This window comes from Haliaeetus leucocephalus, unplaced genomic scaffold (genome assembly GCF_000737465.1).
Source record: "Haliaeetus leucocephalus isolate CR32 unplaced genomic scaffold, Haliaeetus_leucocephalus-4.0 Scaffold450, whole genome shotgun sequence".
Lineage (NCBI taxonomy): Eukaryota > Metazoa > Chordata > Aves > Accipitriformes > Accipitridae > Haliaeetus > Haliaeetus leucocephalus.
Genome location: NW_010972886.1, coordinates 3,203,394 through 3,310,147, shown reverse-complemented (window position 1 = coordinate 3,310,147; position 106,754 = coordinate 3,203,394). Strand labels below are relative to the sequence as shown.

General features: G+C 40.1%; 3 protein-coding genes across 3 annotated transcripts in view; 1 reads left to right on the top strand and 2 right to left on the bottom strand.

Annotated features, from left to right (window-relative positions):
• BCLAF1 (BCL2-associated transcription factor 1) overlaps window positions 1–645 on the bottom strand; it is a 25,807-nt gene extending 25,162 nt beyond the window's left edge. The window contains exon 1 of the mRNA XM_010574643.1: window positions 410–645. The gene's annotated coding sequence lies outside the window, so the exon portion shown is untranslated. The remainder of the gene's footprint in view (window positions 1–409) is intronic.
• A 6,093-nt stretch (window positions 646–6,738) lies between these two features.
• Window positions 6,739–32,763, top strand: LOC104836425 (vacuolar protein 8-like). The gene is made up of 14 exons (XM_010575032.1): window positions 6,739–6,964; window positions 10,039–10,158; window positions 11,090–11,209; window positions 12,274–12,393; window positions 18,100–18,222; window positions 19,282–19,364; window positions 20,598–20,723; window positions 21,572–21,617; window positions 22,794–22,927; window positions 27,149–27,277; window positions 29,183–29,297; window positions 30,222–30,356; window positions 31,590–31,715; window positions 32,594–32,763. The coding sequence occupies exons 1-14, from the start codon at window positions 6,739–6,741 to the stop codon at window positions 32,761–32,763; spliced, it is 1,773 nt and encodes a 590-aa protein (XP_010573334.1).
• A 3,584-nt stretch (window positions 32,764–36,347) lies between these two features.
• MAP7 (microtubule-associated protein 7) lies at window positions 36,348–71,231 on the bottom strand. The gene is made up of 14 exons (XM_010574641.1): window positions 70,985–71,231; window positions 67,427–67,537; window positions 61,970–62,083; window positions 58,405–58,529; window positions 55,622–55,734; window positions 54,935–55,215; window positions 51,111–51,294; window positions 49,034–49,229; window positions 47,404–47,505; window positions 47,066–47,116; window positions 46,919–46,976; window positions 45,789–45,927; window positions 38,022–38,248; window positions 36,348–37,362 (listed from the first exon to the last, which is right to left on the bottom strand). The coding sequence occupies exons 1-14, from the start codon at window positions 71,118–71,120 to the stop codon at window positions 37,352–37,354; spliced, it is 1,848 nt and encodes a 615-aa protein (XP_010572943.1). The 5' UTR covers window positions 71,121–71,231; the 3' UTR covers window positions 36,348–37,351.
• Between the last annotated feature and the right edge of the window lie 35,523 nt (window positions 71,232–106,754).

The following is a 106,754-nucleotide window of genomic DNA, read 5'->3' as shown; positions in this document are numbered from 1 at the left end:
AAGAAAAAACCACCATAGAGAGCGGGGGGCGGCGGCCGCCGCCGCGGGGGCGTCACTTCCGCCCTGGGCGGCGAAACACCGGCACCGCTCACAGCCCCGGCGCCATCTTGGTTTTGGGTAGCCGTCCGCAAGGAAGATGGCGGGCCGCGGCCCTAGTGGCCGATCGCAGGCCGACCCCGGGCCTGTGCCCCGGCAGAGCGGTGTGGCCCTGCCCTACCCCCCCCCCCCCCCCCCCACACACACACACACACATCCGCTCTGTCCCACGGCCGGGGGCACCGTGCCCCGCCGGCTGCAGCTCCTCCTTCCTCCTCCCTCACCGCCGCGACTAAAAGTTGTCGCCTTTTACCCTCTCCTTCCCGAAAGAGCGACCCGAGGGGTCGGGGCCCCCCGGCCGCAGCCTGGTTACCTGTTGGACGGGGCGCGCATCCATCCACAAGAGTTGCTGGGAAGGGCTTGTCTGTAAAGCGGAGCCCGGGCAGCGGACCACCGTCAAGCGGCATTGGCACCCGATGCTCCCCTGCACCAGGAAGGAGATCGCGTAGCAGCGGTGCTTTACTGCAGCAGCTTTTGCAGCAGATGTGTGCCTATCGCTTGGTTGCAATAACAGAGCGCAGCGTTTGGTTAAAGTGTGCCCGACGAAACTGCCCGCAGGGTTTATGTACCACCAAAAAAGTGCAGCAAAGGGCCGTGGGTGGACGGCATTGACTGATGCACAAAGATGTGCGTCGGCTGAGTAAGTCCTAAAACTTACACTACTCAAATCTTACACAGACGATTTATTTTCTTAAAAGGCTAATGCATATTATTTCTAAGGCAAGGGAAAAAAACTATAAATAAAAACGAGCAGGAAAGGATGCACACGCACAATTTTAACTGAGTTTTTAAATTCGGGGGACGGTGACTGGGAGGCAGCCAAAACCAACCGATGGAGGAAAAGGGCATGGAAGATGGGAAGCACGCGTAATCCCCAAATGCTGGTTTGCTGTTTCCTGCCTAGGGAGAGTAATGCACTGCTTAGATCTATTTCTTTTGGCCACTAAGTTCTTTAAGCATGGCTTTCTATGGAGACTGCAACTAATGAGTGGCTGGTGCTGAAGCAAACACAGTGGAAGTTTTAGTTCTGAGCAGTTGTGGTTAACTGATGAAGAGCCTGGCCTAGAGAGACACACAATTCCCTTTCTCCTTTTAAGCTTTTTCCTTTATGTAGGGGTAGGGGTAACTAACTTGTACCTCAAGAGTAGTGCATGTGCTACAGCTTTTGCTGTAACCAACAATAAGGTACTGTTAATGTGGAGGCTGCTTGATAATGGACTTGTGGGAGGAAGACAGTTTGCTAAGGCAAAGTTTCCAGAACTGTTGTTGGATTGGCTGCACACAACCTCCACACACAGTGTTCTTAATGGTTCTGAAGACCTGTGGGATGCTCATGTCATTTCCTTTCAGTGACAGAGAGCCCTCCTCTGTTTTCTGAGATGTGCAGGCTGTATCTTATTGGGACAGAAAGGGTAGTCACTTCCACTCTTTCAGTTCTCCATTGTATCTAAGACAACATACTATGGGCCCAGAAGAAAAAGCAAACCAAAACAAACTGTAATGTGTACTTTTTGAAAATACATTTTAATTATTTCAGATACATTTGCCTAATGACAAATAGCGCAAGTTGTTTCAAGTTTTGTTCATTCCTTGTTTTATCAAAAATTTGACATTTGAGCTATGGGCTGTACGATTCTTCAGTGCAGCCCCTTGTGAGCAAAAACATCAGGATGTGCACCTGTGTTTTGAAACACATCAAGACAGTGGTTTTCTAAGGGTAATGATATGAAACACAACTTGACAGGTCTCCCTTCACCTCTGTCCTGCGAGCTGGTATACTTCTTCACATACTTGATGCCCTGCCTTTGGGTGGTAATTTACTTTGTAAAATTCCAGATTTTTTTTTTTTTTTAATACAGTTTGTTCAAACTTCTAAGGTATGTCTAGGCACCTGTGACCTACCTTTGATGTTTTAGAGGCTCTATCTTATGCTACAAAGCAAAAAAAAACTCCAAAAATTTTTTAATTTATGTGTTTATTATCATAGGAGATAGTAGCTCTGGGCATGACACAAAGTGCCACTTTATTTGAATACAGCAACAGTCCAGAAAATTTCCAATAAAGTACAAAGTTCAAGGCAACGGGAAGATACATGAAGACAAAGCAGCACAATAATACTGTGTCATCACTGGCCCAAGTGAAACTCTCACTGACTGTTAGCAGATGTCCTCACTATTCAGTGAGTCTGCTGAGTACTTGCACATCTTCTGAGCGCTAACATAAAAAGGGGAAATGAGTAAGAAAGTCCATGGTTAATAGTCAGCAGTGAAATCGGATTGTCCCATCAGGGAATGCTGCTCTTAAGTGTTACAAAATGATAATGTAACCTTATTTCCAAAGATTTACTAAGAATGAAGAAACCCAGAGTGAGATTGTTTTTAATCCCTTTATAAAACTGGAGCATAGGCTTGCACAAGTCAGTGGTGTTACTTACCATCTTTGGCCTGGTCCCTTACATGCAGCTGTTACTTTACCACAGAGATTCCCACCTAAAGCAGCTTCTCTTCCTGTTAAAACCTTGTACAGTTTTACAACCCTCTTGGGTAGATTTTGTCAATCCATGAGTGGGACGAGGCTCAAGGGAGCTGTGTAAAGGGGATGCTTCAGTAGATGGCACTCTCCCTCTGAGTGAAGATGAGCAAATACCTCAGCCAAGGAATTTGATGGAGTGAGAGCAACTTCCTTTATACTCTACAGAAATTGCAATGGATGCAAACAAAGCTCTGCCTAGCTATACAATGAAGTAACCCCTGGCAGTTTTTCACAAATCTGGATCTATGAAGTCCTTACATCTGGCTTCCTCCCTGCTTAAATGACTATAGTCTCTTTCTGTTCAGCCTGAATACCTTCTGAAATCTTAATGGTGAATACATGCATACATACATACACACACAGATATATATTTTAAAATATATATTTATTTTATATATGTATTATATATATAGATATTTAAAAGAGCTCAGTAGTAATGTAAGTTACACACATCAGACTCCAGGTTTAGAACTGTTCTGCTTCCTCAACTATTTTTTTCTAATTCATTATTTTATTTTACTGTTCTGTCAATGGTAGATCCAGTTTAAGAACTTAGGTTTGTTGATTGTTTTTTGTTGTTCTTTTGAAGCCACAAAATTTCATATATCCAATGTAAAGAGCAGTCGCACTGAATTAGTACAAGTGAGGAGGCCTTAATTACAGGTATGGGGACAATAAATACCTGCTAGGCATTAGGAGAGCTATCACCTTTTAAATCAAATCTGTGGCTAACCAAGAAGTAATGCACAGCCATCATCTTACAGCTTTCTAAACTGCACAGTGTTTTCCTCACCCCTGAACAGAAGGGTGAGAGAAGAGAGTGAAAGAAACGTGTATAAGACAAAGGTTGCAATCAAAAAATTACATGGGACAAATTAATAATATGCAAATTTAATTATTTCAATTTTTTAAAGTTTTGGATTCTTGAGTAATTACGTTCTTTCAATTACTTTAAGTATCTCTTTTGTTATTTGACTGGCACACAAGTCAAATAAGACTCTATATGTTTTCAATCCCTGCCTCTCTCCTGTACACCCCCAAAATCCTTTTCCACTGATTAAAATCACAGTGATAACACTATTTCTAAAAGCCAGAACCTGGAGCGATCATTTTCTTCCTTTAAGAGGGAAGCATTTGCTACCATAGCGCAAATAAAGCTGTTGACCAATTTTTTCCAATATTCATGTCAAACCCTGAGGGTTTTTTGGGCCTGTTAGAATAAAAAGGCCCTAGGTAACATATGAAAGAGGAATATAAAGAGTATTTGTGCCCATCTCTCCAGTGCCAGTCAATTTTTGAGCAATCAAAAGTTATGCACTATTGCGAACTAGATAAAGGAATTTCTATTACAAGAAGTGGTTCAAGCAGTGGCATGCTGCATGAGTGAAATGGCAGATTTAGCGGTGAATAAATACATTTTTAGATTTTCTGTTCTTAATTCAAACAAAACAAACCTACTGTGAGTGTCGGATGCTTAACAGACTGCACCCAAAAGCAGTATTTTCTGTCCTTTGAAGAGAAGCTACACAGCAGATAAAATGCTGGACCAGTGGAAGCTCTCTGTTGAAAGTGCCATTTAGCTACAGCATTCATCTATTATTTAGCTAGTAGATTTAAACTTCCAAATACATTTTGTACAGAATTCCAAGTAGTCTTCATCCAGTAAGGTTACTACTCAAAAGTCTCTTTTGCACACAACTGAATGGAAATGGTTTGGAGAGGCTTTTTTTAACACTTTACAAAGGAACTGATTTTTTTTCCTCTGAAAAAAAATCAGGATGTAGGGCGTAAGGCTTCTACGATTTGGAACATGTTCTTTAGACGAATAAAAGCAAAATGGTTTAACACTATTACAGTACTACTAATTTCTTCCCCTTCTATTTCTGCAGTCCTGAGCTGACATTTTGTTCAATCACATAAGAAAACATATCTAGGTCATGAAACTAATCAAAAACATTGGGCTTATGGTTGTAACCTTTACCTTTACAGAAGCTATTGTGAATTTAGAAGACATCTGAAGATCCACAAACCAGCCTTCTACACTGGTGTTCAAGTAGTGGTTTCAAATCAAAGAAAAACAATTTCCTGACTGAATCATCAAACTAGGTATTGGGGATACCTGAGTTTTATGCCTTCAGGCAAATTACAGCCTAATTTTCAGGTGTGGTGTACTTCTTTAACTCCCATTTATTTCAAATGGAGTTAGAAGAGCTCAGCACCTCTGAAACTTGTTTTTAAACTATTTTGGGAATATCTTCCTTACAGATACATTGGAAAGCTGTTTTAATGTTTGTAATACATTTTGAAATGCTTAGTAAGAATATGTTGCAGAAATGCAGTCATTACTAACAAGTGTCTCATTGAAACAGTCCTGGTTTTTTCTCATCTCAGTGCAGTACAGTTCAAATTACCTTAAAAAAAAAAATCTCACAACAATTAAACCTTACAGTTCTGTAGACAGGACAGAGCAAGAGACAGAAGGTGCATGCAGTGGGTTCCCAGGGATCTGCTACCTCACTGCTTTTAGGATGGAAGCTGAAGGGTGGAAGATCATGAGCAAAAGGTGAAGAGCAAGCAGTGGCAGGTCCTGCTTCAGACCTGACAATCACGTGGGTTCCCTATACTTTAGAAGATTCCTACTGAAAGGATCCAGAAGATATGGTGAGAGAATACTAGCCTCACTTTTGATAATATTAAGAAGCCAGACAGAGATCAGAACTCAGTGGGCTTGCAGAGCTGGTCAAGGAAGTAGCCAGAAAAATCAAACTCTTGATTCTTTGTAAGGGATTGCATTGTGTAATAGAGGTCTCATACCTTTTGGTTTACCGGTGTAGGTGGGTTTATTTGTGCCGCATGGTATTTGTGTTCAGGAAAATTACATTGAGTAAGTAAGAGAAGAAATAGCAGTAACTGGATGGACCAGAGAAAGTTGGGTGCCCTGTTCGTCAGTGTTTGGAGATGGGTGCAGAACAAAGGGTTGATTTTCAAACATGATTTATTTAGAAACTTAAGATCTATTAAAGGACAATGAGGCTAAAACTTACCAATAAATGTATCAAATGCAATAGTTAGAATAAATCCATCAAATCCATGGATAAAGAGAAGTTAATAAAAGTAATCAACACTCAGCAGACCAGTACCTACTGGTTCCCTAATGAAGGTGATCTTGAATCAAACCAGATTTTACTGGAAATCTCAAGAATATTACAAATGTCACTTCATGCTACGTTAATTAGACCACAGTCATCTGTAAAACTGTTCAACCAAGGGTGGGCACATGCACCAGACTGGTGAGTTAAGCAAAAAGACAGAGCAAAAGAAGAAATGCTTTTTTTCCTTTTGCTACCTTTTTATGTGTGAAAACTGCAGATGATTTTTGCATACTCCCATTGCTAGCTTATCCAGTCCACTCTGCAGGATTTGCTTGACAGGAGGAAAACATAGTTCTAAATTCATTTGGCCGCTGTATTTTTTTTCAGTTTTCTATTCTTGCTGATTCGCAAAGTCTCAGTTGACTGAGTTATGAGCTGTTTGCCCAACAGGGCCTTTGTTCTGGTCTGTGCTTCAGCAAAAACTGGAAAAACCTGTTCGTGTGCTCCTTTTTTTTTTTTGATCTTCCTCTCCCATTGGCAGCTGCAGCTTGTACACATGCAGACAAGGTGGTGCCTACCTCTCATGTGGAAAGCTGCCTTACAAAAACTGAGGTTGCTTTTTCTATTATCCCAGAGCTTTTCTAGCCTCATGAAGGCTTTGGTGGATGCTCCAGGAGTTAAACTCTGTTTGTTCTTCACAAAATGTGTTTAGGTCATCATTTTATTTTTCTTCAAGCAAAGGGAGGGTGTTTGAGTGTGGCTCCCGTCCAGCCTTTTAAATAATATTTTGTAGACTAGGAGATCTGCAGAAACCAGCCTTGTTGTGCAATGTAGCTTTTTGGATGCAGAAACTTGTCTGCTTTACAGCAGCTGCACAGGGTGCAGTGTTAACATCTGCAAGACAGGACAAACACTGAGGCAGCAAGTTAGTGTGAAAAGTGGACAAGCTGAGAAGAAACTTTGTTTTCTATCTATCTCGTTCCTTTTCCTCTTGCTTTGTGCTGCTTTTGGAACAAGAATGGGTCAACTTTGTGGACGGTGCATACAGCTGCTGCGGGACTTCGTGGCCTTTGTTCAGAGGATGTCCTCCAACTTGGTGCAAGGCATCAAGGAATGCTTGACTCTGATAAGCAAATGCTCCTGCTTAAAACAAAAGAGCTCAAAAGCCAGACAGCTGTACAAGCCCATCCTGCAGCCTCATGAGAGAGTGACAGCACAGGAATTTCTGCTGCATATTGAAACAGGTAAGAGGGCTTGTTTCTTTCTAAAGGTTGTGGAAGAACAAGGAGATTCATTTTGTGGGTTGAAAACAGATTGCTGGCTGAACTGCTCTGGCATGGCATGAAGCAGCTTGGTGATGATGTAGGAAATGCCAGAGCTACAGAGCATTTTCTTTGTGTATGGGACACCAAGGGCTCAAGTAGCGTAACAGTTTTATCTAGGTAGAAATGGTCAGTCACTTTCTTGCTCTGCCACCACTGTTAATACATAACCCTTGTAAATATGTTTCATAGAAGTGAGTCCTTCTAGAAATTGAAGTTAATTTTTTAAAGTCAGTCGCTGAAGTCACAAAGCCAGTAACAGGCAGTACTAACACTGGATGCTACGTGGGTGCTGAGCTGTGAGCAGGCAAATCAGTGTGGTCCTAGCTGAGTTGTGCACACGCATGTTGGCTGGCTGCAGAACACCTGGACTTGCACTGGGGGTGTCTGTGCTATAGATAGGGAAGGTCAAAGTCGCCCTGGGACAAACACCATTGGGCTCCCAGGATTCCAAGCAACTGGTCTGCCTAAGTGCTTTTGTGCAAACATTTTAGACACAAGGCTTGAACGCAATCATGGGATTCTGCTTCAATCAAAGTAGATCCATAACTCTTCATGTATCTCCTCTGCTTTACAGGCTACCTGCCTAATTGCCCTGTATATCTACTTGTGATGTTTTCTCTATCCTGTCCTAGGATACAACAATATCAATAGGAAAACTTTTTTATTTCACTCCTGCAGTCACAGAATATCATCTCGGATGAGTGTATTTTGTCAGTTGTCCAACCTAAAAACATTCCTTGTCTCAAGCTTAGGCAGGGGCCATTGCTTGTTTGGTTTTGCTTTGTCCCAAAGCTAATTGGGTATATCGCTTTAACTTTAACAACCTTGGGCTAAAGCTACTACACAAAATTGCATAGCCTTCTACTTTCATTTGTGTGAAGGGTGTGGAACACAAACTACTATTTCTTTACTTGCCTTTTGGGGGACATAAAACCATCTTGTGAGGGCGACCAGGAGAGACATTTTTCCTTGATGTGACACAGTTAACGCTGTTTGAAATGATCTGTCATGGAACAACCTTTGGAATAATTGCTCTGACGCTGGTTGTTTGGAACATGTGTGAATTAGCCTCAGCTGGTATTAGCTGGTGTCATTATCCTATGAATGTGCTGCTGATACAGTTCACTAACTGTTGCACAGTGGGAATCTTCCAGGGCTGAACATTTTCTTCCAAAGGCTAGCGTGCTCCTGACTGTATAAGAGACTGTCTTGGCAGTATCCCAGCTCAGCTGATGGATCAGGTGCAATGAAGGGGTGGTCTGGAAAAAATGGTGAGGCTGGAGCGGCCCTTTGCAGCACCCACCAGTGCTTCCTGAAAAGACTAAGTGTATGTTTTCTTGAGAAGTCCTTTCCACTCTGAGATGGGTCTTCAAAAGGCTGGTCTGTCTGGGATCCTCAGGAACTGGGGTACAGCAGCAGAGAACTTAGAGCTTCTGTGACAGCAGTACACACATGGCAATATGTGCTCTCAGGGAGGTCCCAACGTCCATGATAGGACATAAGCAGCACCCAGGAAGAAGAACCAGGGTTAATTCTCTGAGTGGTCAAATCCTGCTGCCAGGACAGACGGAGGCAGGGAAGCCTCACAAAGAGAACCAAGACACATCCCTCTTGCTTTAGCACTCGCCTATGTATTTTATTCCAAGGTGGAACAAGCCCATCCTCAGTTCTGGACAAATTATAATAAGCAGGGAGCCAACACTTGGACAATTTGGGTGCAAGGAGAGACTTCATGGTTGATTATCATACTGAGCTATTAGCTAGGGCAGCAAATGCTTGATATTATAACCAGGTGAAGATTTTTAGCCCCTTCTGCTTTATCACTGCCCCAAACAAAAACGCACAGATATGTGGGAGATTCAGACAGTCAGTGTGTAAGGAACAAAATCAAACCACATGAAGAGATTTTGGGTGTTTCTTTAAAACCTTGCACACAGTGGCTAGTCCTTCCCTTTGTGTGTATTGTTAATGATTAAACAAAATTTATCTTCATATGAAGCTGTTCTGTGAAGCCCACTTTTACCTAATCTTGAAGGTGGGAGGCTGCTGCTCTTGACATGTCAGCAGCTTCTAATGGCTTGAGATATTAGCTGAGTTTTGCACTGAGGCATGAAAACTTATACCCCTCACATCCCTCACGTCTCTTTATCCCATGGGAGGTAAAGTAGCTACATCTTCTTCATAGAGATTTTTCAATCTTTAATGCACTGCTTTAATCCATTGTCTGAAAATATATCTCATAATTGTGTGCTCCACCAGTCAATTTATACTATATTACCTTTTCAACGGTTTATACTATTGAGCAGTGGTTCAATCGCCCCTTTTTTTTTTCCTCTCTGCTGCTCCATTCCACACATTATAAGTACATTATACAGTGACTTACAGAAGTCATGCATGACTGCTATTGCTTGTTGGCTATTGCTGAACATCTGGTTTATTCATAGGGGAACTATCATACTTGAGAACAGGTAGACTCATGCTAGAAATTTGAGCCTGAGGCAAGCCCATTTGCAATCCATGTTGCTGTTCCCTGAAATCCTGTATTGTAATACCCAGGACAGGAAACACAGCGAACCTAAAATGTAGTAAATTAAAAATATATACTCTTTCTATAGCTCCTAATAAGAATACCATGTTCAGTAGATATATTTTAACAAAGATCTTCTATGATTCAGGAAAAAAAAAGATTTTTATGGAGAACAAGAGCACCTGCGTTTATATTGGATAGCATAAAAATGTCTAAAGGTTATAATTTATCTTGCTTCCAATCACTAGCTTTGTGAGCTTCACAAGAGGCATTGCCAAGGACAGGTTATTCCAGATTCGTTTATTGCTTCTGCTCATGGAAATATGAATAAGGATAGATGGGCTCTATGGAGTTGTTGCAGTACAAAAATCCTTATGTGTTTGGTTGGCTGTAAATTTTAATTTCTTTTTGTAAACTAATGCTTTTCAGGTAGAATTGAGTCTGTGCTGTCATTGTACATCTTCAGGTTTTGAAATGTCACCACTTGGAAAGGACCCTCTGGAAGCCTTGAGGACCTTAGCCTTTTCAGAAAACCCAGGTTTACAGCAGTCTGCTGCCCTCTATTACTTGCATATGAGTCAGCACAGTAAGTTATCTCAATGCATTAGAAAATTTTCACATAATTATAAATAAAAAGTTTTTTTCCAACTATGAAACTCCCTTTCATTCATTAATCAAAGGTTTTGGGTTCTTTTCTTTCTTTCATGCCATGTTGTTTGCTAAGAAAAATGGAAATGCTGTCATTGCTGTGTGGGCAGAGTTATTCTAGGTTTTGCTATGAGGAGATATCTCTCATGAGACTGTCATTTATGTAATTGTAATACTTCTGGAAAAACTCAGCAGAACTCAAAGTAGTTAGAGTCAATGTATACTGAATCTCCTGAGAGCAACACAGTCAAAACTATGGTGGAAGGAAATGGACATAGATGATCGTTTCAGGTTTTATATTAAAAAGCCCTAGAGGACAGATTGTAGTGGCAACTTATGCAGGAAGCATTCTTCTTTGCCCCAGCTATTCTGTGGGAGCACAAGGCTCCTGGGGTAATTTGTAAATGGTTAGAAGTCAGCCTAGATACGCCAAATAAGATTCCAGCAACAGTGTGGGTCCTACAAAAAGGTAGAAATACCAGCAAGAAGCAGGCTGTGGTTTATTTATTTGTTTTAAATTTAGTTCAAGGAGAATATTCTGCTACTTGGCTTGATAGCTTTATCCCATGTATTTTTTTCTCACTAAAAAGGGCAGACAGCCACAACTTGAGGACCTGCTATGAGGCGGAATGACTTGTTTGGTAGCAAGGCATATTGCTTACCTTCCCGTGATGTTTTTGAAGTACTTGATTATTCAAAACCTTTTCAGGCAACTTGCCCTGTTTTGCTAGTACCAATGGAATTTAAATGAAGGGGAATACCACTCAGCCTATGTATGATGGCACTTGAGGCCCAAGACCAACAAGAGAAAAATGTGAGCAACTACCACGAATAATGAGACTCCTGAATGTTTTGTCTCATTCCTGCAGTAAATGTGCCCCTACCTGTGGAGCATCTGGAACCCTTCTATGCCTTACTGCGATCTGCTGACCTGGAGGTGCAACAGATGTCTTCCTTGTCCCTTGTCAACTTCTTGCTGGAAGGAAATAGTGAGCAATTAACAACACATCTCTCTTCGGTTGAAAAAGTATCTCTTCAGCCAGACAGTATAGAAGGAGGGCACATCTACATAGCCAGGGCTACACAAATCCAAATTCCATTTTTTGTGTTCCAGATAGGACAGGCTCTGTCTCTGTCGGCAAGCCACATAGATTCTGATGTCACCAGGGTATATCAGATCCCTCCAGCTACATTATATCATGTGGTAAGAGATCTGTGGGAACAGCTGTACCATTCTCATTCTTGGATTGAGAGCCTGCCACTTACCGTTTCAAGCAACAGATACAGCTCTCAGAAACAAACTCTGCCTATGAGACACTGCTCATTTTCCTGTTATTTATTAACTGGACCTTGGTCTTAAATTGCTTGCAGATTGAAAAAAAAAAAAAGATGTTTAAAAGAATTCACTTTCTTCTATAGCTAATAGGGCAAATTTAATTGAGATAGGGAGCTGCAGGTCACAGTTTATGTTGATAGACATGAACACCCCAAACCTCCGCAATGGAGTACTTGTTGCATCTGCTACTGCACTCCCTGGCACCTGGGCCACAACAGGTATTCTGTCACGCTATCCCTTAACAGCAGAAGATGGGATCAGTCTTCAGTGAAGCTATCCATTTTATTTTCTTTTTTTAAGGATCTTGCTGCAAATACTATCTTGTAACTATTTATAAGTAAAAAATAGTCTTTAAAAGGTAGACTTCAGAATAAAAAGGTGGGGGGCTGAGTAAATTGTGAACCCATTGGAAAGTTGCAGTTGCAGTTTCCAAAATGAACCTCATGTTTAAAAACAGAATTGCTAGAAGAAATATTTGGGAGCTTCTGAACTAGAACCTCTGAACATCTCTTACACTCTATCATGAATCTGAAGAGGAATCAAGCAAACCAAGCACTCACTCATGAAGTGAGTGCCTTTCAGGCTGTTTCCATCTTAGGTCTGTTTCGCATAATCATAATACAGACCCCAAAGCAGTCAAAGGACAATATATTCTTTTCACAAAGGCATTAACTGTTTATTTTTCTGTTTGTCCTTTTTTTTTGTATTTATGAATAGTTGACAAGGAATTAGTTGTCCAAATGGGTTTACTTGAGCCAATTCTGGATCTGCTTGAGTCAGAGGATCCCACTGTCCAGTGTAATTCTTGTGCCTGCACCATGATTTTGGCTGTTTCAGGTGAGTGTGCTGTTCTTTCCCATTATCCTCTGCAGTGAATTCATTCAACTCTTACCTTATATTTCAAGGTGAAACAACGTATTATTTGCACTTAGTTTAAGAGTCATACGATGCAGCAACAAGTTTTGGTATTCCCACATCATAAATTCAACCTCTTGAGATTCCAGTTAAGATCTTTTTCTCAGTGTTTCTGACCTTCATTCTCTTGTGATTATAAACCTTTTTCTGATTTCCAACCTAAATATATTCATGACCAGCTTATCTTAGTTAGTGTCTACATTGGCTTTTGCTTTAGTAGTTCTGCCTCTCTGATGTCTATGCTGATGAGGCTCCTTCATTTTACTAAACTGAAAAAGCCAAGCTCATTTAAGACTCCTCCTGTAAGTGAGGCTCTCCATTAATCTTCATAGCCCTTCTGGGTGTAAATGATATGTTCCAGACATGGAACATAGCAATTGCATCTGCTGTTTTGTGATACCACAGACCTCAGACGTTGTTGCAGTCCCAAGATGTACATAAATGCTGCAGGAATTCCATTTTGAATTCATCTCTTCTGAAAGAGAGGTCACCAGAAATGTGCAGTATTTCAGCTGGAGTCTCACCTGTGTCTTTTATTGTGGCATCCAGGGAAATATGTTTTGCAGTACATCTCATGATAAAACCTGGGTTTTTTGTGATTGCATCATGGTGATGTTATCATCCTGCAGCTTTAATCACTTAGTCTTTCTCCTCTGCTGCTATTTCCAGCAGACACCAGTTAATTAAGGGTCTGCAACAAATGTTTCCAAGTGCATGGCCCTGCATTTTGTAGTATAAGGTTTCATTCTGTTTCTGTTGCTTCAGTCTTCTAAACTGTCCGTTATTTGTAAAATATTCCAGTCCTCCACCACATTGACAGTGCTGCACTTGCACCTTTGTATTAACTTTCTGGTTCAAAACCAACTACAGACCAGTCCTTGTGGAATTCCACTTGTAGCCTCCTTCCAGGTGGTCATTCCCATTCAGCAAAACTTGCTGCTAGCTTACTTTAAGTCAGTTCCTTATCCATCCGTACTACTTGCATTTGTCACCAACTTCTGTTGCTTAACTATGCATATTTCATATCATGATATAGATATTTTCCTGGCATCCAGACATAACCTTTCTTTTGGTAACTGTGGTTGAGCTTATCAGGTTAGTCAGGCTTATTCTGCCTTTTGCAAACTGTGTAATTCTACTGTATAAATTGTGTAAAGGCCTGTATGAAAGCCATGAGTAACATTTATTTCCTCTCCCATAGTGTTTATTCCATCAGCTTCCCTCTCCAGCGTGGGAAGTTGCAATCAGATCTCCCAGAAGGCTGACAGAAGCATGGTGAAAGCGTTACTTTCTCATTTAAGTATTACTGTTGCAAAAGGAGAGTGGATAAGCAGGATCCAACTACATGAAAGTGCATTTTTTCCCATCTTTTTTTTTTTTTTTTAATTTGCAGGTTTTTAAACACTTTTCCCCTTGAAACTTATTTTTAAGTGTTGCATATTATTATGGTCAGGTTAAGAACTCTGTATACTGCATTACTTTGTGTGGAATGCGAACTGCCCCATTTAAATGTCTAAATCAGGCAAGGCATTGCTAGAATTTTAGGTACCTGGCACTAGAAGGACTTACTTTATGTATGCTCAGTGAAGTTATGCCCCTGAAGATCTACAGAGAGATGTCCCTTCACCTGTTTTAAGCAGCCCACAGAGAAAGCGACTTGTCTGGGGACCTAAGGATGTTCCTTGGTCCTGAAGGCACTCTGGCCCTTCTAGATGGCTCTGTCTTTAACCCAGAGTGTAGGGAACCCTCAGCCACTCCAGATCCAATCCACCTTCATTCTCTGTTGAGGCTGGTCACCTAATACCTTTGCACACTCCCTTAAGTGACAGTCTACTTCTGAGCACAAGTAGTTCAAATTAAGCACTCAAGGAGCTTTCAAACTACATAGGAAGGCATCTGCTGAACACGGAGGTAGGCAGTGCTGCAAGTGCATAAGCTGGGCTGCTGCCTGGGATTTGATCAGTATTGAGGATCTCTGTCCCAGTTTAACTAGGATTTGGATGGTCTGGATCCATTTATTTCTTTTTCAGACTATATTTAGCTATCACAGCAATGAAACTAAAGCAAGAGGCAATTCTCTTGAGTTTATTTTAATTTTAACTCACAGACTCTGATGATATCTTAAAGGATCTGCTTGAGAAAAGAATTCTGTTCAGTCATGTCCTTCAAGTAAGCCATTCATGCTTCAGAGTGGTTTAAAAAAAGATAAATACGGAAGCACAACCAAATTAGGAAAATCCTTAGATAGCTTTAAGGTGACTAAAATTCTAAATCCAAGAATGGTAATGTGTCTTAATTCTGCTGCAGTGAGCATGAAAGACTGTGTACAGAGTGAAGCTGTTTAGCAATGTGACTGCAAGTTATATGTAAACTGGGTTGCCTGGTACTTACCTGCTGCAATAGGTAGCCAAAAATAAAAACAGCAAACAAACCCATTCAGATGAAAATGATTTGAAGGTCAGTTTGTTCCAACACCAGCATTTGTCCACATAGCAAAAGGACACATGCACATTTGCAATAATGTGCAGCTTCTCAATCTGTGAGTGAAAGTAATCAGTTTTGGGATAAGAACTCTTCTCAGCGTACATATGAACAGAACTAAACATTCACAGCAAGGGTTTAGGGAGGCCTGAACATCTGCATTAAGCTAAACAAGGAGGATGCACTGCGTATAGAGCACATTCAGAGTTGTACTGACAGGAGAATTTTCAAGCACACAATAGCAGAGAATGGAAGGAAAGAATTTATAAATGCAGGTTTCAAGGTGAGTTATTCAAACCCAGCTTGAGTAGATGTTATTGATTTCCCCACCTTAGAGTAGCATCTAAACCACCAGTAGCATCTAACCACCAGCATATGTGGTTCCCTTCTAAAAGCACTCTTAAGGTTGCATCCGTGGAGGGACTGCATTACTTAGATAAACAGGTGGTCCAGGAGAGAAACATAGTCTAGCCTGCCACATCTCTTATGGAGATGATAGTACAGTTACACATCTTGGGGAGATAGATATCTCCATTCATTCTGTCATAAGTTGACAAAACAGATAGTGTTCAGCCACACTGTCTACCAAAACTAGAATGAGAATGGAAAAGAGAATAAGGGAAAATGACATATGTAAAAATAAATCCAGCAAACTCACAATAATGGGCACTAACAGAGACTGCAGAGAACTTGTCAGCTAGTGAATGACCCAAGGGAAAAGAAAGAAAAAAAATATTTTTTTTTTTATTTTGGTCACAGAGGTTTCCATCACGTGGGTACCTGTTGTGGTCTCTCCACTCGCCCATGATGAATGCGGGCGCTCCAGTCCTTCCCAGGCCGGAGTGGGGTGCCGGCATCTCCACGTGCCACCTCCCTGCAAAGCAGGCTGTAAAACCTCATCCTGTCACTGTAGGCTTCCAGAGTTGACCACCACCTCTGAGCCCTCAGGCAGAAAAATTGTTTGAGCTGTCATGGATGTGAAGCCTTTCCAAATCAAGCCAGTTATGTTTCTTTAAGGAAGAAGAACCTTTGAAGCACCCAATGGGTCATTTTCTGTCACAGCCAGTGCTTCATTCCAAAGATCTTCAGACAGGAAACACACGCCTGAGAAGCTCTCTCTCTCGAGGATATAGGATTCCCCTTCCCTGCCCTAGAAGGGAAAGTGGAAGAAAGAATTTGCCCAAGTTTTGTCCAAATATTTGTAATCCCTTTGCCCAAATGTGAGGTTCTCTTCCACATTCAGAAACATTCATGGAGTGTATTGTGTGGAAGAATAAAGGAAGCAGCAATATCTGAATTCTCAATCTTTTTACCTCTCTTTTTTACTCAACTAATCAGAGTTTACATCACACCAGACTGGTTTCCGTCAGTTGGAGCCGCACAAAAGAATTTCTGCTTCCGCTGAGGGAAACAAAAGAACAATATGCAGGCAAATGAGATTGGAGAAAGGCTTGTCTACAAAATTGTCCAGAATATTTAACCAGAATAATAGCTTCCTACATGGAAAAGCTATTTTTAAATACATGACTCTTCCCTGAACAATTATTTTGCTCAAAAATTAAAGTATTTTTTTCCAGAATAAAAGGTATTTCCTTGAGTATAAAATAAGCATATGAAGGCAGAAAAGGACTTATTCTGGAATACTAAACTGATACTGACTGAACTATACTTGAATAAATATCCTGGATTATCTGTGTATGTCAGTTCCCCAGTATAGATAAGCTCCAGCTATAGAAATAATGGCTTTGTTCTCTTAACTCTCTAAGTTAGTTGGCACCTGAATAGTTGATCTCCTCCAAATACCTTCATATTTCTTGCTTTCTTCTGCTTCATATTTTTCTCTGCAAACTTCTAGAGACTGGCCATTGTTTAAACTGTCTAGAAATGCACATAAATGAAGCAATACTCAGCTAAAACTCCTGTGGCCTCCAGTGGTAGTTTGGCTCATATAAATAATGGAAGATGTAGACTATGGACTTTGCTTTTTCCTTTTATAAAATAATCTGCAGAATACTATGATATTAAAAGAATCGTTCATTGGTCTAATTCCCATTTAAATTTCATCAACTTCAAAGAACACCATTGCCAACACCTTACTTTTTCAAAATTATGCCACTAGAATACTTATAAGATATGAATACAGATAATGTATATATATAAATAAGACAGTAAAAGGGAGAGGGCCATAGCTGTCTCAGTGTGGCAGCAGGTTATTTGTTGCAAATGTTTTGACGGCCTCATGGTAGAGGGGTAGGGAAGAGCATAATGGAAGGATTCTCTTCTGTACAGCACAGCTGAGATTACCTTCAGTAAGTCCAAACCAAAAAGAGTAGAACTAAAAACAGATATTTTTTTTCTAAATTGTATTATATTTCATAGCATAGTATAACTTTACCATATGTAGTATACTTACACAGTCTATAAATATGTTGTATAGTATTTTATAGTATATAGTTAATTTTATAGAATTATTTAAGTATTACAGTTTTTTTCCCTAGTTTTTCATCCAAGAGTCTCGAGGGACTCCGCAGATCTTTCTTGAATTCTCCTTGTACTCCAGGATGTTGAATACAACTGTACAACTTAATACACTGCCATGCAGGAAGCATAACCACTTCAGAGAAGCATCTTTTCAAATTCCAGTGGTTAAGTCAAATCCTGTCTTTAGAAACCTCAGTGTTGTTTGTAGCTGTCAAAGAAGTGACACAAGCACATTCAAAGAGAGAAATCGGCCCTGAATATACCCTGCTAAATTAATTCAGTCTTACCTGCAATTAATTATGTAGTTTTTGGTTGGCACACTGTGAATAGTTTGATCAGACATACCAGGGGTACAAGGCAAGTATGACACCTTGCTAACCTGTTTAAGGGGATTTGCAGTCTTTTTATTTTAATCATCCCAGTCACAAAATAAAAGCATTGAAGCAGCTGTGATCTGTGGCTAATCCAGAAGTCATGAGTTAGTTCTTTCCCACTGAGCTCTTGGAATTGTTAAGTTTCCTTTGAGCATGCAGAGAAATTTTGATATATACCAAAGAATCAGAGAAGCGAACACCAAAGAAGTCTAGTCCTGCTAGTTGTCCTGCTTGTGGCTCACAGTAAGATGGCAATGTCTTCTTTCTTTCTTTTTCTGATTCTTTTCTCCAGAGTCCAACCGAGAGGCAATTGGCGCTGCTCGAGGAGTTACACCCCTACTGTCTCTTGCCAATTCCTACGATCCTAGAGTCCAACAAAATGCAGTTGGTGCTATTCTCAACCTCACACAATCAGGTACTTTCTGACTAATGGTTTATCTAAAATTGCTGAAATAAAATTTCTCACTGATAGAAAAATAATTCAAAAGGGTTAAGGCAAGAATAAAAGCATATCTGAGCAACAAATTATTTTCTTTGCATATGGCATTCAAGTCAGTAACATAGACTGATGATTTAAGTTTGGCCTCTCTTTAGTTAAGACAGACCCTTTTTTGCCTAGTACTGAAATAGAAAGTCTTGATTTTCAACCCCAACTGGCTAATGTACAAGCACTTAAATCATCAGTCAAAGAAATAGAAAAAAAATAATCGTTTGCTGAAGAAATCACTTGGTCTAAAAAGTTAGCAGCAAATTTGGTGGTCCTGTGAAGCAATCTCAGAAGCTTATCCAACAAGGTCAAGCTCTAGGAACATTTGACTTGTATCCCTAACCTGATACTGAAAGACACAAAATATAACTATTATGGGCCAGACATTAAAGGCTCCTGGAATATCTGCCAACAGCTTTAGCAAAAGCAGTATTTAGTCCTCTGTAATAATATCTGCACTCCCATACATTAACTCTGAAACAAACTACCATTAAATCTCATCTAACTGGATGATACCTTTATCCCACACAGCTAAATTACACAGTCATGAGTAATGTCTCTTATCTCTACATGGTGGAAGGGAATGGTTGGCAAGAACTTCTACAGTTGGCTATTACACTTCTGTTATTATTCAAAATTTTTTAAGAGAATTTGTTTTTTAAACACAGAAATCATGGTGAATATTATACCTGAGGTTTTTCAGCTTCTCCAGCAATTCAGATTCTCAGAACAGTCTTTAGCGTAAAACCAGCAAAGGCTTAGTCAATCAAACAGCTAGTCATTTTGCTAAAATGTCTGCATACTGCTATATTGCACAAGCTCTAAATTATATTCTCTCCAGTCACACTGATTGGCATCTATTTGGACAACATCACCACTCTCTAGAATCCAATGATTGTGCATATCCCTTTTGAATGGTGCCTCCAGATGAGGGGAAGGGGAAAGACACACCAACAGCATTTTTTTTTTTTTTTTTTCAAATGGCAGAGAAAATCCAACATGTCCTATGCAAGGAAGGAGCCCTACCAGTTCTTACCTTGCTGCTGGAATCTCCTGACTCAGAAGTGCAGGTATGGCTCAAACAGGTCAGATTTTTCAAACAGTCACAGTGTGACTGTAAGGAGAGCATGAACCACAATGTGTGGAAATGAAAAGGTGGAGAGGAGGGAAAGTCTCTCTAGAGAAGTGGGGAAACATGTGAGAACATCTTGGTGAAACCCAGCTCAGTCAAATAGTGTATATTCAAAACACTCAATTTGTCTAGCTCCACGGGAGGAAGTTTATGACACAGAAGTGCATCTGCCAGCACACACTAACACATGCACACAGTTGTTACGCGGTTACCTTCTGTGTCTTTCAGAGCATCAGACAAGTTGCAGATAGGCCTCTTCCTCTGTTGGTTTTTTTTTGCATCCTAACTTTAATCTTCCACTCTAAGCAATCTTACTAAGTGTTCTGAGAAGGCATAACTTGCAAACATTTTTTTCTTATTATTGTAAATGTCTGGGAAATCTTCCTATTTTATGCCTAGAATCACACTTCTTTGTGATTCTGCACACTTCACAGAGAGCTGGTCTTGGTTCAAAAGTATGCCGATGAAAAACTGTGAATCAGCATTGTAAACCTTAAAATCCGCTAGTTCATTCATTCAGTCCTCTGAGTAGTACAAGATTGTTTCCTCCATCAGTTTTGTTATCTCTGTTCAGATTTCTTTTAAATGTCTGAAGGGATGGAGCCTCTGGAAGTGCTTTCTGCAAACTGTTTCAGCATTATCATCTTTCTCTGAGATTCATCTCAAAATTACCTTCTCTGCAGTTCAACCTGTTTCTTCTAATTATACCTCCCTAGTAATACATACTCTTACATGTATGATCCTCTGTAGTGTTTATGTTTAAATCCTTTGAAAATGATCTCTTGGCATGCTAGGGCAATGACTACATCCAGCTTGAGGAACTCAATGTAAACATATAATACAGTAGATGCAGATGACCTAACTTAGGTGCCAGCAGCAGTATCGTTGCAGCAGCACAGCACATTCCCAAATACCCAGGGTCCTAATGGATTTGTACAACATGCAGTGCCACAGCATGATTGCCGTTGTAGCTATAGCAGATTGCATTGCTTTTCCTGGAGGAAGCCCACTTAGGCTGTTATCACGTCAACCCAATAAAACACCCTTAAGGTGAAAAAGGACTTTATTTTCATCAGCTCTAAATCTGAGCATATCTCTGATTTATTTTTATTCTCTTCAACATGTCACCACTGTGACCTCCCCTGTTTCCTTTTTTCTCGGTTCTCTGCAGTATTACAGCTGTGCTACCTTAAGCAACGTAGCAGCCAACGTTCAGCACCACGAAGCCATGCTGAGACCTGGCAACAGATTCCTGCTGCGGACACTCATATCTCTCCTATCCTCTTCTGTGGACAAGGTGAAGTTGTAACTTTCTCTTTGTGTAAAAACTTAGCATCAGAGTAGAGCTATAAACTTGGGCTTCCAGTTTCAGTCTTGCACAATTACGCTCATCTATTGTACAGGGGCCTATGCAGTATCTTTCCCATGAGAAAAGATGCATATATTAGAAGATACATAGGTTCTACAAGGTTAATGTATGGAGAGAGAGAAGGGAAATCATTAAAGTTGTTCCACAGCCCTGGATGCTTCCTTTAGACTAGGATGGCCTGTATTCTTTAAATTTAAAACTACATGTGTGAAGTGCTCTGTCCAGGCTCTCAACTACCTTTGATCATTGTGTCTGCGACAGAAGGTAGCTGGAGCATCTATTATGCTACTTTTTTTTTTTCTGTTTGGTATCCGTATCTTTGACTGTATGGCTTCAGAGAATAACATCTTGAAAATTTTGCTTTGTTGGGAGCCACACCAAAGAAACTTCAATAAGCCACAGTTCAGGATTTAAAGGGTGAACCTTAAATTCTGTGTAGGAGGGAGGCAAAAAAAAGGCAAAGCAAATGAGACAAATTTCACTCCTTTTTCCTATAACTTATCTGACATTCTAAAATAAACCAACATCTGAACTCATTGGCTCTTCCTCATCAACAACAGGATGACTGATACTAGAGGAGGATGAAAAAAATTCATCAAAAGTTTGGGAAAAAAAAAAATAATTTCCCAAAATTTATTCTCTGAAGATAATGTAATAGCTTGTTAGTGTTGTCACATTTATTTTGCATACAATAGGCAAGAACATGCATTACTGAAACCGCTCTTTTTTCCCCCTCTCTCTTTCTATTTTTTTTTTCCCCTCTTTGGCACAAGCAGGTTTCAAGCCAGGCATGTGTTTGCCTAAGAAATTTGGCTACCAGTGGTAAGCAATATCTTGGAGATAAAGAAACCACACTATTTCTTTTTCTTTCTCTCTCTGCCTTTCAGACTGAGCAGAGTGGGCTGGGAATCTTTCATATTAAAAGCACAGAGATACCCTCTTTTCTACATTTTAATTGAATGTTAAGGGAAGAGGGAGGTGCAGTGCATACACTAACTAAATCTGTCTCAGAGCTCCCAGGTAGCAAGGGGAAGTATCTGGACAAAGTGAGAGAGACAGCAGGGGTCTTCTTATGCACAGAGCCTTTGCAACTTACTAAGCTTTTCTCCCTTCTCTGTTTCCTAAGCATTAAACCCAATTAGGACAGAATGCCTCCTGAAATTGCTGCTTGAGTGGGGACCTGCCTTCTCCCAAGGCATGAATCTGTCTATCATTAAATATAATTTTCTCCCAAGCATTTGTCATCCTTTTAAAAAAATCCTATGCTATTAAATGCCCAAGATCTGTTTCTATGGCATACTTGGGAGACGAAAGCAGAGGACTGGCACGCTCAACGCTAGAGCCCTAGGGTCCAGGGTAGAGTTGTTCATCTAGAAAATGTAAAGGTGCTTAATTTTCAAGCACTCACAATTATATTGGAGCTGGGAGTGAAGGAACTGCTGCGCTGCTCCTTGGCGTGGTTGAAAACCCCTGGTCTGCTTGGCCTTTTAGGACTGCCGCTCCATCTGCTGGCTGCTTTGGCATTGCCTTTTAGTGCCCAAAAGCACTCGCTGAGGTTGCAGGGACAAGTGAGATGTAAGGATTCAGCCAGGATGGCTGATCTCTCCCCTGGCTAACCAGAACTCTGCGAGATAGGTGGTGCTTGGAGAGGTCTTTCTGTCTGTGCAGCAGAATCTGCCACCTTCTTACTGGGCCTTATTGCCAATGAAGGACTCTGGAAATTCCCCTCATTTCTTCTTGCTGAGGTTCAGACACAAACTGAAGGGTGCCCAAACCTACGTTCTGTTCTCAAGCCTGTATTAATCCCTTGGCAAAAGGAGCCGGAACAAATGAGGGTTTATTTTTATAACTAAACGTCCAGCATTGTCCCATCCCACAGAGATGGGGAGGTCGCCTCTAATTTCATCACTGAGGCACAGTCAAATGTTTGAGTCGGGGCCCAAATACCTCCTCATGGTGCTCTGAAGCTCCTTGACCTCAGTCATTTTCCCAAACCAGCGGACATCCAGGCTGAGATGGTTGCTGAGGACGTCCTGCCCAAGCTGTGCTCTCTCCTGGCATCTGGCAGCGAGGACGTGCGTCACGCCTCCATTGCTCTGCTCTGGATACTGTCCCAGCACCGGCACAACCAGGTAGGGGAGGTCATTTTCCAAGACCAGAGGGGAAAGACTAGTTCTGGCCACCACCTGGAGTAATGCCCTGTTACGGCAAAATTACATACAAAATGCATTTTGAGAATGACCAATAGGGTCTGTGTGACTTCCCAACCCTTCTCTCTCCCACCCAGAATAACAAGATTTTGTCTGCACTGTCACTAACTACCCGAGGAGCCTCTCTGTTGTGGTGAGGTGGGATCCAAAGGATCCTGTAGTTAATCAGATTGCCTGCAAGGTGACCAAGGGGAGGGTAGAGGGGGTGATGGATGTCAGATTCTCGGATGTGTGGACACTGCCCTGCACACCCTGCAACTCCCTGTGGTCCCCTCAGTCCCGAGACTGTAGGTGTCCAGATGGGTGTACAAGGGGCAGGGGACATGCATAGCACCATGAGAGACTACAACCATGGGCGCAGCTGATGAAGCTATTCCTTGGTTACAGAGCTTCCACACACACTGAAAAGCAGGGAAACTAATTTAGAGCGTGCATTTAAAGTGCATCAGCGCAAAATAAAGTGCAAAAATACATTACTTCCCTATATGGACAGTTATTCAAAAGTACATTTGCATAAATTTAACATCTTTTGAATTAGGATCAAGACAGCAAGGGGGACTAATACAGTTTGAAATCCTATCTATCTTTAGCTAATTCACTAGGACTTTTCCTGTGTATCCTCAAGTCCTTAGTTACAGAACGGTTCTTTCGCCCACGTTCAGGGTAAACACCACCATTAACAGTGCAACACTATGCAAATACATGAAGAAGTCTGACTAGAAATAAACTACAGCAAATAAACAAAACAGACACTCCTGCTGCACTTTCATCCTCCACATAAAACAGCAAAACCAGTAAGTAGCAACTGACAAATTATTATTATGATTAAATGTGCTTTTCCATTACAGTAATTAAAGACATCCTTAGGAACATGGATATGTAAGGTTTTTGATAGGTGTCTTAAGCTAACAATAACCTTTTAAGAGAGTCAGAGTTTGGGTAGATATCAAAAAAATGTGAGAACCTTTTCTGCCACATTACTTTAAGCAGTAGTGACAGACAGTTTGAGTAACCACAGCTGGGCTTAGATGCTTCTTGTGGCTGAAATACACTCAGTCTGACTTGAAATTTCCTCTGGGTATTGGAAGCCTGGTGCCTTATACCTCAGTTGCACATACACAGCACAGTACAAACCAAATTGCACCTCCTCTTAACTGTGGGACATGATGGAAAAAATGGGTAAGCTCAATGCCTGGGAAGCAGCAACTAGAGCACAGAGCTTTTCAAAGGCACTGTGGCTTCAGAGGTTTTGTGCTGGCTGCATTAGCACCAAACGTCCTCATTGCTTGTCAGACTGCCTCATGCAATCAAAACACAATTTGCTCTCAACAAGCTTACAACTGAAATGCATTAAGTTAGTCGGGGGCTATTTGCACAGTAAAAATGTTACTCGGTATGAGACATTATGGTGGAACATTGTCCTCGCTCGCATTTGCTTTTCTTGCCCCCAAACACCATTTGCACTTTTTGTTCTCCCAGCAAAGAGTACCCGCAACTCTTTTCCTCCTCGATCCTGAAACGTGTCTTTACCAGTGCTTCAGAGCCCCAGCTACAAAGGGCACGGCGCAGTGTCAGTGGGAACAAAGGCACAGGGAGCTGAGCCTTGTTACACCAGGAGTGAAACAGCCTGTCCTTCACGGGGGAAAAGGGTCAGCAGCAGGAGGCTGGAAAACGAAGCATCGCCCTTGAGGGTTTATTCTCCAGTGAGAAGTATCTACATGTCAGAATTTGTTTTAGTGAGCAAACACGGCTGTCCCTGACTACTCACAGTTGCTGCTTTGTGTGAGTGAGCCCTGGGCACTCTGAGAAGAGACTGACCTCTCCTTACTCATATCCTGCCTCCCCACCTCCATGCCTTTTCTGGCCTGTTTTTCAAATCTTTTCAAGGTTTCTTTAACTCAGGCTGAATTCTCCATGAGTGAAAGAGGGAATTCTCCATGGGAACAGCTGTTGCAAAACAAACCACCAAACAAAGCTAACCTTTACAACCAAGTCAAGTGATGCTTGAATTATTACAAATACTACCCAGGATACAATAGGGCAGAATTCATCTGCCCTTTCGTTACCATGAAGCAAACACCCAGGAATGCTTCACAGGAGCTCCTCTCCCTGCTTAAACCCCTTTTTTTGCGATCCCCTGGCCAGGCTGTTGACAGCGATTCCCAGCAAGCGCTGGAAAACTTCCTTCTTGCAGGAGGAATTTCATTCAGTTCTCCCAAGGACAGTCCAACCCTGAAACACTAAAGAAAGAGTAAGGCTTTGTGAAAAAACAGCCTTTTAAATCATGTTCCTTTGAGCAAAGACATGGAAGTCAGGGTGGCAGGAGTCTGTCTACTCCAGATGATGCCACTGACTTTCCACTCCAGGTACAAAATAACTTTGCCTTCCCATCTTGCTACCTAGTAAACAGGGGATAATATTTGTCTTAGCAAGAAATCCCTGGCTAAAGGGTACGAGTGCAGCATTGTGACTGTAAGCACAGTTGCTGCTGGAATGATTTTCCTTGCCTTTTTTTTTTTTTTTTTTTAATCTTGGGAGAAGTTAGATCAGCATCCACCTGAACCACCCAATCCATTTTCACTCAGAGTTTTCTCATGATTCTCTTGTGCTGTGCAGGATTGAGCCAAAAAACAAAATCTGGATCCCAGCCATATGCCAGCCAAAAAAGAGGGTCAGCAAAATTTAAAGTACTGTCACTTGCTAATGTAGATCCTAAACAAACAGCAGAGCTTGGCAGGGAAGTCATTGTATATTAGAAAGTTCATTTACAGTCCATAGAAAATTTCGTCCTCCCAGGCTGTAGCAAATCAAATAAGGGTACTGTAGTTGATGAGATTACAGAGAAAAGAGGACACTTGGGCCAAAACCACAGAAAACAGTCATTAATGGTAATTTAATTAGATTATCTAAAATTATATTATTTCTGCCTTTGAAGAGAAGGAAAAATAAAACCAGTGAAAATTTACAGCCATATCTGCATATAGGATTTTTTTAATGCCCTGAGTTTAGGCATAGCACTGCCCTCTCCATCTATTTTCATGTTTTATTTTAGGATTGCTGGCTGTGACAGTGCTTAAAATGAACATAAGTGAAGATGTCAGCTGATATTAAATAAGATACACTTTTACAATTTAACCTAAGTAAAAGAAAGATGTAAGTTAAACTATTTTTTAAAGACATCTGCCTTTCATCACTGCTTCAGTGATCCTGCCATTTCACAGGTTTCAGAATTATGCAGTTTTTCTCAACTTGATGTAGGACCAATGATTTTTTTTATATTGAACACTCTTGCTAATGTGTCTCAATTTCTAAGTAGCACAAATAATATAGTTCATTGCAAAGAAACATAAGAACTGCATAAAGAACTCAAATTCATAAGGGAAAGAGACTGAAAGAAAAAACGCTCCCAAGAGAAAATCTCTTGCTTTTAACTGGAGACCTAACCCAAAGCCTGCTGAGATCAGGTTTCTTTTATAAACAGCAGTGCCCCCTTAATCCATACTGCTATTGAAGAAATTACCTGGGCAGTAATCCAAACTCAGAAGATCTGATTCAATTAATATTAGTGGTAACTGGAGGAAGACTACATTCAGAGAGAGAGGTACTCAGTAAAGTCCCTCTAAAATATCCATCAAGCAGCAGAGAAATGTACATATAAACTCAGAAGATGCTGTTCAGAACATGTTACTAAAGTGGTGCCTGATCACGAACTGATCTAAACATACAGTCCGTTATTGTAGGCGAGGTAAATTGCTGAGGTACTGAAGGACACACTGCTGCTGCTACTTCACCATGTACTTTTGCCTTTTACACCTACCCTGACCACTTCTCCTTCCAGTCAGGATCACGTGTCCTTCCCCTGACTACCGACAACCTCTGGGAAGCATTTGATGCAAACAAAAATAAACTACCAGACCTTAAAGACTCCAGCTTTCCATAGCAAGTGTTCTGTAGATCAGTGCCAGTCAGTAAATCATATTTTGAGAGAAAAAAACTACTGGACCCAGTCACTACACCACTGGTTTAAATGAGCTAAGTAATGCTCTTCTTTCAGAGCTAAGATCTATCTATCTATAGTTTGCTGCAAAGTTGCATTGTGTTGTCCATACTGGATGTAATTGAGATACCGGTTGCTATTCTCAGGACACTCTGGCATGTGTCAAGCTGCTACAGAGCCTGGGAATGCTACTGTCAGCGCATAAAACAGACCCTGTGATTGTTGGCCATACTGCTTGTATCATCAAAAACCTGAGCCTTTCCAAAAACAGACAGGTATGTACCCAATATTTTTCACTGAACTATACCCTGGGAGGTTGCGGTTTTATTTACATCAAATCAGCATTACCCACAGAAAGATTTTTTTTTTAAATGAAACACATGCCAAGGATACTCTGCACAAAATGTGTAGGAACAAAAGGACCTGATGTGCCATAATGAAAGGGGGTTTTATTCATATTTTTCCAATACAATACAAAAATGCTAATGAAAATAAGAAATGTCTAATTTTTCCTACGTGTGATGTGGTTACCTAATTTGAATGACTGCATCATAGGTATAAAGTACTTCTAGCAAAGACATTTCATACTAATTAAAGGAACCATCCAGGAAAATCTGAAGTTTGTTAGAAACTGAATCCTTATTTCCTAACTCTCACTCTTTGGCTGCCCTTAGTTATCCACTTATGATGTTCAACACTGCTCTATTTTCACTCCCAGTTTGTTAAATATAACCCCAGCTACTGATGTACATTTTGCCTGTTTGGCAAGGTACTAGTTGTGCCAAGTTGCTATAAAGATCTCCGTTGCTGACTTTGCTTCTAATGAGATCCATATCCACAGATGCACTTCCTTTCTCCTTGCCTTTTAAGAGTACCTTGTTCAAACAGTGCCACTAGTAACAATCAATATTGGGGAAAAAAACCCACCTAAATCCTTGTTGCTGCTTTGCCCCACTTTCTAGCACACACTTTTTGAGACTCAGTTCCTTTTTTTTCCTCTGTGTTCATGATCCAGTTACCACTAGTTCTAGAGATTTAAACTAGCCAAAAGGAAAACCCTTTCCAATTTTTTTTTTCACTTATACTAAGATAAAAATTTCTGATAGTTGTGAAATCAATTTTTGCAGGGAAATAGATTCCCTCAAACTCAAAGCCCACAGTAAGAGTAAAAATGGACCATCCTTTCAAAGTTTGCTTTAAAAAGATTACCATGTTTTTTGCTTAAATTCTGTGACTTTATTCTGTTATCAGCAGGGAGCTGGTTCACCTTCCTAAAGCTTTATATCGTATAGAGTATTTAGCTCTCACTGCACAAGTGCATCCATAGACATGACTGGGAGTGCCAGGTTTCCAGGGTCAGTTCCAGGGAACCGTCCCTAAAACACATAAGAGTCCTTGGCACAAGAGGAAAAAAGTGTTGGTTTTGTGCCAGCAGGACATGAACAGAGTGTGGGAGCTTGAAAGGCAGCAGTCTTGAATCCAGCTTCAACCTCTTAAGCAGCAAGTTAAAAACCTGCAACATAAAAGGAGCACACAAAAAAAGATAACTCCCTTTTGTTGATAGACACCTGAGCTCCCTTATGGAGGTGTGAGCAGCTTCCATTAGTAGGACCTCCCAGAGAGCTGATGACTTTGTGATTCAACTTCACTAGTAACCAGTCACCTTCAGGTGACTCATTCAGGACTCATGCCTTGGTGTCATGTGCTATTAATCCAGGTCAGCACGGGCTGAGTCTCCTATCTGTTTTCAACTCAGTCTGTAAAATATATATCCCAGCACAGATTCAACCTAAAAGATAAGGGATGCACAGCAAAGCTTAATTCATAACATTTCTCTCCAGAAACAGAACTCACCTTTGCTAGTGAGAGGTCATCTCATATTTCTGCAGATTAGAGCATTTCAACACCAGAAAGTTTTCAGAGCCCTGGAGGCAAAGAAAAGAAACTGAAAACCTTGCACATTTCCCAGTGCTCTGTCCTGTAGCACTCAGCTTAATCACCTCTGCAGCAAGACTTGAGCAAATGACAGCTTAATACTAACATACAGCCTGGTACAGCAGCAATAGGTCAGGAAATTCTTTGAGCTCAGAGTTATTGCTGAGAGTTATTCAGTACTTCTCAAGTCATACAACACTAAAACGTAATGAAAATGCTAAACATGAATCTCTCTCTTGTTGCAGAGAATCATTGAGAGTCCATGTGTTCAAGGTCTCCTCCAGACCATGCTTTCTATCGACACTCAAGAAGACTCTCTTCATTATGTGACGTCTTGCCTTGCTGAACTAGCAAAGCAAGGTAGGGAAGCAACCGCACCATAAATGGCTTAATCTGAGAACTGTACCTATCCTTCATTAATCCTAATAGGAGATGAAGCGCAGGTGCACATACAGCCCGGGTCTTTCCCTTTAAATTCACTGGGAGTTTTGCTGTAAGCTTCAAGAAGAGCAAGATCCAACTCGCTGGCAGGACACATGGGCTTCATTGTTTGCACTTTTTCCTGTTGAACTGCTTAGAATTTTTATTCAAAATTCTTTGTCCTGAATTTTACTGCCGTACAGGGCCTGTCTACTTTTCTTTGTAACATCGCCCAGTTTCTCTGGCTGAATTAATTTCATGAAAGCAGAAACTAATATAAGAAGAGAAAAAGACTAAAATACAAAGTGGCCCTTTCTCTTTAAAAGTTTTACACATAGATTTTATAAGAAATCCCAAATTAGCACCAGTGGAAGGTACAGCACTCCTCATGGCAGAAAGGACCAGTGTAAATTTTCCCAGCCTGCCCCAGCATTGGATATTGTCTGTCAAACATTTCGTCTTATGTATCTGGTGTAACTGCCATGCAACTGGTGACATGTCACATTTAATTTTGCAAGAGGTGCCCAGCAGCTGCTGGACAGACTGAGCCGACTAGGCAATAGCAGATCTCGTACATAAAGTGATTCATTCTTTCAGAACACAAACCCAACAAAATAAAAATCCACCAGCCTTTCTGTGAATCAAATCCATGGCCCTACCTTACGGAGAGCATAACCTCAGGACATGGTCCTTTTTTACAACCTAAACATACTTATTGCACAAGTTCAGCACTTACGTTGCTTCTCCAGCTGCATGAAGGATTTCCTATTTAGGCAGTATTGTTTCTGGTAGACCTCTCACCTTCATTTCTTTGACACCGGAGTTTCTGTTTACAGACTACTCTCTTGTCTGTCTGTCTTCCAGAAGGAGCCACGTTATGCATGGTCCAATGGATGGATGAGCCCTTGACAAAGTGCTTGGTGAGACTGGCTGGCCAAGTGGAACATACTGAGCCATCCTTTCAAGCTGCCTCCATCATCCAGCACATGATAGGTCATGGTAACTGTCACACAGCATTAACTATGCTTTCAAAGAGATTTATGGCTGTCTGGAATGAAATGAGCCTTTTCCCAAAGGAGTGAACTGTCAGGCACTGAACAACCTTTTAACATTCCTATAGCATCCTCCATCTGGTCTCTACAAATTTATTAGCATAAAAGCACCTACAGTCACCCCTGAAATACACATAAAACAGTGCTTGAGTGCACGAGAAAGCCCAGGGATGAAAATGGACCATAAAGATCTGATTCAAGTGTTTGTTGCCTGCTTCAAGCACTACCATTCTGCAGGGCTAGTCTGCAGCCAATGCTATGGTCCTTAAAAAACAACTTAAGTAGGGAGGTGGGAGACCATAAAGTACCAAGGGAAAAATGAGAACATGTTTCAGATGAGTCACTGTTGCATCTTTCTGTTTGAGCCTCCTTCTCAGCATATACAATGTGATGGCATTCCCTGCAGATAGGAGCAGAGGTTGGTAGAGACAATTTCAATGGGGTGGTTGTGTTCCAAAATTTTGGATCACCTCTGCTCCCTGACAAGCAAGAGGAAAGCATCTTGATGAACAAAACGCTGCTGTTGTAATTCTAGACTAGATTAGCAGGAGCGGTGAAGCAAAGTGGCTTTTAAGAATGTAGCCTGTATTTTTTTAAATTTCAGTGAGAGAGAATTAGAAAAGCATTATTTTTACCTGCAGAAAACAAACAGCTTTATGCTTAATATACTTGTCCCATGCAGCTGAGAACCTTTAAGACTCACAAGGAAAAAGGTGTTCAGATAATTCTTGCCACGTTCTCTAGAAAAGCATGGTTAGATTTTAATCCTTAGATGTGAGAGAAACTGAAGTCGCTCATGAGTCTCCAATAAGTGAAAACGCAAACCTGTTTCAATTCTACCATCAAGGATTTGCAACAGAGCAGATTCTTAAGTAGTGAATAGAGTCCAACAGCATAATCGCTTCATGGATCGGTTAGCATGACCAGCTGATCAGTCCGTAAATCAGCATGCACCTTGCACAAGGACCAGCTTTCTAGCACAGCAGCCCACTCAGCATTTTATTTACCTCAAGATTCAGCGATACCGTCAGAGGCTGTAGTACATGCAAGTCCTTTGTCATTCTTTGCAGTAGCGTTGCTTGTAGGTGAAGTTGGACGAGTCATTAATTGTTACAAAAATCAGTTTTCAAAGTGTTTTAAAGGCTCCTATTGATCTCCAGTGGTTCTCCCATTTATGCAGAAAAAATGATGCTTTTGCTGAAGAGTCACACCAGAGAAATTCAGGCCTACCTCAAGAACTTTCTTACTCACCAAGAGATTCGCTTTCAGCAGCTGGGCATCTCTACATTCTGCAGACTGCGAGAAGGTATGTCCTTCCCGCTGGGCTGAGCCCCCGGGGTGCTGCCAGGCACTGCCGGCTCCTATCAGCAGCGAACAACGGGCACTGCTCCGTCACAGAAGTGACAATGCCAGGCAACTTCCTCAGGGGACTAGCTCCGCTCACTTAAAAGGAATGGAATAATCTCAAGGGTAGCTGTTACCTTACGTGTTTTTAAATAATGAAGAATATTTTATGATAAAGGCAGGGGGTTTCTTTGCTTGTTTGCTTGCTTTAAAACTAAAGGCTTTCTGACCAGCGGGGAAACAGGACTTCAGGTACAGATGGTTTTATCTAATATAAGAATGTTTGGCACTAGATGCAGCCTAAATGCTTTTCAAATATGATTTTAGTTTATTTTGATAGAGCAAGCAAATAAGCAAATCGCATGATGAGCTAGTATTAAAGCTGGGAAGTCTCACGTCTTTTTAATATTATGATTCTGTTGATTTTTTTCTATTTTTGATTAGGTTTTTTTTTTGTTTTAGGTAGAAGTTGAGTACAGATGAGAGCTATAATATGGTAATAAATGTATATAGTGTGTATCTTCACATATATAGAGCCAGAGCCAAGACCCTGCTACATCCTGATATGCACCTATTGCAGAAGGCTGAATATGGCAACTGAGCTTTAGACACCTGGATCAGGAGAATTTAGCAGCAGACAATATTGTATGGTCGTAGGGATGAAAACTGAATTAGTATCTGCTTTGCATGGTAGTAGAATATTGTTCTAACTTCTCTATACTTTACACTGTAGTAAGAACCATCAACAGTATCTAACCTGAAATAGAAGCTTTCTAAGCATCTACATTAAAATACAGGGAAAAAACAGTAGGTTGCCTAACACTTGTTTTTCCTCTTCAGATCCAGAATTTTCATTAGCATTCAGAAAAAGCCAAATGGCCAAACTCCTTGAGCAAGTCCGTCAACAAACAGAAGAAACTCAAGAGCTCCTTAGGGCAGCTATTTGCCACGAAGACAGTTCATATTTAAGCTGCATGGCTTATGAAAACTTACCAGATCCAAGAGCCTGAACTTTCAGAGAAGCCAATTCTTCTCATTGGTTCCTGTAGTTAAAGTTTTCCTGCTAGTTACAGTTTCATCATACAAAAGAGATGTTCCGATAACAAGAATCGGAGCAGGTCAAAAAAACAATCCTTTGAACACTTTGGCTGGCTGCTTAAGTGTGCTTGAGGACTACAGCTACCTTCCTCCCAACTGTTTGGAAAACATCTGTTATGCTTGGGTAATCTTTCATGGTTTGTTTTTAGTTTCCTCACTCCCCCTCCAAAAAACTCGGGCTGTATTCATGAGGTTTTATTCACTTAACAGGCTGATTCTACTGAAGAGGCATCTCTCAAGCACACAGGTTCCTCTGCATTCATCTTTATTTTATTTCTGTTCCATGTCCCTTATTTCAGAGCACACTCCAGGAACCTGAGTTTAGAAAATAACTGAATTAACACATACTATAAAGGTAGCAAACTACTAACAGGTTACTACAGGAAGTAACTGCTGAGGGACAACTCAGAGAAAATGCAAGAAATTTGTAAGAAACAAGAGTAGAGCAAGCCTTAAGGCTGATCCTTGCATACACTGTAGGCACTACTCACCAGCAGAAAAGCAAAGACACACTGAGGCAGGTAAATATTGGATAGAGCATGTTCAGAATATAGCAGCTACCATGAAAGATTTGGGTGAGACGTGTTTGAATACAGAAATCTGTGTTCTGCAAATGGTAAATTTCCAAAGGTACTTGCAACAGGGGGAAAGTGAATAAAGCTGGCAAAATTAGGAATTGATTTTTAATATTGATATTGATATTTCATTTTAAAAGGACTTAAAGAACAAAAAAAGTAGTAGTATGTTTAAATTCAACTCATTTTCTTGCATGTATACAGGATACTGAACAACCTCCCCTCCCCTTTCCTCCAGAGGCAGAGTCTGTCTCACAGACCTTTTAGTAAATCAAAACAGTATTTTTCAGGAAAAAAATGTAGCACAGAGCCTTGAAAGTATGGGGCACTAGTTTTTTAATGTAGGTTTTAATTTGTAATAGAACAGTAATCTAATAATAATAATAATCATCATCATCTATTAGTAATCCAATTCCACCTTTGATCAATACACTTGTTTTTAAATACAAGAATCTGGCTGGAGATTCATGCTGAACTGGCTGGAATACTAAAATTTTGGAATCACTCTTCTGGGAAACATCTGCTCCCAGGTAGCAGAGTTTCTCACAAAAACACGTCAGAAGAGTTTCCTGTGTTTTGAGGTACTTCTGACCATGGTATAATTCGTACATGCATGTAAAGCTTTAGAGAAATTAAAAAAAAAAATTATTCTGTTATAACTAAGAGTTCAACATTGCATTTTACTGTGGCCCAAATCTCTAAGGTTAGTTTTGGTGCTTGGGAGCAGCATTTCTGCTAATGATTCCTTTTAATAACTGCAAGTTCTCTCCAATAGTACTGTTTAAAAAAAGTCCAACCAAAAACACACTCAAAAGCCTCTCTGCAGTGCAGTAAAAAGGCCTGTTAAAGAACAGGGCAGACAGAGACTTCAGATAAAACAGTTCTAAAGCATTTTCAATATTCATGTGTGACAGAAATTTTCTTTTGAAATCTTATGTGAAAGACCCATGTGCTCAGCTGTCGGCAGTTGGGCTTATTAAAACAGAAGACTACAAAGAGCTGAATGACACAGCTAGGAACAAAACCAGAAAATCTCAAACTTCAGGCCACCTCCTTGGGTGACTTTAGATCATTTCCCAAAAGGAAAATCAGTGCAATATTAAGCAATGGCATTAGAATCTGTGTGTTTTTCTTAGGTATTTAATTGCAAACAATACTTTTAAGGTCCTAGCAAGAAGGAAAACAACAAAGCGTTCTTCATCAGGAATGAGGAGATGAGACAAGCAAAGCTAAAGGTGAACAGCCCAGTAGTTGTGAATGTACTGAACTAAACTCACTGAATGTCATCCCTGTAAGCATTTATGTTGTGCTGTTAAGACATAAGCAAGGAGCTGAGTCTTTCCAAAGCACAGTCTACCTGCTGTGAAAGGTTACTACTCCGTAACTTCAGAGTAGCCATCTGTGGCTCCTACAGTTGCTAGCTCTACCTCACCGAGTAGTTAAGTGTTGCCTCCAACAGTACAAACAACAAAAACCATTGCAATAGCAGGCAAAGGAGCTGGCCTTCGTTCGATACCGTATTTTATTATCAAGAACATTCAACAGAAAAACTATTTTTCCATGCATTTAAAGTGGCTTAAACCAAAACTTAAAATTTCAATTCATTTTTTTTAGTGGGTTGTGGTTTTTTTGATTCATACACCTAATTCTACTCCCAGTTCCTCAGCTTTTAGTTTGTATGTGGGGCCCTTGAAATGGAGGAAAATTTCTCTCTCATTTGAAGCAAACCCGTAATGAATACAGTTATAAATTTTTACTGCAGTCTGGTTAGGAAAAAAAAAACGAACAAAAAACCCAAAACACCACACATGAGAAATGAAGCAGGCTCTTTATCTCTGTGCTGCAAACAGTGAAACAAGCATTCTGAAGTCTCACAAAACCTGATCAGCATAATTTAAACCTGAGCCTAAATGAATCCTCAAACTTAAAACTGAAGCTAAATCTTAGTGGCTATTTCTTTGCTCTGTTTCTAGCTGTAAGTGGCCCTGTACTGATTTTCTAGTAAAGAGATTAAAGGAAACCTGAAGAAAAGTTTTAAGCAGACCAGGAGTAGCAAGAAGAGTTTTCCATCACAGATTGACTCCTGTTTCAAGTTTGCAAGAAAAATGAAAATATAAATAGAAGTAAATATTTCAAACAAGTTTTATTTGGTACTTACATGCTATATATAGGTTTAAAGAAAAACTACATATTTTGGACACTATTGTGGCTGTGTACATGGAAAACTAAAGAAAGCAAGAAAGGAACCCAATTTATTTTACTGTGTCGCAAGCTGCTCTTGAAAGCATTCTCACTGAATGGCTGTTTTTTCCCTTCCATATACATTCTGGCAGATGAAGTCTCTTTTCCATTGCATTTCCATTGCTTTTATCCCATCTCCTGTACAAGATGAACACTTGGCAGCAGCAGAAAGTCACTTCTTCAAAAACGCTTCAGCTTTTGTCTCAGAGGAATTCTTCTCCTAGCAGACTTTCTGCACAGCTTCCTAGAGGCCTAGCTCAGCGCTCACTAAAGGCAAGTACAGGAACCTTAATGGTACATTCTCTGGTAGCATGAAGTGAAACCCCATAAGCCTCCGTTTCCACTAGCCAAGGATCTGCTCACCGACTTCAGTGAGCAATGCATCAAGCCCTGGTTGGTGCTTCAAACTCAAATACCTCGAGTGAGCCCTGCCTGTAACAGCATTGTTTATCAAAGCACAAAAAGGTGCAAGATTTTACAGTTCTGTCCAATAGCAACCAAAAGTGAGGGATGGAAAAATGACAGTAGAAATCAGCATCAAACTAAAGAGAAAGCAACCTGCATTGCTCCTCTTATCATTCAAACTGCACTGCTTTATAAAAACCACACACTACATAAAAAACACAAACAATGACCGTTTTCCATTTGCTCTGAAACGAGCAAAACCAAGAAATCCCTAGACCTGCTTCATCATCCAAAAATCAAATATCTCAGGTTTCACACAGTCTTCAATAGTCTGATAAGGCAAAGTCTTCCATCACTGGGAAAAGCAGCAATTTACAGGACTCAGAACAAGGTACTTCCTTGCGTGTGTGCCCATATGGGTACACATCTTTTATAGTATTGTGAACGTGGATGTAACTAAAAAAAAAAATCAAGTTTGCAGTATTGTTTTACCACATTTTTCTAATTTATTCAATTAAAGGATTTATTTCTGTACTGAACAAAATTCATAAATACATCATCTAGGAGAACAATAGGTTTTCCTCTTGTCCATGAAAAAATAATGCTTTCAAATTTTCACATTTTAAAACCTGCCTTATTTTGTGTTTTTAGAGAAAATGTGAGAAGATCATAGTGACGTCTCAATTTACAGAATGTCCCTGTAGGAATTACATTTACAAGAACCTGATACAGAAGCCTATACTTTGCCCCTATAATTAGAGTTCTCTGCAATAATATTTAAACCAACAGGTTTAAATAAAACACCCCATTAACTCTACTTGTAGAGCAATGAGGTATTTATTTTTCAAGTATTAGAACCACAAAGTGTAAAAGATTCTTTGCCAATTTTACAATTATGCCTTTTAAACCAACACCCACCTTTTTAGAAAAAGAATCAGTCCCACCACCCAAATCAGCCCATTGCTTTCAGATTCCAGTGTCTTGTGTCTTAAGGAATGCAGAAATATCCATTTACTAACAGAAAAAGCTTGTTGGAAAAAGCCATATTAAGTAATGCATGTGAAGCATGATTTTTCTAGTGATGAAAGCTATTAGAAAGGTGATCCAAGTCTATTCCCATCATTTCTTCTGCTGGTTTTACTAAAGTCCTTCCAAAAAAGATATTCAATAAATCTTTAAAAAACTGGAGAGAAAAAATAAAACACTCCTTCATAGCATGGAAGAAACTCCACTGACTGCAGAGATGCTCATATCACCTTTGGTTCTTCAGAAGAAACAATCAGATCACTTCTACAACAAAAGGCATCAAAAATGACAGGTCAGCAAAGAGTGACAATGCTTACTTCAAAATGCTATGTATTTACGCAATTATTTTATTGTAAGATTATTTTCCTTACATTTTCTAGCCACAGAAAAAGAAAATGGTAGTCCAATTTAATCTGCTAAATTGGTATTTGTTTACCTACCATCCTTTAAAAGTTGTGATGCAATTCAGAAAGGTCTAGTGTGCTGCAAACCACTTGATGAGGGAAACACATCCAGAATTTTACAGAAAAGGTAGGTACCAGCTCCCCTTCTGCATGTGCGTATCAGATATTACACTTGCAGAACTGGAACATGGTTGCTGATCATAAGCTAGGAACAGCAGTTGTCACTTATCATTTCTGTTTGAAAGCACAGGGCAAACATTTTCAAGCAACTTCAAATGGCAGAAAGTACACTGTAACTGAGAAGCCCCCCCTCAAAGAAAAGATAAGGCCTCACCATAATTTGCACAGCATCTGTATGTACTTGGCATGCATAGCTTTACAAAGTGGAGATATGCTCCTTTCCCCAAATAATATGGGGTATAAAAATGGTTAAATTAATCAACTTATAGCAATTAAAAGCTCTAGGTCCTCTGTCAATTACAACACATTACAAATGTCAACGAACCAAGGTGAACCTACCTGCTGTTTGATGTGTTTGAACACTATCTACCTGAGGCAAGAGGGTCCCCTTATCTTCAAAGGCTAGAATTGGATTCAAAGGAATTTCAGGACTATTGCTTCCATCATTGTTCATGGCATCCAGCCGGGATGGCTTAGAACCAATAGGCAGGTTTATGATCTCTTCAAAGTTATCATTCTGCATAGATGTTCCATTTTCGTTTGCATTTTTCTCTGGATTGAGATTGCTGAAAGAGAAACAGGTATTTCCTCATATGCTTCATCTAGAACAGAAATTTAGTCCTCCTCAAAGCAGTATTACAAATGGAAGAAGAGTCTGCATTAATTCTGAGCGTTCTTTTAGCCAGTAAAAACAGAACTATGCTTCTATCACAGTAGAAAACCCATTTTTGCAGCCAAGTACTAGACATGCCTTCCCTCAATCACATGGGATAGTTGTTACGTGTGGCTACACAACACTCAGAACTACAGAGAGCTTTATGGACACTGCAGTTCTGAGAAGTGACTGCAATGGGAAGCAGAAAGAAACCCCCTGCAGCACCACCACTGCTATCTTGAGTCACCCACCTAATGCAATTTGCAGCCTCTAACATTTTTTTCACCTCTCATAACCTTTGCCATACCCTTCCTCTTATTGCAAATCAACATAATTGCCCTTAGGTAAGATCACTGGCATTTTTGTTATTTCTTGGATCACCTCCTGCCTCCAGTTTTGGAGCAGCCTCTTCTACCTGCCACCGATCCAGAGAAAAAACTCCCTTACTAATGCAGTTCTCCTTTCAGTCCCTCCTCCCCTACAAGTTCTTAGGGCTTATTTCCAAGGCACAACCCAGCTCTGCACCCCTCCCATTGATCATGCCCAAGCCAAAGGAAACCCCTCCCAGCATCCCTCATGGCAAGCGGCACTTTCTTCTTCCATCTCCCACTGGACAGAGATGCCTTATGAGCAAGCTCCTGTACTTCTGCCCCAGTCAGAAGCAGTACAGGGACAGACACTCTCCAGTAACACATAGTCTCCTGAGAAGACACATGATCATGTCGCAGAGTCCTGCCCCTCCCCTCCCAACCCTTTTATTAGGCACCCTATCATCAAATCCTGCCGTCTTTGCAGACAGCATGCACTATCTTGCCAGAGGGGAGAAACTAAGGTGCTACTTAAGTGAACTGGATGACAGTAATGGGACCATAAGCTCCTCCAGAAAGAGCAAGTACTCAACTGACACTCAAAAATCATGTGGACTTTCACAGGTGCTTTTTAAGGCCCTCAACAGTTAGATCCTGGCTATCTTGGGTACCTACTCCCTATTCAGACCACATCACGGCTGTTCAGCTTGTTTGGAAATGCTTCAGCCACAAAGGCTCAGATGCAATTTTCCTAGACTGAAACTAGGCTATCAATTTCCTCAGGCCATTTCTGAGCAGGTGGCTTGGTTTCACAGGCTAATTTTCTCCTGACAGTACATTTACTAGTCTTAAAAAAACTGCTTGTAATTGGCATATGGTTTCATTCGCTGGCTTCTATGGTTGTCAAACTCTTCACAAACAATTACAGAATTGTTTTACAGTACTTCCCAAGAGAAAGAAAATAATTATTGCTCTTTTGAAAATGGCAGTGTTTATCCCAAGCCCAGATTTCCTGTGAGAACGATGTGCTGGTTTCCATATCAAGTCTTTCCCAGTTTTTCAGACCATCACCAGTTCTTTTTCAGAAAGGCACCCCCCTTTTTTCATCTGTGGATATGCTAAGCAAATTTCAAAGTGAAAAATATGTTTCGCTGCACTAAGTTTGAGAGCAGACACAGAAACCCTGCTGGCTGCCTGGGAGAAGTCACAAGTCACATTACCCTTTCGTGCTAGAGGTCCGCATCTGTAAGATGAGGAGCAGAATCTGTGAGATGCTTTGGGACTAATAAAACTTGCTTTGTAATGTACAGTTATTAGGTTATTATTCACTATAATATCCTATTACTTATTTCATCCCCATCTACTGCCAATAACCTTACCAGAGCTAGGATAACATGGCAAGTTTGATGGATGGGGTAAGAAACAGGCAGGAAGAGAGCAACTCTCATTCATATAAATTAAAACAGCATAGTACTTCAAGTGTTGGTACCATGAAGAAGCCTCCTGCTTCTGCAAACATATTAATTTTTCTATCCAATTGATCAGCTGACTTAAAAGAAATAAGTTTTCATATTTATTTGTCATTGCACTGTCAGTATTACACACCGAGTTAGACCAGGATTCACAGACTTGAACAATGTCTTCTGAGACACAGGAGTCTATACAATCACAAAGGGGGTACAGAAGACGAAACCACAACTATGAATCTTCTAAATTTTATGCTATAAAATCTTCTCTATTTCCTGCTATTTGCTCCACCAAATTACTAGGGGAGCAAATTTAGAAGAAACAAAGGGAAAAATGGAACTGTGGAATTAATTTCCACTGGACATCTTGGAGGCCATAAGCTCAAAAGGAGATTAGACAAATTCCTAGGAGATTGGTATACCCTCCAGCTTCTGGTAATTAGCAGCTTAGGGACTACTTGAGCCTGTGGTTGCATTTGGACCACAATGCTTAGTAACCCTTCATTGACCAGAGGATTTCCTGGTACTTACCTTTTTTCCTTTGCACTCTCTCCCCAGGTGACTGCTACAGGCCATTAAAGCAAAGAACACACAAAAGTAATGGATTTTTGACCTGCTTCAGCTGCTCTTACTGTCTTATGTTACATTCTTAGCGATGTCTCAGTGTCCAATGCAACACTGGAGATAGCCTTTTCAGACATACAATATTGCAGAAAGAACTGGATAATTTTGGCATTCTAAGATACGCTGTAAGTGTGCTTGTAGCAAGACACCTACATAATAAATTAAAAAAAAAAAAAAAAGTTGCCCGAGTTGTTCAGAGTGCATTTCCAAATGTAACAGTCTTGCAAGCATCTGAAGGACAGCTTCATGGCAACTAAAAAGCATCTGTGCGGCTTCACATTTTGATCTGGACACATCAATATTGACAAGGCAGACTAGAGGAAGTTGAAAGAAGAGCAGCTAATTTAATTAAAGGAACTGGAACATCCAAAAAGTGAAAAACTACTGAACATTACATCTGATTTAGATAATTTTAGCCAAAGCTCTATGTAAACATAAACTATATTTAGAGAGAGTAAAGAAGGAAGAAAGAAGGCCAGAACTTAGTATGTCTGTTTCTGATCATCCATGGGAAATCAACACCAAATAAGAAAAAAATAGAATAAAATACTGATTTGTACACCTTTGGAAAGTGCCAAAATATTTCCACAGCTGCTATTCCTGATCTGAAGGACAATGTCAGTTGCCTCATTTATTTACATGATTTTAGCAGAGGTGTCACAGGGAGACATTAATAGCAAAACAGACCCCAGACTTCTGGATGATTTAAATAAAGCAGTGTTTATTTTTAATCTGCTGAGACAGCAGCACTGAAGTCAGCCAGCAATGAGGAGCTGGAGGCCTAAAAATGAGGAGCTGGAGGCCTAAAAATGAGGAGCTGGAGGTCTAAAAAAGGAAAGGTAGTGCTGTCCTGGTTTCAGCTGGGACAGAGTTAATTGTCTTCCTAGTAGCTGGTACAGTGCAATGTTTTGAGTTCGGTATGAGAAGAATGTTAACAATACTAATGTTTTCAGTTGTTGCTAAGTAATGTTTAGTCTAAAGTCAAGGATTTTTCAGCTTCTGATGCCCAGCCAGCAAGAAGGACAGCTGACCCAAACTGGCCAACGGGGTATTCCATACCAGGTGACATCCCATTTAGTATAGGAACTGGGGGGAGTGGGTGCAGGGGGAATCGCTGCTTGGGGACTAACTGGCCCGTGGTGAGCAATTGCATTGTGCATCATTTGTATATTCCAGTCATTTTATTATTACTGTTGTCATTAGTGTTATCATTATCATTAGTAGTTTCTTCTTTTCTGTTCTATTAAGCCGTTCTTATCTCAACCCACAAGTTTTACTTCTTTTCCCGATTTTCTCCCCCATCCCACTGGGTGGGGGGAGTGAGTGAGCAGCTGCGTGGTGCTTAGTTGCTGGCTGGGGTTAAACCACGCCATGCTACAGCAAATTTCAAGTGGGCTATCCCACAGACTGAGCAATGAACACTGCATAAGAATTTGAACCCAGTAACATTCTTTTCCAGGACAAGATATTGAGGCAATCACCGTGTCTGTGTATTTCTAAAGACTGGTTATTTAGTCTACCCAGACCCAGCTCCCTTTATACAGGACAGAGACACACAGATGAGGTGAACTGCTCCCACTGAGGCCCACTGCAAGCATTTATAGAAAGCAGCACAGAAAAAAAATGGAATTACAGGATAAGAATAAGTATCATAAGGAAATACTTACAACATAAACCACTGCACTGAAATAACTTTCTGAGAGGTAGCAGACAGGATCTAATTTAGGCAAAGAATTAGAAAGTGGAAAACAAACAAAAATCTGCAAGTGGGAGATGGATTAGGCAGCTGTCCTGGTTATCTACCTCCAACTTCTATCATTGTGCCTCTTCCAGGACTCTACTGCTCAGTAAAGGAAGAAAAAATTAGAATCTTGAAAAAACCATGTTGGAATCTTTTATAATTTACAAAAAATTTGAAAATACTTCAACATTATATCTGATTTTCAAGTGACTGTTTAAAATTAATTTTTCCATTTATGGGACCCCCCCCCCCCAAACCAAAACCCAGAATCTAGCCAGAAGTTAACATGCCATTAATAATATTGTAGTATCTGTGAACTACCAGTTTTCTTGGTAATTCTAGATACTTCACTATCTAACTGGACAAATTTCCATGGTATGCTCCATTAAAAAATATATTTAGTGTTGCCCTTTCTATTGTACTACACCTGGATGAGAAATGTCTTCATTTAAGATCAATTGTGAGTCTTCTCACCACAGACTTACAGGTCAGATAAGGTCACTCCCTGCCCCACCCCCCAATAATAATTCACTGTTCTTCATTAACATTCAAGCATTAAGTTGCTTAACCAAATTTACTTGTGGAAAAGACACTCGGGGCAAGCATAGGTGGCAAAATAGAACCCTTGCAGCACCACTTAAAACTACATACCACAAAAATCATGTTCATGTTCAGACACATCATTTTAACTCGGACAACTATGTAAAAAGAAATTGTTTCTATGAACTGAGAATTCACGTAAGATCTGTTTGAAAAAACTTGAGTGCTGACATGGTAAACCAGCTCAATTCCCAAGCAAATATATCTGGGGGTTTTCTTCATGATGCAAAGTGAAGAACTTTAAGCCTAAGGAAAATTGATTAATGTTCATTTGCTTAAACACACAGGAGTAAGCATACCAATAAAAATTTTGAGAAACTATGAGGTGGGGTAGGTGATGGCACCAATCTATCACCTGCAATAAACGTTTATTAATAAAACTAAGACTTGTTGACAACAGATATACGGCAAACAATGCAGCAGATCACAGCATTTTCATTAGGGTTTATGAAGATCAATTGTCTTGAAAAGCTAATGAAATTCCAGTACAAGATCTGCACTGCTGATCAAAAGCAGCAACAGAGAATTGTGAAGTATTGAAATCAATTGCCTTCACTCTGCCAGAATTCTTTTAATTTTTCTCAGCTGCACTGTACTCATGACCATGGAAGCAAGCATGCTATTTCCAACTGAATCCCAGCCACAGAGCTGACACAGGGTGGATGACATGATGGTGAGGAATAGGGATGAAGCTTCAGCACAGTAAGCAGTCAGGCAACTTCCTATCACGCCTCAGAGTTTCACACAAACCTGTAGTAGCTTTCCAAGTCAGCCTCCTTCAACACTACTGGTGCAAGGGACAGAGCACCTGCATTGTCTGGGGAGTGACCTCAGCTACAGGTATTCTGACCCCAAATACAGCCGTTCTGGGTTTGGTCACTGAACACCGACTGCCAGTTCTGTTCAAAGACACACACACATTCAGGCTAGACCCCAGTGCTGTACAAAATAGACCCACCAACACTTAAACTTCTGTGAAACTTCCCACACTTCCTACACTGTAGGAGAATGAGACTGACTGTTGCTCTAGGCCTGAAGAAGACTCCTCTCCTTCACTCTCTTCTCTTGCCCATACAAGCACATGCCACAAGTCCGCCAGGCAAAGCCTTTTTAAGTTCTGGTCAGAAATCTGAGCTATCTTGCCCTTAAAACATGCTCAAGTCTTTTCCAGACAAAAGCCAAGTCTTTCTTGGGGCTGGAGTGAGGTGCTCACACAAGAGACCGTCTCCACCCTGTTACCCTCTTGCTGTTGTGTGTGCTATACTCTCAGGTGTATCCAGATGCCAGACAACCACAGCACATGAGATGCAGTAGCAGCGGTGTTGGCACCTGTGGCTTCTACCATGTGATAAAAATCTGTGCTGCTATCTATTCCTTACAACAGTTTTTCAGGCTGCCTGGGCTAAGCTTACACCAGGATGCTACCAAGCGCTTCAGCCTTTGCCCTCCCAGTGAGTAGGGATGTACCTCTGAAGTAGAGGGTCCCTCCACATCCCAACCTGGCATGGCAGTTTCCCCTTCCACAGCCTTATACACACTTCCTGCTTTTGTTGCTGTTCTTCAGTCTCATTTATTCATTCTTCACCTCAGCCGTTCGGAGGTTCCTTCCACATGGATTATAATGCTACAGGACAGCATTCATTAGCATGGCACATTTTATATTACAAACATCAAGGTGCATATAAGGCTGGGAGTGATTAACATTTAATAGCTGCCCGAGACAATTATGAGGCAGCTCTGTGCAGCTCATCCAATGCAGTTCAGTGCTCAGTGTCACTGACAGAACTTCTCTCAGCAGGAGCATCCTTGTCAGCATGACAGCAGGCTAAGATCCCCCAGGCATATGGAAGGACCAAGAGAGGGCAAATTCCTCCTTCAATTAGTGCCAATCACTCCCTGAAGCATACCGCCCATTACAGGCTGCGTGATGGCTTCCCACATCCAAGTTTTTCCATGCATATTCTGGCACTACCTGCATAAAATATGAAAGGACTAAGGGATTATTTGGCTTTCTGCATTACTAAAATTGAAATAACTGACAGCTCATGCTTATGTAACAGATTTCACTCGGCTCAATACTGAGGTTTCAAGCATTTCAGTGATTTCTCAAAGTCTGAGTGAAACTTGCTTCATGGCTACAGAGAGCACCCAATGTTAAATATCTGCCTCCCCAAATTCTCCTTACAGATGACAAAAGTTTTTTTTTAAAATGCAAAGCCAAAATGAGTAGTTTTGTATCTCACATTAGGGACTTTTGCTTAGTAAGCAAAACTTGCTAATACTTCAAGCAGTTCAGAAATCAAAACGTCTAGGCTGAAAGCACTGTGTTCATTATTCCAATCACAAAACTAGCACTGCGTATCCAGAGTGGTTTTTATGAAGCTTAATTCATGAAAAGGAACAGAAAAAATTGGCCCTTTCCATTAAGTTTCAATTTATGTAATAATTGCTGGCAAACAACACATTGTTCCAAACACTGCAAAGAATGTGCTGTATTTTTACAAAATTCTTCCCTATCAGTTGGCAAAAATGGGCTACTGCTAAGTGAAAGATGATAAAGTTATTTTCTGAACACAGGAAAATATAAACAGAACACAAGGCAGATTGAACAGCTGTCTCTTACTTAGTTTATGAACATGGATCTGAAAATAATTTATTACTCTAGTAACCCTCATCCTCCAAACACCCTCCAATACTTAGCAGCGTTCTTACCTGTCCATATTTACTGGGGGTTGATGTGAAACAATCACGCGCGAGCAGGTGATGGGTTTCCCGTTGTGCGGAGATTGCATCGCATGCTGAAGCTGAGGTCCTCCTGCAGGTTCCAAGGGAGATGCAGGACTGGTTATGACTAGAAAGAGAAAACAGGTTTTCATAAAACCAAACAACATCACCTACCTGCAGGTTAGGATGAAACATTTCCTACAAAAGACAGCACAGCCAAGGCAAGCTACAGTTTTAAAAAATGGAGTTCCCAACACCCCTCCTTTCCCCACCCCACCTCCTTTGTCAAGTTTTTGGGCACACAAGCCTTGTTTCAGGTCCAAAGTAAATGCCACAAATTTCAAAGCTATAGCTTTACGGACAAGAATAAATGCTTTACAATGATATACACAATTCCAACACATAAGCCAGTGGTCAAAATAGGCTGATATCTGACAGAATATTATGCTGGCACTTTTCAAGCAGCAATAGAAAATGGAATAGGAGAACACCGGGATATCATCAGTGGTATTTCTTGGTTCCTGTTTTGATTTCTGACTGTAACCCAAAAGGAAATCAAGAGGAAAAAATCTCCATGGGATGGATACTTCTTTCAACAAGTACCAAACCCTACGATAAAATGCTGTAGAGAGCAACATAAAATTAGGGTATCCTTTTGTCTCATCCAAAACCGATATGATAGATGTTACTGGCCTGCTTCAGGATGTTCTTTTAAAGTACAACTACACCCTTCTGCATTGTGTCTGCAGTCACACTAATTCACATAGAGCTCAGTAAAAGGAAGCAATTGCACCCCACCCATACTAGCATCTGTTATGATAATCACAAGGACAATTTAGTATTTGTTTCTTTTCACTGTATAAATAATTAAACTTGGTAAGCAACTCCCTCTCATTGAACACCAATGTGACTAAGTTGCTAAACCAGCTAACTCATTTAGTAATGGCTAGCTAACTACCTATATGGAAACACTAAATAATGTTTGCTAAGACTTCAGTTATACTCCTCTCATAGTTTTCTTTACTGCAATTAGTGTACCAAGTTTCAGAATTTTATCTCATTGTGCTTAGCAGGCATTTATTCACCTGTTTTGCTCAGGGCACAGTTAAACACAATACCTGCTTCTCCAGTAATATTTGCCTTTGATATATGTCCATTTTGCTGGTCATTGGGTTTCTACAAAGGAAGCACAGTTTTGTAAATTAAAAATGTCACTGAAGAAGTGAAGCATGCCCAATATTTACATATTAAGTAGCAGCACTGACCTTATCTACCGCTTCTACACGCCTAGTTCTCTTCATGATCTCCTCAAGCCTCTACAATGAAATGTAAAGGGGTTAAATAATGTTTGCTGGCATTAATTTAAAAATATCTCTCCCAACCACAACTGCTTGTCATTTATCAGTTGCATCTGTTTACTGTAGAAAGATAAATTATTTATTACTGTTGGCAATATTCCTTTCACTTTCACGTCAGGCTACACAGATGAGGACCACAGCTTTTCTGAGGGCACATTTATATCATAGATAACTTTCTACAGCTGAGGTGGAAGCAAACTGCTAAGGCAAAACAAATTACGGTTTCTCTGCATGTACTGAGTTACCTTCTTCCTTTCCAAGCGCTCTTGCTCTTCTCTTTGGAAATGCTTTTCACGTTCTAATCGAAGCCGCTCTGCCTCTTCCCGTAGGCGAGCTTCCTCTTCTTTCTGTGTTGATGGTAAAAGAAAAAGAAGTGAGAAATAATTTACTGTTTAAGGACAGATTTACACCGATATCTGCTTAACTATGCATATCTACAACACCCTGAGAAGACACTTTTGGGGTTTACAAGTCACCAACAATATTTTCAGAACAAATTGCACATTTCTTGATTAATCTCCATGTTTTGCATAGCATTAAGAGATGCGTAACTGAACAACAGACATCATATTTGGTTCTGTGCCTCTTCTGGGGCGTGTGCATTAAAGCACACCAGATGACAAATAAGGAATACATTTCCTAACCTTCAGCATTAAAAGAGCAGCCAGGAAAGTATTAAAGAGATTCACGTTTTGAGTGGTGGATGTTTTTGAGAGTCAAACAAAAGCAGCAGAACGTTTTATTTGGCCAACAGAGTCATCACTTAATGAGACCAAGGACAAACAGCCACAGGTACATTTGTACAAGCTTTCCATTCCTGCTCTTTTAATTAAATGTAAGATTTGTCTGGAATATACTGTAGAAAGGCCTTGCTCCCCAACAGAGACAGTGTTGTATGATGGAACTGCTACAAGTTCATTTGTTATGGCTGTAACATCTAAAAAAAACTTGGCCATGTGCTATCTCTGAGTGCTAAACTGGGGATGTACCTCAGTTTAGCATTTCAAAGAAAGCAGCGTACATCTTCTGAAAAAGAAAATTGCCATTTCTAAGCTGTATTCACTAATACAATTCTTGAAACATCTATTTCGGGAGCATACATTTAATTATATACCAGAAGAAAAAAACCTAACATCTATAAGGCAGATTGAAGTGCTGAATCTTGGGGGCAAGAAAGCACATGCAAAAAGTAAGAGCACATGTGAGAAGAGAAGAATCCTATCCAGAATGCTTACCACAGCCTCTCCTGAAGTTGGTAAACCAACATTATGCCCATCAAAAATGTCAGCACTTGAAAAATTGTATTTTGATTTATTTACTGTTATGTATTTTGAGTAGCTGCTCTGATTTCAGGAGGACTGCACCAGGTGAACGTTCTCCTTGGCTTGACTAAAGTGATCAAAACCTACCCCTTCCCACTAGCCCCACACAAAAGTAATATTGGGCATAGGCTTAGAACTCAGCAGTGCTGTCTCCAACACTCTAAATAGTTATTTTGGCATCTAGACTTTCTATAACTGTGACGACAAAGAGCTCCCTGGTATAATACCATTCATTAAAACCCCCCAATACAACTCTTATTGATTTTTTCATCTTGATTTATCAGGAACAGGAAAAGATTTGTTCTAAATAAATAAATTCTACAGGGAAAAAAACAAAACAAAACTTAACTCCCTACCACATGTTTTTGTCAAGAAGATATATCCTTACTCTTTGAACCACTCTATGGTATGAACTCTGCCCCAACCATATTCACTTTATAGATAGCACTTAAATTTTAGATATCCCTCTAATCTAGGTGCTGCATAAGAGATGTTGCTTCATCCACTTCACTGCCAACTCAACTGGCACAGAAATTCCAGGAGGGGAGCATACTTGTTTCTGAACGCGCTCCAGCTCTTCTTTCTCTTTCTGTTCTCTCTCTTCTGCCTGTCGGCGCAGCCGTTCTTCCTTTTCCCGCCCCTCCTCTGCTTCCTTTCGTTTTTTTTCTGCTTCCTGTCTGCGAGCTTCTTCCTCTTCTCGGCGAGCTCTTTCTTCAGCTATCCTCTGTGACAGCTCCTCCTTCTTTTGCCTGCAATCATGAAACAAGCATAAGAAAAATACGTAAAAAAAAAAAAGGAGGGGAAAACCCCAAACCACCAGATTCCTGACCCAAAACACCAGCACTGCAGAACAGCTGGATAATGGTTGCACTGCTGTCTCATTCAGAAGCTGCCTGTTCTGCTTCCAGCAGGGACCAAAGGTGAAGCTCTGTGGAACACAAAAATCTTTGCAAGGTAATACCAGTAATTCTCCAGCATATGCCTGGCTTTCACTGATCTATGACTCGTGTACTTTCTGAATCAGAAACAGTATCATTGACTTTAATACATCTTGCAAAACACTTCTTTCTGTAATTTAATTTAATCATACTTTGAAATAGTATACATTTTTGGCACCCATCTTATCTTGTGGCAATGACTCCTGAATTTAAAAAAAGTATCTAATTCTGCTGATCTTTGAATGTTACCTCCTAACCTCACTTAATACCCCCTCATCCTTGTATTATGGGAGTGAATAACTTTTCCCCTTCACCTTTGATGTTACCCAAATTATTTAGGACTTTGTAGCTTATCATATCCCCACTCAGAAGTAGAGGGCAGATGGTCTTCCCAGCTGAAGAATCCTCACCTGTTTAGTAGATTTTCATATGGGAGCTGTTCTATACTTGTGATCATCCTTGATGTCTGTCTGCACTTGTTTTCCTAGTTTTACTGATTTTACTGTGTCAAAAACGTAAAACTCAACATTCAAGACATGGATTCACCTTGGATAGTTCAGAATGACATTTTCATTTTGTTCTCCTTTTCTAGTAACTCGAAACAGTTCATTTATTTCATTGACCATGACTCACCTGATACTTTCATATACTCAACTCCAAACAAGATCTCTTCCCTCAGAAATAATTAGTGCAGAGACCACCACCACCACTACATGAGTTAAGTTAGGGTTATTTCCTTATACGCATTCCTTCATGCTTAGCAGTATTGAAATTCAGCTTCCGTTTTTTTTCTCAGCAATATAAGATATGTCTGAAACTCTTCTGCTTTATCTCACTGAATACCAGCATTATCTCACTGGCCACAACGCCTTTCAAGTTCATTTATGAAGGCACTGCACAGAGACTGAAAACTCCTTTCACTGTGAAAGCTGATTATTCTTTACCTTTTGTTTTCAATCTTTCAGTCTTAGTATTTATTCACCATATTACTCTTATGCCACAGCAGCTTCTTTTCTTTACAACCCTTTTTGAGAGGCACCATGTCGTGAGCCTTTTAGAAAGCCAGGCTATTTTAACTGGCTCTGCCTTGTTCCTATGTTCAGCAATGTTGTTAAAGAACTCCAACAAATTCCAGAGGCATGGCATCCCTCTAAAAAGGCGCTCAACTTGTGTTATAGTCACAGTCATAAGTATCCAGATGGGCTACTCATTTGCTAGTAGGAAAATGAGACACATCATCAATTACCTTCCAAAACTGTTGAGAATCTTGATTTTAAATGAAAAAACAAAGAGTTTTGTCACAGCTGTTGGACACCTAAACACCACCCATGGTAGAGATCTTGCAATTCAAAGTAAGACATTGTGCCAGTCACAAAGTTGAAAGCTGTGCAGTTCTCTAGCTGGAACAGCTTTGTAAATCTCTGAGGAAACAATGAACCACTACACCAAGGATCTGCTCTCTCCTCCTGTCCTATTTTAAAGCATTATTTGGGATAAGTTTTAACCTTACAGATCTGCTTAGGTAGATATTGCACCTACAAAAAACCCCAACAGGAAAATTTGTTTTTCAGGGAGGAACTCGTGCCTCCTGCACCTCAGTACTGTGCTTCATATATCACAATATCACAACAGAATATACACAAGAAGCTGCTAGGAGGCTATATCTTCTCCACTGCAGAGGTCTAGAATCACCTTTCAAGCTCTTCTCTCTCCCTCCTTTCTTGCTCTTCCCGTTCCCGCTGCTCACGGGCAAGGCGCCTCTTCTCAGTCAGCAGCCTTGTTGCTTCTTCAGGGTCAGTCGTACCCGCAGAGGTCTTTGTGGGGGCTGGGGGTGGAGAAAGAGCTGGCGGAGCAGTAGGTAGGGATGGGCTGGCTGCTGAAACAGGTGGGAAGGAAAACTAGTTTGTACAGACACAGTAAGCCAAGATGGCATTCTCTTGAAAGGAACAGAAACTAGTTTCAAATACTCTGGAAAATATTTTCAAGCTTATGTAGTTTTAGAAATGATTCAGAGGAGGAAGAAATTTCTAGATGCTAGGGGTTCATATTCCTTAAGGGAAGCTTTGTTTTTACAGGATATGTGAAAGCAGCTGCAGTTGAAAGGTTAAGCCAACTTTTCTGTCAGAAGAATAAATAGTGACAGGTGCTCAACAGGAGTTATGCTGACTCAGCAAGTCCCTACCATCACATTTCTTAAGTTTGCCCAGTGCCATTCAGAAAACAGAAATGAAACATTGTGATACTATATTTTCTTCTATCTGATAGTCTACATCTGAAAAACAGAGCCAGACTTTTTGGTGATAGGCCAGTCACTTCTGGTGAGTTGGTGATCTCAAATATTAACTGACTGAAGTGATCTGCAATAAGGGTAGGACACCAACTATCATCAGGTTTGCAGTTACTCCAAACCTGAGGCAACTCGTGGGACCAGAACGCAGCTTCTGAACAAGCTTTGCCACTATTGGTGAACTATGGCTTGTGTGCAAATCTTAATAGTGTCTTCATATAAATTCTTTATCCAGGACCAGCTTTGGCCACCTGGTAGGGAAGGTGTTACAGGTTTTTCTCAAGTAAAACACTAGTTCACATTTCTGTAAGCTTGCCTGGCATTCTCTAGCGTAGGTACAGAGCACCTCAACTGTGCTTTTCCTCTAGAGGCCAGGGACCATGACCAACACACAAGCTAACTGAAGGAAGCATTCCCAGGGCAATCACATCCAGTAACGCAGACAAACACGGGTAGGGAAGACTTTGAACTGTCAGTGGAATCAGATTCTGATCCTGGGAAGATACATGTAAAATAAGTCATCAGAAACAGCCAGGAGATGATTTTAAATCTACATTTCTAACCACCCTTTGGTATATTACAGCATTTTCCTCACCTCACTAACAACTTCCAAGAGGGGTTTCCTTCCCAATTCCCCCCTCCTACACCTCGTCATGTATACTAACACAAAATCAGCTGCTTGCTTTGTGCTGAATGCTCACATCTGCTGACATCTCTGCTCTTTTCTTCTGTCAAGTAAAAACTATGCAAGCGTTTCGATAACTGCCTCAGGGCTTTCACCCTGAATTCAAGTAATACATGTACACCAGTAATTTAAAGAGTGCCAGGGCCTGTTCTCTAGTCCTGAGGTGAGCTGGCACAGTTTAGCCTCAGCCAGAGCACTATTCTCTCACGTTACCAAAACAGGTATTCAGTCCACCCCTAGGAAACAGTCCAGGCCTGGGCTAACCTCCAAGATGCAGCTGTGAACTCAGAAAATTCTGGGGTGATCAAATATAAAAGCTAAGTAATTTGATCACTCTAAAGCTTGGGAGCCCTTTAGAGCTATGCTCTTAGTAGCCTTGGGGACAGAAGGTTTGAAAATGTGGGGCTGCAATTACAACCTAGACCAGAAACATAGCCAAAAGCCTTTGTAATAGTTAAACTGTATAAATGACAGAGCTCCTGCACCTCAGCCCTTTTTAATTTACTAACATGGACCAAGGCAGGGCTGTCACTCCTGAAGAGAGCACAGCTTTGTGCTGCTTGGGGCTCACTTCTTGCCTCAGGTGCTGAAGCTGGCAGCATAACAAGTAGTCTGTTTGATGCACACCTGCCCTGCTGTCAGAAAAGATGACAACAGCTTGCACAGGCATACCCAAAATACCTTTAAAGTATTAGTAAAGTCATGCGAGTTTTGCCTCCAAAAGCTCGAACAGCTCCATCAGTGACCATTACCTGTTGACCTCCTGGCTCCTGTGACTACAGAGCTAGCAGGTAGCTAAGCCAGACAGGTTAAAGGCCAGTGCAGTTAACTGGCAGAAATTAGCTATGTTCGCCTGCGACACAGACCTGAGAGAATCAGCAATGTCCCTCTAGCCCCAAATGCTGCACTTGCCCCTCTCTAGATTCTTGCATTCAACCAGTGGCCAGGTTTTGGCCACTGGGCTTCCATCTGCAGTACAAAGCCTGTCCTCTAACCTCACATGTAAAATGCTTAGCCTAAGGTCTCAATCTTTGGTCCCAACTACCACTTCCTCTGGCTTTGGCAAAAGACATCCAATTTGAAGTGCTGTTCAGCACTTGGACTATAGTATCCTTCTCTTTGGCCCCTCTCCACTACCTGTTTCTTTGCTGTGAATACAAACTACTTCACTTTTGAATATCTTTATCACACATAACTTGTTTTGATACTAAGTGACCTTGTCACATACTCAATATTGACTGACTCTGCAAAGAAGTTGAGCCTCTCTTCCTCCCGAGCTAAACAGCCAAACAAGCCTGACGATGTTTCTCTGGTCTGCACCTTGTACTTCGGAACTACAATTTGTAAACATTTGTAAAGTCTTCTCAGTGGTGTCCCTGAAATCCTTTTAAAAGGAAGCTTTCTCCTTAAAAGGAAGCAGGCAAAAGGCTATCAGAAGGGTAGTGAAAACCCATGCTAACATGGCAATTATCTCATATCTTCTTTACATGCCCATGGCCAACAGATGCATCCATTTATTGCTGTAAATCTCTAGCTTTTCATGGGGTTGCACCTTGTGTGGTAGGACCTGGGTATCAGACTGGAACTACTGTAACAAAACTTAATAGAACAAAAGAAATCAATTCACATCAGCTTGTCTCACAGAAGAACAACCCCCAACTACACATCTTGCAGTTAAAAGCAAGATTATTAATACTTAAAACTGTTTTCTGAAGGACAATCACAGGGGAATTTATGAATTTTAAGTTCAGAATCCTAAGCAGCCCTTCCTGGTAATCCCAGTGGTCACAATGGCCATTCTATCCCATCTGCGAAACAGACAGTTTATGCCATATTTACAATAGACTAAAGCGTCTGCTAGAACAAACCTACATTTTTCATTTTCAGATTTACCTTTTGCCCTTCCTACATTTTATGATCATTATTTTATTTTGCATGTACATCCTTTTCTGCCTTGCTGCTTTTCAGGGTTGGTGTGGTTTGGTGCAAGGGTTTTTTGTTTGTTTGTTGGGTAATTTTTTTTTTTTAAATAACTCATTTTGCCTGAAAAATTCTGCCTATTCCTTTACTCTTCTCCTTGGTTCTCCTCTGCATTCCACTTTATCCTGCTAGTATCTCCCATGATGTGGTACTCTTGCAATATTATAGGTAAGATGGTAGTGTTATCAGCACAACTGTACTGAGTGTCTAGCAGAGCTGGACATTCGCACTGCTCACACTACCTTATGTGGTGGCTTACTGTACCATTAGTCTTCAGATCATTATTATTCTACTTCAACAGTTTGAAAAGAAGCTGTGAGAAGAGGGCTGTGAAGCCACACTGTGCGAGACAGGTCTGCATGTTGCTTTGACTGTTCCAGACAGGAGGGCTTCAACCTGTTTACACTTTCCTCATAACGAACATACATCTGCAAAAACGTTCTTAAGAATTTAGATTAACATTTGATAGAAAACTACTGAAAGCTATGTTGTTTCAGAGAAAGGGAGGGAAGAACATAACAGACTCTCAGATATTCCTTAACCTAAAGGAGGGTCTCTCCTTACCTTGAGTGAGATCTGCCTGGACAGCAAGCTCTTCCCGACTTGCAGATTCTCCAGTACCTACTGAAGTTCCTTTACTCTCTTCTGTCCTCTCCTCATTGGCCTTTTCAGCCTCCTTTTCTGGTCTTTTCTTCTCACTCTCTGGTTTGACCTCTTTTTTGACTGGCCGGATGTTGCCAGGAGAAGGAGGACGTACCTGAGTAGAGGAAACTTTGGAGGAACCAGGTGGGGAAGTTATCTGCTTGGGTGTGCCAGGCAAAAAAGGCAAAGACTTTGATGCATGCCTGTGTAACCAAAGAGTGACAATCGCTATCAGACATGCTCTGCTGGACACCACTTACACATCACTTCTACAACTACAATAGCTAAAATTAAAACAACTTCTCTATTTCTCTGCTATCAAGCAGGACTGCTGGAGCAACTGATAAGCTTTCATGCAAAATGCTTGTCTTTGCAACTCTCCAGATATGTGAGCATTGAGCCCAGCCAAGAGGGAAGAAACCGGGTATCTTCCTCCTCCTTCCCCTTCCTCAAAGCAGTAGTAATATTTTTCTAAGAGCAGGACTGTCTTTCCTTTGTTGCAGAGAGAAAACATCTACATCACAAAATAAGTTTGCACTTTTTCACATTCAGTAGAACAATCGGAGCTGCCTATAGCTTAACCTCCGGCTAAGCATGTACTTAGCTTACCAGACTGGAGAGGGAGCTGGTGATCTAGTTTTGGGGTTGGAAGAAAAATGACCTCCTTTAAAGCTGGCTGAGAAGCTGGATGACAAATGGTCTCTCTCCTTTTTTTTGTCAGTCTACGGTTCAGCAAACAAAAAGACAAAGTCAAGCCAGAGTTCACACGGCTAAAGAAAGCAAAGCAAGCTCAGTTAAGGATGAGGGGTTGGGGGGCTTAGAAAAAGCAGTGCTGAGTCAGTAGTTTCCACAGCCTTTTTAACAAGTTCATTAATATAGCCCCTGTAATCTGACACCATCTTTGTCCGTAAATATGCATTTGACAACAAGAATCCTTAATCGTGTTCTCTACTATCCTAAACCGTAGTAGTGGGCTAATTTGCAGGGGCTTATTTTTACACAGGCAAAAAATTACCTTTTAAGGTTTGATCTTTGCCAATTGCCACAGAGTACCTTCCTCTACTCCCCATAAACCCAGGATTTCATTTGAAGAAAGAGCAAAACACTCCCCCCAACTCTCCTAGGCTCACACTTAGACAGTTCCTACATAGCACAAGCTTTTTGCTTTCATGCTTGTACGTGAACACCACAGATGTCCTCAAAGCCCTCAAACATAGTACAACAGTTATCCTATTCTTTTTTTCTTGGATGCTTTCACAGCACATACTTTTTTTGCCATTGATTCTTATACATTGTAGCAATTTCCTCTTTTTCCTTCTTTATTTCTCATGCTAGGATTTTATTTTAAAAAATATTTCTGTTATAGCTCTGGTTTGTATTAATAGAACTATTGGTTTAAAGGAATAAATCAGAATTTAGACACTTACAAACTTCATTTAACTTCAGGGTTTTGGAATAATGAGCTCAGACTCTGGGAGTCTGAAGAAAGGCAATAATGGAGAGTACGCTGAGCTGCAACTCAGTGAACGTGATGCAGAGGGGCTGCTACTCATCACCTTGGCTGGGGCTTAAGCACAACCCCTGCAGCATGTGTACCGCACTGCTTTAGAACCTCATTAGCTGAGAGCTCTGCAATGCTCATCTCCTGAACTGAAAACCAGGTTAACAACTGGAAAAGAAAGACTCAAAACAACTTCATGAATGCATAAATCCTTGGTTTATCTTCATAAATCCAAGAGGGTTTTTTTAGTCATTATGGTTAATATTTGTTGTTTTAAATTGTCCAAAACATAACTTAATATGTAGCAATAGGTGGTCTGAGTCCTGAAGTCATTACTCAAGCCAGCTCTTTGGCTGTATAATTTATCAGATATCTACTGATTAATATGATAATCAGCTGAGTTATCAAAGCATACAGAGGCAGAGTAAATGCATTCCAATGAACAAGAATTTTGGCTCACTAAGCAATAATCTATATTGCATCTACTTTATTAGTCTTGAAAACAGAGCATCAGAAAATTTTTCTTAATAAAGTAAAAACTCAATTCCTACAAAAGTTTACAGAAGAATAAAAGATTCTCCACAGCATACAGGCTACTGAAAACAGCTCTTAACTCAGTCATTTTATATTAACAACATTTTAAAATTGCCTCCTCCACCAAAATGTGCCAACCTTTCTTCTTTTTAATTAAAAAAAAACCCAAACCCAAAACCAAACCAAAAAACCAAAACCCAAACCACTTGCAATGAGAAAGACCCAAGAGGTGTTAAACTGATAGCCCTTGAGATTGCAACACACTATGCGCACGCTATGAGATTTTTCCGCAGATAGATCCCAGTGCTGCGCCTTAACTTAAACTTCAGTATACTACCATCTGCCTGAAAGATTAAGTATGAGCTATGATGCATGAGACTTTCATTAACACTGCTTCCAACAAGGATTTCAGTAGCAGCACTGCCTCTTGACGTTTTGCCTATCAAGCCAAATGAAAATGCAAGCACCTCTGACACAATCATTTGCAGAGATGACTCCACTCTTCTCACACTCTAAACAAACTCAGGCTGTAGAGTACAAGATAAAATATAACTGCTCTAATTCAGCAAATGATACCTGAACTGGAGCTGACTGTATCCCGTTGGCTTGGAGCACAGTCAACATGAATTCAGTCTGCCTGTATCACACTGTTCTGATTTTCCCTGAAAGCTCAGATCAGTCACAGTAGTGCTACCAAGTCATTCAGAATGAACAGGTGATCTGTGGGAAGCCTCGCTTACAAACCATGCTCCTAAACCAACCCTTTCCTTCTCAACAAGGAAGAGTTTACTAGCATGGTCTCCTAAGAAAGTAAAGCTGAAGTGACAGTGCTCTGTGTGCTTATGTATATAGACATGTGAGAGTGCATGCCTTCCTCCCTCTTTATCCCAGATACCCAGCTGAATTTGCTAGAGGCCTCAGAAGATACAAAATTCTACAGGCTTTGTGAAAACAGGTTGCTGGGAAAAACAGATTCGCCACTGAGGGAAAAGCTGCAACACCAGCTTGGGCCTTAAAATTCAGCAAAGAATCCACGTGAGAAAAGGGCACACACACTGCAACTGCCTCTGTGCCTCATGAGAGCAAAGGCATCCACTCTGCAAACATGGGTGTCTGGAAAACACGGGTGTTTTTCCGCATGGATTCTTTGGTGCATAATCAGGCCACGTCACCACATTATGTGGTATGTTTTGCTTAAAATCCAGCCAACTATGAAACAAATTGGAGGGGGTGGGGACAGCGCAAAGGGGAGGATCAGACTTAGTCAAGCATCCTTGCAACTGTTCTGTCCTAACAGGCAATGCAATCAGGTGGTCATGGCATGAGACACTAGTTTACATACAACTGGCATGCTTACCCCTGCAAGATGCGTTGTTCTCCTACGTCCAACAGCATCAGTAGAGGCATAAAGTTTTGCTCGGTCTCCTGGATTCCTACAGTTCATGGCCTTGTAGGACAGAGGACTGATGGGGCTGCAAGATGCTGAACGGGGACAAATGGGGATAACTACGGTGTTGGTTGGTTTTGTTATTTATTAATTTTAATTACAGAGCAGCATTGGAGAATTGACAGAGGAAAGCCAGCAGGAACAGAAACAACCGAGAAAGACAGAAGAGAAAGAAGGTATTAATACACAGAGGAACGACTAATTCTCAAGTCAGAACCATCATTTGATACATTAGCTTGGCCACATGTATAGTAATGATACAATCTCAGTAGGCATTCACATACTGTTCCATTTGTAAACTAATAATTTCTTTTACATAAATTAAGAAATATGCCACACAACTGGGTAATAGAAAGTAACAATATTTTTCTCTTAAGTTTTTATACAACTGGTGGTTCTGAAAAAGCAGTGGACACAATGACTAGTCTGATTAGCTTAGTACATGCATTGATGTGAGTTTCGATTACATTTGGAATAGAAAACAATCAAACTAAAATCAGAATGCCTATTAATTGGTCTTAGAAGTGGAGGAAAATAAAAGGAGACATACACACAAAGATCAAAACACATTAACCATACAAAACTGTTTCACCTAGGAAATCAGTGAAATTGCTGTCTACAATTTTTAGCAAGTATTGTGTTTTTAAAAGTCCCTCTTTAGGAATATTTGAAGCCCATCCATTTAAGAACTTTTAATATTTCTTGATAATGGTAGAATAACAGCTGACTCAAATACAGTCTCGACAGCAAACTATTTTACACACTACAAAAAGCAGGCTAGCAACAACAAGTCAACTTGAAAATTAATATTTGTTTGAGTAACCAGGATGGCAGTTTTTGTTGGTTTGCACACAGACAAAGACTGTTACCAAAAGATCTCCTGCCAATGGCAGATTGTCAGATATATGGTATTCTGATTACATATTTAAAAAGAATTTTAACACTGCAAAACTTATCATGGAGAACTTCTTGCAGCAAAGTATTCCTGGACTTTCTCTTAATTTAACTGAAGGAAAAGACTGAGGAAAACTATGTTATTACTGCAGAGTTTTATTTGTCTGCTCCTATTTGTCTTTCCTGGTCAATTAATATAATCTTAGCATAATTATTATTCAGGATGTTACCTGATGGAAAAGTAGAGCTTCTATATGGTATCTTCCCTATCTTTTTTTTTTTTTTTTTTTTTTTTTTTTAAAAAAAAAAAAAAATTCATCCCCCATTTTTTTTGAAAAAAAACCCCAACATTTCTTGCCTGTAGATCCCTCTCTGAGCACACTTGAAAGAATGCGGTTCCACATACAGTTAATTCTTCCAGTCTTACAACAGTACAGCTGCTGTTACAGAAAAAGCTCATAGACTTAACAGTACTAATGCTGCAAATTCTCCTGCACTGAGAGATTAACATTATGAATAAAGAGAGTCTCATGTAAGTGTTACAGCAACAGCACTCCTGCTTGCATATCATTTATAGGGATTTATGCTTAATGAGGTATTATGACCAACTTAGAAAATAAACAAATAAAAATTGAGAAATAAGAAAACAGGGGCTGGTTTTGTTTTTGTTTGGTTGAGTGTATCCAAACCAGATAGGAAGCCATGGCACAACGTATGTTTTAAACAGCTTATAATTTATGTGGTTCCCACCCTCTATGAATCAATTCTCTTGCTGCGTGGCAATTATCTGAAGTTACCATCAAGGATGACATCATAAGTATTAAAAGACAAGCAGTTCATTTTCATTTGCGAAGTTGCCAAACAATGCTTTAGGAAGCACTCCCAGTGAATCCTGTACCAACAGGATTACATCTATTCAGAGGAGCTTTTGGAGAGTTATTTAAAAAACATTTTGGTTTTGGATGGTTATTTAAAAAGATCCAGACGTACTCTTATGCTGGATGTCCCTAATAGCTCACTTAAATTTTAAGGGCATGAATCCATATTTAATTTGATTTTGATTTTTTACATTGTAATTTATATTTACAGCCAAAGGGCAGAGTAATTTTCTAGGGAATAATGACAGGCTGGGATGAGCTGTGTGCTCAGAGCACAGCTGTGAGCCATTACCACCACCTGATCATTAATCTCCAGGAAGTGTCCTGCATGAACGGACTGCAGTTATCACTCCTAGAGAATAATACCTGGAAAACAATGAGCAGATGGATTATTCTTCTGGGTGGTACAGTTCCAGTTAGCATAGGGAAAGCATTTCAGGGAATTACCTCAGACTGATGACTGATAAATCAGTCATTCCTGCTATTTGCAATCCTTCTCAACATTCCACTCAGTTTAGAGCTTATTGTGCAGTATAAACAATAGCAGTCACAAAAAAATCTTCACGCCTGCTCCAGTAGAGTAACCACTTACAAAATTAAGACGCTGCTTTCTCAACTATTCCCTAACAACAAGCTGAATTTCCAATATCCTGCCTGGTAGATGACATTAAGTATTCATTTTACAAACTGTTGTTTGTGAAGAGTGAAAAAGGATTCTGTACTTGTTAATTCCACTGTTTGTAAAATATCATCCACATTTTCACTCCTACAGCACTACCCTGTGGAAATGTACTGCAGTCTAATTAGTTATAAGAGTTCTTAAGTGAAAGCTTCTTTAAAATCTTTTAATCTTAGCAGATCTCTATTCCTTCTTACCTTCTACGTCCTTTAATTAGAATAAAAATCCTGTCCATATCAGACAGGAAAAGACCTGCCTAGACTTAAACATTCAGCATGTGCAGCAATATACTATTGTAATGGTAAAGTCTGCAGTGCATGATCATAAAGCATCCCATGATAAAAGAAGAGGCAGCTGTCACCTGCCTAAAATACATGATAAGCAAATATGTCCTGGTTGTCCTTAGACTACAGTTTTGCCTGGGCTTTAAGTTACAACCTAGCAATATTTTCACATTTCTGAAGGTTAATTTTCCCCTCAGTAAGTACATCAGAGAGCTGTTCTAGGGTTGGCAGAGAACTTTACTATTATCATAACCTCACTAAACCTGCACATTTAACTTTATATGTATTAAATCCACTGCAACCAGGGCCTATCTTTCTACAAGTCTAACTTGTTCCATGTGGGAAGTGCCCTGGTAGAGAGTGAAACTGTTCTCTGCAGCAAGCAGCTCACAACCTTAGCAGTGGGTGTGCTGAATCAGCTTTCTACAACATTGTGTGCATTTCCTTAAACGGCCACAGACAGTGTGACATTGTTGTCCTGCGTGTGTTGTATTCATTTATTGCACCAATAAAGAGGCAAAAGAAATTAAGAAAGGGGTCGTGGGAGAAAGAGAAAGAGGCATAGCAAACAACTGTACAAACAAGCTTTCATGCAGTCACACGATGTAATTGTGGACATTCAAACTCATTCTGGGATGCTACCGTACACTCATAATTAGATCAATAACTTTACAACATCCCACAGGGAATCTGGAAAAATAAGTGGCTGAGACACGAAGCCTCTGTTCTTATAGGTTTACCTGCATCTCCAGACAATGCAGCTGTGCTTTTACTTCGGGCCAGGAATGAGTGAGTGGGCGTCAGGAGCCTGCTAACGATGCTGCTCTCCCATGGACTAAGCTGTAGACGCCGAGCTGAACGTACACCATACAAGCAAGATGTTAGATCAAACGCTTCACAAATAACTACATGTTGCAGAAGTATTAGTATTATCTCCTCACTACTGCATACCATGAAAATCTTGAAACTGTTCTTCAGAGATCAAAAGCATACAATCATTCAGTGTTTCTTACTCCATTTTAGTAGAGGAATTCCTAAAGGAACACATATATCTGAACATTTAATTTGTGTTACTGCCTGTGGCATTATGGCAAATTTATCAAACTAATACTGATATTTTGCACATATGCCACATTCCCTATTAGGGTTGACAGGGTAACCTCTGTACTAGGAGAGCAGTTGCCACTCCTAAATATAGACTTTGACAGAGATGTTTGTGTCCCAAACTCTTTCTACACATAAGGTATATAGTCTTCTAGTTACAAAAAAGAGCAATTACAACACCTTCCAAAGTCTGCCAGCCTCAACAGAAGAAACAAAGAAGGTTGCTTAGTGCTAGACAGAGAATTGTGGCACAGAGAGGTTTTATCAAAGCATCGCAAAAGGATACAATGCACCTCAAATGCAGATACCAAGCTCAGCAGCTACAGTTGTCTCGGTAGTACATGAAGTCACAGAATACAGTAAGTACCTTTGACCACTAATTCTGTCAAAAAATCCTGCTAATGGTAATTTTCAATTTAGAACAGTAACAAAAGCCAATGTTTTGCATTGTTAGTCTATTTTGAAAACACACCTGGCTGCAATCACTGCCCTGACTTGCTTTTCCCAATATTGCCTAATGCAAATTTAGCTTGTCAATATATTCATTCTGCCTTGTAAAATGTCTTTACTTTTTTTAAAAATACTATTTAAACATTGATCATGGTGAAGCAGTAACCAAAAGAGCCCTACAAGTTATTTTTTATATTGAAATAGATCTTTGATACTCTGATGCAACAGATTGTATTATAATGAGCATCACAAAACAAAACGTTCAACTAGTTCCCATAGTAGTTCATTATAATAAGCTTACACCATAGCAATAATCTTGATGTTGCAAGTGAAATCAGGTCTTCTTACATCTCAGCATTCATTGGCCTTAGTTTGGTGTTTACGACAACAAGACTGCAGCTTGAATTTATGAGGCTCAGTCTCTAAAACACTCATTGAAGTGACTGGCTGTAATAAACTTGAGAGTAATTTGCATTTTTAAAGGTAGAGATCCATCACTTTTAATAGCCATAAACTCTGAATCTGTCCTTAATCTACTCCATGCTGAGCCCCATGAAAAGAGGGGCTGATCTCAATCTCATCCTATGAAAATATAATTGCCTAATCCGCCCTCAGTGCTGTTTTTTGCTTCTCAAATTGCTCCCCTAAATTCTGCTAACTCAATAAGGGGCATTACTATAGAAATATAGGACTCTCAAACACAGCAGGCTCTGTGGATAAGTATCCTTACACAATGTACTACTGCCAGAGCTCTTTGTGATTAATGGTTCCATTCGGCATTGGTACAGATTATACCGAGACACAAAATACCCTACAGAGACCTCCATTACAGCACACACATTATCATTAAGCTTGTAATTTAACAATGAAGAAAAATCACAGAACTACCATTAAGCTGGATGCAATAATGGTAAAATCTTTGCTTCCTTTTTTTTTCAGGCACCATGCTCAGTATGATCACAGTTTAAAGCTACTGTTCCAAGACACCATTCTGCTTTGTGGTCTCAGGTTTTACTAGGTCAGGGTCACAGGCATGAGTATGGACGAGTCTAGAGAAACTCTTCTACTGTAGTTTAACACAAAGATCATGCAACTTCAGAAAGCAGTCCCTGAAATTTTAGGCAAATAAATCAGCACTGTGTATACTATCAATTTCTTGGAGTTTATCTGTACAACTACATAAGTAGTAGTAAAGTAAATGTCACAATGTAATATGGCCCTGTGAGCCAGCCACAGACCTTACATGTGAGGCCCCAGACATGAAGTAGTCTGAAGAGGACACAGGTAAGAGACTGATGACTTAGAACACTAAATTGCCATGTCACACCTATCCCATGTCACTTGCTCTAAGGGTGAGTATGATTTAATTCTCTTTTCTCTTTGCCCCTAACACAGGGGAGCTTATATCCACATCACCTACTGGAAGCAATCGTGTGCCCACAGCATCCAACTAACAGCACTGAGGCAGTGTCTGGGAGCGAGCCAGCAGATATGCACCAACAGTGAGCTAAGAGAGACCAACAAAAACTCTCTTCTCCGTACAAGCAACAGGCCTGATTCAGAGGTGTCAAAATAGTTTTAGCCAGGAGCTTCAAGTGAAGTCTCCCTAAATCTCCAAAATGGGTTTAGATCAGGGTTCTTTTAAATACACTCTGGCTTTGTGGATCAAGGTCATCACATACTGAATTTTCCAAATGCACAGCTCCCTGAAAGCATGATATCTGACACTTCCAATACATATTCGAACACTTATTAGCATCACCATTAACCTAGAACAGCTAAATAAACTTTTGCCCACTGAGTTCCAAGTACAAGAGTATTAACACCTATATACATTGAACAACTTATCTTTGGTGTCCAATTCACACTGAAGCAAATTGAATACAAAACAAAGACCATCCCAAAATAATATCAACTTTAAGACAATGAGGTCAGTTTTTTTCCTTGCTCTTTTTGTTTTTAATGCCTTAGGGTGATGTTTTCAAGATTTAGTCCTTCAAACCATCTGACAGACAAGGGGAAACATTATTTTTTGTTCTCATGCTGTGTTAGGCTATCACCTGTAGGGCTGTTTGCTCCTTGTTTCCACACAGGAAGCAGTTGCTGGTGCAAGCAAGTACCCCTACCTCCAGCTACAAGTAGGTTAGTTTAAACAGATTAAAAGGTCTTTATAGCCTAACTTGCAAGTGAACAACACACAAAGTCCCAGGGAGCTGGCAACAGTGAATTGATTACAATCATCTGTATTTGTCTTCAGGATATACAAACTGAGCATTGGAAAGCTGTCTTAGCAGCAGCAGAATAAATTGTAAGTAAGCAAACAGCAGCATCTGATTAGTTTTAGGAACAGGTGGAAGGCAGGGATTTAACAGGCCTCCTGATGAGCACCACGAAGGAAACTCTCACTGATAACAGCAGTGGTTGCTCATACAGAGCCACAAACATGGTGAGGAGTAGATGGGGAAAAACTACTCTATGCCTAGATTCTCTTTCAACAGGAGACAATACTGGAGTCCCTGAACTTCTATAAAGGTGGCAGACAAAGGTGATGCAGTGATCAAGACCGACCCCTGTTTGAAGAAAAAGCACTGCAGAGAGGAGAAGGAACACAACTATGGTGCAAGTTTTGCTTTTCAAAACTAAGGAAGTGTGTAACTCATACCTCATCTCAAGCATTATCCACTCACTAAGCTTTCCTTAAAGAACACAATTACCAAAATTTATTGGTCAACAGCAGCTTTCTCCACTTGAATATGTGTGTTCATGTTTTGTTATACTTTCAACTACTCAGACCTGTACCACTAACATAAAAGCATAATGAGAAGCCTGTTCTAGCTACCCAGTTGTAAAATTGTGATAAAGGGCTATATAGCAATACTATACTTCAAAAGGAATTAACCAGTCTTTTAGGCAATTAGTTAATGAAAACTTTCATCTTTTGCTGGGCCAAAATCAAACAAACAAACAAACAGTCTTGCCCTTCAAATGGTAAAAAGGTGCTGCTTAACAGAAGACACATTCTTGATGACAGCTATAAGCCACTTAGGGTAAGCTTATCATCTTCATCTCCAGCTTGCCGTTTTGCAGGTAGGAGTATGAATTACAGACAAAGTGTGACTGGGTGCCTTCTGGAAGGTGAAATGGGGAGCAGGCAGGCAGAGCCTTCCTTTAAGCATTTGCCTGAAGGTGTTGAGGCCACGGGAGAGACCAGCAGCACTTCTCCAGATACATGCTCAACTAGATTAGGTCTATGACTTTGCACAAGAAAGAGGGCATTTATAGCATTTGGATTTGCTTTCTGTCTTGGAGTCTGCGAAAGACATAAGAGACTTCTGAAGAGTTCTGTGCTGTTTTAATGAAAATGCCAAGCAAAGAATGCCTCAACATCTAAAGTTTTTGACATATGGCCATCACGTCCATGTTCCTTCCCTTTCCCCGCTGCTAGACTGCCTATTATTCAGTCTAACTTCTGAATTTGAAATGGATGGCAGAAACTATAATGCAATGAGTTACAGTCCATAAGAGACTATCCTTCATATTTAATGCCTGCTGCTGTTCCCCGAAAACAAAACTGACTGGATTTCAACATTTAGAGCAAAAAATTATTGGTGTTTTAGAATAAATTATTTCCTAATATAACACTGTATTTTTCGCAAGTTACCAGACTCTACAACTAGGTTAACCCACTAGGATTAACATGGCTCATCAAATCAACCAGATACACACATACAAGCATGCACATAAAACATGGTACTTCGTTAAGACACACAAATAATGACATGTACCAATCAGTTTTGCAACACAACCAAAATTCCATTCTAAAAATTGTTTTTGAAAACATGCATTTATCTAGATTGAAATGGGACAGAACTTCTCATTCTCAGTAGAGGACAAAAAAATCCCTACCAAGTACTTTTCTGTAAAGCTCTTTGCACAAGTTACACAAGAGATGTTCTTTTATAAAAATGCTTTAAGCTCAATGCTTCAATCTCATAAATCCTCAGAACAGAGGCAGCAATTCAGCTATGTTAATTTTTAAAAGCTTGATGGTTTATCATTTGTGCAGAGTTGTAAACATCAAAAACATATACTGAAATGAAGCAATCTTTGAAAAGTAACTCAACACAAAAAGTCAATAAACAGACCATATAAAAAACACCCATACCTCTTCAATAAAAATAATCAAAATCGGTAATAAAACAACTGCTTGAAAGCTTCATGCAACATGTTCTTAGATATTCAAGAACTACTACCAAAAAAGAAAGGAAAACAAAATAATGACAAAATGGCCTAATGCAAATAAAAGGTCACACATGATTGCATGCACTATGGAGCGATGTATTCTTTCAATAGTTGTACCTCATTTACTAAAAACCTGACAGAAGCACTGCTTTTATCATTTGCTAAAGTAAGATTGTTTAGGTAAGTTCTCTTGTTTTAAGAAACAAGAAATAAATATTTCTTCTCACAGGAAAAAATGTTCAACCATTTACTTTCCACATTTGAAGTCTTTTCACTCCCACTTAGATGAAGTACAGAAAATGACTTCAGAAGCTTGTTTTATGTGCAAAGTAATACATCAGTATAGAACATTCTTTCTTGCTCTTCTTTTTTTTTTTTTTTTTTTTTTTTTGAAACTGTACCTCTGTCTGGAGAATTTAGTAATGTTGCAGATGAGGAGGAGAGCCGCTTGTTAATGACTGGATCAACATGTTTCGAAAGGTTCATTGTTGAAACAGACCGCCTGTCTGGATCTAAAACAAATGGAGATAATGCTAATTGACAGCCCGCATGCTGTAGTGCAAGTTCCTAGCTCACTAGTGGGAGGAGGAAAACATGACTAGGTCACTCCTGCTCTACCACAAGAACTTTCAAAATAGAATGGACTTCTCAGCAGATGTTGTACAGGTGACTCAAAGACTGGGCACAAAACCATTTAAGTTAAGTTTCAAATGTCTAAAATATTCTGTTCATTTATTACCATTCAATCAGGTTGCAATCCAAGGACTTAATGGAGGTTCTAAAGTGGATATTAGTAGACAAGACGATGTTTCCTCATTCCTTTCAATATTCTCTCAAAAACCTTGCTCGTGACGTACAATAGAAAGCTTCAGTGAAAGACCAACATGCTTAGAAATGTGAGGTTATTCATTAAAAAAACCCCTTAGCACCTGAATGAAAGGTGACATTTGACAGGGCACTGTTACCAGGCAGAAGGTCAATATCATGACAATAAAATGCTAAAAGATTAAGGGAAGACTAGTGCAGAAGGGAAGCAAGGGTAAGCACAAAAGGAATTAAAAGATTTAGTTAAAAATCCCATAGTTATGTATAAGTGCTAAACTTCCCACCAGAGAGTCATTTTCTACCTGCTGTGAATGAAGTTGTAGTTAACCAATCCAAAAGAGCACACAGCTTAGCAGATAAAGGAAATGGATCTCTGTGGAAGGCTAGAGACTACCTGTAATGCACATGCTTGGTATATAATACTAAAGGGTTTTATTTTGCTTTTAGGTTCTGTACATTTTAGAGCAGTATTACATCATCTGCCCATGCAACTGCTGCAGAGTCAGCATGTGCACCCTACTGAGGGGGTGATAGTTATTTCAAGAATACAGATTGCACACACTTTGTGGACATGTGTGTGTGTCACGTGAAGGTTGCTAGCAATGGCAGAAGAGGACAAATGAGCTGAACAGGCCAGCTATATGCTTTCTGTTCCCTCAAAAAGGAGCTACATGCATCAACTACATGTCCTCTATTACAAATTTCTGTTTGGAAATCTGACATGTGGAAGATGCTGGAAGAGCCAATACTGCTTTTGCTTACATTTTCGCATGTACTAAACCCCAGCACTACTCAGCAAAGCATTCAACCATGCTGAAATGCAATGAGGCTTGAGAATATGCCTAAACGCACTGCTGATTCATATTCTGTGTGTGCAAAAATATGTCCACATACTGTTTTGGAAGCAGATACAAACTCAGGACACTAAGAACATTAAGGAGGACGTTGCTGAAATATTATCTGCAATTGTTTATTTATAATATCAGTATTGAATTTACCTGTTCTGACCTAGTGGATTAAAGTATACTCACTGTGTACAAAAAATTCTCATAGAAATACAGTGCATGAAAAATACATTTGCTCTCGCCAGATCTATGAACTATATAGGATTCACTATAACTGGCTGGGGTGAAGAAAGATGCACCCCTACCCCATGTGATTATTTGCTCACTTTGTCTAATGTTAGAATGACTCAGTGAGGGTATAGAACCAGCGAACTGAGTCCTGGAAGGGGGATAAAACCCCATCAGAAATGGGTTTTAAAAAGAGAAACCTAAATGTTATAGCTAAGAACAAGACCTCTGGAGGCTGTCAAGTTTATTCCACATTGATCTATGGGATATATTGAAGAGTGCTGTGTGCGAGTAAGTACTAGAGACAGGATAATCGGGCTTCATGTGTCACAGATCTTTGTCAGAACAGTATTTGTGGGAATGGGATGGAGATTTTGATCTCTTATATCTAATCTATAGCTGAGAAAATGTATAGTATATCAGTACAGCCAAAAAGTTCCCACACTGAGCATAAAGGATGTACTGTATAAAACAGCTTTCTGAAGATGACAAATGACAATGTGAAAAATCATCTTGTATTTGGCATGCCAACATTTCTCTTGTGTTTATGAACATTATTTAAATGAATGAAATTCAGCATGAGGATTTGTGTGTAAGTGTTGGCAATATGAATCCTATAAATGTAGAATAGGCCAAATGCAATCCATCGCCTAGAAGATTGCTGGTTTCTTTGTTCTAAAAAAAGAATTAAAATAACCATGAACAACACATCAGCCAGTGCAACTGGTTATACATCTGTGCTCATGTGGAAAATAATTGTAAATCCTGTGTATATGTAGTATGCCAAAAGGATTTTAGAAAAGACCAAAATATTCAGAATGGGTCTTGAATTCCAGTAGACAGAATATTATGCTTCATTTCAGTGAATTGTGCCTAATCTTTAGAGTCAGCCAGTAGTAAGTCTCCATAGTAAAAATAAATAATAATGAAAAAATCTGGTACTAACAACAGTTCTAATCTATCAGCATGATGTTAAGCATGCATTGCAACTACATGAGGGTGGTTTAGTTACTGATGATCTCATTTCCTGAGAACTAGCTATGGGTAAAGGAATCAACAAACCACAGCAATTATGTACCAGGTTTTCTAGCACCACCCAGAGATCTGAAGTGGTGCTCCAGGCCTGCTAAATCGAGAAAGGTGAATGATGATTCAAAAAAATAACCTAGGGACAGAATGCAAGACAATGATTTTTCACAGTGAAGAAAATAAAAATAAAATAATTTATACAGAGTTAAGCAAAAAAGTAACCTTTTATGAAAAATAACTGTTTATTGAACTTATATATGACAATTATTTCAGAGCATTCTTTTCTCAACTTTTTTCCTCCTTGATGAAAGGTTGGACACATTGAAATGTATACATTAGAGTAGGAAGAAGAGAATTCTAAGTACCACCTTCTGATGAAAGAAATAAAGGACAAGTTCTCTTTTTTGGGTCTGAGTAATATTTAACAGGGCATATACACATTAATGATTGGCAGATTAAGTTAGAGAGGGTGACTGGGGAAAAAAAGCACATAGCTAGAATTCACATAAACTCAGTTTGCCCATCTTTAAGTTCTTCTAGGGGAAAAAAGGGACTTCTATCTCCCAAAATACCTGTACAAGGTACAGACAGCTTATTACAAAGAATAATTTTTCTTCCTTGTGTCTGTTTTAATCTTAGTGTTTGGTCACTTCTGCCAGACCTACTTTTTGAGCCATGATATTTAGCATTTGCACACAGTAGCTCATATCACAAGATTGACACAGCACAAGCACACCAGCATACACACACAAACAACAGCAAAGCAGCAGAAGCGAGAAGCTGTAGCAAGATAGAGTTACACAATTAGTCAACTCCTGAAACAAGTTATAACTTTCGTTCAGATTTCTCCTTGTTATCTTTTTGCTACACAAGAATGTCAGAAACATGCCATTGCTAGCAATAATAAGATCAAGAGCAAAGAATTTAAACCAGCATACACTGAATGATCCTTCCTTTTAACAGAAGCAAAGTAAATTCCAGTTAACTGGCAGGGCAGGGAAACCGGCTAGCAAAGCAAGCCTCCCTCTTTACCTGTGTTATTAATGCGGTTATGTAGCGCTCCTCCCCAGGACCACCTGTTTTGCTTTTGTTTTGGCTTCTGGCTTCTTTCAATTGTGCGACGTACAACAGCTTCATGTCGTTCCTTAAGTACAACAGGATAATACATTTGGATACTATTGGGTTTTTAACTTAATCTCATCAAGCCCTGCTACCCTTCACACAGACAAAACGTAGCAGGCATCTTGGAGTTGTGTTCAAGCTTATGTGCTGCCTACTAAGACAAACAGTAGAATAGGATTAAGTAGCAATTAAGCCATAAATAAGTTAAAATATTAACTGTAAGCTTGAAAAGGTAAGATGTGTTTGAGATCTGCAGAGAAAAAAACAGTGACCATGTTACTGCAGCCACAGTACACAAATATACCCTAGAGCTACTTCCCACCTTGTAACTCCCACCTACTAAATACTAGAAAAGTGGGAGAGGTAGGAAACAAAAAATACACAAGGATGAGCTGACTTATGTAGGATCACACTGCACCTAGCTCCCAGCTTAACCAAGACAAATCAGTCAAGAGCACATTTCATTACACACTCACTTTCTTAAAGGTTTTGTTAGGGTAACTAATATGTAGCTACCCTTACACTGAATGGCTAAGAATTAAGAGAACCATAAGAAACGAACCCAATTTATATTTTTTCTGCATGAGTTTGTGCAGTGCTATACACTGTAACCCAGATATGCTCAGCTTAGCTGCATTCGATTCATAAAGGGCACTTTAAGAAGCAGTATCTGTGCAAGCAAGGCTTAAAATCCTCTTTCACATGCGCTCTCATACTAACCATGACTTACGTTGCATTCTTTCCATCAACTCTTAAAGAAAAAGTTTGATAGTACCATATCATATGGTAAAAGCAAGCTGAAAAGTGTTTTCATGACTTTTATTCTTACCTTATCTTCTTCTATTCTCTGCCTTCGCTTTTCTTCTACAGCAGCTCGCCTCCTCTCTTCCTTTAATCTCTGCTCTTCTAGCTTCTTTCTGCGTTCCTCTAGGTGTTTTTCATAATGTTGCCGGGCTCTCTCTTCTCTTTCTAACCAGATGGATTCTCTTGCAGCTGTGAGAAAAATCAGAAGTAAAAGCATTAACATGCTATATGTGATGAAGTCTTTAATATAATTTGAATAACCAAGCTGAATGGAACAACTTTTAAACTCATCTTCTTTAGGAGACATACGTAATACCCTAATCTCTCCTCATATATTAAAACATCATGTACCCTGGTGACACATTCATTTCATTTCATTTACTATGAATTACCACCAGAAATAGTTAAATTAGTTGAGCATATAGTCTCTATGTGGAAGAAGGGATTTTTTTTTTTTTTTTAGTTTAAAATACCTAAAAACTTAAGTCAGATGTAAGTGAACACAATTCTGTTGCACAAACAACAAAATATTCTCTGTCATCTTTTACTGTAGAAAGAAAGATAAAACTATCACTGCTATATACCTTTACTGGTCAATACAGATCTCTTAGGACAGAAGTAGCTGGGATGACAATTTTAGCACTTGGACTGTTAGCTGTACCAACAGGTGACCAGAAGGAAACAAGTTACCCACCAAACACTTCAGTCTAAACATGAACTTTAATCTGCCATATAACTCCACGGCTGCAGAGCTCTGAACAGCACATTTCAGAAGTACTAATTAACACAAATCAAGAAGCACTACGAGACTGATTTTGCTCCCCATCAGGGTCTGAATTTTCGTGAAGGTACTATCTGGAACACAGGCTTAAACTGTAGTCCACATGAAACCATTTATATATGATACTCTGGACCTCTCCTCATTGCTGTCTTGAAAGCTTCAGGTCCCAGAAATTTTCTGTTCTAAAAAAACCCCTGTTACTTGCTTTTAAAAAATCCTAGACATTTGATACCTCTGGATCCTCATGAACTGACAGATGGGAGTGCAGGAAGAGATGCATGTGAAGGTCATGAGACAAACATCACCAAGAACCACATTAGAAAACCATACACAGAAAGAACTCATTGATAACACAGCAGCAACAGGGAACCAGGACAGCAAAGTGTCAAAAAGACTTTCAATTTCCGAGGCCAGCAATTTAAGACGTTCTCTACCTAAGTCTAAGAGTATTTTTAAAATTCCATTGGGGCGGGGGTGGGAGAGCCTACTGTTATAATCACGTACTCTAGAATGGCAACTCCAGCCTTCAATTATCAGAAATATTTGTGTTGACACAACCACATACCAAAACCAAAAAACCCCAAATGCTTCTAGGTGTTCAGAGCAGACACTGCAACTGCTTCTTGTAACACTAAGACTCCTCTTCACCAAACTGCTCTTCTGCACTTTCGTGCCTAACTCAAACAAATGCCACCTCACCTAATAAAGAACTTGGATTGCACTCTAAACCTTATGTACTTGCATACGCATTCATGAAAAACCTCCACCCTGAGTAGACCAGTTCATATGTAGAGTATCTCCCTTAAGAAAACAGCTCTCTACCATTTCAAATCTCAAATAATTTGCTAAGAAATGCAAACAGCGTGTTCAGCTTTGCTGTGGTATGCAAACTAACAGAGAGATGTTTGTTCAGCAGCTACGAGCAACCATAAGGCACCCTCTTGGCAAGATGGGTGAAAGTTCAGCAAGATGTTTGCAGGAAATTTAACAATCATAGCTAGAATAATGTACAGTTGCTTAGATAATTTCTAACAATAGGTGTGAAAAGTGACACCTACAAATGTAAAATACTAATGCAGGGTCCACCAGAAGATTTACAGAAATACTTTTCTATGCTAATTTAGTTAAGTGACTTGAAGGAGAAATGCGAACTGTAGACTAAGGCAGAAAATAGCAGAACACGGCAGAAAATGCAGCTTCCAGGCCAACTGAAATCTGCAAAGGCTCCTTCTTCTATATTAAAGCCTTACAACATAACAAAATAAACACAAAAATTGGTGTTCCAAATGCCAGACTAATTTGTAAACCAGAAACACGCATCTGCTGCCCCTTCCTGGGAGCCAATAGCTCACCAAGAGAATGGATGGACAGAGAGATGACTCTTACTATGGTCTGCTCTTCTCCTGGAGCTATATAACCCCTCATGATGCTGTCTTTCTATTACCCAGGTCCAGAGAAGACTGAGCAAAGGGCTTACTCTGAGCCCTAAGACTCCAACAATTGCGTTACATCCTGAACAGCTGAAGTGTAAGACATGTCGCCTCTGAGGTACTGGCCTCCTCTTTTTGTCTTTGCCTTCTGCTTAACAGTCTAACTTGGCTAACCAATGCCTTGGGCAGAACCACTGTCAGCGTGCCACCAGAAAGGTAGTGATTTTTGCAAATCTTGTTCTTCCTACTAGCTTCTGCAGAGTTGGATTGCACAATAGGGTCAGCCCAAGAGTAGGCAGCCACATCAATGAACTGTACTGCTCTTTCCACTTACTCTATGCACATTTATCTTGTTTTCATCAGCAAACGAGGATAACTTTTTTTTAAAAAAAAGAAAAAAGAAAAAGAGATACTTATTATATTTAATACCATCTAAAAGCTGGCAGAAGACATTCCTAAAGTTCTTACACTTAAAGGGAAAAAGAATAAAGAGTATCATTAATCTTTGATTTCTGCACTGCAAACATTTCATGTTAATGCCTTCTTTCTCCTGAATCTTTGATGAAAATTTCAGAGAAAGTTAACACTTATTATTACAGGATAGGAGCACTTCAGATATCCCTATTCAAAGCACACACATTACCCATTTTGGTGAGGTTTCATGACCATTTTAAACAAAGAGCTGGCTGACACCAAGAGAAGCAGCATTTACCCTCCTCTAGGCCCTGAGTTTGTACTCCTCCCCATGCTGACAATGTTGCTCACGGGACTGAGATCAGATGGACCAAGGAAACAACCTTGTTAAAACCAGGTTGCTTCCATGCCTTTTTTCTTCCAACACTCTTAGCTGCAGATGCTCACAGTGGAAACTGGTCAGCCTGGGCAGATGGGTAAGCAGAGTGGGTTTAGGGGGTTCTGAAACCAGAAGAAGCCTTGAGGCAGAAACAGGACTGCTGGGGAGTGTAGCACAGCCTGCTTGAGCTCTCCTGAAGTGAGACAGGGCTCGATAGTTTGCTGAATTTGACAGCAGGTCAATGCAATACATGCAGAGAAGCTGATATCACCTTGTTCGCACCAGACTAATTCAAACCCACCCTACACCTAAAAGGAAGGTTACAGAATATGGCTTCTCTGTATTTCACAGATTTAAGAAAGCCTCTGCCCCAAGCTTTCAGTCATGGCCTAATTCCACACCCATTAAATTCAAAAGTTTTTGTCTCATCTTCAAAGACCTCTGCAGGTCTGTTCTGAGCAGTACCACGTCCCTGTTTCTCTGACAAGTCATATCCCCAGCTTAGGATATGTTTTCTCCAAAAATCAATTTTCTCCTCCATCAACAGAACCAATTACTACATACTGGACACCTGTCTGAAGACAGAAGTTTCACAAAAGGCACAGTGAGGCTGGGAAATCATGCCTATTACTCATGAAGACACAAAAGGAAAGGAAGATACATTCAGAGCCTGAGTTTACAGGCCTGAACAGGTAAAATATTTCACTTCATAAAACCAAATTTCAACAGAACTTAATTAATAATACACTGTGAACAACACAATACTTGTAATAATTTTTTCCCATTTCAAGTCTAAGTTTTTATCTTCATTTTTTTCCTCAAATAATTGTTCATTAGTGCTAGACTGCAGTAATGTTAAATAACTTAAATGCCATTCCTGGAGGATGTGATATTACTCTCTTCCTTCTGTTCTTTCTGCATAATTACTTCCCACAAAGCTTCTCCTGCTAGTTTTCACCTTCTGAACTGTTTCCTATTTGAGCCTACTGTTATGTTTAATTTCTGATACAGAAATATTTAGAGGATTTGTTTCAGTTCTGAGGATAGTATTGCACAGATACATGTAAATGCAGAACTTGTAATATTTTAACTTTAAAAGGTATATGAATTTATGGACTTACTTTATTCTAACATGCACAAACTATAATAATGAGTTTTAATTTCCAATCTTTATTATTCATCTATCTGTAGATATCACAGAAATGGATCTTGGGGGAAAAAAAAAAGAAAAAAAAAAGACAATCATTCCCTATGCTCCTCTTAAACTGGAGTCCATTTCATTTATTGCATACAAAATTTGCAAAATTTGATCTTTGTTATAAGCTTTAGCTTCCCTAGCTAACCATTCAAGAGTGGAACTAGATTGTTCCCTTATGCAACATCATGTTTGCAATGTATGTTAGACCTACCTTCACATAGAAAATGTTCTAGGTAGAGTCTTACAGCATCCTATCACCATGGTGCTATACAAATGAATTAAAAAAAAAAAAAAAAAGGCATGCACACACCCCATTACATAGACTCTGAACACACTAAGTAACCCAAACAATGTAGTTTTCAAAACTACAATTCAGTCAAACCATTTTGCACAAGTTTTGAAACATCTAGTCTGTTTGAAAAAGCTAAGATCACCTAAGGAGCTTAGTAGCACATATCTCATGAAACTCCATCTAGCTGCAGCATGTTGGCTTTTACTCAATAGTCACTTACGTACATACTCTAATGATCATATCAAGACAAGCCACTGCTGTGTGGAAAGACTTCCACAGATCCTGAGATCATTTGGATCTTTTGTGCCTGGAATCTGCTTACAGTGGCAACCCAGCATGAAAAGGCTCTTTAGTTTTCTACTGAAAATAAAGCACTTCCTGAAGGATACAAGAAATTAAGAAAAGCAAAGAATAAAAAAATCCCAACTTTCTTAACTGATGTCACTGGAATATTAATTTGCCTATAAAAGACATAGATATTGTTTGTTCTTTCTGTCATTGATGTAAATGGTTAGACCTTCTTGGGGCATTATTTGTGGTGGTTTCCATAGGCTTCAGCCTGTCATGTTGTTTAGAAAAAGTAATGAAATAGTATATTTGAATTTTCAAGACTAAATTCAGGAAGAGAAAGGCTGAAAACATTTTTATGTTTTGGTATGTAAAAGAGTTAACTTTCACATACACTCTCACTACTGGGAAGACAATCAGAATGTTAAACCTCTGGATAGAACACTGATCTTCAACTTTCTGCTCCTCAAAGAAGGGACAATAAAATCATACTTTTTGACAAGAAAAGACAACTCAATAACAGAAACGCACATTAATGATGGATTACCAAGGCAAATAGAAATGTCAGACTGGAATAAATTATAACAAAATAAATAGGTCTGATTTCAAACAAATATAAAAGCTATGTCTTTCCATCACCTTTAAGTTACAGGCAAAAGCAGCAGAAAATATACACCCATATTAACATGAGGAAGCTACTAATTTTATGCTTGGACCAAGTATTTCATTAGTACATAAAAGCATGATTTACAATACATCTGTTTTCTGAGAAAAAGTGTAGTATCTATTTTCATTAATTTAACTTTTTCCACAGATAGGGAAATAAAAAAAAAATTAAAAGCAGGAAATGATTAAGTACTAATTCCTACATTTTCTCTTATTAGATAATCAAAGGAGACTATTTCCTTTGTTTTCACTGCTTCCTGTATGCACTACTGACATTCTTGCATGAACTTAAGGTCTCAGTTTTTGCCATCTGCAAGGTAGGTATATACAGTGACATAAGTTAGTGTTCTTAGCTATCTGATGATATCTTCAGGAAAAATAAAAAGTTTAAAATAACATCTTTTTATTTCATTCTCATGTCCCTGTTTATGAATTTGCAGAAACTTCTTTCCTGCTACCCCAGACAGAAATTAACAAATTGTAGTCTAGGGTAAAACTTGAAGTTTACTCAAGGGTTAAAAATGCCTACTCTAGGGTAAAAATTAGGGATATTAAGCCCTATTCTGAATACATAAGTGTGCTTCTAGAAGCACAATAAGCTGTGTTTCATAGAGACACATATATCAAATGCCTTGCTGATAGAAGGAATCAGCAGAAGAGCCTACAGGAAATGGAAGATACCTCTAAAAGGTCCAATCAACTTGGAAGAGCAGCCAATTTGCAGCATGTAGAAGGGGAAAATACCCACTTTTATGATGGTTCTTCCAGAAGCTATACTAAGAGCTATGCCCGGTCCTGAGCCAATGCTGGACTCCAGTACAGGTACAGTCCAATGAAAAGGCTTTTTCTTGGGGCTGAGCCTTAACAACTTCACAATACTTCTCTCCCTCATAATAACACACATTGTCTGACAACATGCAAGAATCATTCAAAGAAACCTTGGTTGTCATTCAAATAGTATCTGTATGCTGCAAGCTTAAGTAGTGTAGGAACATTTACATTAAAACTAGAAATTATAAAGAAAAGTCACAACCTCGTCCTTGTTCTATCTCATTACTTAGTACGATCTATAATTTTGAAGACAGTCATGTGATACAAGGGCACAAAATTAGAGCATAAAAACAAGATTTAGAAATTGAGCCCTGGACATGCTGTTAATACCTTCTGCTTGTTTGCAAACTAGTAATGCTAGATTAGATTACAAAGCAACATAATTAAGACTATACTTCTGGCACCTCTGAAGTGAATAACAGAACAAAAGAAAACAAGGTCAGTCAAGAAAGAAACATTCCAATATTAAGAGACATGTAAGACTTGAAACCAATCAATTTTACACTAGAATTAACGAATTTAATGTGGGAGATCTTAACTGCAAACCATGCACATGTCTTTTGTGGAAATCATTTTGTAGTTTCTTTCCCCAGTCATGCACAGAGAGCCATTCTTTGCAGAGGTTTTAGGCTGTAAGGAAGGGGGAGCATGCATTAAGTGTCAAAGCCTCTATTTTCTGTTTATCCACATGAAGCAAAGGGAGGTATCCCCAGCTCTTCTTTTGCTGCCCCTTCTGCTGCCTCTTCACTTTAGTCCTTTTCCTTCTGGTTTACCACCTATATAAAGGCAGGTTACTCTAGCACCACCCTTTCTCAATCTGCCTTTTGCATCCACCTTGGATGGACAGCTTACCTGAGTAAAGATCCTATAGCCTTTGTCAGTCTTTCCAGCCTTTATCTTTTCTGACTTTATAGCACCGACCTCAGCAATAGCTTTCTCCTCTGACCGCTGTTTCACCTTTCCTCACTGCCAGCTCCGCACTGTCCAAGACTGTGATCGCCTCCTTGCTGCATTAGCAGAAAAATGGATCAGTGATGCTTTAACCATACCTAAAAATGGGGACGTTCCATCAGGCCACAGAAATGGCTGACTGAATGAATTAAAAGGTGAACTTCAGAGTTGTAATTAAAGCTGAAGTTAATGTTAGATTCTCTAAGCCAACCCTTCCCCAGTAACCATGCTCTGAGGGACATTTGGCACAGAAATTTTTAAACTAATCTTCCTTAAAAATTGTTTGCTTGTCTTATAAACCCTTCTGACACTCAAGTCCTCTGAGAACATCCCAAAATGATTCATATGCTGGGGTCACTGATTCCCAGTTTCTGTGGGGCTTCTGACTGTGGAAATGTCAGCTAAAGTTCTGTCCCCAGCTGCCAGAGAACAGAATATGCCAGAAGGAATTCACTGACAGAAAAAAAAAGTACTTTTTATTAATGTGATGTTTTGCCAATGATAATTTTCAAATGGGAGAGGAATTTGTATCATAGTGTGATCTTTAAAATACTATTTTAATGCTTATGCATTGTAAGTATTAAGAATTTAATGGTTTTAGCCAACCTGAAACTCAGACGTATTCTAAAACCTAAGATTAATAACACATTTCCTTAAAGGAAGAGTTAAGTCAGATGGCAGGATTACCATCTTTTGTTCCCAATGCCAGAAACTAAATGAGCCATATGTCCTTGTCAGGATGCTAATTGTGATAAAAAAAGGTCAGTGTAGCATAGATAAAACATGCATGGATGTAAGACTTAAAATGGTTCTCTCAAGAATCAGAGACTGAGATACTGTGAAGTGAAAACAAGAAATCCCCAACTCTTCCTCTTTGCTAGGCCACTACCTAAGGCTATCAGAATGAAACCCATATTAAAATCCTAGTAACTTTCCCTGTTGAAAAACACATTTTGATTTTTCTTTCCAGTCACGGAGAACCAGGTCTATGCTAATAAATGGAACGTGCCTAGACACCAACTGCCATGGAACAACTTTCAACTGTACTACTAAACTTCTACCCTCCAAAATGGCGACAGTACTCAATCAACACATGAGGAAAAGCCCATGGGCCTCCCCTGCCAATTCCCAAGCCTTGTCTGGGAATCAGCAAGACAGATAGTTGGCTGGAGCCAAAACCCTGCCAGGATCCATCATAACAGTTTAACAGCAAGAACAATTGAGTTTCGGCACCAGGGAATGCTCTTCAGTGCTGTTTAATTTGCCCGCACAGATACAATCAATATGGCAGAGTTAAGGGTGACACCCCCCTACTGAAAACGCAGAAGGTTTTGTTAAACTTTTCCAGTGTGACTAGGCCACCTACCATGTTTGCCTTCACATACAACTCAGTTCTGACATGTGTCTCACACAGCCTACAGTGCCAAACACAGCCAGTCAGCCCGACACATGCGAAGGAGCCATAGTACTGAGCTGGAGCCAGAAGTGTGGCAGCTCCCTTCACTCTGTCCTCTAGGAGCAGCCCCATTTGACAGCTATCACCCTCACCTACCACCACCTTTCTTGGGATTCCCATCTTGCATGACCCAAGAGGGTTGGTCTCACACAAAGAGATCTGGTATTCATATTTTAAAGAGCAGACATTAACTTCATGCAGAGGCACTGTCGGAAAGAGTGCTAGCAGAAACATCACAAAATGCAAACATGATTACTAAAGAGCAGGTGACACATCAGAAGCATTAGTTATAGACTCAAGTAAAGATTACCCTAATAATCCTTTAAAGGTCTGAATGTGCATATCAACAAGTAATATACACATTACCAAACGGTCAGGGGAATAAAACACTTGAAGCATGGCTCCTAAGCAATTCCTTTATTTCTGCTCATATGAAAAGGCAAGTCTAAGAATAAAGCTAAAAACCCAAAAATCAATACAACTTATTAGTCATGGCAAACATGAATTGCACAGAAAAAAGCCAAAGAATTCATCTTTCAGAAGTGTTGGGATGGCATTTCAAAAAACAATGCCTTTCCTACAGTGAAGGAACTAAAAAAATCTTTCCTTCATGATGGGGTGATTAGCTGAAATAGCATACGTGTCCCTGTGTGCCTTCTACATTTTCTAAAGAAAGTTTCAAAACTAGACATGAATACACTAAGGTAAAAGGGGCATTTTTGTAGAAGCCTTTTTATTGTTTTCAATTAGGTAGCATAACGTGATCCTCAAGAAACAGCAGATACCGACAGTCCCACCACACATATGCTGTATGTATCCAGACAACAAAAATGACAACACTCATCTTTGCTACTCTCTAAACTCTCATTAAAAAGAGAAGAGGTAGACACCAAAGTGTGGTAAGTAGAATAAGACTGCTAAAATACCACTGCTAGGTGCAAGCAAATCCTCAAGAGTGCAGAGCACATACTGACCCATTATACCACAATGAAAACCACATCTATCACAGCACCCCAAACTTGAAAAAAATTAAAGCTTGAGAGTAAACAAAAGGGGAAAAAAAATAGGTCTTAAATCAACGCTCCTGTAACATCAGAATATTGCCCAATAAACAAACATAATCATTATTAAACTAGTATTCCACATGATCTCAACAGAAGGGTCAAACAACTTAATTTTCATGAAAAGATGGATAATATGACCTCCTGCTGTTCAAGTTGCTGAAAGTACCAGCTCTACACTTACAGAACTGAACACTGTCTTTTGGGGGGAGGGGGGAAGAGAATAATTTCACTTGAGGTATTACTGAAATTCTCAACTTCTGCTTAAAAGGAAGCCTTTGCTAAACTTGACAGATCCCCTAAATCAAAAGGAGAGGAATTAAGTTTAAATCCAACTTAATTCTAAAAAAAAAAAATAATAAAAAAATCCTTCCTTCAGTTGCTTTACTGTTGCATGGATGATGTCCCAGTATTAACAAAATCCAACTCTAATTTTCAGTGAGACACATTTATGTAACAACATTATACAACTTGATTTTTAAGACAGACAGCTTAGGCATTTCTTTGCTATGGTTCACATGACACGAGTGACTGATTATCTAGGTTCTGCACTAAAAAAACCTCCAAAGCTTGCATGCCATTGTAAAAATCATTGCTTTGCTGTACTGGAATAGAATCTCAGGAGACAGCTCCTAAATCATAATGTTAGCAGACAAATATACAGAAGAAAGTACAACGCAACTTTCAGTTTTCTTGTTAATGCAAAATAATTCTTCATGTGAGAAAACACAATACACTCATATATCAAAGGGACATGCAGAACTCTCCCATTTAGGAATGAAGGATTCCATGTCAACTTAAAAAAAAACCCTACAGTTTGATGTCACTTTTAAAATATGTCACAGCCTGAAAAAGGATCACAGGCCAGCAGGAGAGCACCTGAAGAGCTGCATGAAGGAATTCCAGCCAGTAAGTCAGCTTCATCAGGGGCCCAACTTAAATGTCTCTGTGCAAACACACACAGCATGGGGAATAAACAAGAGGAGTTAGAGGCAGATGCACGCCTGCAGGGCTATGATCTTACTGGCATCACGCAGATGTGGTGGGATGGTTCCTATGACTGGAGTGTTGGAAAGGAAGGATACAGGCTTTTTAGGAAGAACAGGCAGGGGAGATGAGGAGGGTGTGTCACCCTCTATGTCAATGGCCAGCTGGAGCACATGGAGCTCTGCCTGGAGATGGATGAGAAGCCGACCAAGAGCTTATGGGTCAGGATTAAAGGGAGAGCAGGGACAGGTGACATTATACTGGGGGTCTGGTACAGGCCACCCAACCAGGAAGACTAGGCAGATGATACCCTCTATAGGCAGATAGAAGCAGCTTCACATTCACAAGCCCTGGTCCTCATAGGGGACTTCAACCACCCCAATATCTGTTGGAAGGACAAGACAGCAGGGCATAAGCAATGCAGGCACCCCTGGAACACGCTGATGACAACTTCCTTCTCCAAGTGATAGAGGAGCCAACAAGGAGAGGTGCTATGCTGGACCTTGTTCTCACCAATAAGGAGGGCCTAGTGGAGAATGTGAAGGTCAAGGGCAGCCTTGGCTGCAGTGACCATGAAATGGTGGAGCTCAAGATCCTTAAGGCAGCGAGGAGGGCACACAGCAAGCTCGCTACCCTGGACTTCAGGACAACAGACTTTCACCTCTTCAGGGATCTGCTTGGTAGAGTACCATGGGATACAGCCCTGAAGGGAAGGGTGGCCCAAGAAAGCTGGTTAATATTCAAGCATAACCTCCTACAAGCTCAGGAGCCTTGCATCCCAACAAAGAGGAAGTCAGGCAAAAATGACAGACAAAAAGGAAGCCTAAGAGAGGGTGGAAGCAAGGACAGGTAGCCTGGGAGGAATACAGAGAAATTGTGTGAGCAGCCAGGGATCAGGTCAGGAAAGCTAAAGCCCTGATAGAATTAAATCTGGCCAGGGACGTCAAGGGCAACAAGAAAAGCTTCTACGGGTAGGTTGGTGATAAGAGGAAAACTAGAGAAAATGTGGGCCCTCTCAAGAAGGAAACAGGAGACCTGGTTACCTGGGACATGGAGAAGGCTGAGGTACTCAATGACTTTTTTGCCTCAGTCTTCACCTGCAAGTGCTCCAGCCACACCACCCAAGTCGCAGAAAGCAAAGGCAGGGACTGGGAGAATGAAGAACCACCTACCGTAGGAGAAGATCAGGTCTGAGACCATCTAAGGAACCTGAAGGTGCACAAGGCCATGGTACCTGATGAGATGCATCTGCGGGTCCTGAGGGAACTGGCAGATGAAGTGGCTAAGCTACTATCCATCATAAAGGGAAAAGGATGCCATCTAAGAGGACCTTGACAGGCTTAAGAGGTGGGCCCATGAGAACCTCATGAACTTCAACAAGGCCAAGTGCAAGGTCCTGCACATGGGTCAGGGCAATCCCAAGCACAAATACAGGCTGGGCGATGAGTGGATTGAGAGCAGTCCTGAGGAGAAGGACTGGGGGGTATTAGTGGATGAAAGACTGAAAATGAGCCAGCAGTGTGTGTTTGCAGCCCAGAAAGCCAGTCTCGTTCTGGGCTGCATCAAGAGAAGCGTGACCAGCAGGTCGAGGGAGGTGATTCTGCCCCTCTACTCAGCTCTCGTGAGACCCCACCTGGAGTGCTGTGTTCAGCTCTGGGGCCCCCAACATAAGACAGACATGGACCTCTTGGAGCGGGTCCAGAGGAGGACCACAGAGATGATTGGGTTCTGGAGCCCCTCCCCTATGAAGACAGGCCGAGAGAGTTGAGGTTGTTTAGCCTGGAGAAGAGAAGGCTCTGGGGAGACCTTATAGCAGCCTTCCAGTACCTAAAGGGGGCCTACAGGAAAGATGGGGAGGGACTCCTTATCAGGGAGTGTAATGATAGGACGATAGGTAATGGTTTTAAACTGAAAGAGCGTAGATTTCGATTAGATGTAAGGAAGAAATTCTTTACTGCGAGGGTGGTGAGGCACTGGAAGAGGTTGCCCAGAGAAGTTGTGGATGCCCCATCCCTGGCAGTGTTCAAGGCCAGGTTGGATGGGGCTTTGAGCAACCTGGTCTAGTGGAAGGTGTCCCTGCCCATGGCAGAGGGGTTGGAACTGGATGATCTTTAAGGTACTGTTGTTTTAACCCCAGGCCAGCAATTAAGCTCCACACAGATGCTCACTGTGTAAATAAACCCAAAACATAACACTATACCAGCTACTAGAAAGAAAATTAACTCTATCCCAGCCAAAACCATGACAGGTCCCTTTCAACCCAAACCATTCTATGATAAAATGACACATTTCTCAATGGAATTCATGTCCTTCCAGTAACAAATATTCATTTATCAATAGCTAGAAAAATCAGAGTTCAGGAAAACTGAAAGCATCAGAGGAAAGCATCTCTCTCTGCACTTGAGTAAAGCACTGTTACTACACAAGGATCAAACCTGAAAAAAGAATAAATTCAAGACATGGAAGTGTCATCTATGATGAATTAATTAAAATGGGCCAGTAACCTCCATTTGCTCTTGAACCTGAAGAAACTTAGCCTAGACATACCATCAACCTCAACTCCAGGGGCAGCTTTTTAGGGATTGGCAAACATCCTGTCATGTTTTCCCTTGAGCAAGCCAAACGAAAGCTTTCCTTTTCCCCTCCAAAACAACCCTAGTGATTCATGCATGGCTAGTACAATGTTATAAGGTGCTGAAAAGAAGGAAGGATATTAATGCTATTAAGACCCAGATGGCAATAAATCATGGCTCTATAGGTTAGAAAAAGCAGCATAACTCTGGGTGGAGTTATGATACAGTTTTATAAACTTAAGAGAAGCTAGAAAGTGGAAGTAAAGTACTTCTGTTTCTCAAGCCATAAGAACAATGTAGCATCCAAAGAAATCATGGTGAACATGTAAAAAAATAACAGAAAATACTTGTGCTCCCCAACCTCCCAATTGCCACAGAATGTTGTGGCAGCCAAACATATAAATAGTTTTCAGAAAGCCATCAATTTTGCTTCACATAATTCTATAATTTTCTCACCATGACACTCAGTATACTGCCCATCACTAGCCGCTTGTTAAGTAACCTTCACCTTCACTATTCACTTGAACAGTGCTATACATGCTCATGCACAGGTGACATTTTATAAGATATTGAGCACATCTATTTGACACCTACTAAAGGTTTTACCTGAAACAAATCCAAGTTTATATAGAAAAATTCAAACCATACATTGGCAACATGTTCTGCAATTCTGTTTTATGGCAATAAAGGATGTATTCAACATATTAAGTAGTCTAATCTTAATTGGTAAAATATTTTAAAACTTCAAAATTCCATTTACACCTTGCATGATTTCAGAAATCAACCAATTTTTCATTCAGATTCACAAAAGCAATAGGTGTGTGACAGGTATAGTAACGGTGAATCCCAAGCTGTGCATGAATTAAAAGACCTAATTTGAAGATGTAATAGTGTATCTAGAATCACATTATTGCATATCTAGCACAATCAGTTTGCTCAATGCTCCTAAAAGCAAACTGGCAAAAACACTGCTTGCAGATGATAGTGCATTAAAAAAAACCAAACAAAGAATCAAAACCAATACAGAGTAGGCCTTACCTAGCTGTTTTTCTCGTTCTTCTCTCCGTTCTCTAGCAAGCCGTTGCCTGTCATCAACCTTTAGTATTGTTGGATGATCTACAAATGGAGGGAGGGGGAAAATTAGGCATATAGCATAAAATCAAATAGTACCATAAACAAGCTTTTAGGGGAATGACCTTTAAACCACTCTAGTTATTCTACTTTCAAAACACATCACTTTTCCAGAAATCCATCTTATGAAAAAAAATGGAACAATTAAAAAAATATTAATACATTCTAATTATCAAGATGTAAAACACTCCCAAAGAATTGACTAAGTTGTAACTCTGAATTCCAAGCAAGAGTACTGCCTGTGAAAACCCAGGAAGAAGTTTTGTTTTGTTTCCAAGCCTATAACAACTTGATTGCTTGAGAGCATTCTGACAAAATATTGTCTATTATTCTATAACCTCTCTCCAAACTGCATCCACAGGAAATTCTATTACAATGCAGCACCCTCTTCCCACCAGTACTACCTCAAAAAACCAATAATCCCTATTTCACGAGACTGAAGCAGCTCAGTACCCAAGCAAAACAGGCCACATCAAAACACCGTAGCAGTTCTGGTTGAGCTTCTGAAGATAGCATGGTACTGATCTCCACCGATGTTTGTGTGTGCATGTGTTAAAAGGTCTGGCAAACGCATTATGACAGTGCATCACATGCATGGACTGGTATAATACCAGAGAAGTAAGATGCTAGTTTCCTTACCTGTCCTGGTAGATTAAAAGTTAGCTACACGATTTTAAAAATATCTGCAACTGGCCACTTGGATTACAGCAACAGGACTAAGGATAATATGAAAAATCTGTGTCAGAGCCCAGGCTTGACTATAAAAATTCAGGCTGCTCAGTGAGTTCTCTGGAAGACAACAAAATGCTAAACAGCTAGCATCCTACTTCCAGCCTCAGCAGTGGAGCTGTTCCAGACAAAAAGGGAACAAAATCCAAGTTACCAATTCATCTCAGCATGCTGCAAAAACTAATTTCCTGCTCATCCTTAGCCTGTTTTGTTAAACCTGGAAAACCAGTAATTTTATGCTTTTTTTCACTAGCACTGAAAAAGTCTCCTTTGAATAAAAACACAAGTAAAAAAAAAAACCCACAGAAAAATCAAAACGATTTCTGGGTATAAAGAAATGGTCTGATTTATTTTAGTATTGAGGGGAACTCAGTATTTAAGTATTTTAAGAAAAAGAACTACCTAGAATACCATCACCATGGAAGTGCACATAAAAACAAGACAACAGATCCTTTTCACTATTCAGTGCAAACACACAAGTAAGCAATTTGTACAAACATGTAAAGTCAGCCTATTTGTGTATAGACTGCATACCTATGAAAAAAGTTACTGGCAAAACAATACAATGGGTCATAAAAATGATGTTAAAGATATTTGCAGAAATAAATCCCTGAAGTGAGGATGTGCTAGACAGATTTTGAATAGTTATTTGAATTAGACGAAAAATCAGTAATGCGCATTTCATACTCCAACAGAAGTTTCTGCATCAGGATGACAGGATTTCTTGGATGAACAAGTTCACTGACGACTAGCTTCAGTTTATTCTTAACTCTCATCAGTGAAAAACTATCATCTCAACAAGCGTCAGAGACTACAGCCCCAAGTAATGGCATTAATAGCAATGCAAAATAAGAGCTGCAAGGAGAAAACCCATTGCATAATTGATAGGAAGAGGAACATTCAAACATGATAGCCCCAGTGAAAGGTGCAACAAGTGAACAAGTCACCAGCAAAGACAAAAGTAACCCATCACCCAGTTAGAGATCAAACCTTTAATGCTGGTTGAATAGCATACAGTGCTGCCATTTATGAAACTATGCCTAGCCATGCCATTACATAGATTTGACTGATATAAGGTATAGATTAACATTTGGCTGATGTTAAGAAGTGTGCTGACTTGCATGCAGTCTCTTCAGCATGCATAGACAGGTCAAAAGGGTAACAATATTCCTTCTCTCTTGTGGCTGGCACGCAAGATTCACAAAACATGAATTTCTGTAGCATGAGTAATTAGTGCTAGTGGAATAATGCACATCCAATATGATTCCCCTGGAAAACAAGGATTCCCTTCAAGGGCTTTCAGCAAAGTCAATGTAACATCGAGTTGGCAGAGAATGATGAGACACTAGGGAATAACGTAAAATCCTGCTTCTTTCAGAATGTACTATTCTCCTTCCAGGCTTTTTTTTTTTTCCTTTCTTGAGAGGATATTTCCCTATCTGGGAGAAGCAGCAGTTCTTCAAAGAGGCAGGAGTGTTACATGGACAGGCAAACTGAAAAGGTCTCCCTTAAGAATTCCTAATTATAAGCAATGGAAGGAATAAAATAAATTTTTAAAGCTGCCCTCTGCCATTCTGTTTGAAGATATCCAATTATTTTTTTTATCACACACCTGATAGTGTTCATGCACACACACAGCACCTCCTCCCAAGACCCCAGGATGCTAGAACAATCCTAAAGAATTCACATTAAGTTGCAGGCTATGCAGAGTGTGTCTTCAGTAACAAGCTGGTTTGCATGCATTTGGGATCACAAAGAGCTAAATCAATATTGGCACAAAGAGGGGCATAACACCTTTGTAGCAGACCAATATTACCTTTGCTCTGCTAGAAGCTGGAGCATACGTTACTGGTGCAGATCTTACACTGTTAATTAAAATGTCTTTTCTAAGCCTTGAAAATGGTCCTTCATAGTTTGGCTAGAAGTCCAACCTCCAACAATTGTATTCTGAATCCATCTGATCTGCTGACACCCCCAGTACAAAGCTTCAATAGCTTCAAATTGTGGCAAAACAAGAAAGTTCACTGGGCCTGTTCCCCATTTTATTTCTCATGTCTCTGCTCATTAACAACCCATCAGGCAAACACCTGGGGGACTGGCATTTCTTCTTGTTCAGTGGGAATACCAGGACAAACACACAAGGTACTTTGTACTCTCTCTTGCTTGTATTTGTCATCAGGCAATAGTTTTAAGTCGCTGCACAAGGAGATGGAAACATGTAATTTGCGATAAATCCTGCAAGAATTCCTTAGTTCATACAGAAATAATTGATAACTGGGCATATGCAAAGCCTTACAGAGAACACTCCAGGAAGACCCACACGCTGCTGTAGAAGTTGCAGTCTGGTTATGATGTAATGCATGTGAACTCACGCTCAGCAACCTATTTCACTACCCTTACATAACATACAAATGCTTAATATTATGTCTGAGAGGGATGTTTGGGGATTAAATAAGCCATAGTTCTATAAAGAGGAAATTAATTTTGTACCTATTGCTGGAAATTAAGCCTCTAAACTACATATGAAAACAGTATTTTTCCATAAACTTACAACACTTACTGTGAGTTCAAAATTATTTTTAAGAATTTACTACTTCATTTAAAAGAGCTTAGGAGCCATGAATGGTATTTCGCAGGAATTCAGCACTGAAACGTCAGTCGCTTCTGGTCCCTATTTACATTAACAAAAGGAAAACGCAAGCTTTTCAAATCTTCTATATAACTGATCCTCACTGAACTCTTAAGCACAGTTGACATTTGTAGACATTAGGTTGTAATTTTGCTAAATTAGTAATTGTCACACATACTACATATGGCCAGTTTCTGTGGCTCAGGTAACTATCAGCCACATTTGGTGTGACTTCAAAAGCCAGACCACTACCACTCTTCATTTCGATCTATAATCCTCTCAACCTCTTCTCACAAATGGCTGCTTCCCTTCTACCCTTGACTGCTAGGATGCTAATTTCATATCCTAAAGAAACTAAAAGGGATATCAAGTGGAAAACAACAGCCAGTTTGCATGTTAGTTCACAGGGGTGCTGTGGGGAGAAAGAAATGTAAGCCACAACATTATTTGAAAAGATGCATTGCTTGGATCTCAAACTCTCTTTCCTTTGTCTAGCTCCCTTTGCACTGCCATGCACACATTCAGAGTTGCCTTGGACTCCTAATATTTGTTCAGCCTGTAGACACCTTCAAGACAATAATGACATTGTTTATAGTGACAGCTGTCACTCCTACTGCAAACTCTCTGGTTTGGTTTTTAACCAAAACAGTTTGACACAAGTTTCATATGCAGTCTAAAGAAAAAACAATAACAACAAACCCCAAACAAACAAAAACCAAGCCACCAGCTCTCAGGAACTCTCATGGACTCTCACCAGCTGGGTGCAGAGCTAAACCCTGCACATGTGCCTGTGCCCTCCCTCTCTCCAGCCACTGGAATTTTGTTTTCCTTTCTACACACCAGCATAGATGAAGGGAACATAGGAGCTGCTAAGATGCCCTCCTGAGAAATGAAAATCTGGATTAAACTACTGCAGGATAAAGTGGATATTGAACACTGTCCAATGCCAAGAGTTCTGGTTTTGCCGTGGAAGTGGGTAACGTTACCTCCATTCTCTCCTCTTTTTCCCATTGCCTTTCTGATTGAGAGAGCAGCCATGAATGCTGCGCTTTGTGCTGGATCCAGCACTGCCTGGCAGAACATGCAGGGTGTGATCTGAGCACAGACAACACTGGGATTGCTTCCCTCTGGGGACATAGGCCAAAGGTACCCACTTTGGCGACAGAGAAGAATCTGTCAGTGCAGAACAGCCACTGAGCTGCCAAGCCTTCAAGGAGTTGAAAAAGGGGTGCTTACAGTGTGCCTAGTCCTCAGCAACACAAGCACCTATGCTTTCTCAGGCATCTAAAAAAGATCATTATTAACTGCATATTTTAAGCTTGGGTACCTGAATTGCAATACAGGCAGAATTTAGATATTTAAGTGCTCTTCTGGATCATGGTCTAAGCCCACAAGTGGAACAGACTCATGGCATCAAGGACTACATTAAGCATTTTAGTACATAGACTTTCAACTGTGTAAGTGAACAGTGAATTAAATCCACACAACGTACCAATCAGGTATGGTGAAGTAACAACAAACATCTGCCTGCTGCATAGAGTATATTACAGAATATGGCATGCTTTGTAGTAAGTGAAGAAATGTCTGAACAGAAGCACATTTATTTAAAGCTGTGAATCTTTGCCTACAGCAGATAATTCTCATGCAAGCACAGATGCACGTATAGTGGCTTCTGTTGCCTTATCTCACTTCCCAACCCACATTCCTAATCTGTACTAAAATAAAGATTTTTTTCAGTTTTTCTTCTTTGCAAACAATCAGAGATTCCAGCCTAACTAAATATGATCAGTCACTGATACCAGTTTTGACTGAAACAGTAAGACAGGTATAAGACCATCAAACATTTTAAAAGTTCCTAAGATGACAGCTGTTTTTCATACACCACTGAGGCAAACAGCCTTATGACATGAAGCATGTGGAATGGTGTACCTGGTTTAGTTCCAGTGTTGCTTTGTCCTGAAGTGACTTTCTTGTCTTGTATTTTAGAACCTTCAGCTGCTAAAATAAGGAAGAAAAGGAAAGAGATTAATTAACCATATTACTAAACAACAGCTCAACCACTCTATTATAATGTAACTTAAACATAGCCAAATTCCCTTTAAAACCAGACCATTCTGGAATACTGCTTTAATACCATTCTACACCATTTTGCATAGAAAAAACCCTCAAGGTTACACAGAAAACATTGAAGCCACAATACAAGTTCCCCATTCAAGTTGAAGAAAGAGCCACGAAAAGATTTCATTTTAACAGTGTTGTTTTTAATAAGGTGTATTTTTTTTTTCCCCCATGCTATGCTAATGCTATACATGCAGCTAATTTTTCCTCTTCCTTCTCAGTGATGCTTCGGAAACCACTACTTCCAAAGGAACAGCAGCCTTTATTTATTTTTTTTTTAATTTAATTTCCCTTGGAGGAAGCTGAATTAATCACACTGATAAAAGCAAGTTAGTGGGAATAACAGAATGAAACTGCAGAGTGACTTTGAAGAAGCAAACATTCAAACATCTTGCAATGTTTGGATGCAGTGAGGAAACTGTTGCTAAAGGTGACTTGCAGATCCTAGGTTTGTAAAGGTATCGTACAAGATACTGATAAAACTTCATAGACTCTTTGCAAATTACTAACGTATCTATGCAGAACTGAAGAGAGGACAATTTGTGCCTCAAAGAAATCTAATAGAGGAGATATTCCCATTATTTTCAGTAGACTTTTGATCAGGCCCTGTCACTCTAGAAAGAGATAGTTCTAGGGCTCTGAATGCCCTTTCAACAACCCTTTATAAAGAAAACCCAAAAGATTCATTATTATACTTCAAATCACAACCATACCCTTGGCTCAGCATCTATTTATAATTAAAAGCCAAGCCAGGAAATAAGATGCCATCATTTTCTCAGCTTACTACTCATTTTCATGCCCAGCAGCTCCACTATAGGAGCGTTTAAGTCCAGAACACAGCAATCTGGGAAGAGTCTGAAGACAGACTGTAAGAATTCTCAGAATGCTTCCACAAACAGCTTGGAAATATTTGCAAGCAAGGATAAAAAGATTGTTATATCAATAAAGCTTGGGGGAGGGAAAAAACCCCAAATTCATTTAAATTAAAATATCACTAGAAATTAAAGTTGGAAAAAACTGATTATTCCAGCTTTAAAAGCTAAACAGGCATTACTGTATTAGATCCACTTTAGAAAACATAATTTTAAAAGTTTTTTCAGAACGCTCCAAGCAATTTCCTATGCTTGTCAGTTTTAGCAAAATACACTCAGGCCTTAGTGCCTCAGTGAATTCATTCCCTTCATGGCCTGACAAAAGTCTTTGTTTCCCCTTTAATTCCTTCCACTGGCATGTTCCAGGATGAATATAAAGGATAAAAAGGTTATCAGGAGGAATGTATATGACACTTAATGTACCTTTTTTGCAGGTGAGGGAAATAGAAAAAGTGTTTAGTGTTCAAGAGCAATGTTTTGCTGAGAGCAGTGTTCAAAAAATCACATCATCTCACACAAAAAAAAAGTGTGAAATTTTAAATAATTGTCAAAAAAAGATACTCCCCACCCTGACAACTGTGTTAAGTCTCTTGTTATCAACAGAAATAACTACTGTTCAATATCTACTATTAAAATATCAATTCCAAATCACAGTAAGAATTGTCATACCTTAAAGGCAGCCCAACAAAAGATTTTAGTATTTTGCCATTTTAAAGGCCTCATGCAAAGGATTAGTTTGACCTAATCCTTTAGGTAGATGGACTGATTTTTGGCAAGATAATCTGAGCAACACTGAACACTTGCATCTCCAGGCTTTGTAGGATTATCAAAACCCATACTTTTTCCTCTCAGTGTTCCAAATGGGTGGTACCAAGCCTGAAAAAAAGTGTTTTATTCACCAGAGTAAGTGCATTTAAATTCTTTATATCTTACTATGACCTTAACTTTGGGGTGTGGGGAGAGAAAAAAACCCCAGACTTTCCTCCTGCCTGAATCAGCCATTTAGACCATTCTCAGAAAAAGTCCCACTGTAATGCAGGGGGAACCTACATCATGATTCCAATCAGCCTGGCCTACGGCATCACATAGAAGAGGAAACTGTTATAAAATAGTAAACTAATATCATTTCTGAGTATTAGCAAGAGCACTGATGTTCTAATAGCTTCAGCACAAGTTTCTTTGCATATCTCATGCAGTGCACATGCATTATTTTCCTCAAGCATTGCACCACAGGATTATGCAATACTCCATTAACTTCAGAATAATGGTTTAAGTGCCATACAGATAATACGGTTGTAACAGAGCCTAGGTACACAGAGTAGTATTTTGTCCATATTTCTTCTTGTCTGACATTTCCTTGGAATATTTTGTGACACAATCTGAGTACACATTCCTATGACCACTCGTATGACAAATGATGAAGAACAGATGGCACAATCATGAATTTTAATGATGCTGGATATCAAATAAGAATTGGCACAAGTATTTAGTAACTAGTGTAGGTGTGCTCCCACATAAAATACCTCTTGCTCTAAGATACAAACATTAATCAGACAGCTAAACATCTAAAATACAAACTTAAATATTGACAACACTAGTTCCATCAAGACTCAACCTAAGACATGCCAGGAGAGACATCATTCAACTACCTAATACTAGTTCTGCTGCTTATCTTGAACCACTATGTTTACATGGAGGCAACAGAAGTTGCATAAAGAAGCGTTAGAAATAAGAGGATATTTTTCTGTGAAGCATTCTGGAAACTTAAAAGGCTGAAGACAGCCTGGGCAATAGCGTAGATATACTGGGGAAGACAATCACAGAATCCAAGTTGCTGAGGCTGGAAGGGGATCTCCAGAGATCATCCAGTCCATCCCCTCGGCATAAAGTGGGGTTGCCTTGAGCAGGCCATGCCCAGTTGGGTTTTGAATATCTCTAAGGATGGAGACTCCACAACTGCTCTGAGCAACCTGTGCCAGTCTTTGACCACTTCACAGTAGACAAGTTTTTCTTACGTCTGAATGGTATTTTCTGTATTTCAGTTTTGTGCCCATCATCTCCTGTCTTGTCACCATGTGCCACAAAGAGAAGCCTGGCTTTGTCTTTTATGCCACCCCATCAGGAATTTTCTGATATGTAGTTCTTTTGATTTTTTTTTTTTTTCTGTTCTAGTATTTTTGATGTTGAACTGAAACACTAAGTGATTTGCCCAGAGCCACATAAGAACCACATGGCCCACCCATCCCAGTTGAAGGAGAGCTTATATGGGTAAAGACTCCACCTCAACCTTACACTGATGGGAAAAGCTGTAAAGAGCTGCACCACCCCACCTTCACTTTGCAAGGACCTGTTTCAGTGAACGGTCTTCCAACAGCCATCCACAAATGAACTCTCCAAACCAGGATGCTCTGGTCAGTTATTAACTTGCTCTTTGGCCTTCCTCCCCAGGTGAGATGCTATCTAACATCCATCCTCTTGGATAACACTTTCAGATAAAAAAGTCTGATGAAAAGCTTTGTCTAAGTGGGACCTACAAGGGCTTAAAAATATGCTACTTTTCCTACCTATCCAGTGTGTGGATTTCAGAGACTGCATAGAAATCATCCACTGACTGAAGCACTGGCAGAATCAAAACCCTGTTTTCTTTCTAACACATCAATGCAACTACGTTATTGTGGTTGGAAGGCTCCCCCATTTTTTAAAGGTAAAAGTATACATTTTAAAGTTAAAAGTAATTTTTAAATTGAGCTGGATTATCCATCTTACTTCAGCTATTCTTAAGTGCTCAGTGACTGGGTAGCAACTGATGGTGACGGAGCATTAGCCTGGTGTAAGGATTGGTCTGAACTTACTACTTCTATTGACTAAAGCAATATCCCTATTACTATATAACTACAACTTTATGCTCAACATTATCTAATATGTCATTCAAAGTCACTGATGTAAAAAGCTGCAGCAGCTGACTACAGGTTAGTGAAACTCCAATTTGACATGAGATGAGCTTTGACAAAGCTGCTTCAAACTTGTGAAATAGTCTGCTTCAACTGCCAGAAATACAGATTCCTTAAAGAAGTCAAATACTTTCTCCCCTCAATTTTCAATGAGTTTTTCCTCACTCCTTTCATAAGACCCTGAGTGGGAATCAAAAAATACTTAGCTTCTCTCCCTCAGCTCTGCCACTACTATATGGCATACTATGAAATGGAAAACCAGACCTCAGTTTCTCTATCTGGAAGTGGGGGTGGTAGCGGGGGGCAGGGGAAGAGAGAAATGTACTGCTACTAAATACATACGCATTTGTAAACACGGAGCTCTGAAGTAAAAACAGTTGCAGCACAGAATTCAGTATTTAAACATTCCAGAGGCAAAGCTGAAAGGGATGTGTAAGGCTGACCAGTGCTAGGGAAGACCTCTGTAGGTTCAGCTTTTTGTTTTACTGTGAACCAAGGCAAGTGTGAAACTGGCAGGTTATTCCTAAAAAAGAATTTTTGTGATGGAAATTAATTCTATTCACAAATCCATGATCAGTTCTGATCATGTTTATGTGTTCACATTCAGTCAGGTTTAATCAATGCTTCTATTATCAGGATGAGTACAAGCTCTAGAAGGACTGATAAGCTATTTCATATAGGATGTCAGTTTTACCCCATTTCTCACACAGCCATTATAATTACACTCAGTCACTTCCCACAGCAGCTAAGATTTCCTGTCCAAAGTATTGGTACCAAAGCCTACTTTCTAAAAGGGAAACCCCCCGAATTTTATAACAGCAAGAAGTACTTTAAAAAAGCTGTTCCATGACCAGTTTCTGTCAGATACACTGTAAGGTTATTAAAGGCATTTTTTCTACAGTGTTCCTCTTGGTGTAAAGAAATCAGCTATCCAGCTTCTCCAAAGAAGGTCTGTGTGAGCAGAAATAGGAATTACTAGCAGTGGGAAGCAAAACAAGTGCAAAGAGAAATCCTATCTTAAAAGATGCAAAGCTGAAGAAAAGTCTCGGAGGAAACCTTGAAAAAGGAGGAAACTATAAGCTTTTAGTGCTTCTTTACCTGCCAAGTAAGCTCTGGTCAAAGATGACTGGCCTGAGAGACTAAGCAAGACAGCACATCCAATGGGAAAAGGCTGACTGAGAAGCAGAGCCCCTGAGAGGGTGCCCTACAAAGCAGGAGGAGAATTTGCCCAGACCCTGGAAAAGCTACAGAATACCAAGAAAATACTGAGCTGGGAAGTGTCACACCAGCATTTTGACAGGCTTTAAAAAAAACCAAACAAACACAAGAGCTGTGCGGATTACAAGCATCTGCTTTTCAGACCGTGGCAAATCAAGTGCATATTTGCACAACATGAACCAGCTATCCCCAGTGAGGTGAGTGGCAAACCAGAGCCCCCACAGCAAGGCTGGAAACCTGAAAAGAAGACGTTAAAGCTCTGTTCAGTTGAGGAAGGACATCAGCCACAGAGCAGAGGCAGCTGTACTGTTTCCAGAAGTGGAATCTTCAACAGATGCAATGCAGGGGGAAGGAACATTTGGGGACCACAAGCAAAAGATGGTGCTTGGACCCGTATCAAGGTCAGGACATGCACAGCAGCCCCATAGAACTGCACCCTAGCAAAAAAAGGGTCTGAAAAGGGGAACTGTACAAGGGCTGCACAGCTGTGGATGAGAGCGCAAACACAGGTAAGCCCCAGGCATGCAGACAGCTATGTGTGCCTGACAGTTCAGGTATGCCTCTGGGCAATAGGTGCACTAAGCAGCAGAGAGGAGTTACCACCTTCCAGTTTCTTGCTCTAATTCCACAAAAGTGAGAGACAGAAGTATTGAAAAACAGCCAGGAGAAAAAGAGTAGCAGCTGGAACGGAGGAGGAGGGACTAAAGGGGGAAAAAAAAAAAAAAAAAAAAAATCTAGCTACTCTGTCCCTGCCACTTTTCACCTAATCCTCCCGTTTGACTGAACAGCTACTTAACTGTCAAAGAGTACTGGGGGTATGTGTTGGGAGATAGAGAAGGCATCAAAAGTGACAACTGGAACAAACTAGTACCTCAGTCAAAAACTGTTGCCAATACGTAGCAGAGGAAATCCAGCATTAAACTGGGAAATTCAGAACAGTGTTAACTGAGAACTGCTACATTCTTTACTCATTTACTCCAATTCTGCTACCTCCAATTACTTCCTTATGAACACTGCTCAAAAAAAACACAAACCCAAAACCCAAACAAAAAAACACTCTTTAGTTCACATGCTTATTTATATAGCATTTTATGTCCAACATGCACAATGTAAAAATGCATAGTTTGAACTAGTCAGAATTCAGCAGAGAACAGAGCCTTCTAGGACTGCATAAGCAAGAATGAAGAAGTGGGGCTATCCTAGGCAGTTTTATCTAGCTACTGGGAACGGCAGCTGGCTAGCACATCAATCAAATCAGAGTTATTGCTGTGCTGGGTGGAGTGTATTGAAAGTGCAGATACAGGTCAAAGCTGACAGTTTATTAGCTTAAATGCAGAACCCCATTAAGACCAAAATCCTGAATACCTGACTTGGAAAAAGAATCTGAGCATTCAGCAACTGCCTGTTCAATTCTAAAGCAACTGCACTTAACTTTAAGACTCAAGAGTCTCTCTAATGGCTAAACTGGAGTGTTTATCCTACTAACAATTTCATGTAAGCCACAATCCAGGGGCTGGGTACAGGGAAAACAAAGTTCAACATGAATAAAAGCCTTCCCACTGTTTGTGACTTTTGCCTCTTCTTACATCCACAGCTTACGAGTAAGACTTCGGTAATATGTACACATGTAAAAGCTACTCCGTATTTACCGTAAAATATATCTTGCAAGTCTTTAGCAGTTCTTACTCTTTGTATTATCAAGTGTCCATATATATACTTAGTCAAACAATATACTAAGTAATATTTTAGTGCCATTTATTGCTCTAGAGTTAAGTACTGCATTCATTCCATACTTGCACATGAATAGGTCTGAAAGTCCTATGGCTGGCCAAAAATTACCAAGATGTGTGCAGCTCAGCTGATAGATAAAAAGGTAAAAACCAAGCAGCTGGATGTTTAACATTAAAATCTTCAGAGTAAGTCAGGGCAAAGTTATGATCTGCTCCCCTCATCAGAAAAGTGGGAGGCAATAAGTCTTAAAAAATACATCATCCCCCACCCCCTCCCCTTAAAGACTATAATTTTCACAAAATCCACTTGTCAATAACAACTCTGAAACTACCCCTCAAGAAGAGCTTGGGGAGAAGCAGCTTGGCAATCTGTTCAGCACAGCTGGAGACATTTTCTGGTATGGTTGCACTGTACTTGAAGTTGGACTGACCTTGGATAGACCAACTTCCTTACGCTGCTGCTTCTACTAGCTGTGTCTGAGCTGAACACTGAGTCAAGGCTACTCCTTGCTTTCATTTATTCACTGTGTGAGCACACTTTGGAGCCCTAATCTTGTTCAGGACCTGATGTGCTTTTTCATGATATTATGATAAACCAGTGCTTTAAGTATACCAAAATTACACAGTTACCAGTGCTATCTTTGCTTTTGTAAGCTCTCATGCACACATACATACGAGTTACCAAACTAAAGTCCTTCAAAACAAGATAGCAAGAAAATTCTTACTTTCAACTAACACATGCTTCAATACGACCCTGCTGAGAAGCATGGAAATGGATCAAGCAGAGAGATCCAAACACAAAAGCTTGAACACAAAACCAAATAATTTCCTTTTCTTATAACTGAAATTCATTTGGATGTACTGCTCAGAACAGCTGTGTCCGAGATGTTTACTCTGACACTTGAACGATGCAGGAACACAGGACCTAAGCATCAGCATTTTATTCATATAGAACACCTCCTCCTTTTCTCCTCTGCAGCAACAACTTAAAACTTCCCTTCCCTCAGGAAGTAATAAGTGGTGGCTTGTGAGTTGCTGCTGGCCTCCAAAGAGCAAGTAGCCTGCCAGCAATCAGCTCCTATCCAACAGACCATTCTGAAGTAAACTTCATCCTTTGAAAATTTTGCTGCAGACCCCTTCCTATGCAGCAGATGTGCTGTCCTAGTAGCCAGCAGATGCTCCCTGAGCAGTTGCTGAGGACAGGAGCAAAACAGCACAGTAAGAAACCCCTACTCTCAGTCACTATGGACAAAGAGCTTCCTGGTGTCTCTGGGAAGGCTCGGAGACTGGTTCAATGTGGAGTTCAGCTGGGAGGCCCACAGCAGTGCTGGGGGTGAGCTCAGAAATCAAGATTTTTTAGCACAACAGGATGCAAAAACAAGGGAAACATCCAGGGATGCGTGGATTGTAAGACTGAGTGATAGGTTGCAGGAGGGACAAGAAGAGAATCAGAGGATTCCAATTTAAGAGAGGCATGCATGACATTAACATGCATTTCGCAGCAGCTTAGTCACAAGACGTGAGCTTTTTAGGGAAGGGTGGAACCAAGACACTCATGGCACACTGGCTTTCTTTCACGTTAATCCTTTGGGGAAGAGCATGCAGATAGGAACAGAACTGAAGCATCAGGATAGAAAGTCTACACTCTGCACACTTACTGTCAAGTCCCCTCTACTCCACCCAAAAAACCCCAAGCCACCTTAAAAGCCTTGGTGTAGATGGTTCATAATGAGACACTAGAAAGATTTCCCTAACAGAGCTACCACTTCAGAAGAAAAATAGAAACAGATCCAAACCAACATCCTCAGGCTTCTTAATTTAAATGCTTCAGAAAACAATTAGCAAAATCACAGAATGGTTTGCATTGGAACAGACCTTAAAGATCATCCAGTTCCAACCCCTCTGCCATGGGCAGGGACACCTTCCACTAGACCAGGTTGCTCAAAGCCCCATCCAACCTGGCCTTGAACACTGCCAGGGATGGGGCATCCACAACTTCTCTGGGCAACCTCTTCCAGTGCCTCACCACCCTCGCAGTAAAGAATTTCTTCCTTACATCTAATCGAAATCTACGCTCTTTCAGTTTAAAACCATTACCTATCGTCCTATCATTACACTCCCTGATAAGGAGTCCCTCCCCATCTTTCCTGTAGGCCCCCTTTAGGTACTGGAAGGCTGCTATAAGGTCTCCCCAGAGCCTTCTCTTCTCCAGGCTAAACAACCTCAACTCTCTCGGCCTGTCTTCATAGGGGAGGGGCTCCAGAACCCAATCATCTCTGTGGTCCTCCTCTGGACCCGCTCCAAGAGGTCCATGTCTGTCTTATGTTGGGGGCCCCAGAGCTGAACACAGCACTCCAGGTGGGGTCTCACGAGAGCTGAGTAGAGGGGCAGAATCACCTCCCTCGACCTGCTGGTCACGCTTCTCTTGATGCAGCCCAGAACGAGACTGGCTTTCTGGGCTGCAAACACACACTGCTGGCTCATTTTCAGTCTTTCATCCACTAATACCCCCCAGTCCTTCTCCTCAGGACTGCTCTCAATCCACTCATCGCCCAGCCTGTATTTGTGCTTGGGATTGCCCTGACCCATGTGCAGGACCTTGCACTTGGCCTTGTTGAAGTTCATGAGGTTCTCATGGGCCCACCTCTTAAGCCTGTCAAGGTCCTCTTAGATGGCATCCTTTTCCCTTTATGATGGATAGTAGCTTAGCCACTTCATCTGCCAGTTCCCTCAGGACCCGCAGATGCATCTCATCAGGTACCATGGCCTTGTGCACCTTCAGGTTCCTTAGATGGTCTCAGACCTGATCTTCTCCTACGGTAGGTGGTTCTTCATTCTCCCAGTCCCTGCCTTTGCTTTCTGCGACTTGGGTGGTGTGGCTGGAGCACTTGCAGGTGAAGACTGAGGCAAAAAAGTCATTGAGTACCTCAGCCTTCTCCATGTCCCAGGTAACCAGGTCTCCTGTTTCCTTCTTGAGAGGGCCCACATTTTCTCTAGTTTTCCTCTTATCACCAACCTACCCGTAGAAGCTTTTCTTGTTGCCCTTGACGTCCCTGGCCAGATTTAATTCTATCAGGGCTTTAGCTTTCCTGACCTGATCCCTGGCTGCTCACACAATTTCTCTGTATTCCTCCCAGGCTACCTGTCCTTGCTTCCACCCTCTCTTAGGCTTCCTTTTTGTCTGTCATTTTTGCCTGACTTCCTCTTTGTTGGGATGCAAGGCTCCTGAGCTTGTAGGAGGTGATGCTTGAATATTAACCAGCTTTCTTGGGCCACCCTTCCCTTCAGGGCTTTATACCATTAGAGCTCCAATCAAATCCTTTTGTAACAAAATGTTCTAATTAGCAACGCTGATAAAATTATTTTTAAAATATTTACAAGGTTCTGCCTATTACTACAGCAGTGAGGCAGTACAACTGTGACGCGTATGAATTTTCTAAAAGGCTTAGATCTAACGCAGTCCAGTAAAACTAAGATCTACATTTCCGTTTTGAAAGAACGAAGAGATGTGCCTAATTTTGGTTAGGTGTCTCCTGTTAAGGGAAATAGGTCAAAGGAACTGTTGACAGAACTCAGGTGAAGCAAAGACTACTTCCAGACTATAGACCAGTTTGCTGTTTTTAGTAGAGGTAATACAGGTCTTCACAATTTCAGATATAAGCATTTTGAAATTTCCATCATTAGCAAATGGAAAATGCCTATTCTTTTAAAGTCTAAACAGTAGTACTTACACAATACATTTGCAAGTTAGAGGTTTGACTCAGAACAGTGACAGAACATCTATATTTCATTTCTACTCACTGAAACAGTAAAGCAAAGCAAAGTTCATGCCTTAAACACACCTATGAATAATTTTACATTAAAATATTTTCAATTCTTAGAAATTAAAGCTGAAGTACATATTTTCATACTTCCAAAACTGTGGAACTCAAGGGTCTGGTTTGCAAATATAAATAAATTAAAAAGACACCAAGCTGCAGTGACCATCCCAGTTCTTTTTGCTCTTGAACTTATCACAGAAGACTACCATCGGAGTTGCCATACAGAGCACTGTTGCTAATGTTCTTCATCTCTGGTGTCCTGGCTGAGCTAAGTAGAAATGAAAACTAATCATCATTAGTGTTTACTACTCATGAAATAGTATAGAAGTTGCCATTGTTTTCATCATATTGTAGACTAGGAAGATAAACATGATTTAAAACTGTCACAGCTAATTCAGCACTAAATTGTGAAACTCTAAAAACAGAAGCATAAGTAGATTTCTTTGGAAACAATCCACAGACGTAAAACTGGATTACACAAATAACTACAGGGAAAGGGACAAATTTTTTTAGATTAAAATTGTGTAACTGCTCTATTGGGAGATGCGTATTTATAAAAGATTACTTTTGGCTGATTATGTTGGCTTTAAAAAGCATTGCATCCTAAAATATTAAATAAAGTAGGAGAACACACTAAACTGAGTGCCTTTGTAGGGAGAGCCCTTATGCCACTAAGCGTCTCTTAAAGATGATAAAAGAAACACAATAACCGTAACAGCATTTACCAAAAAGCTGACATATTATTTCTTCTGGATAATTATATTGCATCATCTGACTGCAATATAAAACGATAGCAACATAAAAGAACCACTGGATAAAAGGTCCCTGTTATGTGCTGAAAAAGCCTGTGCTGTGAAGCAGTGGTTCTGCAGCTGATCAGAAGGCTGGCAAGCCCAGCCAGATACAGATGAGATACATGAAAGGAAGTTTTTAATTACACATCACCAAAATAAAAGCTGAAATGCCACCACCTGAGGGCATGCAGGGCAACCTCAGTTCCAGATACCCAGCATTTCATGCTGTGCAGCCTGTCTTAGGCCACGTGCTCTTCAAACACCAAGACTGGGCAACATGCAACCTGCAGTGATTTATTTGTGACCCTGTTGCTCAAGGGCAAAACACTTTCAGACAAGGTGCAAAAGTACCCGCTGCCTCTCCTCCTCAGACTTTTGACTGCTGCAGGTAGCATTTGCTACTAAGATGTCAGACAGATCCCCACATCCAGGACCTGTGTCAGTGTATTGTAATAGTTGTACATGGAAGGTCACCTCAGAGATTATGAAATGGAGCACCTTACATTTTTGTAGCTGAAAAACTTTTCTGGACTTCAACTAGAGAGCTTGCTCCAAACTATAAGGTAATGCCTGAGAGTATTTCCAAGTCACAATGAAGCTTGTACCTGCCACTGAGATCTGGAGAATTAGGCACAGACTAGCCTGCTTTCAATATCACACTGATACCAAGGTCAGATTGCTTGAGCTGGGGAAAGCAACTTGAGTATTCATTATTTGATATCCCTGTTCAGAGGGCACAATGATCAAAACATATTTCAGCCTTTGAGCTCTACAAAAACACAGATAGCAACCGTAGTAAAGTGACTATGGGGATGGAAAGAAGGGGAAAAATGGATACTTTTGCTATACATTTCTCTATTAAAGCAATTTGATCTTGAGATCTAAACGTTTTTAAAACCAGGGCAATCTCTTTGCTATCAGCTTTGCAATAAGAGAAGGCAATGATTTCCTTCCACCAAAAGTAAAAAGTAGAATAAAACAAAACATTCTTTTGATGCAATATGTATTTTTAACTAAAATGAATATGTAACAAAATGAACAATATCTACAGAATAATCTAGGAGACTCCCACAAGCTCCCAGACCAACACAGTGCTTTCTTCTTACCAGCCCACTGACATACACAAGCCATCGCATCCCTACCGAGCTCAGTGCATACCCATGTTTTCCTCTATGCCTTCAACTCTTCCCAAATTTGTTCAGGCTGCACTAGTCTGACAGGACTTAATGCCACATGCACTGAGGTTCATAGCTACCATCCCAGTGACTTCACATTTAAGATACAGAACAGGCCTGGAACAGTGGTACTTCTGCCACGGCAACATACTGATCATTCAAAAGCAAGGCACAACAGTTTTTTGTCTCACAGTAATTAATCCATTTCTACAGTAACAGAGTGATCCTGTTGCCATAGGGGGACATCCCTATATACACATACCATATTCAGGTGCAGGCACAGGTGCCCTGTGTAAGAGCAAACACTTGTTGTCTTTACTGACATCTCAGACTGCTGAGCTTTGCTCCTGACAGGTGAGGTTTAGACCATGGAAGCAAGGTGAGGCTTTGGAACTGCTTTTTTTCTACAGGGAGCAAGTTCAGATAGGTACTGGCTTTCTGGACATTATACAGAAGAGAAATTTCAGCAGCTTATTTTTCTGCTTTAATGATCTGCCTCCACTCTGTGTGTAACCGCAGGCATACTCTAAATTCTAGGGTGCTTCTAGCATTTCCACCCCCCCAAGAAGGTCTGCAAGTGTTTTAGAGAGGCATAAAACACTGCAAAAGTGAAGTGATAGGAACTTTGTAAGCAGAAGAATGTTCAAAATAAGGACTATTCCCCTTCAAAATCTTCTTTCTAGTTAGGTTACTCTGCATTTTCACCTTACACAACTATGCAAGTGAGACCTACAACACAGCTGTCCCACTGCATTATTTTTAGGACACACTGACCAGCTCCCTTACCTTCTGGGTAGTGAGATCTTACCAAATCTTTTACCAAAGAATCAGTAAAAATAAGGATGTTCAAAACACAGGAAGGGAGGATGTAGGGAAAAAAAGAAGTAGTAGCATTGTTTAACCCTCACAGTCTAAGGCATTTAGAGCTCAATGCAAAGGAGCGTGGAGTAAAATTGACTATAATTGGCTATAGAAGCCGCAGAGATTTCTGCAAGATACAGCTTCTTCAATAATGAAGTACCACGACCTTGTTTACTACGGAAGAAGTTCATTGCTATGTGTGTTTCTTCTCCTTACTCAGCACCCTGAGCTAACTCATGTACTGAAAGTAGGAGAGCCTTGTCAACACCAGACTTGAACACAGGAGCTCATCTTGGCTGAAAAGCCAAGTTAAGCATTCCACTGAGATAGCTACACTGCTCCTGGTACTTAGTTATCTTCACACAACACCACATCAGGCCACTTGGATTTATGCCTGGGACATCTGCTGGGATTTCTCTTCCAGAGAGGGGTAAATTCTAGACCACCTGCAATTTAGTGGGACCAATACAAGTAACATAGGTAACTGTTTCACTGCTGCAGTTTCTTGGGCAAGCTCTGCAAAATTTGTGAGCTGCAGAGATGTTCAGAGTCCTCCTTCCAGCCTTAGAAAAATAAAACAGGAATAATGCCTGCCAGTCGCTATAGCAACAACAATCGCTCAACTAAAGACAGCAGGAAGATTCACAGAAGCCAGGCTGCGTTTATATAACCTACTCTGTGCAGACAATTATTTCCTAAACAGTTAAACCTACAAAGACTGCATGCTGTTATTTAGCAGTTAAGTTCCTGGATGCACACATTAAGCCATTACTCTAATCAAGAGTACATTCACCTTAGGAAAACTGTTAGTTTTCTGCTAGCCTACCTCTACTTCACTAGAAGAGATGCTGTAAATACTAGAAGGGATGCTGTAACTACCTAGAGCAAGTGCAACACTCCATTTTCTAATTATTCTCCTATTCTTTATATAAAAGATATATCCTATTACTGTAAGCTAAATAAAACAAGCATTTAATGTGGTGCAAAATGCATATATTCAGAAACAGTGAAGCAAAGAGGAATGTTTCCTACCATTGCTGGGCAGGGAACAAAGCTGAAACACTGACTTCAGAAAATATATTTCTGTTGCATGACTTATCCTTAACCACTTTAATCACTGTCAAAAATAAAAATTGTGCCCGGACTATGCTGTCATATTTAAAGAGGCACAAGACAAATACAGTTACTACCAGTCAAGAGCTCAACTAAATTCTCAAGACACCATTTACTGGAAAACTTCTCTTTCAAAGTGAACATCATAGGAAACTGGAAAATTCTATTTTCAATTCAGGGATCAGTTCTTTACTGATATCCAGCTGCCAGGAAACAGGACTTCCTGAGGAGTAAGGTATTGCTTGGCATAAGGGCAGGAGACTAATAGCTAATTACAACACGGCATATGCAGAACTGAGGCTGCACAAACAACCTTAATTATTTCTAAGCTCCATGTCTTTGGGAAAACTATATAAATGAATATGTGTTTAGAAAGTCCAAGTTATATATTTGAACAGGAAGGTACTCACATACAGTCTTTAAATAA

Excerpts from the sequence above, each read along its gene's own strand:
- LOC104836425 (XM_010575032.1), top strand. The coding sequence starts at position 6,739 with ATGGGTCAACTTTGTGGACGGTGCATACAGCTGCTGCGGGACTTCGTG. Across the intron at positions 11,210-12,273 it reads CTTCTTGCTGGAAGGAAATA|TTGACAAGGAATTAGTTGTC; the intron begins GTGAGCAATTAA and ends ATTTATGAATAG. Across the intron at positions 20,724-21,571 it reads TATCCTCTTCTGTGGACAAG|GTTTCAAGCCAGGCATGTGT; the intron begins GTGAAGTTGTAA and ends TGGCACAAGCAG.
- MAP7 (XM_010574641.1), bottom strand. The coding sequence starts at position 71,120 with ATGTATTATCCTGTTGTACTTAAGGAACGACATGAAGCTGTTGTACGT. Across the intron at positions 55,216-55,621 it reads CCAGCTCCCTCTCCAGTCTG|GCATGCATCAAAGTCTTTGC; the intron begins GTAAGCTAAGTA and ends TTGGTTACACAG. Across the intron at positions 47,506-49,033 it reads TGGAGCGCGTTCAGAAACAA|AAAGAAGAGGAAGCTCGCCT; the intron begins GTATGCTCCCCT and ends CCATCAACACAG.